Source organism: Sorex araneus, chromosome 8 (genome assembly GCF_027595985.1).
Source record: "Sorex araneus isolate mSorAra2 chromosome 8, mSorAra2.pri, whole genome shotgun sequence".
Taxonomy (NCBI): Eukaryota; Metazoa; Chordata; class Mammalia; order Eulipotyphla; family Soricidae; genus Sorex; species Sorex araneus.
In genome coordinates, this window is record NC_073309.1 from 29,235,661 (window position 1) to 29,378,761 (window position 143,101).

Sequence of the window (143,101 nt, forward strand, 5' to 3'; positions counted from 1 at the left end):
GCCGGCTTCCCAGCCATGGAGGAATCCTCCTGGCCCTCATCCTTACTACCCTGGGTGTTAGTCTCCCATTCTGTTACTTTGTCTATTCCACACGATGTGTGAACTTTAAGGGGTTTTCCTGTGAATTGCAGAGGTGGCTTTGTGCTGAGGGTGGCAGTCGGGGTCACCGTCGCCGTGATGCCCAGCACAGTGCTCGCTCTCATCAGCTGGGCCAACTCCTCCCCGCCCCCAAACTCAGCAGCCGAGCGCAGTAGCCCAGGGCTGCCCCCATCCCACGGAGATGGTGGTGGCCCCCGCCCGAATCCCCCCATCCAATCTCGCCGCTGCCCTCAGCCCATCAGCCAGGGGCGCCCTCGATTCTGATGATTCTGACATGGGAGGTGCCACCTCTACCCTCACAGACACTTCGAAGTCGTCCTGGGCCGAAAACCGTCTCCCTCCCTCTCGGGGCGTCTTGACTCCTGTGCTGCTCAGACGAGGCTGGGCCCCTGCTTCCACGCCAGCCCCGTGGGTGCTCTCCCATCCAAGTACTAACCAGGCTTCTCGGGTCAGAGGAGACTGGGCACGGCCATGGCTGACCGCGCCTTCTCCTCAAGGGACCAGGCCAGCTCCTCTGTGTCCCCACTCCTCTGGCTTTGCCCTAGCGGGATGTCCCCCCAGGCACCGTGAGGTCGGGGTGGTCTCCCTCAAGGCCTCTCTGCCTCCAGACTGCGGCTCCCAGGACCTGGCCCCATCCCAGCTAACAGCACCTGGAGATGCCCCGAGGGCACAGCCTGCCTTGTAGGTAGGCGCCCGTGGGCTTGGGTGATGACACTTTGGGTGGGCATCTGTTTTGTTTTTTTTTTTCGCTTTTTGGGTCACACCCAGTGACGCTCAGGGGTTACTCCTGGGCTCTGCACTCAGGAATTACTCCTGGCGGTGCTCGGGGGACCATATGGGATGCTGGGAGTTGAAACCAGGTGAGCCACGTGTAAGGCAAAAGCCCTACCCATCCGGCCCTTGGGTGGGCATCTTTCCTGTCCCCTCAAAGGGCAGCTGCACCATGCAGGGATGCTCTGGTCAGCGAGGGACCTTGTGCCCCTGCGAGTCAGGACATGAGCAGCCCCAGGAACAAGACGGAGGCAGCCACAGTGGCCTGGACGGATCAGCCCTTGAGCCACAGGTGGACACAGGGCTACGCAGACTGACCCGCAGTGCTGGCACGCCCAAGTCTGCCCAATGGGGCGGGGGTGGGGTGGGGTAAGCCACAAACAGGAGGAAGGAAGGAAGGAAGGAAGGAAGGAAGGAAGGAAGGAAGGAAGGAAGGAAGGAAGGAAGGAAGGAAGGAAGGAAGGAAGGAAGGGAGGGAGGGAGGGAGGGAGGGAGGGAGGAAGGAGGGAGGGAGGGAGGGAGGGAGGGAGGGAGGGAGGGAGAAGGAAGGAAGGAAGGAAGGAAGGGAGGGAGGGAGGGAGGGAGGGAGGGAGAAGGAAGGAAGGAGGAAGGGAGGGAAGGGAGGGAGGAGGGAGGGAGGAAGGGAGGGAGGAAGGGAGGAAGGAAAGGGAGGAAGGAAGGAAGGAAGGAAGGAAGGAAGGAAGGAAGGAAGGAAGGAAGGAAGGAAGGAAGGAAGGAAGGAAGGAAGGAAGGAGGGAATGAGGGAGGGAGGGAGGGAGGGAAGGAGAAGGAAGGAAGGAAGGAAGGAAGGAAGGAAGGAAGGAAGGAAGGAAGGAAGGAAGGAAGGAAGGAAGGAAGGAAGGAAGGGAAGGAGGGAAGGAGGGAAGGAAGGAAGGAAGGAAGGAAGGAAGGAAGGAAGGAAGGAAGGAAGGAAGGAAGGAAGGGAGGGAGGGAGGGAGGGAGGGAGGGAGGGAGGGAGGGAGGGAGGGAGGGAGGGAAGGAAGGAGGGAAGGGAGGGATGAAGGGAGGGAGGGAGGGAGGAAGGGAGAGGAAGGGAGGGAAAGAGGGAGGGAGGGAACGAGGGAGGGAGGGAGGGAGGGAGGGATTCGTGGTGAGGGGGTGCTGCACCCCGCCATGGTGTGCACCTCCAGCCCTGAGTCTGAAACGAGGAGATTCCGGGGCTCCCTGAGGGAACACAGAGCTGCCGTCTGGCGGGCAGGAGCCTGGTGCTGGGTCACCAGCAATGAAGACTGGGGGCTCCCTGCGGAGTCACACAGGTGCCCGCCACGCTCTGCTCCAGGAAGGGGCTGTGCGCCCGTGTTCAGTGGGGGGGGGGGGGGGCGTGGCCGAAAGCCCGGGCGATCAGTGCCCCGGAATGTGGCTTCAGCAAATGCCAGCTGCCAGGGGTAGCCAGAGGCCTCTGAGGGTCCTGACACGTCACAGCCCACGGGGTCAGGGGTGGCTGGGGCTGGCGAGTCGCAGGGAAGCTTCTTTCTGGAGGAGAAGTGACGTGGCCCGACCCGTTTCAGGCTCCCCACAACCCGACCCTCTTCCCCCAAGAAATCAAGGAAAAGGAACCATAAAAATTTCATTTTAATGATACAGAAATAGCATGTAGTTACATTTCTTTCCAGAGCAGCACTTCAGTCATCTCTAAAAAATTTAACAAAATTAAGGCTAAATCAGAGCAATCTGATAGTCAAGGGATGTTTATGTGGCGGTGGTAACTTTTAAAAGAAAGGCTTCATAGATATAGGATGTTCTTTAGGGGGCGAAAAAAAAAAAACTTGAGCAAGATAGCAGATGGGGGAAACTCAGTACGAACGCGCTCCTTGCACCCAGCAACCGTCAGAAAGATCCAAACGGGGCTTTTAAACAACCCACCTTAGGACAAACGACCGAGACGCGTGAAGCTCGGCACCCCAGTGCCCGGGCCACTCAAGGAAGTCGAGACAAAGGCTCCTCACAACCGCCAGAAAGCGTCAGAGCGAACACTGCAAGGCCACCTGCGGGCCAGTCCCCGGGGGAGCCGCCTGGTCCCGCCAAGGCTGCCAGGACACAGGCAGATTCCACGGTGGTCAGGGAAGAGGGTCGCGACCCAGCCCCTGTCCTCTGACCCCCCCCCCCGGGCTTAGTTCTCAGGGGAGCTTTTGACCCCCGCTGTCTGACTCCATAAGCCCCACCGTTGCCTTGGATTATTTTCCTTCCTCCCTTTCCCAATAAAACTGAGAACACAAACGCCTCCACCCCACGGTACCTCCCCGCAGGGGGCCCCGCTCTGCGAGACCCCCTGGCAGTGTCTCCCCGAGTCCGTGGAAGACCCACCTCTGGTCTGGACGGCCAGGGAACACTTTGCTAAGGGCTCCCTCTCCCCACCCCCCTCTGCTTTCACTGTACGAGGCTATCCTCTACCGCCCACCCTTGGGGTACACGCACCGTCCCCCTTAAGCGAGTCGTGGGTGAAGTCATCCAAAGGACAAGGACATTTTTGACTAGAGGGCCGAATTCCACCCCCCTCCCCGAGAATAATCACCTCCTTAGTCTAGGGCGCTCATTATACAGAAGTGGGTATGAAGAAACAATGCAACACTTTTTTTCCCTCTAACTTTCCAGGACAATTTTGCTTTTCTTTGATTCCCCAGAGCCTCAATTTCCCCAAAAATGATAAAATGGAAGGAAAACAGTCCCAATACACACATATCTCTCAAGACTTAACAGCTTCCAAAACATCTGGGAAACAGTGGGTTGCGGGAAACGTAAAAATGCCCTTCCTATGTCAATTCTCCTGTAAATGTTCCAACGGCCACAATCATGTCGAGAGATTCACACGGGACAGGAGGTGATCACACAAGCCGCATAAAGAGACAGATTTTGAGATCTGCTGGTTTGGGGGTCTGCAGATCTGTCCGGTCACCGGAGTCCCACAGTGGGGTTCACTATCTCCCCCCCACCCCCTTTCCCAGGGCCCACTCAGGAAACAAGCCGATTCTCCCTGGGACCCAGCAATTCGTACTGTTTCCCTATTGAATTCAATGTTCCGACGCCCTGGTTAGACAGAGAACACGAAGGCCCCCTCCCCAGGTCATGCCCACTAATGCTATGAGAAAGGGCTGAGGCCAGGTCTCTGTTGCTCCCCACCCCCCCCTCCTGCCCCACACCTGCCTCCTCGCCCCCATGTGACAAGCAGATGCTCTGTGGCTGGAGCAGGTGGCAAGCTAAGGGCAGGGTCCCCCTGTCTCCTGTCCTTCTCGCTCCATCCGAGGCCCTCAGAGTCCAATAATACTAGTTGGCCGGCCTCCAGCTGAAGCCTAACACTATCATTCCTGCCACGCCCGCCCACACTCATCCACACAGACCCGAAACGACCCCACTGCAACCACTGCAGGCCACCCGAGGAGAGGCCCAGAGCGGGGAGGGGGAGGCCCTGTTCCGGTCAGTCCACAGGAATCAGAGGGGCAAGACAAGCTCCACTCATTACTCTGTTTTCTCCTTGTCCCTGAACGGTATCAATTCTGCGAGAAATAAATGAATCCAAGGGATGGGAAGACGCCATTTGCCTATGAAATTTAGCAGATGTGCATTATAAGAATCTTACACGCTTCGGGGCTGGAGCAATAGCACAGCGGGTAGGGCGTTTGCCTTGCACTCGGCCAACCCGGGTTCGATTCCCAGCATCCCATAAGGTCCCCTGAGCACCGCCAGGAGTAATTCCTGAGTGCAGAGCCAGGAGGAACCCCAGTGCATCGCCGGGTGTGACCCAAAAAAGCAAAAAAAAAAAAAAAAAAAAGAATCTTACACGCTTCAGAGACCATTTGGGGGCAACTGTAACGACCATACGTCATTGGGATGTACGACTGCTTCTCTTGGTCTTCGAGGACATTCTTCTGATGCTGGAGTGCAAGTCTTTCATGGAGTGGAGAGTGGACACTGAACAAGTATATGATATGGTCACTACGCATGAATCTCTCTCTCTCATACTGTCATGGGGAGATGACTTGCTACATTGTCTATTTACAGCTTTATAGCTATGGCTCACGGACCACATTAGAAGATGATGCCACTAACCTGTCGATCTGGCTATCGGGGTGGCAGAAAAGGGTGAATAACTCAAACATTTAAAAAAGCCGGTAGGGAGGGGCTGGAGCAATAGCACAGCGGGTAGGGTGTTTGCCTTGCACGCGGCTGACCCGGGTTCGAATCCCAGCGTCCCATATGGTCCCCTGAGCATGGCCAGGGGTACAGGGGTAATTCCTGAGTGCAGAGCCAGGAGTAACCCCTGTGCATCGCCGGGTGTGACCCAAAAAGCAAAAAAAAAAAAAAGAAAAACAACCAGCTGGTAGGGAAACACTGAAAGAAAAATCTAAGGCTAAAACTTAAATAAATCAATAGGCCCCATGTCACCGTACCCGGCCTGCCGGTACCTACTGACAAGAGGGGACAAGGAGGCCTGCCTGGGCCCGGGGGCCACACAGGAACCGCGGCAGCCAGCGTGGGTCCCTCGAGAGAGCATTCGCCCAGGAAGGAGGGGAAGCGCCCCCTGAGGAAATTTGTCTCACCAGGAAAATCAGTGATAGAGGAGGAGGCGCCTCCACCCCTGAGGAGACGTGTGTCTGCGCCTCTGGACAAGCACTGCAGACTCCCAGCTGTGAGGCTGGGCAGCGCCACCCTGCCTCAACTCACAGCCTGTCTTCACTTCAACAGCAGAGGGCTGTCAAAAGCAGCCTGACCGAGTTAGACTCCTGACCGTTCCTCCAGATAACCGCCAAGAACCCTCCTGCTAAGCGCGCCCACCCATCCATTCAGCACACATTCCCTGAGTGGGGAGTGGACTCAGAGATGGTCAGAGCAAGAGATTCAGGCATGACGACGGAGCCGTGGTCCTCATTTCCCCAAAGAGGCGGCCAGCAGCCGGCCCTCTAGTTCAGGTTCCTCCCTGCTGCCCACTCAATGCACTATTTTTTGTTTTAACTTCAAAAGTGAAGAAATAGAAAAAAAAATCAAAAAATTCAAGACGCAAGAATATCTGTGCCTCACAAAGCTAATAAATACTGGCAGAATGGAATGATGACACTCCAGAGAAAATGTACCTTAAAAAACAGTCAAGAGTTGTGATGGTTCTCTCCAGCTTCACAGACAGAGGTTTGACAGGTCTTAGGATAACACTTCCATCTCTCTGTCTGGGTCAGCAGTCATTCCAGAAAGACGACAACGCCACAGGACAAACTTGGGGACCACACAGGACACGGCACTCAGCTAATCTACGAGGAAGTCTACGCTACAGCATCAGGGTTTGCTCTGGACACACACTGTGGTACCAGTTAAGAACACGCACGCTTGGTACTAATCTAAGCCAGAGGATGAAGCCGCTGCTAACATTTTCATGAAGGGTGGTTTGTAACCGTCACTATCTCCAGAGAAATTTAGTGGACTGAGCCAGGGCGCAGTGCTCGGGGGGTATCTAAAGTCCTAGCGGTTTAGGTGCTCAGAGGGCCGCTTCAGGGAAATAGGACCGAATGGTTCTACATGCCAGATTGATGTCATTTACGGATTATATAGTCGTGTAAGGAATATACTATGTCTACCACCCAAATCTCTTCTGAAATTTCTTGTGCCCTCTTCCAGAAAAGAGTTAAGAGACTCGAAAATCAAAAAGCTGAACAGTTACATGATGAGCTTCCACTGCTGAGAATTCTGCTCCCCCCAGGAAAACGACACTGAAATTGAACATTCTGTGACGAGAATCACTCGTTTGTCTCAAAACCGGAAGAAATGGAAAACAACACCATTGAAAGGATTTCAGTACCTCTCTGCCAGCTACTGCAGAAACACGGGGACTCGGCCGACATGCAGGAAATCAATTCTGTACAGGGAAGGGTTAACAAATCAAACTCTGTGTGACTTTAATAATTGGATTAAAAGTAGACTCTTCATAAAAACAAAATATTTCTTCCTCAAGGCAATTGTTATCTACAAAGGAAAAATGATTTCATATCCTTGGTCCATAAAGAAGACACATTTATTTACATTCTCAATGGACTAAAAGAGGTTTTTAAACTGTCACAATTAAAACTGTATGCTTCCAAAAATATCTTATGATCGATGCACTTAACTTAAAGCTTCGGGTATTAATAACTTCATTTAGACTTCTTAAAAAACCAACACAAAACGTACTTTCTAGAGTGCAAAATGCTTCTTATTAAATACTTCGGTAACACAAAAGCAATTTTGTATTTAAACACAGGAATCCTTTTTCCGCAGGATCGTCACCACAAAGACATCCATTGCCGGCAATGGACGTGGAACAGAACTGCCAGCTCGCGGGGACGGCCGCCGGAGACCCGCGCCTGCGCCAGGCGCTGCTGTGGCCGCTCCCGTCACTTGTACAGGCTCATGGTCGGGCTCTGGTACATGCACATGTACGCGTCACACAGGAGTCTCCGCGCACAGCCCTGGATCCTTCTGGAGTCCAAGGAATGCAGTTCCTCCAGGGACATCTTCAAGTACTCTCCAATTTCGGGGCAGGGCGTCACTTGGGGAATGTTGAAGCCGTTCTGACCGCCTGCGGAAGAGAGGCGCTCGCTTTAGCGCAAGCAAGTTCTCGACCTTTCGGCTGCCCCAAACAACTTCACGGGACTAAGTTGCCCCGTTAAAAACTATTTTTTTTTTTTTGTAAAATAAAAACTATGTTTACAAAAAAATAGTTTTTAAAGCTAATTTTCTGTCAATTTCCATTCTTGAACTCTGAAAAGATTCCTGGACCAACAATGAAACTGATGTGAAACACACACACACACACACACACACACACACACACACACACACATTCTCTCTCTCTCTCTCTCTCTCTCTCTCTCTCTCTCTCTCTCTAACACTTCCACAATTCTTCTGTCCCAGACACAAGCACATGTCCTCTTCCCTGTGGGAGTCCAACTCAGACCGAGGGACACTGAATCCTACTGTGTTCCCTCACATTATGAAACCCTATCGGGGGCCGGAGTGATAGCACAGCGGGTAGGGCGTTTGCCTTGCATGCGGCTGACCTGGGTTCAATCCCTGGTGTCCCATATGGTCTCCTGAGCACCGCCAGGAGTAATTCCTGAGTGCAGAGCCAGGAGTAACCCCTGAGCATTGCTGGGTGGGGCCCAAGAGGAAAAAAAGAAAAAAAGACCCTCTAGATGCCACAGCAGCAAGGCCTGAAAGGACACCTGGACAAATGGAGAGACAATAGTGCTGGTTCTCTCTGCATCTTCTCAGCAGCCGACTCCCGGCTGCTCCTGCACCAGACCATCCACACCAACATTAGCAGGGGCAGCTCTGGGGAGGGAGCTATGGCCTGTGCTTCCTTCCCCGAGTCTCCGAGACATGAGGCAGCCCTGGGAAGCGTGGCTGAGGCGACTGCAGAGGGGCCAGGGGGCTAGAGGGACCAACCAGATCCAAACTCGGCTTTCAAAGAGAAAGATGCGAAGGATTCCAAACACGCAAGGGTTTGGGAAGATAACGACTGCGCACACTTGCCAGAAAGCTTGGCACACGGGCACGAAAGGAAAAAAATCACAGTCGGAAAGCGCAAGAACTGAGAAGCAAAACCTCTGCTCTATCACCGGAAGAATCCTAGGGTCCGCTTCTTCAGGGAGGAGCCGCTGCCTGTGCAAACACCACAGGGCTCGGCCTGCAGTCTGGCGGCGGGCTTAGCTGATGCCGTCCAGAACGCCCTGCTGAGGTCCCTGAGGGACCCCTGACAGGCGTGGCTCACAGAGCACTTTCTTCCTCAGGAGAGCCTGTCCCCAGCGCTGGGAAGCCGCTCCCGACAGCCCAAAGCATCCCATGGAGAAAAAAGGTCTGAAAGTACCGTCCCGGTCGGCCATGCTGTCGAAGAAGAGCCAGGCCGAGTCGTCCTTCCCGTACTTCACAAACGCCACGTAGTGGCTCGTCTCTATGCAGAGGACGGCGAACAGCTCCATCTTCTGACAGGGGATGCAGCCGTGTCTCCAGTCCCAGTCGGGCAGGTCCTTGGGCAGCGACACGGGGTTATACTGGTGGTTCAGCCTCTTGGGATGCAGGTGGACCTGCGAGGAGACAGGAAGGGAACGTCCCCGGTGAGCCCGGCCCCTTGTGGCAAGGGGCTGCCCGGGCGGCAGAGGCACTTTCGTGAAGGGTTTACATTCCCCCCACCCCCATCCCGCCCCCAGCACTGAGGATGTCTCATCTTGATTTTCCTGAAATGGGAAAATGCTTCCCACCATGAACCACGGCCGGCCGTGAACCACAAGGACATCCATGAAGGGCAGCCGCACTTACCTGATTGTTGCAGGTCTTACAGAACTGCTTGATTTTCCCGGCCGAGATGTCGGGGTCATCGTAGCACTCGCGACACTCGTACATGGCGAGCCCGCCACACACCCGGCACTGCCTGGGGGCTGAGACGGGGAGCGGGGCTTAGGGGACTTCCAGAGACAAGGGTTTCCAAAGCAACGACCAGCTTGCAAAATGATGACAGCTGCCAGGAGTGTGCTCTGAGCACTGCTGGCTAGGGCCCCCCAACAACAAGAAGATGAAAGCTTACACACTCAGAGTAATCCCTCCGTGTGTGTGTGTGTGTGTGTGTGTGTGTGTGTGTGTTTACAGATGTATATATAATAAGCAAACAAGGCTCAACCTTTAACAACATGTTAGTGATCTTTTATAGAAGGGCTTAATGGCCCCTGGTGAAACTTTTCCTCGAAGGATACTTTTTTGTAGAATTTTCAGTGCTTTTTCATAACAAGCAATATAAAATATATTATTTCGGTTCTGCTTTGGGGCAGGGATTGGGGTTCAGCTGGGAACATCCAAAATCTGGCGGTGGGAAGGTGTCATGGTGGTGGGATTGGTGTAATGTGGGATTGAATAAATGCCCAGCTCTGAACTGACCGGCTTAGACTCCCCAGAACTTCCAGCGCTACGACTGACTTTAGAAAAACTGCCCACCATGAGGCTTTGTGCTCACAACCAGAGAGAATGACTAGACAAGGCTATTTCTGAAAATAAATACATCAATAAACCAGTATGTGGAAAATTATAACACTTACTGTCTTCAAGTAAATCCGTTATATTTAATTCCAGAGAAGGAAAAATTTTTTTGAAAAGTTTGAAGTCTTTTCCAAATCGAGGCATCTGAATGATCAGACACGATGGTGCCTAAGAGGACAAATAAAGAAATAAAACCACACAGAGTCCAAGTGCTGAATAAAAGGTTTTCCTGTGAAACTGAAATAGACACGGCTGTTTATCAGAATGCCTTCACCACCAAGCTGGGTCAGGAAAATAGGATCCTGGAATGTGAAGGTGAAGGCAGGCACCAAGCAGCCACCTGCACACACAGAGGCCAGCCAGTTCCACTAGCAAATATCGGACTACAGAGAGTGACATTCTGCTGAATCAATACTTCGGGAAACCTGGTTTTGCAAGTAAGTAAACTGCCATGAATTGAAGTTCACTCATTGTTCCCTACAATTCAACAAATGAGTAACTGTGACTGTCGAAGGTTTTCTAGAATATTCCTTCAGAAAAATGAATACTTAAAAAAAAAAAAAAGTAAGCCACAAACGTGTACTGTAACATCATGATACTCAGTAAAGAGTCAAAGAAAGGCAATTTTTATCACTTGTTCTAACCAGCCACTGTTAGTAAACTTATTTTGCCTCTTACTGGAGATTGAAAAGCAAACATCTTTTTAAAATACACATGCATAACATACTTAGTATATGTAATATATTTTAATATATGTTAGATTTTAAAATATATTAGAGGGGCTAGAGCGATAGTACAGCAGGTAGGATGTTTGCTTGCACACAGCTGACATGGGTTCTATCCCCGGCATCCCATATGGTCCCTCAAGCACCGCTGAGAGTAATTCCTGAGCACAGACCCAGGAGTAACCCCTGAGCATCGCTGGGTGTGACCCAAAAAGCAAAATAAAATAGAAATAAATAAAAATAAAATATATTAGAAAAACAAGTCTTTTTTGCTCTAACTTAAAGTTTTCAAATTATATATTGGCTTGATATCATTAGACCAAAAATCCAAAAGATTCCCATCCTTTAATTCTAAAGCATCTTCTTTAAGGACAAAGCTGCAACACGGAACTTTGAAAAAATATTTTGCTAACATTTTGTGTTTCTAACTGTTGACACTGGGTTAAAAGTAATAGCTTTTCAATACTGATACTGGCAAATGCCATGGACTTTCACATAAAAATACAGTAAGTAATTGCCACTAACCTCTGCAAATTTCAGGTTACTGTTGATAAACGACCATTCTAACAACTGCTGAATTGTAGGCACTCCAACCTTCTCATTTTTTTCCATAAATATTTGATAGAAGTAACAATCTTGCACTTTTTGACCCGCTGATCTAAAAAAATGCAGGGCAGAAGGCTTAGGATTCATGAAATGTTTAGATAAAAATGATCCAGTAGTATTTAAAACTAGGAAAATTGATGATAAACCTCTAGATAGGACAACAGTGGCGAAGACAATCATGCAACAGACAGATGCATAAGACCTTAAAAATGTTCTCATTTGGGGGCCAAGTGTTGGGATCGAATCCGGGTCAGCAGGTAGGGCATTTGCCTTGCATGTGGCCAACCCTAGTTCAAATTCCGACATCCCATATGGTTCCCCTGAGCATCACCCAGAGTAATTCCTGAGTATGGAGCCAGGAAAAAACCCTGAGCATTGCCAGGTGAGACCCAGAAAGCAAAAAAAAAAAAGTTTTCTTGTTTTATCTTTAATACTGAAGAACTTCTTTAGTGATCAGGAAAATGGCAGTGCAATAACGTGTAATTAAGAAGCACCTGTAAACAATACTAACCAGAAGTTGAAATCATATGGTTCAACTTTACTGCCCAGATCTAGAAATCTGTAAAAGGTGTTTAATGCTTGGAGCAAGCAGGATAAGATAGTCTCGTATGCCTGGTGGGGACAGACCCTGGAAGACTGTCTAGACCAGGATTTCTTCTCACTTCATTCTGCTCCTTCCTGCTCAAGAATGCTGTGCATCTTCAGTCTTTTAGTCTTTAAATTTGAGTCTGTCAAAAAAATCCCACAAAATCTTCAACTATTATCTCCCAAATGATGCTTCTTTGCCTCTCTTCCTCCCCACCTCTCTCTCCCCACCCCCACTCTCTCCCTTCCTACTAAAAATGACAACTAGAATTTACTGCACAGGTCTTTTATCTCCTATCTGCCAACTCTTTATCTCCCTGGGATGCACTGAGGCTATTTTCTTCAGATCTATCTTCCAAAAAAGAAAATCTCTCTTTAACAGTACATACTGAACCCTGGGGGTGGGGGGTACTTCCTTCCAGATATATATATACACACACACACATATATATATACATACATATGTATATATGTATGCATTTAAATTTGTTTCTAGAACTTTCATTTTTGTTTATCAAAATGCTTTAAATCAAATCAGTATTTGTCCTCCAAAGGAACCTGAGTTCTTTTGCTTCTTCAGTCATTTAAGAATATAGTCTCTCTTAGACTGTCTTACTATTTCAGACTGTAAAGGTTTGTCCTATTTATTGAATCTGCTGATTCTCATCCAGAAAAATAAGGCTTTGGAGGGCAGCAATTAAAAAAGACTAATTTAGCAATATCTCTGTATCTTGCCATAGTCTCCAAATCTGCGGCTCCACAGGAAGAGCCCTGGGCAGGAGGAGGAGCCTCAGGGAGAGACTCAGACACTGAGCTCTGTCCCTGAATGCGACCAGGCTCCCTCTCAAGAAGCACTACGCCTCCCCTGTATGAAAATCGTTCTATGATGGGACCGGAGAGGTAGTACAGTGGGTAGGGCGTTTGCCTTGTGCGTGGGTGACCCAGGTTTGATCCCTGGCATCCTATATGATATGGTCCCCCAAGCACCGCCAGGAGTAATTCCTGAGTGCAGAGCCAGGAGTAAGTCCTGCGCACTGCTGGGTGTCACTCAAAAACAAGCAAACAAAAAAAAAACAGAATCGTCCTATGATATTACTGGGAATGTAGGACATGTTTATTGTTATGTTATTACTGGCAATGCAGTCTGCAAGTGTTTGAGTGTTGGGGGGGGGAGAGAGAGAGAGAGAGAGAGAGAGAGAGAGAGAGAGAGAGAGAGAGAGAGAGAGAGAGAGAGAGAGAACTATTTTATTCACCTGGGATTCCAAGATGAGAAACAAAAGTCAATTTTTTTCACCCAAATGGCCGGCTAGATTTCCTACCTTGGGCACTTAACATAGCCGGCCTTCCTCCTTTGTATTTGAAGGGTTATGTCTAAGATAATGCAATATGACATAGAGTTATTTCTATTTCTGAGCTTCTATTCAATTCTATAGATCTGTATTTCTAATTTTAAACCAGTATCACACTGTTTTAATGCCTATTGCTTTGCCTTTATAGCTTATAATAGAACTCTTAAAAATAAAGGCTCTAGGGGTGGGGGGAGACGGGACTGGGAAGGGGGGGTGGGATGTTGGGTTTACTGGTGGTGGAGAATGGGCACTGGTGAAGGGATGGGTTATCAAACTTTGTAAGGGAGAAACATGAGCACAAAAATGTATAAATCTGTAACTGTACCCTCACGTTGACTCACTAATTAAAAATAAACTATAATAAAAAAAAAAATAAAAAAAAAATAAAAAAAAAAAAAAAAAAAAAAAAAAAATAAAGGCTCTAAAGTTTTCATTTTATCATGTAGAGAATTCCAGGATCACTCCACTGGATTTCTTCTCTCCCACCCTGTCAAGTGTCAAAAATGTTGCTTATGCACAAATTGCTTTATAAAAAAATTATTATCTTTATTTAAGATTCCCACATGGACACAATCTCTCTTATTAATCAAATCATCAGCTCTGTGGAAGTGTTTAAAATAAGTCAACAGATTAATTTCTTGATATTTTATACTTTCATGAAATACCAAATACTCCCCTCTTCGTATATGCTAGAAGAAATACAGAAAGGCCTTTGATCTATCCACGATTATTTTCTATATGGCCATATGAAAAATTCTCTTCAATTCAATAGTTAATTATTTCTAAATAACTCTCTATTATTTTCTTGGTATAACTCAGCAATGTGAAAAGACAATAAATATGTTAACATTTATTACTAACATGGTGGAGCATGCCTTATTTCATTAATTAGAACTTCCCAACTACAATTGTGGTACTCTCCATCCTTCCATCTTATCCGACAACTCAACCTTGGCCATCAAGTAACATCACATAAGACACAGAGACAAGTAAAAGTTCTTATTTGTCTGTGATTAACCTTAGAGAAGCAAATAAAATGTCAGCAAAATTCTCAGGAGGAAAACCCAAGCTAACATATAAAAGAGACCTGGTTACTTAGATTATGAACATCCCAACTTTCCAGATAGCTCATCCTTGGAAAAAATCTCCCGATTACTTCACCACATTTGATTCAGGGTCTTCATTCCAGAGAGGGGGCGGGGGAGAGCAAGTTACAAAGCCGGGAACAAGAGGACTCTGTCAACCACAGAAGTTCTTAGAGGGGGGGTGAGACAGAGTGTGTTTGATTAAATGAGAGTAAGGTCCTCTTAAACAATTCATTCATCTAAATTACAAAAGTATCTACACTGTCTTGCAAGACAAGATTAACTGAATACCTTAGGACAAAAAAAAATACAAAATGCATTTTTAAAATCATATGCAATATGTGGGCCGGGGAGATGGCCTGGAGGGTCAGAGCACACGAGTGGGAAGGAGCCCTGGGTTTGCTCCCAGACCCACTGAACTCACCATGGGGCCACTAGCCAGGTCTCGTCCTTAGCAATGCTGGGTCTGGCTCAAAAGCACAAACCAAATCTGACATAATTACATAAGGAGAATATTTGGGGGGGGGGGGTTGTATTTACTACTAGGGTTAAAATTAAAGACACATTCATACTGCATTTACTCTACAAGTATGACACTTTGTAAACAATGATTAAAATTGATTTGCATTGGAGAAACCTCACAGGTTCAAGACCCAGATGCAAATACAGTAGTAAATAATCACCAAGGAAATTGTTTCCATTGAATGGCAGTGAAATGAGAACTTCCTATTTTCTTCCCCAATGCTTTCTTAGTCATTTAAACATTTACCTTATTTTTAACAAAGGCTCTACCCTTAAAATATGATGAAACAGAATATTCAAGAACTCTTCAGGATCTAGGAGAAAAATAAAAACAAGTCAGTCACAGACAAATTTTCAAATCATTCTGGTTAGACCTCCCCACTGAGTTCAATGCCGTAAGCAACAGTCTATCCACTAAAACACAGTTCTCCAGGGATTCCCCAGCACCACCAGGAGTGATCTCTGCACACCACTGGGTATTGCCCCAAACCCTCCACCCCCTTGAGAAAAAAAGGGCAGTTCTTTAGTTTTCCTGTTAAAATGAAGAGAAGGGATACTGAAAGATATAGAAAAAATATGTTTTAATTTTGTTACACCTATTGCATTTGAAAAGGTATCGTATCTCACATGTGGTAAGTCATAGCCTCAAAACTGTTAAAATACGCTGCCTCCACATTCAAAGTCAGGGCTTGAAAACCTAAGTAAGCACCTCAGCTGCAAATAGATTAGAACACTGCCTCTGACCAGGAGTTCAAGGCTAGTCTACCATCTGTCACCTCTCTTTATAACAAGAAAAGCGAAGTGGAGGGAAAGTGGGTGGTGACTCCACACAACCCCTGACCACCATGACAAGAACGATTTCCAACATAAATCTGATGGGAAGGAAGAAACTTTGATTCGCTACTGGAATGTGTTCATAATCGACAATTTCACAAAGGGATTCATCACTCCACGTCATCACCCGCCCTCTTAGAAGAAAGCGTCTTACAAAAGGGGGAGGAAAGACATGGCACTTGGGGGAAAAAAAAAAAAAAACAACTCAACCTAGATTCAAATAAACCCTGCAAAACTACAAGGGGCACGTTTCGGCCAATGACTGCATGTGCTCGCAAATCATCTCCCGGTGGGGGAGGGGGACACGCCCAGCAGTGACAGAAGGCATCAGGGGCTCCCCTGGGGATTCTCAGCCAAGCAGGCCAGCCAGCCAATGTGAAGGCCTGTGTACTTGAGACCGCATGGGCCCTGCCATGTTGGGGGTCACCTGGGCCACCCCAGTGGTGCCGGGGGCCTCTGGGCCAGTCTGGACGATGCTCCAGAAACCACACACAGGGCCGGCAGTTGAGCCCAGGTCAGGCACTCTCAAGGCACGTGCTGAAAGCCCCAGCCCCTCAAACGATCCCGAACGCACAGACTATGAATTAAGAGAGTCACCTTTCTCTTCAGACGTAAACCCTGAGGCAGCCTCAACTTTTTCAAGAATTTTCCTCAGTTTCATGATCTTTGTGGCACACACGTATCCGTATCTGCGTTGGTAAAAACAAACAGTGGATTAATCCTAGTTAAGTGAACCCATTTCTATGGCGATATGTTTCTTACACAACCCCAGCATCGGGCTAACATCACAGGCTTCTCTTCACGTTTGTAAAATTAAACACTTAGAACGATCTCAGAACCTGCGATAACCTAACAACACAAAACAATACCTGCCGGAGATCTGCATGAGGAAAAATGTTTTTAAATGTGTGATGACCTGCTTTCAACAGTACCACTTATAAGCAATTACAGGAATGTCAGCATTTATTTTGCAGAACAGTATCTACAGTATTTGGGGAGCCAGAAGTACCTTTAACAAAGCTTAAAAGAAGGATAAGAAGTGAGCCTAATAACATCTGCAATCCAGAGCCTTTACTTGTAAAATCCGCAGTCCAGAGCCCGTAAAATCTGCAATCTCTGCCTACAGAACCACTGTCTGCCTACAGGACTCACCCAAGGGGTCATGACAGGCCCCCCAGAGAATTCTCCTTGCAAAAAGGGCTTTGGAGGAAGCCTGAGAAGCCAGGAGGAACCATGAGGGCATCAGAGGATGAGCTAACCCTAGGTCCACTTTTCATACTGCCCAGCCCTGAGCTCTGCACTGGACATCTGTGACTTCCACACTGATCTCGTCTGCCAGTCACTGGGAGCAGCAAAGTGAGGAATGTGGAAAGCCAGATTCTCTGTGTTCGAGAACCCTGCAGTGGAGAAAGCCCGCAGGCCACCACACAAAGGTGTGGCCAGCAAGGGCTCTTTACTGCAACAGGGCAGCCCACCTGGGTCTTCCTATGGAGAGGTGACCGCATCTGGCTGACCGGAGTTCTGACCTGGTTGGATAAGAGCATCCAAAGAACTTTGTTTACTAATGGGCTTACTGTGTTTGGAAGAAAAGAAGGGAGCATCAATATACCTAAGAAATTTGGATTTCATCTCTCCTGTCCTAATATCAGTTACACAAGGGGAAATCACTACATTTAAAAATATATGGTTTTTTAAAAAAAATAACTGATGTAGAGGCCAGAGAAATAGTGGGCAGGGCACTGTCCTTGCATGAGGTCAACTGGGATTCGATCCTTAGCACCCCATATGATCCCTGAGCACAGAGCCAGGAGTAGTTCCTGAGCACTACCAGATGTGGTTCCACTTCCCCCCACCCAAAATAAGATTAAATAAAATAGCACTATAGCACTGTTGCACTGTTCATTGATTTGCTCAAGCGGGCACCAGTAACGTCTCCATTGTGAGACTTATTGTTACTGTTTTTGGCATATCGAATACGCCACGGGTAGCTTGCCAGTCTCTGCCGTGAGGGCAGGATACTCTCGGTAGCTTCTGGGCTCTCCGAGAGGGACAGAGGAATCGAACCCAGGTCAGCTGCGTGCAAGGCAAATGCCCTACCCGCTGTGCTATCACTCCAGTCCTAAATAAAATAAACAAAAATAACTGATGTAAAACTCACGGCCCATTTTTTTTTACAAAAAGAAATAGTCTTTTTCATCATTAAGAACTTAAGGAAGGACCAGAGAGATAGTACAAAGAGTAAGGTACAGCTGACCCCGATTCAATCTTGGACAGCAAATATGGGGCCCCCTGAGTACTGTCAGGAGTAACTCTGGACACTCCTGGTAGTAGCTCAAACCAAAATCAAATAATCTGAGAAAAACAAAAGATTTAGTGGAGAACGTTATTTTCTCATTTTCCTTATGTTATATAGTAATTCTCCATGCTCATTCTATTGCAGTATTCTCCACTTTTCATCAACATCTTTTATAAAACTATTTCTGAATTTTAATTATTAAATAAGAATGATGTCACAAGATTTGAACTTTTCTTAGTCTGGACTTTATTTTTGTTTTGAGGGGGGCATTTCCCATGCAGTGCTCAGGGGGGTCGGAATGCATTCCTGATAATATTCAACCTGGCTGTGCAGGCTGAAGGGTTCTGCATTCAAGCCCAGGAAGAAGCAGTGCCCAGACTGGCAGTGCCAGGGGTCACCAGGGCTGTACCAGGTGGCACAGAGTACAGGGAGACAGAAGGTGTGTGGACAGACACGCGCATACTCCAGCCAAGCCTTTGAGGCACCTTCAAGCTCCGTAACAGTTTTGATTTTGTTTTGGAAAAACAGTTCCCACTAGTTTTGCCTTCGACAGTCCCAAATCGGTTTAGTTTTATGAGCTGTGCCCTTTACTCATTGTAGTTTCAATTTTATAATATTCATCATGCATCACTACCACCACTGAGTCAAAAGCCTGCAAAATGCCTCATCCACCGGGCTTTCATCATTAGAAACTTTACCTACAGTTAAAAATAGTTTTATAATTCTGAAATTAGAAAATAATCCAAAACATCACTTTTATAAAGGGAGTTGGAGGAAGATAAGATACATTCAAGGGAGATCAAAATATATTCCTTTTTAAAAATGTTCTAATTATCTCATGCTGCTAATAAAAAGTATTACTTAGGAGCTATCCTATAAGTAAAAAAAAAAAAAGTCCCTTGATCATTTTTATTTCTGAGAACTTAAGCTTAAGAAGTCAGACTATGGGGCTGGAGCTATAGCACAACAAGTAGGGCCAACCCAGGTTCGATTCCCAGCATCCCATATGGTCCCCCGAGCACCGCCAGGAGTAATTCCTGAGTGCATGAACCAGGAGTAACCCCTGTGCATTGCTGGGTGTGACCCAAAAAAAAAAAAAAAAAGATGTTAGACTACACCAATTGAACTAGTAAATAAGATTACAGCAAAGGGTGGTACTGAAACTATTTTAGGAAATATAAATTCTAAGAACTTCATACCCACTTGTCTAAACCTGCTGGAATTACTAAATTGTAGTACAGGCGAACAAAATAATTTGATCATTTAATGTAACTCGCTATACAGTGCTACACATTGACCAGATTCAAGAAATTAAATAATGGCAATAAAAGGACTCAAGGTTCAAATATATGTTCATTCTTAAATCACTTGGCTAGCTTGGCTAATCACTGGGCTGATCAACGATGCTACTTACATTCTCAAAGGATTAACAATTTCTGTCCTCAGTAACTCTTGAGTTTCACTGTAATATTCTACATCATTCTTTTCTTTGGGTCTAAGTAACACAGTGTCCAAAACAGAACTAAAAGCAAACAAGCTGCAAAACAAAAGGATATTGATTTATTTATTTTTTTCCACCATACGGTAGGCAAGCACATTAATTTTTTGAGAAACAGCTACTGAAGAGAATACGCAGCGAACAGTCCGTGTGGAGGGCAAATAAACACACAAAGCAATGTTCCACATGAACAAAGACACCCACGACCCCCCGTGAAACAGACCCACGGTTCAGTCCGGGCCTAGCGATCCCTCCGGTTTAAGGAAAATGCTAACATCAAGCAGGCAAAGATTGACAGTGCTGAAGGATAAAAATATGCCGACAGTCGATGAAGAAAAATGTGTGTGGCACAAGTGCAAAGCTTCTTCATGGATTTGAGTTAAACTACAAATAGAGAGCGGGGGAGGCGGCTCAGGAAACACCTCCCCCTGGCAAACACGTCCTCCCTGCAAAGAGCTCTCTGGGGATGCCACTGCCCTTCCCTCTGCGGAGATGGGGCTTTCTGTCCATGTCAAGGTCACTTGTGAGTGACCAATGCTCCTAACTGGCGGATATCGGAGATAAAGTTTGGCTAACAGGAACTTTGATCGGGAAATCTACAGGATACTGCTGTCGGGTCTGTAAGGCTTGGTTTTGCCACTCCCTATCTGTGAGGGTGGAAGTGTTCTTCTGTCCAATTTGTTCCCCCCACAAAAAATGGCACATTTCCCCTTCCCCCTACTCTAGCAGTCCAACTCCCTTGCGATCGGCATTAGTGGGTGGACAATCCAGCGCTTGGTGAATCCTGCTTCACAATGATAGGAAGAGCCGACATCGAAGGATCAAAAAGCGAGGTCGCTCTGAACACTCGGCCGCCACAAGCCAGTTATCCCCGTGGTAACTTTTCTGACCCCCTCCTGCTTAAAACCCCAAAGGTCAGAAGGCTCATGAGGCCCCGCTTTCACAGTCTGTATTCGTACTGAAAACCAAGATCAAGCGAGCTTTGGGCTAGATCGGTAGTATAGCGGGTAGGGTGTTTGCCTTGCACGCGGCCAACCCGGGTTTGATTCCCAGCATCCCATATGGTCCCCTGAGCACCACCAGGGGTAATTCCTGAGTGCAGAGCCAGGAGGAACCCCTGTGCATCGCTGGGTGTGACCCAGAAGCAAAAAAACAAAAACAAAAAAACCAAACAAACAAACAAAAAAGATCAAGCGAGCTTTTGCTTTTGCCCTTCTGCTCCACGGGATGCTTCTGCCCCCCTCCCCCCCCCCCGCATTACCGTTTGACACCGCTGTCCCCGGAGTGGGTTGTGCCCAACTACCATGTGGCTAGGTGGTTGGCGGGTTGTGCCCGATGGGCATGTGGCCGCCGGGCGCTTGGTGCCAGAAGCAAGAACCCCTAGGGACTAGCCTCCCCCCAATACCCCCCCAACGCCCCCCCCCACTAAAATCTCAGGGCTGGGAGGAATAGAGACATTACTGGTGCCCGCTCAAGTAAATCGATGAACAACGGGATGACAGTGACCATGACAAATTCCACTCATTTGTTCATTTTTGTAACACGGCTCTCTAACAGAGAGGGCCGGGTGCCCTCAGTGTACCTGGCTCTGTCTCAGAGGGTACCATTTCCTACTGGGTTCAGTTGTTCCCCTGTGGGATGACATCTTTGAGGGTAACCAACCTTCTACTGAAAAATCATCCCTTAATACCAAGCCAGCGCCTGGCTGACTGGAAGTCGTTACTTCAGGTGCTCAGATAATAGCACTGCCTCTGCTCCACCATCACAGACAGCCCAGAGAGCCTCGAGTGAGTTGGAAGACCGTGTCACCTCTCACTGCCTTTATTTCCAACAGCCATTTTCATGTAGTCACATGAATTTGTACTTACTGGCTTCCAAGCAGTGGGCTGTCCTGTCCTCTAGCACGGCCCCACCCCCGCATCTACTCAGTCAGCTGGAAGTTTCCTTCGCACATACACATGCCCCCGGCCCCATGGACAATCCCTTTAATTTTCAAACTTAGGCCCCATGGACAATCCCTTTAATTTTCAAACTTACCAGAATAAGGTCGAGTCTAAGTAACAAGAATTGTAATGACCCTGGATACCTTTCTTCTTTCCAATCATTATCTCTAAACCTTCTTTTTCCATTTTTGGTGGAGTATTTTCTTCTACTACTTCACTTAAGTAGCCTCCAAACGCTGAAAACATAAATGTGAAGGTGAAAATGATGGTTTTCAGTGATTATGTATGTATGCTTGTACATTTTTTTTCACTTTAAAATACACTTTTGTAATTTAATGCGTTTCTCAAAACTAAAAGATAGGTTTTGCTCACTCTCAGTCTTACTTCTGCAATTTAAAAACATTTTAGGCTATTCAGTAATGAGTATAAAGCCACCTACCAAGTAAAAAATATTTTGGTCCCCTTGAAGCCAAAGAGATGAAGCAGGCACTTGCCTTGCACACGGCTGAATTAGGTTCAATCCCCAGTCCCACACACAGGTACTTTACACTGCCAGGATCAACCCGAGCTAGGAGTAAGCAAGGCAGGTGTGCCCTGCCCCTGCCGGCCCCGAACCAATTACATTTTAAAATGCAATAAAATATTTTGGTCTACTAGCAGTTTACTATTTGTCTGAAGATTTTCCATTTTCACCTTGGAAAAGGAAACCAAAAACTCCCAAAGAACTGTTTCAACGGTGGTAAGCAATGTCTTGCCTGGTGATGGCGGTCCTGGTCCTACCCACGGAATACTCAAACATCTTTCTTTCCTCTAGGACCCCAAACCACAAAGGGGTGGCATCGGGAAACTGCCACCTGCCGCCACTGATGCAGGCAGCTGTCCTCCACCCAGCAATCCAGACCCACCCTTTGTGATTAGGCTGAGACGTGCCCACTGCTGAGCTAGTGCAGTCACTGAGATGCTGAACTTCTTAATCCACTTGGACAGGACAGAGAGGGAAGTCAGTGCCCAAAGGGCACATCTCAATTTCCACCTCGTGGCGTTGTTTAAAAACCAACGCCTGTCACCGACGGGAAGAGAAAAACAGACCCTGCCATTTTTTCACTTCTTAAATCTTAATCACTTCCCTGACCGGCATTTTATGGTGTTTTTTTTTTTTTAAGTGCTTCTGCGAACTGTAAGTTTCTTATTCACCAAATAGCAATCTTTATTAATTAAAAAAGCTTGACAGTGGATCTTGGCAAGAACCCGATTTAAACCTTGTCACTGACACCAACGGCAAAGTGGCACGAGGGGAGACCAGACATTCCAGATTGGCACATAAAGGCAAGGCGTGCGGGTACCTAAGGAGTTGCAGCGTTCGATCTGATTGGGGACTGGCTGAAGGGACGCAAACCTCGAGTCCGGCCGGCAGCTCTTCAGTTTAACGAACAGCGCCTTCTTCAGGGCACAGGTGAAGTAGCGAGTGCCCCGGAAGGTTCCATCCGTACAGCCGGCACACTCGTCTTCCTGGAAAGGAAATGCTGTCAGGGGCATTCTCGAGCCAGCTCACAGGGAGAGGACATACAGGCCTGAGGTTCCTAAGAAGCGCAGGGAGTTGACTCTTTCTCAGAATCTCCCCCCTTCCTGCCTGGAATTCCAAAAGGGGAAGAGTCTGTGCTTCCGCCCACAGGGAATGATTGAAAAAAATAATTTCCTAATTCAGCATGAAGGCCTCAGGATAGCTCCGTTAAGAAGATGTGAAACAACTTCCCTGGTTCACTGAATTTCCTACACTGTCTCCACAACCATTCAGACTGGGAGAACGATTTAACAACTGTCTTTCATTCCCCCACAAAGAGCATTTGATGTCACTGTCACTGTCATCCCGTTGCTCATCGATTTGCTTGAGCCGGCACCAGTAACGTCTCCATCGTGAGACTTCTTGTTACTGTTTTTGACATATCGAATATGCCACGGGTAGCTTGCCAGGCTCTGCCGTGTGGGCGAGATACTCTCGGTAGCTTGCCAGGCTCTCCGAGAAGGGCGGAGGAATCAAACCCAGGTCGGCTGCATGCAAGGCAAATACCCTACCGCGGTGCTATAGTTCCAGCCCCACTTGATGTTAAGTACACACACAAAAAAAAAAAATTTAAACAAAAATTTTTGAAAAACCGAATGTGTTCAAACTCTTGTCTCCCGATTACAAAATGCTAAATGATATATTCCCCTAATCTCCAAATGAGAAAAAAAGAAAAGAAAACCTTTCCTTCTTCCAAACATTTTAAAAGGCAATTACTCTTAAAGCCAATAATATAAATGCTGAAACAAACTAGGGCAGTGAAGCTGAGAAGGAAAAGAAAAGCTGCTAACAGATTTGTTTTCCTTGTTGTATTCTGTTCATTATAATGAGTCTAAACATATTAGCCTAAAAATCTATTTTCATTCCTTGAACACACACCAATTAACATTACAAACGCAAAATTCAGATGCTCAACGTGGTGCAAAAATTTTCTCCAGTGGTGGCTTTCGTGACAAATAGAACAATTCATCACCAAGCCTACCGAAGAGGGGGGGGCGGGCGGAATAAATCTTTCTGAAGCCCCAGAGAGGAGAGAATGGTAAATTTTAGGTCAAGTTAAATTACCAGTTCCAGTCCAGCGAGCACTTCAGTGAGTCCGGGCGGCTGGCCAATCCAGCGGATAACCCCGTAGAAGGGTGGGTTCTCTTTCACTTCGGCCAGGGAGCCCACCTCCAGCCCGTGCGAGTTGCCGGCCGAGAGGGCCAGGGGCGGGCTCTCCTGGACGGGGGCGTTGTTCAGCTCTCCCATCACCGACTGCACCGACAGCGAGAGCGGGCTGTGGCCAATACTCCCGTTGGCGTTGGGCATCTTGGTCAAGCTGAACGGCAAGGAGTGGAACCTGTTCTCACTGGATAACGAGTTCAAAGAGGGAGGCTGCGGAGGAGGCGAAGCATGTCCAAACTCGGGAGGCAACTCTGTAAGGGATTTTGCAGGATGTTCGGCAACTACGAAAAATGATTCTTCGTTAGAGGAACGTAGTCAAGGAGACTCAGGAGGCCTTCCATCTCTCCGCACCAACAAGCACTTCTAGCCCAGGGGCCCCCTTGACTGCTCCCGTGGGGGTCTTGCGAGCGTCACAAACTTGTTACCTCCAAAATAGAGGTTTTTTTTCACCTCCCTAGCCCCCAAATATTTTCTAGGTCACTAAATTGCTCAAACAAACAAAAAAAAATATGTGCCACTGATACTATTGTGTATTTTATATTCTTTGTCTAAAATAGAATTAAGTGAGAAAATGTTGCATAAAGATATCAAACACATTTAAGGAAGATGCTTTTGAATAATTCAAAAATCAAAGAAGAAATAATCATGTAAATTTTTAAATAACAAAAGAACAATTAAAGTATTATAATAATTTATAAATACTATAAAGTGTTATAAAGCAATACTTATAAAGGAAATATACATATGTATGCCTTATTTTAGAAAAAAAATTTACAAACTCAGCAAACAATTTGAGATGTCAGAACACAATAATCCCTGAAAAATGTAGAGCGAAAACAGTAAGAAATATGTATATATTAATTGAAGAGAAAACAACAAACAATAAAGACAAACAACGCTGAAATTATCCTTAAAAGCAACTAATGTTTTTGCAGATAGGCATTGCAAAGTGGGGAAAGAATGTCATTTGTTATAAACAGAGTTGAGGAATCGTTTATCTTTATTTTCTTCAAAAGTGAAAATGTACTTCTAAATATTTTCCTGGTGGCATAAAGATAGATGTAAATGGTAAAAGTATACATTTCTGTAAGTTTCATAACACTTAGAAATTGAGAAAGATTTAAGAATTAAAAAACTGTTTCTTAATATTTAGGGGGAAAGAAAAAACTTCTTACACATAAATATACAAACCATAGAGGAAAAGATTGACAAATATAACCAGATTAAAATTAAGGGCTACTTGGTCATTTGAGGCATCATCATCCAAATGAAAATGAATTACAAACAAAGAAAATATTTACAAAAACATACTGCTGGCAAAGGATTAGAATTTGTAAAGGGTCTATCAACTAATAAGAAAAATATCCTGACACCCCCCCCCCAAAAAAAAACCCTAGATAAACAATGGACTTGAAAATCTGACTCACACAATAAACTCAACTGACCAACAACTAATTAATTAAAGAAGATTCTTATTCTTGCTAGTAAAGAGTGTAAAAGAAAGGAATGGCAATCATAGCTAATATTTCAGAAGTTATATCTTTGACCATTATCTTAAGGATGAAAAACAAGTTATATGCTTAAAAACGCCAACCGCAGTATAAACTGGAATTATTACTTGGGGCAACAGTTTGGCATGACTTGGCAAAGAAAAGCAGTATATATTCTATGACCCCAACACTCCACTCTTGGTTATAGATCTCATACATGGGCAAGAATAATAAAAGCGGAGCTCAACAATAGTGGGAAAATAAAAAGGGTTCATTGATGGTTGAATGGATAAGCTCACGCTGGTATACTGATATATTTTACAACAAAAAAACAGAACGCTATATGGAGGTGGAACACATGTTTTGCATTCATGAGACCCCAAGTTTGATCCCTGGTACTTTATGGTCCTCTGAACACCGTGAGGAATGGCCCTGGTGCCCCTCCAAGCACCACCTGATGGCTCCACACGGCAGGGCCTAAGAAGCACTGGGCCAAATACCTCAAGAGTGGCCTCTGGGACTAGCGCACATCCAAAAGAACAAAAGCAACCGCTGTTGGAGAGGATGTGGTGAGAAAGGGACCCTTCTACACTGCTGGTGGGAATGCCGGCTAGTTCAGCCCTTCTGGAAAACAATATGGACGATTCTCAAAAAATTAGAAATTGAGCTCCCATTTGACCCAGCAATACCACTGCTGGGAATATACCCAAAGAGGCAAAAAAGTATAATCGAAATGGCATCTGCACATGTATGTTCATCGCAGCACTGTTTACAATAGCCAGAATCTGGAAAAAGCCCGAATGCCCTAGAACGGATGACTGGTTGAGGAAACTTTGGTACATCTATACAATGGAATACTATGCAGCTGTTAGAAAAAAGGAGGTCATAAATTTTTTATTTAAGTGGATCGGCATGAAAAGTGTCATGCTGAGTGAAATGAGTCAGAAAGAGAGAGACAGACATAGAAAGATTGCACTCATCTATGGTATATAGAATAACAGAGTGGGAGACTAACACCCAAGAATTGTAGAAACAAGTGCCAGGAGGTTGACTCCATGGCTTGGAGGCTGGCCTCACATTCTGGGGAAAGGGCAACTCAGAGAAGGGATCACCAACTATAATGTAGTCGAAGGCCATGCGGGGGAAGGGAGTTTCGGGCTGAATGAGGGCTAGAGACTGAGCACAGTGGCCACTCAACACCTTTATTGCAAACCACAACAGCTGATTGGAGGGAGAGAACAGAAGGGAGTGGCCTGCCACAGTGGCAGGGTGGGGTGGGGAGAGATGGGATTGGGGAGGATGGGAGGGATGCTGGGTTTACTGGTGGTGGAGTATGGGCACTGGTGAGGGGATGGGTTCCCGAACTTTGTATGAGGGAAACATAAGCACAAATGTGAATATCCGTAACTGTACCCTCATGGTGATTCATTAATTAAAAATAAATAAATTTATTATAAAAAAAAGAGTGGCCTCTGGGCTGCCAAGCACCGCCCACGACGCAACTGGTCTGACTCTCTGTATATACAACTCAAGAATATGCAGGATTGTGCGTTATTCAGATATAAAGCATAAGCAGATATAAGGAAACCAAGAGGATGACAAACACTGGAGGCAACGATAGCTCCGAGGAGAGAGCAAAGGGGGCCACACTAGGAAAAGGCTTTGAGGGGAATTCAAAGGTAACTGGCAGTATTCTTTTCCTTAAAGTAAATGGGACTACGTGGGTATTCACTGTGCTTTATATCTGGGGTTTTAAACATTATTTATCCATTTGGGATCTTTGGTAAGAGACTCAAGCTATGATTTGTTAAGTCATTCTTTTCTTTTCCAAACCCACAATTTTTAGTCAAATGGATAAAGCAAGTTCTGGTTTTTTTCCTCTCCAATATGTGTATGTTAAACATATCCATTTCTCTTAACCTCTACCATAATCCCCATCATTCAAGCATCTATCAGCTTTTACTCTGCAACCAGGCTCAGACCTGCTCTGTTATATCTCTCCAGTTTATACAACTTCTAGTGAGAGCCAGTTAAATAACCTCACATAGCCTTTTCTCATTCCCCTGTTTAAAACTGTTGACTGGGGAGTAGGGGGCAGGGGATGGGGGATAGAGAGGTTTCTCAATGAGCTGAGCACAACCCTTGTGTGTGGGAGGCCCAGGTCAATCCCCAGCATCTCATGGTTTCCCCACCATGGTCAGAAGTAACCCCTGAGCAGAGCCAGGAGCAGTCCCTGAACTTTACCAGGGGGAGGGGGACGGGGGGATGGGGGGAGGTGGGAGAAGGATGGGAGCAGGGAAAATAAACAAAACTGACAAAACTGTTCATTGACTCTCTGGAATTCTAAGCATAAATGCTAAATTTCTTATCAAGACCTCAAGGTAGGTCCTGGATAACCTACCTTCTATTTACCTAACCAAACTCATTTCATAGACTGTGCTCCCTTGGAGCTAATGTTACAACCATTCTCGCCAACTTCCTGTTCTTCAAACGCACTTTCCCAGCTCAGAGCACTCGTCCTTACTCCTTCTGCCTGGAATGCCCCACTGGAAAGATCCTGCTAAGGTCGGTTTCTTGTTTTTTGTTTTTTTTTTTTGGCAGATCCACTCAGATCAACCAGATCTTAATACACATGCCCTTTCTTCAAAGAACCTTTTCTAAACCACTCAATGGTGGCTGCCTAGCAGGCGTTGTCACTTTGTCTATTTCCTTCACTGTACCTGTCACACCTTGTCTGCCTAAACATTTCCTGTCTAGCAGAGCATCTACAATATAAGCCCACTGAGGACAGGAAATGTATTAATCTTTGTAAGGACTGAGCCCATGGCCCTTGGTATAGTTACTGACATAAGAAAATGTTCAACATTGGGGTTTAAGTGAATAAATGAATTAAATGTAGGCAAGTGCTTAAATGAAGTAGCATTAACTTCAGAAACAATTACACTTATTCTATTCACTAATTTTTTTTTCCTAATTTAAGAATGAAGGCCGACTCCACATAAATTTTACTTAAAATGTTCTGAAATTTAAGATCAAATTTCTTTCAGGAAATATTGATACAGCATTAGACCAAACTGAAACAGAATTCAGAAGCCTGCATTATTCTACAATATGCAACATAGAAAGTGCATTAGAGAATGATGCCTAGATTATGAAAAAGCGAGGATTGCACTAGCTTATTTTCCTTAGAAAGCACTCAGCACCCAGGAAAAGGACACGCAAAACCTGCCAATGAGAACAGAAGCACAATCCCCCCCCACCACCACCACCACCACACACGGTACCATCTGGAGGCCTGCTGTGGGGGGGACTCCTCCAAGGACTGATAAGCTATGCCAGACCCTTGGTGTTTCATCTCCACCCCCATCCCACACCCCCACCCAGAAAAAAAAAAAAAGCAGCCGGCATCTGCTACCACACGAGCCAAATCTTTTTTGACTTTTGTTTCGCTTGGGGGGGGCCACACCCCACAGTGCTCAGAGCTGATTCCTGGCTCTGCACTCCTGGCAGGGCTCGGGGGACCGTAGGGGGTGCCAGGGACTGAACCTGACCTGGCTTTGCCACGGGCAAGGTGTACTACCTCTCCGACCCGCCATGAGCCAAATCTTAAGGACAGCAGTGCGTAAGGAGACAGGCCTCCTGGAGAAGCTTCCTTTAGACACGCATCCAGCACTTTGGGGCCAGAGCCCTGACTGCCTCATCTCACAGGTCTCCTCCCCCCAGCCCCCACCACACTCCAGAACTGAGAGCACGAAGAAGACAAAGAGCTCACACAAGCCATTCACAAGTATTTATTCCCACTGTACCCAACAGTAGACTTTCACTGGGACAACTGTGGCTCTCTAACACACCTGAATCTATCTGAAAATTTAGTCATCAGGGAGTTCTACGGTACTCTTGAGCAATTTTTTTTCCCCACATAGGGGACACTCCCAGCAGTGCCAGGAATGCTTCTGACTGTTTTCAGTGATGTCTGGCCTAGAGTTTCAGGTCTGGACTGACACCTGGTCATGCCCAGTGGTACTTGGGAGGTCCTATGTGCCAGGGGATCCAACTGGGGGCCTCGCACATGCTCCCACTGTGCTATCTTCCCAGTCCCTGGAATTCTTTTCATTTATCTTATACACAATTAATAAATCTGCCATATACAAAGTCCGATGTTGGCACCAGAACTCACAGTGCTCCAAGCAAGAAAGCAATACCATGATGGTGTCACTCCACCTAAACTAGGAGAGAAGAGGAGAAGCTTCAAAGAAACTAAGGGCCAGGCTGAGACCGAACTCAGGGAGGAGCAATGAAAGAAGGATTTCCAGGCAGGTAAGAACATGTGCCAGTGACATGCTGGGTCAGTCCGGCAGGAGCAGGATTTGAAGGAAATGACAAGACAACGAAGAGGTGACATGATCACGTGTCCAATAAAAGTAAGGAGTCAGGATTTTTATCAACAAGGGCTAATAAGCATTACTAGATAGTAAGGAAAGGAGAGACTCACAGAAAAGTCACCCCAAGAGGGGCTGGAGAGACAGGACAGCAGGGAGGGTGCTTGTCTTACACGTGGTTGACCCAGGCTCAATCCCCAGCATCCCATATGGTCCCCCAAGCACGTCCAGCAGTGATTTCTGAGCACAGAACCAGTAGTAACCCCTGAGTAGTGCCAGGTATGGCCAAAACCAACCAAACAAACAAACAAACAAAGAAACAAGAACTTTCATTAAAAAAACCTTGTACTGGTCTAGAGCAATAGTACAGCGGGGAGGGCATTTGCCTTGCACATGCCCCACCCAGGATCCCCAGCATCCCATATGGTCCCCAAGCACCACCAGGAGTAATTCCTGGATGCAGAGCCAGGAGTAACCCTTGAGAATCACTGGGTGTAATCCCAAACACTAAAAAAAATTTTTTTAAATAAAAGTATTATTATAAAAATTTTTTTTAAATACCTTGCACCACGATAAGAAAGAGAGAAAGAAAAAGGAAGAGGGGCTGGAGCGAGAGCACAGTGGGTTGGGTGTTGGCCTTGCACGTGGTCGACATGGGTTCGATTCCCAGCATCCCATATGGTCCCCTGAGCACCTCCAGGGGTAATTCCTGAGTGCAGAGCCAGGAGTAACCCCTGTGTATCGCCAGGTGTGACCCAAAAAGCAAAAAAAAAAAGAGAGAGAGAGGAGAGAGAGAGAGAGAGAGAGAGAGAGAGAGAGAGAGAGAGAAAGGAAGAAAGAAAGGAAGAAAGAAAGAAAGAAAGAAAGAAAGAAAGAAAGAAAGAAAGAAAGAAAGAAAGAGAGAGGGAGGGAGGGAGGGAGGGAGAGAGGGAGGGAGAGAGAGAGAGAGAGAAAGAAAGAAAGAAAGAAAGAAAGAAAGAAAGAAAGAAAGAAAGAAAGAAAGAAAGAAAGAAAGAAAGAAAGAAAGATCATCCCAAGCATAATATGAAGAGGATAAATGTGAAGAGAGAGACATACAGGTCTTTTCAGAAAAGTCACCCCAAGAATACTGTGAGGGCAACTCATGGTGGACAAGAGCTTGTTCTCTGGTGTCAAACAGATCCAAGCTGGCAGAATGGCCCCACCATGACCAACTGTGTGGCCCAGGTGCTTTAGCACTGGAACAGAAGAAATATCGACCTTTCAAAGCTATATGAGGACCAAGTAAAATAACACATAGAAAATACATGTCAAGACCTAGTAACAAACAGTCAACAAATGTCAACTGCAGAGATGGTGGTGATAATGAAGAAGATGATTAGTCATTATTGTTCAAAACAAATGTAAGAGGAGCTAGACTAAGGCAGAAAAACCAGTTAGGGGGCCATCCATCCACCCAGGAGCAACCAAAGGGGCTGAACTATGGCAGCAACTGTAAGAGGGAAAAAGAGGAGCAAGAGTTGAATGAGAATGAGGAGGCAGAAATCAAGAGGTCTCAAATGGGGAGTGAGAAGAAATCCAGGATGAAGCCCACTCTTATGACTTATAGACAGGTGGACTCCATCTCCTTGCTCCACAAAAACAACAACAAACCCCCAAACTCACCTACTGGCAACTCCCCAGCTAAACCAATGGGTGTATGTGTGTGATCTCTATCTCCTCTGCCCTCTCAGCACTGTCAGCACTGCCGCTCTCCTCACCCCTCCTTCCCCGTCCTCCTACATCTCCCCCCCCCAGCCCTTCTTTGCCATATATCGTGTAGACGAGCCTATGAAACCCTGTGCTATCTCTCTGATCCCTCGGTTTCTTTTGAAACCTCATTCTCTTCTACCCCAGCCTTATTTTTTTCCACTCAGTTCCTGAAGGTTTAGTCTTAACCCACCTCTGTATCCCCACTCTCCCCCTAAACATTATTCTTCGCGGTATTTCGATCATCGCAGATAACCTACAAGTGTGTTTCCAGAGATCATACCTCTCTTCTAAGCTCCACACCTACCCCTCAGAAAGTTTCTAAGGCTTCACAAACACAGCATATTCAAAATTCAACCCTGCACCTCCCTCCGCAATTACTGCATCTGCTTCCCAGAGAGTCCAGAGCCCTCGGGCACAATCTTCCCCCTCAGCTCTCACTTCCCCTCCTCCTCTCTCCTTCTCTTTCCCTGTAAACCTAGTCCTCGTCATAATCAATGACTGAGTTCAATGGCACCCTTGCCTAGACACAGTCCCTACCTCAATCCATTGTCCTCTGTGTAGCCAGAATGATCTTTTCAAAAGAAATTTGGTCATGTCACCCTTGGCTGAAAACCCGTCAAGATGCTTCCAACTTCTTTGAGATAGGAGTGTGACGCTCATTAGAGAGGGACTTAAAGAAGGAAGGGGAGGCCAGATAATCAGCTCTATTCCGAGGGACAGAATGTGATTTGATTGGTCCTTGCCAACAAACCCTATTAACATAGGCAATCCAATTCGTCCTTTGCAACATATTCTATTAACATGGCAGGAAACCAACCTAGCAACAACATTAGTCCATCTCAACATACTTCATAGACGTAGGATACAACCAATGAGATAAGACTCGTCATCCTTTATTTACTAAGACTAAGCCAAGCAGATAGAAAAAATGCTAAAAGGTAGAGAAAAAAGAACCACATTTAAGCTAAGGTGACTGTGTATGGGTTTGCCAAGTTCACTAGCGAGCCTGCCCAAGTGAGATGCTTTGCTTCTGCCTGGATTATGAGTTCGAGAAGAAATAAAGAGCTATTACACTGAAGACAGTTGGTGATCTACGTGCCATTTTCATTCTCTGCAAGGACCTGAAGTTAGATCTGTTGTAACAGCGGCTCCATCCCGGCCCTGGTCACATTTCCATTCACATTGACAAAACTGTCATGCTTTTCCCTCTCAGTTCCATTATTCTGGGCTACTCTTTTCAGTCCTTGCTAAACAACCACAAGGCTCTACTTTTCCACGAGACTTGTACAGAACAATTCCTTCTGCCCAAGTGGTTCTTCTGCACCTTTCACTTTGGAAAAGAGCCTCTGGTTGTTCCAAGTTCACACATATCACTCATCCAGAAGGAACACTGCTGAGCTCCCTAAGAAAAATTATCCTTAATAATGTCTTATAGAACGGCACTCATCACGACTGCAATTCTACATCCGTGTTGGGACTATTTATAATTTCTACCTAAACAGAGTATCTAAACTTGATCATAAATTGAGAAAAGTCAGGAACCATGTGCATTGTTTTTCTCACCACTGTCTTCCCAGTGACTGGGAGGGTACCTGATTTCTATTAGACACCTAATCAATATGAAGTAAAAACTAAAAAAAAGAAAAGAGAAACCAGGAGAAAATGATGTCTCAGAAGCAAGGGAAGAGTTTTAAAGATGGAGTACTGTAGAGATCGAGAATGACCTGGACAGATTGAACTGATTCCATCCTAAGCAGATCAGCTATAGAAAGAAAACAAGCTGCTAATACATTTTCTAACTGTTTCATCTTTAGAACAGTGCAGTTCAAATTGTGTCTAAAAGTTTAGATTGATGATGACAACTATTTCCAAAAGCCATTTAAAAAGTTTCTTCCTTTTTTTTTATTTCAAAGGCACGTCTGCTAAGAGGATTGTTAGAAATAACATTAAAATTGCAGATTACCTTCATCAGTGTACCATGTATTTTTTGATTTGGGTTGTGGTTGTGAGTCAACAGAAGACCCATTTAAGGTATAAAATAATTCAGATCTGTTTCTATTTCCAGGGTCTGAGGTAGATCCTATGGAAAAAGAAAACTTCCTTTAAAAAAAAAGTATGATATGAAAGCTTTTAATAAGAGAAATTAATATGCATGCAGTGTTAACCACTAGTTATATAATGAACAGATGTATATAATAAAATCTATTACTGTCTTCAGTTTTTAAAAATTTGATGACCATTTGGTAGTGTCAAAAGTCAATATGACAAGAGTAATCTGAAAGAAAAAGCTGCTTTTAATAATAATAAACTTTTTAAAAATAATTCCACATTCTATAGCTTATAACTTTCATATGTCAAATTTTCCATTCTCCAGTATTATTTGACGAACCTGTCATTTCACAAATTTAATCTATTTAAATACGACTCCTTTCGGGAACCCTCATCCACTGCTGGTGGGAATGCCAACTGGTCCAGCCTTTTTGGAACAATATGGACATTTCTCAGAAGACTAGGAATTGATCTCCATTATGACCCAGCAATTCTGCTTCTTGGCATTTACCCCAGAGAATCAAAAACTATTCACAAAAGATACAAGCGTGTTATTGCAGCACTATTCACAATAGCCAAAATCTGGAAGTAACCCAAGTGTCCAAAACCAGATGCCTGGATAAAGAAACTGTGATTCATATACACAATGGAATACTACAGAGCTATAAGAAAAGATGAAATCATGCAATTTGCTCCTTTGTGGGTGGATCTGGAGAATATTACGCTAAGTCAGTAGGTGAGAGACACACATAAAATGATCTTCCTCATATGTGGTATATAAAGAAACATAGTAAGGGAACAATAAATTCCCTGCACAGCAAAAACTGAGAAGTCTTCAGTAGGAAGAATGTCACGGGAAGGGGGCTGAGGGGAACTGGCAGGGCAGGGGTGGGGGGGGTGGCTGGAGGGTGGTGTGGTGACACTCTGGAGGGTGCGATGATAGAATGTTTTACACATGAAACCCTACCATTATCAACATTTTTAAAGTGCCTAAAATACAATTTAAAAAAAAATAATAAAACAGTTCCTTTCAAAAGATGATAATATAAAAATGCTGAATTTAAGAAATATAAAAATCAAGTTTAAAAGATTTAAGGTTTAGGGGTCAGAGTGTTAGTACAGCCAGTAGGGTACTTGCTCTACACATGGCCAACCCGGGTTCAATCCCCAGCACCCCACAGGGTCCCCTGAGCCTGACCAAGAGTGATCCCTGAGCACCACAGGTGCAGCCCAAATAACCCTACAGCAACAACAAAAGATGTACAGTTTACACAGTATGAAATGATTAGTCAGCAAACGCCTTGCCTGATTCCTTCCTATTTTTGAAAGATGAAGGGGTTGGAGCGTTGTTTCTTTCCTTCTTTCTTTTTTGTTTTTGGGCCACATCCAGCTGTGTTCAGGGATTACTCCAAGCTCTGTGCTCACAGACCACTCCTGGTGGTGCCTGGGGAACCATATGCAGTGCCCGGACGGAACCCGGGTCAGCTGTATGCGAAGCAAGTATTTTACTCACAGTATATCTCTCTGGCCCTAGGAGTATAATTTTTTTTAATATATCAACTAAAGATGAGGGAGTTATCCTACTTATATCAGACACTCCGAAACATGATCTCTCCTCGGTACAAGAGGACATGCCATCGTGAAGGGAAACAGAGTCTCCAGAACTCACCAAAATATTTCTTTTCCATTTAAAACAGTTCAATATTTTATCCATATAAATAAAATCTGCCACAGCACAAGTAACATGTCTTCACACAGCCTTTAGATATTTACTGAACATAGCAAGTTCCATCCTATCTAGATCAGGAGGCTAATATTAAAAAAAAAAATACTATTACCTGTATATGTCCTATTGAGTTATCAGCCTTCCAAGATCAAATATCATATTCAATGGGCTGAGCCACACTCACCCCTGCTTGCAGGCTACTCCTGGCTCTGTGCTCAGGGACCATTCCTAGCGGTCCTTGGGGATTTACCGTACTAGGAATTGAACCAAGGTTGGGTTGTGGAAGGCAATAACCTTACCCTTTGCACTATCTCTCTGGCCCCACATATAAAATATAGGTTTGTTTTTTTTTTTTCATTTTGAATTTGGGGGCCATACCCAGCAGTGCTCAGGTCTTACACTCCTGGCAGTATGTTCAGGGATCACTCCTGGGCAGGGCGCATGGAGCCACAGACAGCTGCTGGGGCTTGAACCAGAACTGGCCACATACGAGGCAACCTGCTGTACCAACTCTCTTAGAGAACAATCTCCTTTTATATGAGCTGATGTTAGTTTTGTCCACTAGATTATGAAAAAGATACTCTTCTAGCCCATAAATATATTAACAAAAAATTCTTGGCTGTTTTATGAGCTGTTTAACTTTTATGACTTTTATAACTTCCATCCTATAAATCTATGAAATATGTTGACACTAAATGAAAAAACTAAAAGAAAAATAAATAACTACTACATACACAGGGAGCTTTTGGAGAGAGAAAAAACTTATAGAAAGAATAAAATGTTTTCTTGGGGGGGCTGGAATGACAGTACAGCAGGATATGGCACTTGCCTTGCACACAGCTGACCCAGTTTCGATCCTCAGCATCTTATCATATGCCTCTCATCCCTTAAGCCTCACCAGAAGTGATCCCTGAGCACAGAGCCAGGAGTAATCCCTGAGCACTGTTTGGTGTGGCCCCAAAACTAAAAAAAAAAGGTTTTTTTGGAAGTTTAGATCTTACTTCCAAAGTCGTGCTATACCTAATTAGCAAAATCTACCTAACCGGTCTCTCACATACTTCAATAATTTTATCATACAGAATATTAACTTCAGATAATTATTCTGCACAGTTGCAATTTTCTAAAATGTTAAGGAACTGGTTCCAAAAACAAGCTGATACGAAGCAGCAGGAGACCCAGCACTCCGGGAAAACTTTCATTAATCAGAAAAATAAAATTGGTGGGGGGGGGGGGTGAGAGGGAAAGAGTATGAAATGATTAGTCAGCAAACTGTGGCTGGAGAAATAGTACAGGGGCAAAGACACTTGCCTCCCATAGGGCTGACTCTGGATCAATCTTCAATACAGGGTATGGTCCCCTGAGCACAGAGTGAGGAGTAAACCCTGACCACTTCTGTGTGTCCCAAACTCCACCAACCAAGAAAAAAAAAAAAAAAAAGCTGGGCAGGGCAGGAAGCTCACTCAAGGACTAAGGTGCAGGACTCGCATGCAGTTCAATCCCTGGTACTATACATACACGTGCCCTGCATACCCAGGCCCTAGAACTGAACTGGGGCCTGGTTGACGAAGAATCACGGGGAGGGGCCACCTGGCTGCCTGAGCTCTGCTTCGGAGGCCCCCACCAAAAACAATGTCAGGAACTCATGGTTTCAACAACAGCACTTATAGAGCTTTTTTTTTTCTTTTTTCTTTTAAACTACTAAGAACCTATGCAAGGACGTCTACATGTGCACTGAAACATAACACCACCAAACTCTCAAATATTGTGGCAAAGCAGATGTCTCGACAATAACTACCGCAGCAGGGGTGGTGCGTGGGGGGGGGGGGCAGGGCTGGGAGAGTTGTAAAGGGGGGTGGGCATGTTGGTGGAGTGTGGTGCTGGGATCTTGTACACATGAAACCCTATCATGAACTGTGTCGTAACTCACAATGGCTAAGATACAAATGATTTTTACAAAAGAACTGCATGCCACTAATCCTTACCTGTAACCTTTGGTTTGCTATGGCTGGAAGAACCTTTGTCCCCAACACCTCTTGACATAAAGGCAAGCTTGGGAGGCCTCCTTTCCTGTGTCACATTATCTGAAACAGTAGACACAGTTTTTAAGTATAAAGACAAACTCTTATAGAGAAGGAACAATCACGCAAACAACGAGAACACCAACAAAACCCTCTAACAACAACAAATAAGTATTTCCATTGTAGTTCTACAAATTTGTAAAGGCCATCAAAGGAACTGAAAGGGATAATACCAAAAAGGAAGAAAAATCAATGCAGTACTTCAAAACATAATTTCTACAAGAAAATACACCCCAAATACAATTCAGCTAAATGCTTTAACTTCTTGAAAACATAATCCCTTTCAGTCAATTATATTTGATGTGTTAAAACAGTACAAAGACGACCGTACATAGTTTTTTGTAGGATTTCCTAAATCAATATTCCCAGGACAGCCCTTTGTATTATGAAATGTTCTACACTCAAAAACTTCTAGAAGATAGTGAGATAAACAAAGATAAATGGGATTTTTTAATGGCACAGCTCCAAAACTTTTAATATGCTAATGTGAACTGTGAAATTCTCAAGGAGGGACAGAGTAAACTCATCTGATAATTCTTGTGCCATTCAGCATTTCAGATAAAGTATCTTACAAAACAATGGTTTGGAAAAAGTCTGGCTAGAAATATGCATTAGATCTTAAAATCACACATGTTAAGAAAAACAACAACATGGATACAAACACATATTCACACAAATAGGTAAAAGAGAACTATATATAGGTTAATAATGCCAAAAGTCAGAGACAAATTTTAATAATTCTTAAAAAGAAAATATTCAGAAAAAACTTTACATAAGTATAACAAGTTTAGCAGGATTATTTTTCACACAAAGACCACTCTATACCTTAAAGACCTCCTGATTTTTGTAAGAGATTTACAAATACTGAGCAAGCAAATATAAATACTTAAGTTTTGAAAGCTTTTCCCCTTAAAGTTCAACACACATCCAGTCATTGACGTGACACTTAGGAGTCATACCTGATAAAGCTGTGATCAGCAAAAACGAATCACCCACATTGGATTTTTGAGAACAAAAAGAAAAAGATAGGAAAAGTTTTACATTTCAAACACAAGGGAAAGATTGCTTATTTAAAAAATAAAAGGAAATAATAGTGAATCAGTTATATACAAATGCTTCATAACTCTTACCATAACTAGAGAGGAAGGGAATTATATTAAATTCTACCTTAATTTTTCGATGATGGATGATACAGAATTTCAGTTCAAAAGTTACCATCTATCACTGCATACCTGCCACAGATTGTATGTCAGTTTCTAACCTTTTTTTTTGGGGGGGGGTTAAAAAGCAAAAAAAAATTACAAAGTGAGGTGTGACCATTTTGAGGGTCTTTTGGAAAAAAATAGTGTGAGTCTTACTTAACAAACAGGATGTAACGGTGATAATTTCCCAGTGAAATACAGTATACTTAATCTCCATGATTGTAATATGAAAGAATAGCTATTGTAAAAGAAGATGGTAAAAGAAGAACCACTTGCTTGATGTTACCATTCTGACATTTCCGAACAATACACTGAGAGCTACAGTGAGTATAAAACTTGTAGCCACTGGCAAAAGTTCCCAAATTATAGTACATAATAAATTGGTTAAAGCAACATAATTTCCATCGTTAGCTGCAATTAAGTACATGTAAATCCATTTTTAAAAGGTATTATAATGGATGTCGTGCTCTGTGCTTTGCATTCAGTTGCATTTCCAACAGAGGCTGTGTGTGGGGGGGCAGGGGGAAGGTGAAATGGACTGAGAGTGAGGCGTCCACTGGAGACCTCCAGAGCTCAGGGATACGGAGGCCCCTGGACTCAGAAGTATGCTCAGCTTCTGCAAAAGCCTTAGCCAGAGAAGGATCAACTACAATTTTTGGAGGAATAAATATGTCGATGGAACTCAACCTGCCGCATCTAATTTACCCTCCAACACAATTGCATACCACGCATTTCCTGCCTCTTTCTCAGACCTATGTTCATAATCCAAAATCAAAGTCTTTTACTTTAAGTGAAATTTTAAGATGTTACCATCTCAGGAAAGGCATGGGAAAGTAAACAGGGGAAAGAAATTCAGCAGTCAATTTTGTGAGATTAAAATAATCCTTAAGAGGATTAGTTTAAGGATAAAAGAGATACGAGATATTTTAAGGGATATCAGGGAATGTACACCAAATAACATGCATAAAAATGTACACATCAGCCTTATTCATGGAAAACTAAAAACTTGAAGCAGTTTATTCTGTAGAAAAAGGTATAAACAAATTGTAGACTTTTCATATATTAGACTATGACAAAGCAATAAGAAGAAAGAGGCTACTAACATACACAATTCAGATGTTATAGTGAGTAAAAGGTAACAGACCAAAAGTATCTATTTTTTTATATATATATATAATTGCATTCAAAGTCCTAAAACCAACATCTCATCCATTACTCACTAACTTCAACGGAAAAAGAAATATATCCTGGAGAATCTTGGGTAAGAAATGATAAAAATAAAATGAGCTGGAGCAATAGTGCAGCAGGTAAGGTGCTTGCCTTGCACGCAGCCAACCCAGGTTTGATCTCTGGCATCCAAATGGTACTGTTATTATTATTATATAAGTATTATAGATCACATATAATATATGTGTATATGTTGTATATTATTATATAAGTACTGTTATCATACAGTATTTATTATCCAAACACTGCCAGGAGTGAGTGATCCCTGACTTAGAACCAAGAGTAACCCCTGAGCACAGGTGGGTGTGGCCCCAAAACAAAAAAGAAATCATAATAATCACCATCACTGTTGTCCCGTTGTTCATCGATTTGCACCAGGAATGTCTTCATTGTGAGACTTGTTGTTACTATTTTTGGCATACTGAATACACCACGGGGAGCTTGCCAGGCTCTGCCGTGGGGGTGGGATACTCTCAGTAGCTTGCCAGGCTCTCCGAGAGGGGCGGAGGAATCGAACCCGGGTCGGCCGCGTGCAAGGCAAATGATCTACCTGCTGTGCTAGAGCTCCAGCCATAATAAATCATAACAATAAATGTTATAAAATGTTTATGAATATGAATGACAATTTAAATTGGGAAAAACTGCTTAACTGATGCAATGCATTCTCATGAAATCATGAGAACAAGAGAACATCATTCAGAAACAAATGAGAATTTATTATCCACAGTGAAATTTACTGAAAAAAAATACAATGACATTAAGGAGAATGAGGTATTAGAAAAGTCAATAACAGATATAATATACTTGGCAACTAACCAAAACCAGGGAAGACTGCTGATTTAGAAACAAACAAAACCCCTTTCCTTATGTCTTACACAATCTTCTTTGCAGATCACATCAGACTTGCACACTGAGATCTAGCACTTTAAAATAACCTGCTGGGCTCCCGGTGTCCCTGTCAGCAGGCCACATCAGGGATTCCAGACTGACAATCTCTATGGAACGTCATTTAGCATTTTCCATCGACAGTCAAATATGCCTTTGACCCACCGACTATATTTTAGCTTGCCAGGATAGCACAGCGGTGGGGCATTTGCTTTGCATGCAGCCGACCCGGGTTTGATTCCTCCGCCCCTCTCGGAGAGCCCGGCAAGCTACTGAGAGTATCTCGCCCCGCACAGCAGAGCCTGGCAAGCTACCCGAGGCATATTCAATATGCCAAAAACAGTAACAACAAGTCTCACAATAGAGACGTTACTGGTGCCCGCTCGAGCAAATCGATGAGCAACAGGATGAGAGTGACAGTGATGCAGGGATGGTATTGGATCTTGGGGTTGATTACATTTGCTTAATAAGTCATTTATTGATTCTGCAAGCCCATGTTCTCCTGTGAACACATATCTTGGTTGCTTTTCTCTATTTCTCTTTGCTTGCTTTTTCCACTCTGGAAAAGTCCAGGTTGTCTCTTAAACATTTACTTTCTCTACACTCATACCCTCACATCTTTCTAAGTTAGTTTCAATAAAAAACTACCATGCTTCACACACACACACACACTCACCACACACACACACACAAATTACATGATTCAGTCAAGAAATTGGACCTACTCCATGCAAGAAGGCCCTCTGGGAATATAATTTAGACTGTGACAGGCCTGTCCCCAAATCTTTCCTGCCCCAATACTAGAGGACATCAGCTCAGACTGTCCCATTCTAGAGGACAGCAGCGTCCATCTGGAGTGCGACACTGAGATGCCCAACAGACGCCCAGCAGGAAGGTTCCTCAGCCACGCAGGCCTCATTCAGAATGTCTGGAGACTGTACCATAGGAGACATGGCTGAAATGACTCAAACTGCTCGGACTCAGGAACAGAAGTTAGAGATGTCAAAGACATTCAACTAGGAATATCTGAGGATTGCTGTAAGGAGGAAGGGCTGGATTTGTCTTTCTTCATTCCCAGTTCAGAGCTAGAATTAATTTAAAAAGTTAAAAGACGGGGCTGGAGCAATACTGCAGCGGGTAGGGTGTTTGCCTTGCACGTGGCCGACCCAGGTTCGATTCCCAGCATCCCATATGGTCCCCTGAACACTGCCAGGGGTAATTCCTGAGTGCAGAGCCAGGAGTAACCCCTGTGCATCACTGGGTGTGACCCAAAAAGCAAAAAAAAAAAAAAAAAAAAAAAAAAAAAGTTAAAAGAAACGTTCAAGTGATTTTCATTGTTGTTATTATTTTGGTTTGGGAGCCATACCCAGTGATGATTGGGATAACCCCTGGCTGCACTCAGAAATTATTCCTGGCAACCATTCCTGGGAACCATATGGGGTACCAGGGATTGAACTCAGGTTGCCCACTTGCAAGGCAAGCTCCTTACCCACTGGAGGGTACATATTAAAGCCACAATAAAATACCTATGCTTAAACAAAGAGGATACATATTAAAGCCATAATAAAATAGCCCTACATACATCTCAGAGTGGCTGAAACAGTGACAACATCAAATCTGGGGAAAGAGACAGAAAAACTGTACCACTCACATATTGCTAGTGGTAATAGAGTATGGTGTGGCCATCCTCATGGTCTGGGTGCTGTTAAAACAAAAAAACTAAACAAATACCAGCAACTACAATCTTTGATGCTAAAGAAGACTAATGTATATGTGTGTGTATGTATACATATATATAGAAATATATCACTGTATCACTGTATCACTGTCATCCCATTGCTCATCAATTTGCTCGAGCAGGCACCAGTAACATCTCCATGTGAGACTTGTTGTTACTGTTTTTGGCATATCGAATATGCTATGGGTAGCTTGCCAGGCTCTGCCATGTGGGGGAGATACTCTTGGTAGCTGGGCTCTCCAAGAGGGACGGAGGAATTGAACCTGAATCGGCAGTGTGCAAGGCAAATGCCCTACCCACTGTGCTGTGCTATGACTTCATCCCATACACACACACACACACACACACACACACACACACACATCTATATATATTCCTGACTTCATGACACACAAATATTAATGAAGGCATTATTTTAGTAGCCCCGAACTGGAAACAAATCAGATGAATAAAGAGGTGGACATCTGTTTCTGGTACAGTCACAACACGGGGGAGCTACTTGGCAGTACAAAGCAAACCTACCATTGACGCACGACAGGAATGAACCTCCAGGAAATTACAAACAGAGGAGGGAAAAAAAGAGAGAAAAGCTAGGCCCAGAAAGGTAAATGGAAAGAGACTATTCCATTTACATAATATCTTGAAGTGGAAATACATCAGTGGTTCCCCAAGGTTGGGAGGGAGGGCAGGAGGGAAGGAATGTGGTGACAGAAGAGCAGCAAGAAGAATCCACATGGGATTGGGAATGTACTGGACCCTAACTGTCAATGCCAACAGACCGGCTGCCATGCTGAACTCTAGCTCTCTGAGAGGTAACTCCGGGGGGCATCTGCACAGGATCTCTCCGCAATGTTCTCCAGAGTTGCGTGCAAATCTATAATCATGATCACGATCACGATCACGAAATCCCGTGAATCGTCGATTTCTCGAGCGGGCTCAGTAACCTCTCCATTTGTCCTTTCCCTCGACTCGGCCTTTCCAACGATGTCGCACTGGAGGCTCTTTCAGGGTCAGGGGAATGAGATTCAGCTTGTTATTGGCTTTGGCATATGAATACACCACGGGAAGCTTGCAAGTCTGTCCCCTGTGGGCAGGAAACTCTCAGAAGCTTGCCAGTTTCTCCCAGAGGGAGAAGTAAGCTACAGGATATCGTGCGGCCGACATTATTATATTACTAATATAATAATCTCATATTTTCATATATATCTGCTAAAGATATGCATACTGATATATACACGTGTGTATATATATACATTATGTGTATATACATATATATATAAACACACACACACACATTCAGGGACTGAGGATACAGAACAAGGATTAGGGTGCATGTCTATTTGATCACCAGTATCACCTGCCCCGCACCCAGCACCTCCCAGAGATGGCGCCAGAGGCCCCTGAGCAATGCAAGAATGCTCTGGTGGTCCCTGAGCACTGTCGGGATGACACTGGTGGTCCCCTGGGCCCGAGGAGCACCACATCCCCCAGTCTGAGCCTTCAACCACTGGATGTGTTGGTCAAGAAATGCTGAAAATATCCTCAGACACCCGAAGCAGTGTTTGGAAGATTACTCTCAAACAAAACATTTAAACACATGCATAAGTCAAAAAATAATTACGTTTGGTGAAGTAAATCAGACATGAAAAAGTACATGCTGGGTAACTCCATCTGTGTAAAGATCAAGGAAAGTGAACACATGTACACCGACACGAAGCTGATGGTGGGGCTGCCCGGGAGGAGCGGGCAGGCAGTGGGAGGGGGTAAACAGCAGGCATTCCTGGGCTAAAGCCCACTCTCCGGGCTGTGGGGGTGGTTTCACGCATGCAGTGAGTGCCAGAATATAATAAACTAGGAGCCAAAGAGAGGCAAAGCGGGTCAGGCCTTGCACACAGCTGACTCAGTTTAACCATCAGTACCCCCCATATAGTCCCTGGACCCTCTCCACAAGGGACCCCTGAGTGCAGAGCCAGGAGTAAGCCCTGCGCACCACTAGGTGCAGACCAAAAACAAAAGAAAATAAGACAAAGAAAATTTCAACATAACAACGCACAGACTAGCTATAGTTCACTGCCTGTCCATTTCAGCTCATTTAAAACTTGTGCCGAGAAGTTTAAGTCGCAAAACTATGCAAACTGCAAAGCATAAACTTAAAAAAAAAAATCCAAGACACAAAAGGAAATTAGGCAGTCTGGAGGGCCAACCTAGGGAGAGAAAGCTCTCATTGTCTTAAAACTCTTTACAAATGTGCATGCCCTGGCTAGCTAAAAATAAAGAAATAAAATTAGCATTTTATGCCCAACCCCCATGACAGAATGGACGAGACACAGTAGAAATGTCTCGTGTAGGAGAGCCACCAAAGGTCAGATTTCCTCACATGGCCTGAAGAATCCGAATCCAGGAACTCGGTGAGGGCACCTCCGGGCAGACCAGAGGCCAGGAGTCTGATCCCCAGGACTGCCCCCAGGAGCATGTGGTCTGGTGTGCTTGGATGATACCTGACACCCCCACAATGAGAGTACGTGGTGTGCAGGGCACTGCAACCCAGAGTGTGACCCGGTTCAGGCCACAACCACAAAGAGAAGACGACAAAAAAGAAAACTGAACATAGTGTCAAAGTCAGTATGTCACAGTTTTCAAAAACTTGAAATGCGCTGGGGTAGGGAGGGGGTGGATTTTTTGTTTTGTTTTGTTTTGGGGGCCAACTTGGCAATGCTCAGGGCTCACTCCTGGCTCTGTGCTCAGGAATCACTCCTGGCAGTGCTCAGGGACCATCTGGACGCTGGGGATCAAACCTGGGCCAGTCGTTTGCCAGGCAAGCGCCCCCACCTGCTGTACTACTTAATCTCTGGCCCCTACATGGGGAGAATTTCAGATTGAAGACATGTACATCTTTGAGTCCAAGGCATTTTTCAGAAGCCCACTGTGGCAAGTTAAACAAATGACTGGGATCAATTCTCTCCCAATCTCACCAGCTCAGCAACTGCTTCGCAATTATTTCTGAAATGACAAAAATAATAACTTTGAACAAGTAAAGTCAAATGGGATTGGGGGAGGTGGCACAAAACCGAAGGATACAAGGAGAAAAAAATAAAATCTCATTATCTCTCTTTTTCTCTTAAGAGAAGGGTGTTAATGAGTAAATAATACATGCTGAAGAGCAACTCGAATATTCTAAATTAATTTTCACTTAGGCAACTTTACTTTTTAAAGTCTATTTGCAAGCTTAATTCTGTTGGCAAAGAAGTGTAATTTGATGTTATGTTATAAAACTGGTATCCTTAATTATCTTCTGTTCAGCACATACAGAAATCAAGCTTTAAAAGAAAAAAAGAAAAAAGGAAAATCAGCATTACTTTCCTCTCCCTCCTGCTCTGAGACCTGGTAATCAAGACAATGGCAGCCCCTGGTTCTAAGGTCCGAGGGAGCCTAACACGGGAGTCACAGAGCGCCTGGTAACTAACCTTAATACTTTAATCCTCTATTGACACGTTAAGATCAAGTTGTAAATGACTGAGAGGTTAACTACTACTAAAGAATTCATTGTCAGGTTCTATAGGATGCCATTACAAGAAAAATTAAAACAGCAGCATTTTCTTTTCTTTTTAGCACTACTGCAGAACCCAACCAAGATGATTTACATTGCAAAACCGAATTAAGACATGGACAAACAGAAAGAGATACAGCTCTAGAATTTGGCGGGCATTGAGTAGAAAGCATCTCAAATGTCTATTCCACAGCAAACAGAAAAATATAATTACACTAAGCCACTCCTTTCTTATTTATACTTAACTAATAATTTCCTGTGTCCCAACAAAAATTTTTTAATGGAAAAAAAATACCAAAAATTTAATTTTGAAAGACGAATTAAACTTATCCAGGTGAATTTGGAGAAGTTCAAATTAGTTCAGAATTGGTGACTTCATGTCAATACATAAATAATTTTTAAAATTTTGGGCTAAGCAACAAGTTAACATTATAAAATTAGCATAACTCATAGATTTTGCTGAGGACGGGAACTCTCAGTCTCAACAGGGGTCATCTGGGGCCAAATCACCCGAAAGAGCAAAGGGAGGGCCCTGGGCAGTGTAAGGCGTCCAGCAGCAGCTTCTGGAGCCACAAGGTGTGGCCAGTGCTCCCTCCACAGCGTGTCCATCAAAGGGGTGTCCAGACTGCCAAGGACCTGACAGGAGCCATCAACCCTGCTGAAAACTACTAGATCTGAAACAAAATTGTTCTCGTATAAAGTTTGATACTAATGCTTTTTTAAAAAAATCTTAAAAATTCAGTTCTTACATATTAAAGCCATAGTCTAACAGCATAAAAGAGTATCATATTTCAAATCATAATAAAGCCAGGAAAAATAAAATCTAGCAGAATACATCCCACCGACACAAAAAATAAATGCTCTCCATGTTATAAAATGACTACTTAAAAATAGAAAATTTGTGTTGAGGAAGCTTACAGCTGACCATTTCTCCTGGAATAATAAATGTAAACCTTGGCAAACCACAAAGAGCAGCTGACCCCGGCAGACAGAGAGCAGACCTTGCTGGCAGACTCTGGGGCGGAGACTCGAAATCTAGAAGAAGGGAATAATACGAGGCACAATCCAAAATTCATCTTCAACGGATTGTACTGTCATCCTGTTGCGCATTGATTTGTTCGACCGGGCACCAGTAACGTCTCTCATTGAGAGACTTATTGTTATTGTTTTTGGCATATCCAATACGCACGGGTAGCTTGTCAGGCTCTGCCGTGTGGGCACAATACTCTCGGTAGCTTGCCAGACTCTCTGAGACAAAAAATTAAAAATGTTTTTACCCTGACCCATCCCAAAAAGAAAAATAAAATCACAACTGGGGCCAGGCAGAGAGATTGACAGTCAGGCTTGGCATGCAGAGAGACCTGAGTAGGACCCCCAGACCCCAACCCCAAGGCAGCCTTAGGCTTCTCCAGGTCTGGCTGGGGTGGGGGGAGGGGGTCAGCATCAGGCCCACGTGGTATCACAGGGGGTTGGGAGGAGGGGACACTGAGTGGCCCCCACCACTGCTTGAGTGCACACCTGCCCAAACACACATACACAAAATATACAACACAGATAGAAATTCGTAAGTGATTCCGATATTGGATGGGATAGGCAGGAATTTTCTTTTGGATTTGGGGGCCACGCCAGTGGTGCTGGAGGCTGCTGTCGGCTCTATGCTTGGAGGTCACTCCTGGCAGTGCTGAGCTGACCGTGTGATACAGGAATCAAACCTGGGCCTCCTGCATACAAAGCATGTGCTCAGTCTGCAGCATTCTCTCTCCAGACAGATCAGGAAGAATTTTAGTTTGTTTGTTTTTGCTTCTTGGGTGACACCTAGCAATGTTCAGGGGTTACTCCTGGCTCAGCACTCAGGAATTACTCTTGGCAGTGCTCGGGGGACCATATGGGATGCTGTGAACCAAACCCTGGTTGGTCTACATCCAACACAAGGACCCTCTTTATTTACTATCGCTCCAGCCCCTAAAAAATGAAATTTTCTTTAAAACATTTTTTTAGATTTTTTTTTTTGCTTTTTGAGTCACACCCAGTGATGCTCAGGGGTTACTTCTGACTCTGTGCTCAGGAATTACTCCTGGCGGTGCTGTGGGGACCATACGGGATGCTGGGGATTGAACCCCGGTCGGCACATGTAAGGGAAATGCCCTACCCGCTATACTATCGCTCCGGCCCCCAAAAAAAGAATTTTTAAAGAGACTATTTAAGTTTGATTAATGATACTGGAGGAGAATATGCTTCCAGAGAAGATACCAATTCCTGACAAACTATTTTTATAAAAATAAAAACCCAGATGATTTCTTAAAAGTACTTTTGAGGGGTTGGGGCAATAGCACAGCAGATAGGGTGTTTGCCTTGCACACAGCTGACCCAGGTTCAATTCCCAGCGTCCCATATGGTCCCCCTGAGCACCGCCGGGAGTAATTACTCCAGAGTGCAGAGCCAGGAGTGACCCCTGAGCATCACCAGGTGTGACTGAAAAAGAAAAAAAAAAGTTCTTTTGAGGGCCAGAGAGATAAGATAGTACAAGGATTAAGGCATCTGCCGTGCATGCACTTAACCCAGGTTGGATCCCAAGTATTGCCAGGAGTAATCCCTGAGTACCAAGGGGTATGGTCCCAAAAGCAAATAAAAAAAATTTTTTTTTAAACTAAAAATTATACTATGTGGAAAAATAATTCATTCGATGAGCTAAATAACACACTGGGGGTAAAAAAAAAAATAAAACTGAAGATAGAGCAATAAAAGTTATCTAAGGAATAGAGATAAAAGTTTGAAAAACTGAGAGGCGCTCAAAGACCAAGGGCAGTATTAAGGCTCAGAAACACACTAACTGAACTCACAGAGAGAAAAAGAACAGAATTCTTTCCTTCACTGTTTGAAGAGATACTGTCTAGACTGTTTGAAAGAAATAAATACACAAATCCCAGAAGTTTACAACTCTAAGCATAAGAGATATGGAGAAACCCATGCTAGGGAGATGGTGGTTCAACTGTTGTAAACCAAATTTCATAAGAGAAATCTTTAAAGCCTCTACAGAAAAACAAACTACATTACATATAGACACAGAGATTCAAAAGATTCAAAAGATGATGGGCTTTTCCAACTATGTAAGTCATAAATTAGTAAGAAAAAAAACTAATAGAAAACAGAAATAAGAGAATAACATCAAATCAGAAGTCTCTCTCACCCCAAATATATTCTCTCTCACACCAAAGAGTCAATATATTCTTAAAGGGAAGAAAATTAAGAGAAAGTCACTTCTAGAAGTCCAGCAAACACAAGATCTTCACGATAAAGGAGAATGATAATAGAGCCTTTTTAATTCATCTTAGAAATATTCATCATATATATATGACCATTATAGCAACAACTACAACTTTTTCCTGTGGGTTTTTAATGCACAACAGACATAAAAGACAGAGAGGAAGAAGCTAAACACATGTTTTTTTAAAGGTTTACAAGGTTTCCTTCCTTCTTGTTTTGTTTGTTTGTTTGTTTGTTTGTTTAAGGGGGAACTACACCCCAGAACTCCAGGCCAACACTGGAAGGAACCCGAGTATCCACCAATGGAAAATGAAACAGGATGTGGGAAATCCACACAGTGGAATATTATTCAGGCCTGAGAAGTTGTGAACGCTGATGGTACAGGCTGCAAGATGGACAATCTTGACACAGTTTAAAAATAATCTGAACATGTTATGCAAAGTGAAAGCAAAATCACACATGAAGGACTATTTTTATGAGACAGATAATAGCAGGTACGGAGGCAGAAAGCGCATTAATGGTTGCTTAGGACACGGGAGAAGAGAAGAGTAAAGCAATGGCTGACCAGTCCAGGGCTTCTGTCCTCGCTCTGGGGTCGGGCACCGAGGCAGGAAGGTAGGCAGACGAGCACACGCTTCACCACCACCACCAAGTGACACCCCCTATTCCCCAGCATGTCTCGCAGGGGCGACGACGACGTTCCAGAATGAACTGTGGTCAATCACATACGTGGCCCTACGTGTCTGCAGACAGACTAAAATACACTGAATGGAAGCAGGGGTGGGCAAGGGCTTTGCCTTGTACTCACCCACCCTGGGTTGGGTCCCCAGCATATGGTGCCCTGAGCCCCATCAAGAGTGATACCTGAGCATGGCTAATAAATCCTTATGAACAAAATTAAACCTTCAGGACACACACGTAGAGGCCTGGGGATGGCTCCATGGAAACCAGTGTCACTGCAGTACCAGGATGCTTTGCAAGCATGAGGTCCTGAGTCCGATGCCCAGTGCCACCCGCAGGTGCCCAGCATGGCTCTGCTGCCTGGGACCCCTGGGACCCCAACAGAGGGGCACCCTGAGGGCACAGCCACAACTAAAGATGTGTGAACACTGTGGCCAGTCGTGGTCATGAGGCCCCAGTGAGCACGTGTGTGAGCACCCCAGCAAGTACTGCAGCCAGGATGTTGTGGGCGAGCATCACCAGCCAGTGTGAATCCCAGTGGGTGCAGACGCAAGCAACTAAAAGAGTGTGAGACTCCCAGCAGGCACCGTGGCCAAGTGTGTGCCACGCCCTGTCATCACAACCACAATGCAACAAAGGAAGGAGATTCACACAGCTTCACAGCCCACATCACCTAGTACTGTGTGTGCCTTTGCTCGCCTGGCTAAAAAAGCGACGTTCTCAGGGCTGGGGCGGTAGCACAGTGGGGAGGGCGCTTGCTACACATGCAGCCGACCCAGACTCAAGCCTCAGCACCACATAAAGTATCCGAGCCCCACCAGGAGTGATCCCTGAGCACAGAGTCAGGCATACACCCTGAGCACTGCTGGGTGTGGCCCAGAAACCAAAAATAGATAAAAAATAAAATACACTGAATGATGCGTTTATATAAGTGAATTAAATGTCCAGGGGCTATCAGATCTCAACACAGATACATTTTTAAGTCACATATTTCTATATCACAGAAATAATCAGAAAAGATATTACAACATACCAGAAAGTAGACAGTCAATGGGGGGGCTCCCTATTTTTAAAAGAAGAGAAAGAAAAGAAAACTTGAAATAATGTGGCGTTGGTCATGAGCAGACAGGTCAGAAAGTCCAGAAATATCCAGCTGCATGTCGGAACTTAACATAATGAAAGTGGCACGTCAAATGGAAAGGCGAAAGGGGGACAATTTTACTGTGATGCTTGGAAAATCTGGGTAATGAAATGACCGACAGGATGTGGGAACTAATCTGGATCTTCATTTCACATGATACACCCACAAAGTTAAAGTAAATCAAAGGTAAAATAGGATGTGATTCCACTTATACAAGGAATTGAGAACAGGCAAATTCACAAAGATAGAAGGTATACAATAAAAGACAACAGGGGTAAGTAAGAAAAGGGATGAATGATTTCTTAATAGGTCTAGAGAGTGTTGGGAAATTATAAAAAAATTAAACAGATATTATAAGTAGTGGTAAAGTAAAGAGTAAAAGACAGGCTGCTAAACTTTCAGGGTTAGGATGAATGGAGACATTACTGGGCCTGCTCGAGCAAATCGACGATCAACGGGATGATAGTGATAGTGATAGCGATAGGTAAAGTTTGCAAATATTTCTGAGCTAATCAATGTCATTGTATATTTTTAAATAGCAAGTATGACATTTATTTCACCACAATTTTAAGAACAACCAGATAGGCAAGCAAAAACTGAAATACAAGGATTGGGAGCAGTGTATTCCTATACCACATATCACAAAAGCACTTACTGGCCCTAACAGAAAAAAACGTTGGTGAGAAAAAGTACAAAAATCTGATTTAAAAAACAGAGATGAATAAGCTTTCACAGAAAGATAAACTTAAATTGCCCTTAGTCATATGAAAAGAGCAATAGCACAGTGGTAGGGCGTTCGCCTTGCACACGGCCAAACTGGGTTCGAATCCTCCGCCCCTCTTGGAGAGCGAGGCAAGCTACTAAGAGTATCTTGCCCACAAGGCAGAGCCTACAAGCTACCCGTGGTGTATTCAATATGCAAAAAACAGTAACAACAAGTCTAACAATGGAGATGTTACTGGTGCCCGCTTGAGCAAATCAATGAGCAATGGGAAGACAGTGACAGTGACATATAAAAAGAGGCTCAATTCCATTCACTGAAGAAATGCAGATTAAATTTATACTGAAACTTATTTTTCGCCTATTCCACTGGGAAAATTTTACAAGCAGATTCTTGTGGTACAGTTTTGGTGTTTTTTTTCAAGTCACACTCATATTTGGCCAGTAGGAATATCAATTGTTATATCCACCATTTAAAACAATTTAGGAATTTCTAGAAAAATAAACCTGCACCTTTTTACCAGACAACCCAAATCTTGGAATGTATCCTATAATTCAAGCCTGCAGGCCCCCAGGACCTACCAAGAGATCTCAAATGAAAATGACATAATTTGAAGTTCATGGCAAAAGACACTGGGGCAAACTGTTAGGATGGTTATGGAAGGAGTGCGGGCACAGGAAGGACACCAGGCTGGAAAGGGCCACCACTGGAAACAGGTAGAGAATACTGTCCAGCGGACACTAACTAACACAGGCAGACACCTGTGTCCCAGGTTGCTGAAGCCATACTGGCAAAATACCAGAAGCAATCCAATGTCCATCAAGAGGAATATGGTTAAAGAAATGACAAGACCAAACCAGGACAGACAAATATACACTGCAATAAAACAAGGATTTTTTCCATTTTCAATTCCAAAATGTCTCAAAATACATTGTGAAGAGAATAAAGCAAGGTAAGCTGAGTGTGAAGTGTAGGCTTTTCACGGAAAAGAGAAGGGAGAATGAAAATGCATACTTACAGTATACCAAGAAATATTAGATAGATATACCAGACACTAATGAAAAATAATGGGACCAGGAAAGAGAAGTAGCAATGGCACAACCGCAGAGTCTAGGAACGGAATCTGGAACAAAATATTTTACTGCAGTGGGTTGGTTTTAGTTTTTGTAATCAGGGTCTCATACACACCAGGTCTGTAATCTATCACTGAAATGCCTCCCTGTCCCTTTATTGGATATCTTTGCTTTTTTGATTTTCAATGTATTTCTTTCTTTAATATGTGTGTGTGTGTGTGTGTGTGTGTGTGTGTGTGCTTGTGTGCACGTGAGCATGGGCCTGGGCCATACATAGCTGTGTTCAAGACTTATTCCTGGCCCTGTGCTCAGGGATCATGTTTGGTGGTGCTCTGGGGACCTTATGGGGTTCTGGGGATCAAACCTCCAGGTCAACTGTATATGAGGCAAGCTCCTGACCCACTGTACTATCGAGTCTTAAGATGTATTGCTTACTAAAAAGCTCTTTTAGTAACTCAATCAGTACTATATTGAAGCATTTTGGTCAAAACTCAGATGATACAATGCGCATTTTATCTCACAAGGAATAAGGGAGTGTCGGAGGAAGTATACTGATGCTTATAACTTACTTTGACGTGTAAATGGATAAAATGAAAGCTAGCACAACCAGATATCAATTATAGAACTGAGGGGATTGGGTAGGGATAGTCAATATAGAATTCCTCCAACTTTTCAGTATGCTTGAAAACTTCCTATAAGAATATGAAAAATTATTTTTAATTTAAAACTTAAAAGAAATTTCAGGAATCAATAAGCAATTCAGGGGCTGGAGCGATAGTACAGTGGGTAGGGCATTTGCCTTGCATGCGGCCGACCCGGGTTCGATTCCCAGCATCCCATATGGTTCCCCTGAGCACCGCCAGGAGTAATTCCTGAGTGCAGAGCCAGGAGTAACCCCTGTGCATCGCTGGGTGTGACCCAAAAAGCAAAAATTAATAATTAATAAATAAATATAAATTCTTAAAAAAAAAAAGCAATTCAAAAGAAAATGGGCAAGTACATTGTGAGGGTGAAACTGATGCCATGACAAGCTGCAGGTAACACTGAGTCTCAACTAGGCCTCAAATTTATGTTTCCCCAAAGCAGGACTTGAATTTCTGGTGAACTCCCAGTTGAGTAATTTGCCTAGATAAGGAATTGAGTAGTTGGGTCTGGCCAGTCGTGAGGAGTCACTGTGCCCTCCTTAGAAACTGTTACTATTTTGGGGGCTGGAGCAATAGCACAGCGGGTAGGGCGTTTGCCTTGCATGCGGCCGACCCAGGTTCGATTCCCAGCATCCCATATGGTCCCCTGAGCACCACCAGGGGTGATTCCTGAGTGTAGAGCCAGGAGTAACCCCTGTGCATCGCCAGGTGTGACCCAAAAAGCAAAAAATAAAAAATAAAAAAAATTTAAAAAAAAAAGAAACTGTTACTGTTGTTTAACTGCTGGCTACTGTTGACTGCTGTAATAGTCAATGCTAAAAGTATACCAATATATAAATTGCTTCTTAACACTGAGCCCTACATAAACTGCCTGTTATTTGGAGTCGGGGTCCTTGGCAAGACTCCACTGTGTCGGATGAGACCTGGGCCCTTGCTCGAGCTACTAATAAAGCTCCTTTGCTTTTGCATTATCGTGTGTGGACTTGGTCTCCCCACAATTGAGGATCGGAAAATTGGGTACAACATAAACAAGGTGAATGGGCGAGGCAGGGAGAGCAGGATGGCGGGGCAGGCAGGGAAGTCTCTGGGGCTCAAGTATCTGGCTCGCATGCTCAAGATCCTGACTTCGGATCCTGGAGCATCCCCCTGAGCTGTGCTGTCTGGGGTCCTGGCACCACAGCTATGTGCAATCTGTGATGCACAGCAAGCAGCGGCAGACACCACAACTCAAGTCACAGAAGCACTTGGAAATGCAGGGGTATGGCACTGGAGCCTTAATGCATAGTGGGTAGGGTACTTGCCTTGCATGAAGCAGACCAGGTTTGCTCCCTGGCACCCCATATGGCCCCCTGAGCACTACCAGAAGTGGCCCCTGAGCACAGAGCCAGGAGTAGCCCCTGAACACCACCAGGTGTGGCCCCAAAGACAGAAAAATAATGCAACTACTAGCAAATACCACAACCAAGTATGCACACAGCACAGCCAAGTGTGACCCCGCACTCCACTCCCCTACCATCATCCCAGAACATGGGGGAGGGGAGGAGAGAGAAAGGCAGGGGAGATAGGAGAGTGGGGAGGGGAGGAGAGGCAGGCAGGCAGGCAGGCAGAAGGAAGAAGGAAGGAAGAGAGGGAGGGAAGGAGAGAGAACAAGAGAAAGGGAGGGGGAATTGTTTGATAAAAGATCCAAATATTTGCCAGAGAGATAGTACAGTGGGAAGTCGCTTGCCTTGCATGCAGCTGACCCCTGTTCGATACCCCTATCCCACATTTTTAAATTATAAAGCAGCATTAAAAGTAATAATAAAAGGATTCTGCTCTATAAAATCATAAACTGTGTTCAGGCTTGAAAGGGAAATTCAAATATCACTAGATAAACCATCGGGCACACATCTGCCTTGTCCTGAACGTATATCATCTGTCTCTGGAGGGAAGTAGAGACAGCTAGGAATCCAATATGCAAGAAATTTAAAAAAAAAAAAACTCAGTTTAAAGAATCAAGAAAAGCAAAGAGTGTGGGACTTTCATGAAACAAAACTGAAATAATGACTTGACTCCCACATCTCTAACTAAATTAAAGTACTCTTGTGGAAAGCTAAAGTAGAAAGCGTTTCCTCACTTGGCCAACTGAGCATTTGTTCCTTGACAGGCACACAGGGAAACAGGCAGGGCAGAGAGGACAGGCTCAAGGATGTCAGAGATTTCCTGCACCAGTGCTGCTGTTTTGACATCTAAAGCTGAGGGCCTGGAATGACCTCTGGGCAACTTAAAAAAAAAAAAGGGCTGGAGAGATAGCATAGCAGGTGGGGCGTTTGCCTTGCACACGGCCGACCCGGGTTCAAATCCCAGCATCCCATATGGTCCCCTGAGCACGGCCAGGGGTAATTCCTGAGTGCAGAGCCAGGAGTAACCCCTGTGCATCGCCAGGTGTGACCCAAAAAGCAAAAAAAAAAAAAAAAAAAAAAAAAAGGTGCTCTGCATCAAAAGCAGCAATGATTTGGGGAAACACTGGAAGAAAACAAAAGAACATTTTATTCCGTTCAGATTCTTGCTATAATAAAATTCTACTTTTATAGAATTAGATAGAAAACACATCTCCATGGAAACAACACTTCCCAGCAGATATGCCAGGCTGGCGAGTACGTTTTTCCATGTAGGTCTTCGCATCCCTGCAAAGATGGACAGGATTTGGGGGGGGAGGTGGTCCCAGAGCACAGCTCTGTGAGTGGACAGGCCAGGCCCTGAATTGTCTTCTCTCAGCTTACAAGATGCAAATCAATCTGAGCCTTATCCAAGCCCAGGTTTTTTTTTGTTTTGTTTTGTTTTGTTTTATCAACAAGATGGGAATAATCAAGCACTACTTTACAAGGTTTATCAAGAATGCAAAAAAAGTGCAAGTTTTCTACTTCAGGAATTCATACATTCCTGGGTTCAGAATTCAGGTGTTCAGATTTTTATTCATAATTGCATGGTGCTCATGGAGAATCACGACATCTAATCACATGGTTGGTTTGTGACTGGCAAACCATTAACATCAGTGACCAGTACATGGTGGGGGCTTCTACTGAGAGTGGGGGAAAGGTGGGGCTGCAGCAGTTTTACAGCAGGTAGAGCATTTGCCTTGCACACGGCAAACCCAGGGCAATCCCCAACATTCCAGATGGTCCCCCTAGCACCAGCAGGAGTGTCCCCTGAGCATCACTGGGTGTGGCCCCCAAGCCAAAAAACAAACAAACAAACAAACAAAAAGAGCAGGGGAGAGGCACTGGCAATGCTGCTATCAACAGACATTGGTCAATTACTTGCAGCAATCGTTAGATGTTACTTATAACATAAAAACTTACTTAAAAATTTCAAATGTAAAGTTTAGCCATTTGTTCCTAATTACAAAGGTCAGGAAGCCAAATTAATTACATCGTCTCAAAATGCTCCTCCAGCATATTACATTAGATGATATGAACCACTTCTGTCTACAGGCTTCTAGCTCATTAACCCAGAGTTGAGCTCAAAAAGTAACAACGTACTACATTTTGACACTTCTCAGTATCAAAAAGGGCTTTTTCCCACCTTCTAACAGTGAATTTTCCAAATGTGAATGACAATATAGATAGAGAAAAAAGCCAGAGTCTTGTTCTCATTTGGAGGTAAGAAAGGATATTCTATTGAATACCACTTCTGCAACATAAAAGTCAAGTTTCAACAAGCCATCTTGAATTTCTATTCACATGCTCAGAACAAAATGCATCTTAGACACTCTGCCTTATTAGTATGCAAGATACAAAGAAAACATACCTGGGAGGATATCGTTGATATGCAAAAGAATTGTACTTTCAACACTTGCAAAACTGCAAAGCTGGACGCCATCAAATCTTCCATCCCAGTTACCAATAGGATTATCCTAGAAATTAAGTAATACAGTAAGTGTTAAAACCCAATAAGATGTGAATATGGACATCTGTCACTGTCACTGCCATCCCGTTGTTCATCGATTTGTTCGGGCGGGCACCAGTAACGTCTCTCATTGAGAGACTTATTGTTACTGTTTTTGGCATATCCAATACGCACGGGGAGCTTGCCAGGCTCTACCTCGAGGGTTCCATACTCTCGGTAGCTTGCCAGGCTCTCCGAGAGGGGCAGAGGAATCGAACACAGGTCGGCCACGTGAAAGGCGAACGCCCAACCGCTGTGCTATCGCTCCAGCCCAAGGACATCTGTATTTTCTACAAAAGAATCCTCCAAAGCATTTTACGTAGGAAATTTCTACTATTTATCTTAAATGGGGGGGAAAGACCATGGTAGGAATAATTTCCCTTTTTTATTTATTCATTTGTGTTTACTCTGGGAGAGAAAAGAGATCCAGCAACAATCAAGTGACAGTAAACCCCTAGATGAGCAAGAAATTTAAAAGAAATTGTCAGTTTACAAGACAAGAAATAGGCATTCATATCCTAATGTCCATTTGCATAAGAGAATTTGTTAATAATACATTACTTCACCCAGAAACCTCTCCCTAATTAAGAGTCGTTTGCTCTACTCACTCTAACCATATATCCTGACCATTAAAACATTCCATTTGAACTCCTTTCTGTGCAGAGAACATATCCTTCCTACTCTTTGTCATTTTACAGGTACACAAAAATCCCATCAACATGGAGTTTTATATTTAATGGCTTCGTACTCCAATGTGGCACCAACTCGTACCAGTTCGTGGAGCCAATTTAAGCAATGGGCTTATTAACAACTACTCTGATTATTAGGACAGACAGCAGACTGATCATCACTGGAAATAGAAGAACATGAAGAATACTGCCTTTGTCAGAACTGTACTTTCAATAAATACATAGAATATTTCTTACACAAGCTAACTGAAGGCAGATACAAGAGGATAAGCAGACAAGAAAAGTTCTAGGCAGTAGCTCCAAGCAACAAGATGGTCCTAAAGTTGCCATCGAAAAAAGGGACAGCCAAATCCCTTTTTTTTGTGAAGTTTGAGGCCTCAGCCAATTCACCTGAAGCCAGGGTAAGCTCCACCTGAAGCTAGTGTACCTCTGCTTCCAACTTTCCCTCTCCACAGCCACAGCCTTCCCATGGTTTGTGGGTGGAGAAACAAAGAGTATAGGAGCGAAGGCACTTTGTCCTGAAACCCTCTGACCCTGGTTCAAATATCCAGGAACACATAAGGTCCCTTGAGCAACACCAGGGGTCACTCCTGAGCATAGAGCCAGAAATACAGAAATAGCCCCTGAGTGCAGCTGGGGGGGACTTCGGCTCTGCTGCGGGTACAACACTTGCCTTCATGTGTGAGATAGGAGAGGAGGGGGGACAGGAAGCGGGTGGGGGTGGTGGGGAGGAGAGAAAGGGGAGGAAGAGGAGAAAAGCTGAAAGATGTGGATTACTGCAAGCAAGCTATCCCAAGGGACCCAGACATTTCACTCTGGTCTAACTTTTAACTTGGTAACTGTAGTAAATTAAATGTGTGATTAGGCAACATATTTTTCTAACTAATAGACTGCCAGTAAAATTTCCAAGCTCAGTATTAAAAAAACATAATGTTAAACAACCAGACCCTATCAGCAAAATGGCATTCCCAAATGAAAAATAATCAGTCACATCATCGAGAGTGTGCAAGAGTCTATTACTAACATCTTCTGCTAACCCGTTCCAGTGTTCAAGAATTCGGCGTGAATTTCCTCTTTATGCCTAAAAAAAATTATTGCCCCAATTTTCAAGCCATGATAAAATGTTCTTAGCCTTTTCCTTCTCCTCTTACTCATTCAACTTGCCATGATAAAATATATGCACTATTAAAAAACAAGACTGTAGGGTGGCATTAAAAATAAGTGATACCAAAATATTTATGGTTCCACAAAGATAAGGTATCTAGAATAATCAAATGATTCACAGACATAAAGAGGATGTTGATGGCCAGTTGAATATAGCTGAGTGGGGTGCATTCGTGGGAGTTTGACAGGCACAGGGCTTCAGTGAGGAATGATGGAGTGATGCTTAGGCAAGGATGCCAACATTTAATACCACTGAACCATGAAATTTAAAATGATTAAAGTAATTAAATTTTACGTTCCTATATTTTACCACAATAAAAAAATATTTTGAGTAAGCTATATCCTAAGAAAATGATCTACCTTTTTGTCTTAAAAAAAAGGGGGGGGGGCTGGAGCGATAGCATAGCGGGTAGGGCGTTTGCCTTGCACGAGGCCAACCCGGGTTCAAATCCCAGCATCCCATATGGTCCCCTGAGCACAGCCAGGAGTAATTCCTGAGTACAGAGCCAGGAGTAACCCCGGTGCATCACTGGGTGTGACCCAAAAACCAAAAAAAAAAAAAAAAAGGAAAAAATGGTGATTATGGGGCCCAAGAGACTGTACAACTGACTGGTAAAGCACTGGCCTTGCACACGGCAGACCCAGGCTCAATCCCTGGCACCAATATGGCCACTTGAGCCCATCCAACATGTTCCCTGAGCACAGAGCCAGGAGCCAGGAGTAAGCCCTGAGCACCACCAGATACATGTCCCCAAAACCAAAAAAAAGAAAAAGATAATAAGTCATTTTTTAAAAAAATGATTATGGGTCACACCTCGGGTAAGGTGCTGGCCTTGCATGCAGCCAACCCAAGCTCAAATGCCCAGCATCATGGCTGGTCCCCTGGTCATAACCAGGGTCACACCTGAGCACAGAGCAAGGAACAGCTTTAGAGCACAGCAGCATAGAGCCTTTCTCCCACCCCAACCTCCTCACCAGAAACAAGTGATTATTTCTTTTTAAGTATTTTCCATAATAATTTTATACTATATTTATTAAAATCAGGTCAGCTATTTAAATTTTGCAAAACAGTAGAAACAGAGAAACACTGGAAGATGGGGCCACAGAGAGAGTATAGTGGATAAGGTATGAACTTGCCTTGAAACGGCTTCACCAGGTTCAATCCCTGGCACACGGGGTCCCCTTATCTTCACTATCAGTGACCCCGAAGCACAGAGCCAAGAGTAAGCCCTGAACACTGTCAGGTGTGCCCTCTCATCCCCCCCAAAAGGAGAGATGAAATACTAATGATCAAAACAATAAAAACTCTTTAAAAAATAAAAATAACCTATCATTAACTTTTGAACTTTTACTCTCTCTCGATCAATGATAATAAAGCAAAATTAAAGCAGTCTTCCTGTTTATTCGGGTTGAAAAGTACAAGTAATTCTATGTCTAGACTTCTGTCTCCTATCAGTGTTCTTTTACTAAAGATAAACCAGAACATGTTCTTTAAATTGCTCTGTGTTCGTTGACTCCAAACACTCAAAATGTATTTCGTTTTCTGCCTAAATTAAGCACGAAAGAGATAATGCTCAAAAGGTGAAACAATCCCAAAGCTTCTTACCATGTCCACACCAACAAAATATCCTAAGCTTTCCTTCCCTGGCAGAACATCACAGAATATGACTGTTCCCGATTCCACAGTTTCTCCGATCTTCAAAGAAACTCTTGAGTTTATCTCCAGGGGAGGGAGCTCAACGGGCACCGTGTCCACGGGGCCAGCGTAATCACTCTCCAGCCCATTGTCATCCTCTTCCAGAAGCTCCAGCTTGTCCAACGCAACAAAGACGCCACAATCTTCCTCACACTGAAAAAGCTGCTTCCCTTGATAGAGTCCGTCAGTGAAGCCTTGGCCACGACCATCTTCCTGGGTTCAAAAAGGAAGAAACAATGGAATGAAAGACAGTCACAGAAAGAGTCTGTTAAGAAACTGGATCCTCCTGCATGGAAAGCGGCGGGCTGGCGGCACCATGTGGCAGGCGCCATCTTCTGATTCCAGACCCACAGGTATTTGGATTTTACTTTGGGGGCTCCCAGGAACTCATGGGAAGGGGGCGTAACCGGCACGCCCTCGGCCCAGATAAACCCGGAGCTGCTGAGCGCGAATCGGACCCTCTGCGCCTAAAGACTTTGAACTCAGAGACTTCTTACAGCAATGCACTGGGACTGTGAGCTGGGCTATGTAATTTCTGGCAGAATTTTCCCTGGACTTTGTGCGGAAATCCAAAACCGCGCGGACGCAGAAGCGTCCGCGCGACTTAACATTTATAATTGTCAGCAATGTGAAAGGGTTCCATTTGAACAGGTCTGACTTGGGGGGGAAACTCCAAATAATAACAGTAAGTTTTTGATTGAAAATATTGAAGGTTTTTAATGTAGCAGCCACTTCTGGACTGTGAACTAAGCAAAAGCCCCACGCTGGCCGACGTGGCGTGGCGTACACCATACTATGAGGCGCAGGCAGGGGGATGAGGGGGAAAAAGAAAAATAAAAAAAAAGGAAAAAGAGAAAAAAAAAAAAGAGAGAGAGAGTTATGTCAACTATAGTGAGTTTTGTGTTGAATTATGGAATGTAATCAGGGTAAAGAGAAAATGAAGTGAAATTCATTAGTTATACAGTAGGGGGTAGGGGGTGGGGGCGGGGGGTATACTGGGGTTTCTGGTGGTGGAATATGGGCACTGGTGAAGGGATGGGTGTTTGAATATTGTATTACTGACATATAAACCTGAGAACTTTGTAACTTTCCACATGGTGATTTAATAAAAATATAAAAAAAAAAAAAAAAAAAAAAAAAAAAAAAGAAACTGGATCCTCCCAGGGGAGTGCAGGGCAATCAATGAATGCTGGGGGGGGGGGGGGTGGGGGTGGGGATGGCGGGAAATCCACCTGATAAATGTTAAGACCTGCAATTATTAGCCACTGCTGTTCAACTTGTGACATGAAAAAAATTAATAAATAAAGGAAAAGTTTATATTTGATGCTGAACTAAAACTACCTGGTAATTTCAGGTCATAATTACACTATGGGAAATCTAGATTGGATTCTATCCTGCAGTTTTAGCAATAATTTTGTTCTAACCAGAAAAATTTTACTTCAATAACAGTGACTGGGCTGGAGTGATAGCACAGAGGGTAGGGTGTTTGCCTTGCATGCAGCTGACCCGGGTTCAATTCCCAGCATCCCATATGGTCCCCTGAGCACCACCAGGAGTAATTCCTAAGTGCAAAGCCAGGAAGTAACCGCTGTGCATTGCCGGGTATGACCCAAAAATCGAGGAAAAAAAAACAGTGATAGCATCTCCATTTATTGAACACTTACTATGTGCCAGGTACTATGCTAAAATTTTTTTTTAATTTTAAATACTGCAAGCTAAATACTAGTATCACTAATTTTTAGACGAAAGAGCTGATATGGGAAGCTAAACAGCTTGGCTAAGTAACTGAATTTATAAGTTTATAAAAGGCAGAGTGAGAATTCAAATCTCCAATTTGTTTTTATCATCACTATTTCACAAATTAAATCAAGGAACAAAGCATGAAATCCTATTTGCAAGAATGTCAAAATGTGACATTTAAATTCTGGAAAGATATTGTAAAGTGCTCAATTCTATTTTTAGTAGAAATACATTCCAAGATGACTTTCATATATATTATCAGAGACAACTGTCAGCAAGTTTAAATCGCTGCAACTTATTTTTTAAAAATATGGAGCTAGGGCAGGAGAGACTGAGACTCTTCAGGGGACTGGGCACAGGTTCTGCACTCGGGAGTTGAGGTTCAAGCCCCAGGTGAGTTACCAAATACAGGCAGCACAGTCTCTGAACACTACAGGCCCCCAAACAGAGTAAGACAAAAATCCAGGGCCGGACGGATAACTCAGTGGACTGGATCAAATGTTTCACATGTGAGAGGCATGGTCTCAATCCCCAGCACTGGACGTCCCCCGAGCACAGCCAGCAGTGTTCCCCAAGCACTGAGCCAGGAACACCGCCATAGCAACCACCACGTAAGGCCCCCAACCTAAAAACTCTTATATCTAAATTAACAGCATGCAGTAAGAAAATTCAAGAACCAATCAATGATAAAGTCACAAGATCATTAGCAAGTTTTTTTTTAGATTATTCTATAATGGAGTTTCCCTTTAATGCAAGTATTAAAATTTCTAAGGTATTAGTTTAAAAAAAAAAAGAAAGAAGGGAAAAAACATTCTAAGATACACATGATCAATAGTTACATGATTTACTTGTATTTCCTACAACAGTAGGTAGTCGATAAAAAGTTTCAAGTTATCATCCTTGCATCATCTCAATGTATCACTGGAAAGTAAATCCTAAGGATTCTGGATATTAAAAAATACAGATTTGGGGGCGATTTTCTCTCTGTATATAAAGGAGAAAAACATGCGTACAAGTACAAGTACACATCTATTTCATGTCTACTTTCACATTCCCTCCACCTCTCTCTCTCTCTCTCTCTCTCTCTCACATACACACACACACACACACACACACACACACACACACACAGAGAGTCCCCAAAATGAGTTATTAGACTTACCAGTAATTCTACTCCAAAGAATATCCCCGACACTGTCCTCTCTGGTAACAGGGGTCCTCGGAAGCGCACGACACCGGGAAATTTCTCTTCCCCGGACCTCAGCTGTACTTTCACGGGGCTGCCCACATCTATTTGGAGACCTTTACTGAGTCTGTTCTTGTTTTTAAACAAGCTGAACCTCTCTTCACAATTGGTAATTGCCAAAAGCAACTCTGTGAATTTCTCGTTTATCTCAACAACATCTTTCTCATCCACAAAAAGAACTGCATGGGGCTGCTCGAGGATTTTGATTCCAATCTGATTTTTCTTGCCTTTTGCAGAAGGAATCCGAGAGTGTCCCAAGGAGCGATCCTGGACATACTGTCCGATGCTCCCTTTCGGGATTTTAAGGATCTTCGGGCTCTGTTTGTCTGCCACACTGCATTCTTGAAGAAGCATATAAAAAATCCGCTCCTCCCAGTAGGGTGAAGTAACTTTCTCTTGGCTCCATAAGCCTGAACTCATTGTGAGAGTAACTCTAAAATCTTAACTCAAAAGAAAAGGGAACTTCTAAGTATGGAGTAAAACTGCAAAAGTCAAACTCACTGGCAGTCCCAAAGCCCGTTTTTAGCAATTTGGTGTCCATGCTGTGAAAAGTCAGCAGATCCAAATGCCTGGAGGACAAGCAAAAGGAAACTTTATACTTCATTCTCTATCAGCTCACTTCTCATACAAGTTAGAGACCTTCTACAACACAGACAGACAAAAGCACTTTCCCAAATCTCAAAAAAGTTCAAACATTACTTGTATCTTCTGTAATTTTGCACATTTATTTAAGGAGCTCAAACTATAAAGTATCTTTAGACAATACAATGTTTCCAAGCACTGCAGTTTATAAAATTATAGTAACAAATATATACATGCTCAGATTTTTTTTTACTTTAAAAAGCAGCATTTTAATAGATCCTGATTAAATTCATAAGATACTGTATTTGCAAAACACACATGAACTTAAAAGGCTATTATTTCTATATATGGAACATAAGTTAAAGGTTGTTCTTCGTATTTATTATGTTGAATATCCTTAATAATAAAAATGCCATAAAACCACATTCTGAAGCTATGACCACAATTCATTTCTCTGCGTACCATATTTTGATCATGGAACATTCTATCTCTGGCTCAGCTTCATTTCCTTGATCTTGTACATTTTGTCCTGAGATAGGCAAATGCTGATCACATTATTAGAGCAATCATTTAACTTCTTCCAATCACAGATATCAGATATTAAAAATCTTATTACACCCAAAGTATCTTTGAAAATCTATTTTGTAGCCACCAAAACGTGGGATGATGGGGACCAGAGAGACAGTAGAGCAGGCAGAGCACTTGCCTCCCATGCGGCTGACCTGGATTTGATCCCCATATGGTCCCCCAAACCCACTAGCTGTGATCCCTGAGCTCAGGGCCAGAAGCAAGGCGCCAAGTACAGTCAGTTGTGGCCCAAACAGGCAAAAACAAAAAAAACTTGGGATGACAATAAAACAAAGATACTAATATAATTATATTATGGTATCAAATATAAAGTATTTTAATGTCATCTAATTTGATCTATGCAAGACAAGAGAGGAATATACAACAAGGTCCTATCTTTTCAATGTCCATTAAAGTTGACCAAAAATGAATTTAAATTTTCTAATATAAAAATGTTTGAACATTTTTTATAAGAATATTGATCTTTCACAATTAAAGTGGCCATCTAATCCTACTTTGATGATTAAAAACTGCCATTCATTACATTAAGGCTATAACTTTGATTTATAAAATAAAATCATTTTATTTTAATGATCTCTTATGTACCCTAGGTCACAAGAATATGGCTATTTGGTTTCTAAATACGGTACTGATCCTATCCTTCTTTGGACAGAGGTATCCATTTCCATTTGTCTGAGCGGGTTATAGGAGCTCGTACTATCGGATTTAACTGTTTTATCTGGGGGATGGAAAATACTCGACACTCAGTTTATACTAAGGTATAAACTTCAGTTCATAGTCCTAAAAATCAAGCAGCAAATTTTAATTTCAACAAGTTTAATTATTTACCTTAATGATTATATAATCTGGCAAATCTAATACTAAATAAAATAGCTACATTTCTTTTCTGATGCTTTGTTAGGCAATAAATGCTCTGCAATTGCAAAGTTTTCTAATAGCCTATCCTTCTAGAAGGCAGAACAGACATGTAGCTCCCCGAAGCAGGGTAAAGAGTTTGACATCCCTTAAGAATCAACACTAATGGAAAAATTTTGGTAGCATCTAGTTAATCTCTTACTGGGGCTGGAGCGATAGCACAGCAGGTAGGGCATTTGCCTTGCACTCGGCCCACCTTGGTTCGATACCTCCACCCCTCTCGGAGAGCCCGGCAAGCTACAGAGAGTATCTCGCCTACACAGCAGAGCCTGGCAAGCTTCCCGTGGTATATTCGATATGCCAAAACCTAGTAGCAACAAATCTCACAATGGAGATGTTACTGGTGCCCACGCAAGCAAATCGATGAGCAATGGGATGACAGTTGATAAAGTGATACAGTGAATCTCTCACTAGTGCGCGCTCTCTCTCTCTCCCCCTCTCGCTTGCTCTCAGCTCTCACTCTCCTCTTTCTCTCTCATGCTCTCTTGCTCTCCCCCTCCCTTTTGCTTTTCCCTACCCCATCATCATAATCTGTTTGTCTTAATTCCACCTGAGGGCACTCTGTCACTGTCACTGTCATTGTCATTGTCATCCTGTTGTTCATCAATTTGCTCGAACGGGCACCAGTAATGTCTCCATTGTGAGACTTGTTGTTACTGTTTTTCGCATATTGAACATGCCATGGGTAGCTTGCCAGGCATTGCTGTGCGACCAGGATACTCTCAGTAGCTTGCCGGGCTCTCCAAGAGGGGTGCAGGAATAGAACCCGGGTCAGCCACATGCAAGGCAAACGCCCTGCCCACTGTGCTATCACTCCGGCCCAGGGCACTCGCTACTTAAGCAAATTTATATTTGCTTCTTCTCTAAGTCATCTGTAGAAACCCCAATATTGGCACCAATCTTGGCACCAATCCAAGCAAAAACCCCTAAAGCGTTATCCAAACCACTATGCAAACCCTGAATCAGGCTTCGGTCCTTCAGAACAAGCTGTGTCCTTTTCCACTCGTGACCCCTTTCTGCCCAAGAAATTTTCACTCAACCCAGGTTTAGAGGGATATAAAGTTAGGTCTATCAAGCTAACATTGACTGGTAATAAATCACAAATTTATTTTAAAATAACCCCCAAGTCAGTTACATGACCCCATTTGGAGTCACAGCCCACAAGTTAAGCAACTCAGCTTGACTGATTTTTGTTCTCGTTTTTGTGGCCCACTGGACAGTGCTCTTGGAGACCACTAATAGGCCAGGCCAATGCATCAAACACAGGCCTCACACATGCAGGGGAAACGTTCTCCCATTAAGGGATCTCCCCGGCCAAAAGCTGAGCTTTAAAGCACTGGAATGAAATGTTGATTATTTCTAACAAAAATTCTTTCTAAATGTCAACTTTTCCAACAGTAAATGGCCTTATTTTTTTCTCAACTCTTGCATCATTCATACAATTCATGCCATATACATGACCTGTGACAAGCAACAGTGTCTGTTGCTTTGTTTAAAGGCTTTACAATGTGCTTTCCGGGCTTTCGAGTCCCCTGTCTGCTTTCTACACTAAATTTACCCTTGCCATTGGCCCTGTTCTGTGGCTTCCCACAGTATGTATTAAGTGAGCCCCTTCTCTGGCCTTGTTGATTTCCGATTTACAGCTTCTCATAAGTACTGAGATGTCAGGATGACATGTGCATACTTAAAACAAATCAACAAAACAATAACCCAAAAAGAGGAACACAAACATTTCTGAATAGGTTTTATAGTACTAAGGTTGTGGTGCTTAAACAGTATTTTTATCGTGAAGGTTAAGATGGTCAAAAAGCAACTTTTAGGCCAGTGAACTGGCTCAACAGGCTAGAGGGGTCTGTTGCACATGCATGGGGCCCAGGCTGAATCCCCAGCACCACATGGTTCCCAAACACCACGAAGAGTTACCCTCGAGCACTGAGATGGAGTAGCCTCTGAACACTGCCAGGTACAGCCCCCAAACGAAACAAAATCAACTTCCTAATATATCAGTTTAGGGACAAGAGCAATAGTTCGGTGAGTAGGGCATTTGCTTGCACACAGCCAAAGGGGATATAATCCTCAGCATCCTATATGGGCCTCTGAGTACCACCAGGAATAATTTCTGAGTGTAGAGCCTCTAAGCTTGGCCCCCAAATCAGTAAATACACACATACACACACACACACACACACACACACACACACACACACACACACACACACAGAACAAGCTTATTTTAAGGTATTTAAATACTTTCCAGAAAATGAAGTTGTTTTTTTTCCTCTTTGGGTCACACCCAGTGATGCACAGGGGTTACTCCTGGCTTTGCACTCAGGAATTACTCCTGGCAATGCTCAGGGGACCATATAGGATGCTGGGAATCGAACCCGGGTCGGCCACATGCAAGGCAAACGCCCTATCCGCTGTGCTATCACTCCAGCCCTCGAACTTTTTTAAAATATGGAAATTCTACCATGAAAATGACTTCAAGAGAATTTCTAAAACCTTCCCGCATATATTAAAATTAAAAACTGCCTTGACTCTTAATTATTATATGGCAATAATTCTACTCATTCTCTAGTTTAATAACTAATGTGACAACTTGAAAGAAAACTCTGAGTGCTAATAAAATATTGCCAAGATAAAACTAAAATTATGGGATGCATTAGGATGCTATATTTTTAATGATTCTCATTACAAAATTGGTTTTGGTAAATCATTCAAGACAGTCCACAGTAAAATTTAACAGAATTACTTTGGCTTATAAAAAGGTTGCAGCCACTCAACAGCAGTTACCAAGAACCATATTTTTAAAGTGAACTATACCAAGAGCAGTAACTTTCCTCTGCTTCTATTAACACAGTAAAAATAAGCTTACTAAAATTGACCACATTTGACAGCCTGAACAGTCAAAGCAAAAGTTACAACATATTTAAAAGCATTATCAAAAAAAAAAGATTTGATCTTTCATCTTTTAGTTAGACTGTGCTAAGAAAGAATCGGTTTGGAATGATATATGAAAAATCCTATTTGCAACTAAATTGCTTAATGATCATTTTCTTTTGTTTCATTTTTGTTTGTTTGGAGGCCACTCCTGGTAGTGTTCAAGGCTTACTCCTGGCTCTGCGCTCAGGGATCTCTCCTAGAAGGGACTGGGACCATAGGTGGTGCTAGGATCAAACTTGGGTTGGCTGTGTGCAAGGCCTTACCCACTATACTATCTCTCCAGCCCAAGATGGCCATTGTTATGCTTACTAATATCTCAATATGCAGAAATGTTACTAAAAGGGACTTTCCTCCCACACACCGAGTTCCTCATCAGTCAAAAAAAAAATTAGCACAGGTTAAATACTGAGGGAAAAAAAAAAACAACTCAAAGATTTAAGAAAGGGCAGAAGGCCTCAATTCTCTTACTACCTTGCAGGTCTCTGTTTAAAAACTGCCTGTAATAGTATACTCTGAGTATATGATTCATCTAAATACCATTGTACTGATTTTGGGCTGACAAATTGTATGATTACAAGTATCCTGATAATTACTATAAGCAGTGAATGAATACTGCCAAAGAGATGATATATGATGATATGTTTGACTCTAAACATATATTGAAAAGGTTTTTCCATTGACCACATTCAACATGAGGAAACAAACTGGACTCACAAAAAATTGAAAATACAACTGGTAACCTGAGCTTAAATCTGAGTAAACAATAATTTGACTATATTTAAATCATTAAACCAAGATAAAGGTTGGAAGGCACCATATTTATCAATTTCCTATTAGTGCCATAGAAAGATGATCATGAAATATATCTTATAGCATATTAAAGGTTAGAATTTGGAGCCAGAGAGAGACAGTACAGCAAGCAAGGGTGCTTGCCTTGTACTTGGTTTACCTAGTTTCAATCCCAACCCACATATAGTCCACCAAGTTCTGCAGGAGTAATCCCTGAACACAGAGCCAGGATTAAGCCCTGAACACCACTTGGTGTGGTCCAAAACCTTCAACAATAATAGAGGTTATAATTACTGCATTAGAAATATAACAATAAATAAACAGCATTTAGCTACATCAAATTGGCAATGGTTAATTTCCAGAAGATATGTCATTTTGGGTCTCAAGTTATATGTTGGTTTTCAAATTGTATCACTGAATAAACAATCTTAACTATATTCACTAAATTCACAAAGAACACATTACCTCTCCTGAGATGACTTATTCAAAAAAACCATAGGATGCTAGAGGAATAAAAGTTACCATGCTGAAATGCTGCACCTGTATGAATGTCAAATATGTCAGTCTCTGTGAATAGCAAAGAAAGAAGACATGTGGGATGCCCCCCCCAAAAAAAAAACTCTAAAAGTTAGATTACCATTTTAAGAACAATATCCCCCACCAACAGAACAAGCTGCTGTATCCCTAAATAATATTAGACTGGCTAAGAGAAAGAGATTCCATGATCAGTAAAAGCAGTTTAATTTAATTAATTCGAGATTGATTTATAACCAGTTACACAAATATCCAGCCCATGAAACAGGTGAGACATGAAAGAACAGACATATTCTGGCTCCCACATTTGCATCAACGTCAAAAAAATACTAAAGGTACACTATGACACGGTCTAGACCCAGGCCTTCATCTTTCTAATTCTAATGCCTGAACTGTGAAGAAATGAATGAGTGACAGGTACTAACAGTGGAAGCCCAAATCACATTTCTTTATCCTAATTGCTGAAATGATGAAAAACGTTTTCCTCATTCAAAGAAAAAGACCAGACTCCAGAATTAGGAATATTTAATCATTCTAATTAAATTAAATCACTACACTAATTCTACAGCTCTCTCGAAAGCTATACTATACACAAGGTTGATTTGCACATCACTTCTTATTACAAGCAGAAGAAACAAACAAAGACGGTTTCGCAATCATGAAAACTTGTTTTGAGGTTCATATGACTATGACTGATGCCTGTAAATGTACAGCCGTGGTGAGAGACGATCTCAACAAATTTAAGGTCTAATCACCCGAGGGAAGAACAGGACAATAACTCCTTTCTTCTTGCGTCAAAGACATCCCTAAATCCAACCAAGTCACAGTTTAGACCAGGCAGAACCACAAAAAAAAAAGAAAGAAAAAGAAAAAAATCACTGCTGCTGAAAGCTTGCTGCTTTATATAACAAGTGTTCCTTATCAGCTCTTCAAAAAAGTTGCCATTCAAAGACAGGCTTTTTTTTTTTTTACCCCCCTTTGCAAGCATACTTAAAAATTGCAGCAGAACATTAGAGAATGTTCTGGGTGTTGTCAACATTCACAGTACATGAACTTCCACAAGAATCATTTTCTCCTACTACTGTTCTTAGTTCAATCCACCCACTACCCTGTGTGAACAGGCAGGCTAAATTCTAAGGGCCACTCGGTGGGTGGGGGGGCGGGGGGGGCGGGGTGCGAGCAGTGCAGGGAGGGGGGTGTGCAGAAAACCGACACTCCCTCCAGGCTCGCGTTTCTCTCCCGATGCCAAGACCACGAAAGGACCAGCAGTTACGAAGATGCTCAGATGCTCCGGGCTTGGGAGTTCAGAGGGGAGGGAGCAGAGTGGATGGGCGCTGGGCGACCCCCGGCTCGGTGGCTGGAAGATGACAGACAACCCTCCACCCAGCAGAAAGATGCAGACTGCGACGACGGAAACCACCGGGCAGCTGACCCAGCTCACACTGCCTTCCTTCAAGACTTCGAGATTTCCCCCACCCTTCCCCTCGGACCGATCTTTAAGCACAAAAATTTTTTTAAAAAAAAATTTTTTTTTTTTAATTAAAAGCCGATGAAGAAAAATCAAAACAAAACAAAACCAAAAAATACCTAGTTTCCACCGCGCGCACCTTCTAGCTAAAGAACTCCGGGTTGTTTTTGCAAAACCATGCTCACCCGCGAAAGGGGGAAACTGAAAGAAAAAGCAGAACACGCCATGAGCAAGGCCAGAGAACCCCAAGTGCTCTTCCTGGAGCCTGAGACACCTCCAAAAAAAAAAAAAAAAACAAACACGAGCGCTCTCAGCCACCGCATCCAAGTCCTAGAGCTAGCTGCCCGGAGTTCACGGTGACAAGCGGGACCCCCCAGCGAGCCGGCCGGCGGTCCGTGCCTCAGTTTCCCCATCTGCAAAGACAGGGGCAGGGGTGTGGGGGGGAGGAGGGAGGAGGAGATGTTCTTCGTGCATTGCACGCACCCCAAGTCCTCGCTTCCTCCGAGGTCCCGCCGGCGGCCACCCCCTCCCACCCTCGATCTCCAGCTCAGGCAGGCCCAGGGGGTGCTGTGGGAGCCCGGGGAGCCGTACTGACGTCAGCGGACTCAGTCTCCCGCCGGCCCGGCGAGCTCCGAGCCGGGGCACCTAACGGGTCAGCCGGCGCCCAGGGCCCGGCGACCGCCCGCCCGGGCGCCAGGGGCCCAGAGGCCGGGCAGGGGCGCCGGGGGGGGGACCGGCCGCCCGCCGCTCGCCAGCCCGGCCGCCCGGCCGCCGCACACTCACCTCGGGCGGCCGTGCACACCCTCTCCCCGGCGTCTCCAGCTCGCGTCCGGGGTCCGCCCCGGCGCCCCACACCACCGCCCTAGTATTTACCTCCGACGCGCGAGCCCCAGCGCAGCCGAACCTGCTACCTGGGCCCGCCCCCACCTGCCCCGCCTCCGGACCGCCCCGGGTGGCGGGCGGGGGGAGCGGGAGCGGGGGTGGAGGGGGCAGCAGCCTGGTGAGCCAATGGCAGCTCGAGGTGCGCAGCCTGGGCGCGCTCTGATTGGTCCTCCCCGTGACAGACCTTCCTCCAATGGCTGACAGCCCGGAGCGGCCTGAAGGGACTTTCCGCTCTGTCAAGCTCGGTCGAGCCAAAGGGAAAGCGAGAGGGGAGGGACGGAGGTGCGGGGGTGGGGGCGGGGACTTATGGATGATTGGCTGAATGGTTGCGGGTGCCGCGTCCCCATTGGCTGACACCGGAGGCGGGGCGGCACTCCCTACAGCGCCCCGTTCCTTCTCCCATGCCGGGTCTTGGCTCTTGGTTTAGCTGTCAAAACTCCTGCAGACTGAGAGCTCGTGGGTAGGGTGGAGAGCAGTTCACAAGGGAGCTGGGAACTGGATGACAAGAGTTCATGAAAGCGCACAACTTTAGAATTAAACCTAAGTTCGGATTCTTTGCGCTATGAGTAACCCTTCGTGGCACGGACACTTACATCCTCGCTGAGACTCAATTTACTTCTCTGGAAAATGAAGATAATCCTATCACCGGCCTTAAAGAACGTTGTGAAATAGCAGGTGTAGAGTTTCTGACAGCAGGAGCACGGTCAGTGTTAGATCTCTTCATCTCCTTCGGATGGGTCTGAACCCTCGCCTGGTTTTGAGCTGCTCTTGTCAGCTATCTCTGTTTGGAAGATCAGTCTACCAGAGGTGGCAAAGAAGGGATTTCCGCTCACAGACTCACTCAGCATTGCACCCCTGGCCACCAGCCAGGACTTAGGCTGTAGTTAAGGATCTTTCAATTAGAAGGGAGGCTTCTGATTCCCAAAAGTGCTCAAAATATTTAAGGACGTGCTTTTTATACTCGGTCCCAGAGCTTTGCAGCATGCCTTGCTGTACTGGTTGCTCTTGTTAATTAATTCCTTCTCCTTTGACATTTTAAGTACCAATTATAGGAGGTGATTAATAGAAAGAAAGGAAGAGGTGTGTATGAGTGTGTGTGTGTGTGTGTGTGTGTGTTTAATCACTAGAGTTTCCCTCATGCAAAGCAGCATATTTCTGAAGATCTGGAGGATTTAAACCAATAAGAAATCATATGCACGATTACTAATGGCACTAATGAACAGGTCACCTGTCTTCTGTGCCATAAATAACCAGAATAAGACGAACATCCTTTGAAAATCTAAGATTCAACCCACTCTTGTTCCTCCGTAGTCCTCTGGTTCCTTTTCCAGGCTTCAAAAACAAACCACAGTAGGGAATAAATTGATCTGATTTGCAATGTGGCCTTAATCAACAACATTCCTCCTAGATCTAGACTCTTCAACAGAGTTGGAAGGACTCAGAAAACAGTTTGACTGTTTGGCAGAAAATGTCACCCAGAAGATTGTTTTTCTCTCAATCCATGCATTGAGAAGGAGCAGGGAGAAAAGAAAGTGGAGTTGGAGAGAAAGGTTTTGAATCCTTTTAGATAGGTACTGTTCCTTTATCTAGTTTGCCAGATTCCTTGCCCTTCCCTATTTTAGTTTGTTTTCTCAATTATGTTGTCTACTGGCTAGGAAGAAGGCATTTCAGTTAGCCACTCCTGAACCAGAGTATCTTATGTCCTTTCTTATGATGGCATTTGGTACTGCCTACCCCTCTTCTTTGGCAGGGCTCTCATTCTCACTAGCTGTGACCCCTTGTTAAGTCCTTCTGACATCCTCAGAGTCAGACAGTGGGATCTGGCTGTCCCCCAAAATGTCTCCCGATGTCACAGCTGATAAATGGGTTTTATCTCCACTAGCATCTCCTACCCATTGGTCATCCATCACTGCCCAAAACTCAGTCTTCAAAATCATACTGAAGCTGTATTTAGACTCCCAAAGAAAAGGAATTTCTGCCAGGGGATAACATGAGGGAGGGAAATCATGTCATGGCTCTATTATTTGCAGTTTTTGATATGTCCATCTCTAATTTTTATTATGGGTGCTGATAACCTCTGTCTATCCATCACACCTGTCCCCCTCAGTCTCACTCTGACTTTATGCATCCAATCCTGAGTTTCTGACAAGATTCCAGGAAACCTGACAGATTAAAGCAGAGATATCACCTTTGCCCTCAGACAAGGAAGGCAGACGGTAAATGACTGTCATGTGATGTTTCAATTCTAAGCATAGAGGCAGTCTCTGCAGTCTAAAGGCTTGGATGCCACCCAGACAAAGGGAACAGGAATGTGTATGTCCTAAAGGAATTGGAACATTCCTTCATTCAGCTTCTGGTTTGAGCCATTTCCCACCAACCAATGATTAAGCCCAGCAGGAAGAGCTCTAATCTCCAGGACCACCTAGAGTGGACATGGCCACATGCATGCATGCTGTGCAGCCCCTATCCAGCATATTTCCACTAACTGATGGTTCGAGATCTCTAAACAAGGGGAAACCCCATGCTCAACTGAAAATTCTCTCTGGGGGCTTTGATTCTGAAAGAGGAAGTGAAAGAGGCAGGGCACAGAATATGTGGTTATAGAAGGTGGCCAAGGAGTGTCTTTGTTGGGCTCAGGTGATGATCTTTATCCTAGGAGCCATTGGAGGTCTTTGAAGGACTGTAAGCAGAGCAGTTAACTGATTCCAGACCATCCCACAGCCCCCCTTTCTTGCATATGATAGGAATATGTAGGCCCCTTATGTAAAGTGGGGAAGGAGAGGTGGCAGCCTCGAAAGGGGAGTCTGCCTTCCTTCTTCCCACCTGGGTCACCAGGGATGTGCCTGAGAGGGTGAGCGTGGCACAATCCCCTTGGAGCACCTGCTTGGTCTAGAGCTCGTGCCTCACCAGCTCCCACAGCAGTCATCAGATGGTACCTGAATTCCACTTGATCTTCACAGCAGGGAAATTAGTCCCTCCCACACAATTTCTGGGAGGACCATGGAACTCAGGTATAGGGAGCCATTTTACAAAGCTTGGCTCTTATCTTCTGATTAAACAGAGGCTTACTTAAATTCCTGTAGCAAGGTTGCCACTCCTGATCTTACTGATCTTATCCTATCACCATTTGTTTATCACTAGCTAACGCCCATGTCACACCCTGCATTTCTATTGGGGGTCTCCGGCATGCATACCATACCACCTCCTCCCAGCAGAGAGGTATAAATACTGTAACTGCCATAGAATAAACGCTCTTTCTCTCTCCTCCTCCTTCTGGCTCTGCATCTGTTCATTCGGCTGCGTCCCCTTCTCAGTCCCACGAAGGGTCCTCCCTGCTGGACAGGACGGGACCACCACACTCAGGCAGGAACCAGAACAAGAAAAATCAATCCTGGCCTCTGTCCATCACCTTCCTCTGGAGAAAAGAATTTCAGGAAGGGGATGGAGAGGGAAGTCATGTATGTTTATTTGGGAAATATGGGAGGAAAGAGGTCTTCGTGCTCGAGAGAGTGTGGCTGCTCCTGAGGAGAGAGCCAAGTAGAGCTACTGGGGAATCCCCAAGATGGAGGATACCTCAGAGAGTGGAGAGATCACCCATCTCATGCAGAGATGCAGATAACCCTAGGAATGGAGAAGTATGCATCTTTCTCCCCCAAAAGTTGCTAGAGTGTTGTCAAAGGGAAAAGCTTAGAACTGTTGGATAGTCTTTGGATGTTCTTAGCATGGGCAGGATCAGCCATTATTCCAGCTTTGGAGCCTGGTTTGGGGTGGGGGGGGGGGGAATGCAGAAGATGATGTCGGCCTGGAACTATGCATAGAAAAGGTTCTTGGGGATGCTCAGATTGCTCTTATACTTCAAAGGTCTTTATGTCTTTGGGTTGGTTTGGGTTCCAGCGGTGCCTTTCCCCGTGCCACTACGGGGGCTCCTCTATCTCTATATTGGCAACCATCCCAACAAGAGCCACTGAAATGAGCAAGATTTGGTCACGTGGCAGCCATGTAGGAGTCCATGACTTTAAGCCACATCAGGGCTCATCCAAACCGTAGGAGCATTTGTCATGGCTATTGATCAGACCCTGCTTCTTACTTCCTAAATGGTTTCCAGATTCCACCTCCTACTTCCAACCTCCCCAAGTGCACTGTTCATTTTACATCCTCTTCCCTACTCAGCACCCCCCTACGCCCCACCCCCCCGCACAGCCAAAGTGAACCCCTTATATTCACACACTCGACACAGTCATTCCGTCTTCCTCATCTCAGCAAATGGCAGCTTCCAGGCGTTCCTTCATTCAGCCTCTGGTGGTTTGAGCCATTTCCAAACTAACCAGTGACTAAGCCCAGCAGAAGGGGCTCTAAACTCAGGGAGGGGTCATGGCCATAGGCAAGTACACTGTGCAGCCCTAATCCACCATAGCTAGTGCATTTCCACAAACTGATGACTTGATATGGCTCAAGATGTCTAAACAAGAGAAAAACCCACAAGCAATTGAACATTCTATTTGGAAGCTTTGATTCTAGTCACCTAAAAACATTTTGGATACATTGAAAGGGATTACTTTAATCATCTTAAAACTAATCCAGCTAAATAATAAATCCAGGCTCTCCTGTTGGTATTATTTGCTGTTATCTGGGTGATTTGAAAAACCCACATAGAGAAAGGGATTCAATGCTTTTCATTTAGGTCCTTTGAGTGAGGCCAGAAATCCCATCTGGAGCGTTTAGACATTAAGAATAACGTCATGTCCTGGGAAACCTTCCTCCCTTAAAAGATTTAACTAACGGTGTCAGGATGTCCAGGGGAAAAGTGATTTGTTCATCTAATCTATCCCAATTTCTACTTTCTGTCCTTTGAGTGTCAGTGTTTCCACCACCACTTGACTCAGCACCTACTCTGCATCGAGCACCATACTGACAAGAGTGTTCCCCTAAGAGGAAATAGATAAGAAGTCTGGAAGCAGCTGGGGGTGTGGCTCAATGATAATGTGAATGTCTTACATGCAGGAGAAGTGGGTTCCATCCCTGGGAGAGAGAGAGAGAGAGAGAGAGAGACAGAGAGACAGAGAGAGAGAGAGAGAGAGAGAGAGAGAGAGAGAGAGAGAGAGAGAGAGAGAGAGAGAGAGAGAGAGAAGAGCAAGAACAGAACCTGGGGCCAAAGCAATAGTACAGCAGAGAGGGCATTTGCCTTGCACGCGGCTGACCTGGGTTTGATCTCTGGCATCCCGCATGGTCCCCCCACCCCCCAGGCACCGCCAGGAGTGATTCCTGTGTGCAGAGCCAGGAGTAACCCCTGAGCATTGCTGGGTGTGACTCAAAAAGCCAAACAAACAAACAAAAAGAGCAAGAACCTGGGGCTGGAGCAATAGCACAGCGGGTAGGGCATTTGCCTTGCACTCGGCCGACCCGGGTTCGATTCCCAGCATCCCATATGGTCCCCTGAGCAACGCCAGGGGTGATTCCTGAGTGCAGAGCCAGGAGTGACCCCTGTGCATCGCCGGGTGTGACCCAAAAAGAAAAAAAAAAAAGAGCAAGAACCTGTGAGTCTAGAGAGTCTAAGTGCAGAGAAAGGGGACATTGTGTGGCAAATCTCAAGAAAAAAAAAAAGGGCTGATCCAGGCCAGCTGGAGGTCTTGACTTTCACCTTGCACCTGAAGGAAGTCCTGGGGCGTTTAGACCAAAGCAATGGCGGATCTGACTTGTAAGATGGGCTCACACCAAGGATCAAGGGCAGAACTAGGGAGACTTTCAGGAGACCGATGCAGAAATCAGGCAAGGGCGGGCCCTGAAGGGTCTCAGAGTTGGAAGAGAGAAGGTGGAGAGGAGGGGACCATGGACTTGAAATGTCGAGGCAGGAGTCGACCCAGGACGAACAGAGATACAGTGCTCCTAAAAGGAAGAATTTTCTGGCTGTCGGTGGTGCTTGGGGAGCTAGGATGTGTGGATGATTCTGGAGGTGATGATAAATTGGGATTAAATTTAGAGCAAAAAGGGGGAATCCAAAGATCTTGCCAGTCAGCACAGCTGTAGTTTCTCCCTACGTAATTCTCTGGGAGAAACTCCACAGGCTTCCAGCTGGGTTCCTGCCCTTGGGGCTCACCTTAACTCCACTCTCGGCGGCCAAGACTCTGAGACTCCCATGGTCTCTCAGGCCAGGGCCATGCCTGGGGCATGTTTCATTCACCCTGCGGGCTGCACCCATCTTTCCTGGGGAAGGAGGCGTGAAGATGTGTTGGTGCAATAACGCACCAATGTTCTAGTCTCAACTCAGCCAGCTTGGAATGTGATTCCACCTCCCACATTTCTGTGGGGTGGATTCATTTCAGCATCTTGTTTTGGCACTCTGGGGGGAAAAACCTTAAATTGATATATATTTTTTTTTCTTTCCAAACTGACTAGAGCTCAAGTATGTGGCTCTCTGAAAAATGTTCTGCTCTATATTCCTTTTTTTTTTTTTTTGTATACAAAAGAATGAGGTACAACCCGGGGAGATAGTACAGGAGGGAAGACACTTGCCTGGCATGCAGCTGACCCTTGTTCAATCTCTGACCCCACAAATTGTTCCCCAGTGCCATGCAGGAGTCACTCCTGAGCACAGAGTTGGGAGTAGCCCCTGAGTACCATAGAGTGTGACCTGACCCCTCCCTCCCCCCTGCCAGAAGGAAAAAATAAAATGAACAATGAGGTATTCTTAGTCACAAATCTGGAATGTGTCTGCCCTTGGATAAGGGCTCTTCCTTTCACAAAGCCTCTTTAAGAGCGAACTTGAAGGGGCCAGAGAAATGGTACAGAGGGTAGGGCACTTGCCTGGCACGTGTTCAATCCCTGGCACTTCATATGGTTCCATGAGCAGCATCAGAAGTAATTTCTGAGCACAGAGCCAGGAGTAAGCCCTGAGCACCACCATTTATTTGGCCCCAAAACAAATAAACATTTTCAAACTCAGAATTAATAAATGTCAGTTTTATTTTTTTCTAATTTAACATAAGTTTTTTTATTTTAAGTCCTCTCGAGTCTCAATCGTCCCTCTAGTTTCAGATCTATTTACCTTTATTTCCGTGAAGAAATTTTATTTATGAGCCACACCCATGCTGCCCAGTTTTGCAGATTCACAACTAATCTTAGAAGAGGTGCAAGCCAAGCTGCAAAAATTCTCAGGTCCATGGTCCGTGCCTACAAACTCTGGGGCCATTCTCCGGAGCGGGCAGGCCGAGTCCCCTCCCTGCCAAAGTCCCAGCAGCTGCACCGCACCCCACCGATGCCACCAAGCCCATAGCCCACTTCCACTGCCTCACAACTAATCTCTGCAGAGATGCCAAACCAATGAATGCAGAACTTTTGATAATTCCACATCCTAGCACATTGAATGCGCTACAGATTAACTTGCCAAACCAAACCCGTTGGTTTTCTGGCTGAAACTCTGAGGTATTTACCCCCATATGTCCAGAAACCTCAGCAGCCACACCTGCATCCCAGAGTTTCCATGTAGACTCATCAGCCCAGTTCTACAGACCTTGGTGTGGAACGCATGCCTGCATACATGACTATACAACACCTCCCAGTTCCACAGAACTGACACCCAGGAGGAGCACAGCAAATGAGATGGGAAAGTAAGATAGAAGCCAATGAAGGCCAACAAACAAAAACAGTGACACAGGAGACTCCCCTAGCAACAAACTAAGCCCTCAGGTAAGGATGTAATGACCCTCTGGTGAGATAAAACAATGGTCACAAATTTTATCTTAGTAAAATAATTTTTGATAATTCCATTAGCCATTTAGTTGTAACAGGCAACATAAAATAAATTATTGTGTGTCTGCTCAGGGGACAGGTTTGGGGGTAGGTAGGAAACTGGGGACAGTGGTGGAGGGAAGGTCACACTGGTGGCGGGAATTGGTTATTGGAACATTGAGTGTCTATAACAACTTCGTAAGTGATGGTGTTTAAATAAAGTAAAGTCAATTTTAAAAAAGAAAGACATTTTACTTAAAGGGAGAGAAAAGAAAACTGCTCAAGAGAATCCAGGTTTTTCCAGCGAGGGAATAGAGCACAACGAAGCAAAGGAAAGTGGTAAGTGGGTGAAGTGGCCCCCCAAAAAGAAGTAGATCTCCTGGGTGCTTATGAATTATGGTGTCGGTCCCATGACTTCTGGCTACCTCGCCAAATATTGCAGGTGATTTAGGTAAAGTGGGGAGAGAGGGAAGCAGCCGCCACAAAAGAGTGTTCCCATGTCCTTGCTGGATGTACCTTGGGTCACCAGGGAAATCCCCGGGAGGGTTGGGACCAGTGAAATCTTCCACGAGCATCTATGCGGCATGGACACTAATATCCTAGCAGCTCCACTGGGCACCCTGAGGCCATACCTAAAGTCCACTCGATGTACACAGTGAGGAAACGGATCTCCAGTTCTCAAATTCACCCGTAGACTCAGGTTGGAGAGAGGAATTACTCTTTGCAGGAAAACAAAAGGCAACCCTGAGGTCCAAACAGGTTTTCCAGCGTCATCTTCTCTCACAAAACTGATTTCAGAAGGAGACAAATAAGGGGGTGAAGATTGCTTCATGTAGTGGGGAGAGACTGAGAGTCCCCTGTTCAAGAGAGAGCATGGGCTTCTCCAGAGAGGGGGAGAGCTGAGAGCACTCAGCTAGAGTACACATCTCAGGTAGAAAGGAGAACAAATCTCCAAGTCAGAGAATGTTCTCCATAACCTCTATGTATTTTCATCCTCTCTCTTTTTTTTTTAATGGGTCCCATGTCTCACAATGAGAGGCGTTACTGGTGCCCGCTCAAACAAATCAATGAGCAAAGAGGTGACAGTGACACAGGCAATTTAAAAAAATTGTTAGTGAATCACCTTGGGGTACAGTTACAGATTTACAAACTTCCGTGCTTGTGTTTCAGTCATACAATGATCCCTCTACCAGTGCCCATTTTCCACCACCAATGATCCCAGTATCCCTCCCACCACCCTCATTTTACTCTTTTTTAAGCTTTCTTATGGTGGTGCCAGGGATTGAACTCAGGGCCTGGTACTAGGCATGAGTTTCAGGGCTTCAGCTATCTCCCAGCCCACGCTCTTTTTGTGATGATGCCATCCAGGCCCCTGTACCCCGTTTCTTTCATGCTGAGGACACCCTTGTGGACAAGGATGAGCTCCCACCAACTCCAGATCCCACTATAACTTTATGGCCCTAATTGGCTTTTCATTTAGCCCCTGGAGGGTGCAAACTGGAAGTTCTCTCCACATCCAAACATGTTTCACCCAAACACCGTCTTCCCCAGTGCTCATTATACAAGTCACAGATATTGGAGTCATCCAACCTTGATTCTCCCCCTTTCCTTATCCCTCTCATTCAATCCGCAAGGAATCCCTTGAGAATCTAACGTTGACTCCGGATTTCATCCTTCATCTCCACCTCCAAGGCACCACCTTCGATCCCCTGCCCACTCCCTCTTTCACTCACTCCCACCTATGCATTCTAGTTCTTTCTCCGTCCAGGAGCAAATGTGATCTACCATACTGCAGCTATGTCCTGGCTCCCCTCCTTAGAATTCTCTGGTAGCTCTCCATTGTCCTAAAACCAAGCCCCACATATTAATCACGACTAATGGATTCTTCCTGATTGACCCTACCTCCGTATCTCCACAAACCCATACCATAACTCTCTTCCCTTCACTCACCTCAAACACACTACATCCATTTCCTATGGGTGCTATAACAAAATACTACCAAGTCAGTGACTTAGAGTGACAAATTAATTCTCTAACAGTGCCAGAGACCAAAAGGCTAAAATAGGCTAGAGTCAAGATGGCAGCAGAGGGCTGGAGCAATAGCACAGCGGGTAGGGCATTTGCCTTGCACGCAGCTGACCCGGGTTCGATTCTCAGCATCCCATATGGACCCCCAAACACCGCCAGGAGTAATTCCTGAATGCAGAGCCAGGAGCAACCCCTGTGCATTGCCAGGTGTGACCCAAAAAGCCAAAAAAAAAAAAATTGCAGCAGAGCTAGACATCCTTCAGAGATTCTAGAAAACAATCTGGTCTTGCCTTTTCCAACTTCAGAGCTGCATCCCTTGGACCATCGGCCCCTTGCCCCAGCTTCAAAGCCAGTGGCAGAAGCCACTGATTGAACGGCCGCATTGCCTAGCTCTGGGTCAAATCCGCCTTTGCTTCTCTCTTATGGCATCTGTGACTGTCACTCAGGGTCTCCGATCCTTTAGCATAATCTCCTCCACTTCGAGATCCTCCTTCACACCTTTCAAGGTCCTCCTGCCGAATCACGCAGCATTCACAGTTTCACAGGACCAGGAGCTGCCTGGGTTCGCCGCGCCTTCCCCCCCCCCCCCCCCCATCAGAGCCCGTGTTCTTCCTTGAGGCGGGGGCTCTGCAGAGCTTGCTGCTTCGGCCCAGATGGTTCCCCCTTTCCTCTCACTCTCCGCTAGTCCCATTCATTCTTGGGGTCGCCCTTACCTGTTACCTCACAGAACGTGTCCCTGACCAACTCCCAACCTACAGGTCTCCCTCTGTCTTGATGCATTATCAACTCTCTTGCACAGCAAGGGGTTACATTTCATATTATTTTTGAGTGTACTTGATTTTGGCCTGCCTCGCTCTCTCCCCTCACCAGGGTCCCGCGAGAACAGGACCCTTGTCTGCTTTGTTCCTCCACCTAGTGCCCTGATGGATCGGAGTGAGTTTAAGGGGGATGAGGGCACCGTGGGAGAGAGAGAGAGAGCTCTGCAGCGGGGTGGCTGTGTTAACTCCTCAGACAAGCAGGCCCATCTCCATCTTCCTCCTACCTCTCTGCATGGGGAACAACAGTCTGGTCAGAGTTCATCAGCAACCGAGAGATGCCACAGACGTGCTCACACACAGGCCTGAGGAGATGCCACCGCACTTAGTAAACCGAGGAGCACACAAAACCTTTCACCTGAGCCCCAGCACGTTGGATGCAGCTACGGATGAACTACTTCACAAGGCCTGCCCAGGGACTTGTTCTCCCAGGCTCCTGGCTGCACCTCCATCCATCCCGGTCTTCTCCAGTGAAAGCCTCCTGGACTCACTCACCAAGAGAGAACTGGAGCAGGGTTCAAGGTGCAGCCCTTTGCAGGGGCCCTCCAGGCTGCTACACAGGTTCTACATCCCACAAGGGGTTACTGGGGGGACTTTTGTCTGTTTGTTTTGGGGACACTGCTGGCAATGCTCGGGGGTTATTCCTGGCAGTGCTCAGTGGACCAAATGGGATGCTGGGGATCAAAACCAGGTGCACCATGTATGTGCAAGGCAAACGCCCTACCCACTGGACTACAGCTTCCGATGGGGGTGGGGTGGGGGTGGGGGGAAGGTGGAAGCAACTGCTCTAAGCCAAAGGCACCAGTGTTTTGATTGCAAGGTTATGTCTGAGAATTGCTTTTGCCTTAAGCAATACACTATCTGATGGAAAACATCGTTTTTATCCTTCAAGCAGCAAACTGTACTTTAATATTTGACAACTTTCAAGAACATTTTTCAATGTTTGGTCACACCGTAGATCACTTTGGTGACTCAATCGTTCTCTCCTCTGTGAGAATTTAGAACATAAAAATCCCTGGTCACGTTTTTCCCTTAAAAAAATAAAAACTTGGGAGAATAAAACAAAGTGGCTTACAAAAATATTTACCAATTTTCACAAACAATATTCCAAGTACATGTGTGCGGCATCTGACAGCTTGCACAAGCTACAACCAGCATCATTTAGAAAAATGGAGGAAAAATATGGGCTTCGCAGGGAAAGGCATTTGATGCTGTCCCTGCAAACCTCTCGGGTCCATAACTTTACAACCTATCGCCTTCTGGACTGTGCAATGTGTCTGAGGAACACGTTTGGGAAGACCCTGACCTCATGGAGTCCATCCAAAATTCCAGGTCAACAAAATTTTTTAAATAATAATAATTAAAACTTTAAAAAAATAAATAATATCCCAACCCAGCTGCAGGTTTTTTTGTTTTTTTTTTTTAAAGCTGCATTTGGATGGTCAGTAGTTCCCGAAGGGTTAACTGGAGCAGATTTGACTTCACTGCAAAGGGACCTCCTGAGAGAATATCTGCTGTAGTGTGGTCCTGGTTTTGCTTGCAAATGAGGGATGGGTTCGGGAACCATGTCCGTGATCCCCCACTGTCTTTAGTACCAGAAAGAAGAACAGGTGGGGTGCCTCCCCCCCACCTCCTGGGGTGGGAGGCCAGAAAGGAGGCTTCAGCGCTGAGAAGGGAGCAGCCTTCTCAATCCTCAGCCTCCACGGAGGCAGGGCCAGCGCGGTTGCCCGGGCTGCAGGGGAAGCAGATGGAGGAACAGCATGGCTGGGGGCCGTGGGCTGAGGCGTGGCTGCAGGCAGCTCTCCGTGCGTGCGAGGAGCTGGGGGAGCACGCGTGGTCTCTGCAGCACCAGCCCCGGCCGGCCGGCCGCCCGCCCTGTCCCATCCGCTGGCGGCCTCTCTCTGGATGAGCCTCGGAGCACACTGGACGGCAGGACCGGGCGTGGGCCATGAGGGGGACTAGTGCCCCTTATGCTGCCAGGGGCAAGCTGGATTGAGGGTGCCCCCTGGTCAGCGCGGAGGCCCTGCCCATGCTGCCACTCCGCTCTGCCACGGGCAGTCCAGCCTCTGGGCTCCTGCTTGCTTCACGGCTCTCGTGAGCGGCCGGTCCGGAGTGGTCAAAGCAAGAGCCTGGTGTCCTGGCGGCTGAGCCTCTCCAGCTCCTCCGGGGAGAAAGCGTTGCCTCGGAGCCTGCGGAGACAGCAGAGAGGTGTGAGCGGGCGGGACGCAGGGCAGACGCTTCCTAAACCTGACCCAGGGGGCCGCGGCGGGCGCCCCCGCGACAGAGCTCTGCGCTGCTGGACCCACTGCGCCGGGTGGAACCGAGCCAGGGGGACTGCAGGGAGAGTCCACACTGTCCCCCGCCCCACCCCGCCCACTGCCCCGACTCCCTGGGGCTGGCGATTCTTTTTAAGGCAACAGCAGGATGGGTCAAGAATGTGATGAGCACATCCTGCCGGCTCCCCAGTTTGGACAACAGGGCCGCAGATAACATCAGAAGCCTTAAAATACCAACTGGAGCTGGCCCGCTTGCCCCCTCATAGCTCTGCGAACACACACACACACATACACATACACACACACACACACACACACACACACACACACACACACACACACACACACAGAATGTGCTGTCTTTGAGGATGCCGGCGGTTTTCAAAGCCAAACGCACACTCTCTGCTGGGCCTGTGGACCTCCAGGCTCCAGGGAGGACCCACACTCCATCACCAGGCAGTGCTCAGAATCTTGATTCTCAGCTGTATCCGAAACCTGCAAATGCTACTGACTGGACAATTTTTTTTGGGGGGGTGGGGAGGGGGCACATGCAGTAGGGCTCAGGCCTCAACCCTGGCTCTGCACTCAGGGGTCACCCCTGGCAGAGGTCAAAGGACCATGCAGGGTGCCCAGGAGCCTGCCTTGCCCCCTGTACTATGGCCTGGGCAGACTTTTGTTGGTGCTGGCTGTTTTTGTGATGCCGGGAATCAAACCCTCACATATACAAAAGTGAGCCCACTGCTGAGCCTCCCAGCCGGCCCTGGGGGGCTTTTTTTGATGACTGGATAAATCCGCATGTCAAAAGTGGGTTCAGAAGTTTGCAGAGCAGAGGCAGGCTGACACAAAGCAGGCCAGGGGCCTTCCTCGGCTTCCCTAACCTGCTGTCCTTTTCCATGGAAGGGCAGAACAGACAGGGCTTTGGATCTACACCACAAGTCCAGATTTTTTTTTTTTCCAGAGGTTTCTCTTAAGTTTTTCAGCTCACTTTCTTGCCCAGTGCCTGGACCTGTATGGTGACATTCACTTATCTAGCATGTTAGACCCAGGCAAACCTTTCGGGGATGATCTGAGCCATAAATATGCCTGGCAGGAGAAAGGGTACCGCTCTGAGTGGCGACTTAGTGCATTTCCAAATATGGGCAGGAACATGGCTTCGAATTCTATCATCTTGGCTACGTCATGTGATAGACTCTACCCCGAGGAACTTGAATCCAGAAGGGCAGAGGGGCAGATCCTGCAGGCTGGGCTTGTAAAGGCAGAAACTCAGCTCTCTTCTTCTCGAATCCTTGTCTCAACCTCCCCACCCCGCCCCCCGCCCCCATGCCCACCTCTGCTCCAGCACCTGCAGTAAGAACTCATGGTGGGGGGCAAAGAGATGGCTCAGTGGGCACAGGCCTTGGATTTGGGAGATTCCAGGCTGATGCCCAGCGCCCCCGTGTCCCCAGGAGCACAGAGCTGGATATAGCTCTGAGCACCCCTCTCCCCCTCCTCACCCACCCCCTGCAACAGAGGAGGCTTGCTGGGAGCCTACCAGACTTCCTGGAGGGTGGCGTTCTCTTCAAGCGCCTGCAGGAGGGCTGTGGCCCCAAGGTGGGTGACTCCGTTGTTGGACAGCCTGGAGAGACAGAGGAAGAGGAAGCACAGCTGCAGAAAAGCTCAGCTCTGGGGATGGGACCCGGGGAACGAGGCACCCCCCCCCCCCAGTGGCGGGTCTCTGGAGGGATCCCGGATGCTCCTGCACAGATGCCTATGTCTAGGGTGGCAGAGGAGCCCCCTGCTGCCACCTGCCAGGCTCCTCTGCCGAGCCTATCACCCGCTCCCTGCGGACGGACGGCGCTATCACACAGAGGTGTCAGCACCAGGGGTCCTGGGTTCCGTTTGCTCGTCCGACTGCCAGAGATTTGGCCCTGATGGCCACTACCAGTCACACGGGCCTAAAAGAGGCCCCACCTCATGGAAGGAGCCTCAAAACAGCTACTCCAATGTATGTGGCCCTGACTCCACTGATAGAAAACAATCAATGAAGAGCAAAGAGCAGTTTTGATCTGAGCCTTGTGGGTGCCAGAACACGGATGGAAGAAGCAGGGGGGAGGTGGCCAGGGGTGAGGGGCCCCGAGAAAGAGCCAGGCCCTCTGAAGGGGCACTTCTGCTCACTGCTTTACCCTCTAGAGCGAAGGGTCCCAAACTTAGTTGGCCAACCGGCATCTTGGCCAAACAAAAGGGGGGGCCACTCAGCAGCCCCCTGGAAAGCTACCTTCAAGGGATCAAACGGCCCCTCCCATAGTCATACCAGCGGGTCATTCCCCCCAACCCATGATTTCAGGATGTGGGGGGCAGCATAGGCACTGGTGGAAACTGCTTTAGATAATTCTTTTTTTTTTTTTTTTTTGCTCTTTTGGGTCACACTTGGCAATGCACAGGGGTTACTCCTGGCTCTGCACTCAGGAATCACCCCTGGAAGTGCTCAGGGACCATATGGGATGCTGGGAATCGAACCCGGGTCATTCGCGTGCAAGGCAAATGCACTACCTGCTATGCTATCACTGCAGCCCCAACTTTAGATAATTCTCACTGTCTTCCCTCCTCACCCAGCCTGCACTTCTCGAATGTGACCATCAGGAAATGCTAATGGGGGTTGGGGGGGGGGCTGGGCTGCTCCGAGATCCCCACATCCAGCGGGTTCCCACATCCTCAGAGCACCTGGTGGGAGGAGGAGCCCATGACAGCTCCCCACCCCACCCCCCCCACACACAAGGGGTCGGGGAGCAACTGGGGCTCTCCTCCTTGAGAGGATCTGGTGTTGGGGGCCGGTCTCAGCAGGCTGCGGGCTCCAGACCCCTCTCCAACCAACGGCTGGCGGTGAAGATGCCCAGAAAAAGAGGCCTGGGCTGCTTCCTGCTCGTGAGAAAGCCTCGCTTCTGAAAGGGAAGTGGCCGGAGATGCGGACACAGAATGAGACAGACTCTGCAACAATGTGGCAGGGGGCAGGCCCCGTCTGTGAGTGTGTCTGTGGCAATACATCAGGCACAAGGGCCTGGTCTGCGGCACCCCCGGGGGGGGGGGTCCCGGGACCTGTATCCTAGGCGTGTTGTCCCAGATCTGACTAATCCCGCCTCCTGGCTGTTTCACCCAAGTGACACATGCAAGTGTTTCCCCAAACATATGGTAACGCCTGAGCCCCCACCCCCACCCCCAAGCAACGCAAACAAGGACTGCCGGAGTGGATGGCGGGCTGGCAGCAGTGGGGATGGCGGGCTGCCCTCTCCTGGAACACAGCTGCCTCCTGTCTGCGAAAGCCAGGGGGCACTTCTCGGGTCCTGCTTGCCAGGGCAGCTGCCACCCTCCTCGGAGCAAGGCGGAGGGGGGGTTGTAGGATGGTGCCCTGCAGTCCCTCTGAATGGCACTTTTGGCATCAGGTGGGGACTGTGCCAGTTCGGGCAGCACATACCCAGCCCGTGACAGGCACCAGCTGGGCCCTCCACGAGGGACAGTATCCACCACCAGTAGCCCACCCACCTGGCCCTCTACCCCCTCCCCCATGCCTCCACTCCTCACCAAGTTTCCCACTGCCCCCTCTCCGATGCCAGCCTCCTCCACCGCCCGCCTGGGCAGCCCCGGGGTCCTCGTGGCTCTCTCCCGCCTCCGTCTCCCCACTCCCATCTGCGCAGAGCAGCCAGACGATCCTTACTGCCCCGGTGCGGGACTCCCACAGCGACTCGTGCCCAAGGAGAAAACCCACATCTCCCCCCCGGTGCAGAGTCCTCGGAGCCATGCACCCTCCGCCGCAAGCCCACCTCGCGGCTCTCCTCCCGGTCTCCAGGGCCCCCCAACTGGGCCTCTCCCGGGCCTCTGCCGCCATCCCGTCCACCCACCTGGCATGCACTTCTCCAGGGACCCAGCCCCAGGGAACCTCTGGCTACTCCATCAATATCAGCTTCTCGTGGGGGCCCTGCCAAAGGCCACCCCAGCCACTGTCCTGCCCAGCACCCCTGCCCCACGACTTTCCCTCTGAATTCTCCTCAGCTCCCTCACTGCCCCCCGTACACGACCTCACGAGTCTGTTCACCTGCTCGTTCTCTCCCCATGAGAACTTAAGAATAATGTGAGCCAGGCCCCATACGACCATACGACGCTCTCCCCCCTCTCCCTTGGGTGCTCCCAAGAGCTCCTACACAGGGTGGGCGTTGTCAGGAGCCCCTGTTGCTTCTATGCACACATGGGGGAAGGGGATGAAGACAAGGACAAATGACGTGAGCAGACACCTGGCTGCAGAGTGCAGGGAACCTCCAGAGATGCACGGGGCGGGGCAGGGGGGGCTCTGGCCAGTGGCAGGAGGACTTCCTGTGAGCCCACCCATCCTATCGAAGATGCTGTCTGGGACCCCCATAGTCTGCCAGCTCTCACCCTAACACAGAGAGATGCTCACTTGGATGGCCTCGCCTCCACCTGTGAGTCTATTTACCTGCTCCCGGTGCCACGCAGTTCATGCACAGGGCAAGCCAGGAGTAACACCCTGTGAACACAAGTCAACATGCAGGCACGGCCAGCTGGGGGCTAACCCCCACACACCCACACACATGGCCTCTGTCCTGTGTTGGGGACAAGCTTCTGGATCCCCAACAGTCCTGAACCCCCCCAGCAGGCTAAGCAACTTGACAAGACCCCGTCTGGGGGTGCCTGGCCTGTCCCAGCTGGCCTCATTCCTCTCCGAGCCCGGTGGGCCGGTCCCTCGGAAGTGAACAGCAGCCGTTTCCGTGTCTACATTGAGGAGAACCAGAGGGTCCCCCCGGCTTTCTAGCTGGAGCTTGGGAAATCCCCTCTGGAGACGGGTCAGTACCGCCCCGGGCAGGCTCCTCGGAGGGCTTACTTCAGGATTTTCAGACTGGAGTTTCTCTTCATCCCTTCAGCGAGAGAACATACGCCTTCGTCCTCGAGCTGGTTCTCCTCCAGGCTGGCAAGAAGGAGAAAGAGAAGCTAGTTGGCATGGCAACCCTGAGAGCGGAAGTGACGGCACTAAAGCTTAGCCCACATGCCCCCCGCCGGGAGAAGCCACTCTGCCGGCCCAGGTGTGATCAGAAAGGGCAGGAGGTAAGGGTTCTCGCTGCAGGGGCACCTGGGAGAGGGACTGTACCCCCAACACCTCCACCAAGCTCCCGCCTGTCCCCGGGACCCCGGAGCTATTGGCCTCTGGCCCCACTCAGGGACGCCACTTCCTGCGGGGCAGCCCAGTGCTTGCTGAGAACATGACGTGTCCCAGCTGTGTCCAGTGGCTAGTGACCTCCAGCTGGCCAGGGAATAGGAGAAACTGGCAGATGGGGTAGGACGACCAGCTCTCCCGACAGAGAGCTGCTGTGGGTCCCTCCTGCACCTTCACGGGGACTCCTAGCACATGAAAGAGAGCACAGGATGGAACCACATGCAGTGAGGCAGGACATAGTGCAAGCAGGCCGCTGCCCCCCACCCCCACACCAGCCCTCTGCCACCAACCCCACACCACCCCCCAAGAGAAGAGACCTGGTACATGGGCGCCTGATCAGTGTTGAGACAGACCCACTGAGGCTATGACACAGGGAACCTGCCCAACAGCCAAGGCCCGTCCTCCACTCAATTTATTTCTGGGACCCTGTTCATAGGCTTCCGAGGCTCTCTGTTTATTAGAATATATATGTTGTTATTGTCGAACTCTAGGAATAATTTGGAACTGCCCAAAATGTTTTGCTTTGGGGCCACACCCAACGATGCCCAGGGCTTAGTCCTGGCTCTGTGCTCAGGGATCATTCCTAGTTAAAGGTGATGCAGGCAGATAGACAGGGACAGACCCTCGTCAATGAAACTTAGGTCAACAAAACTTCCGGAGGAAAATTCTAAGACTGATCCACCCTGTGGATATGGAAAACAGAGACCTGATAAGACCTTCAGCAGTGGACCCTGAGGAGGTTGGACCCCTCCCCATGAAGTTCCTCAAATCCTCGGCCTCTACCAGGAAGATTCCAGAACTTCCGGATCAAGACAACCCAAGAAGAGCCTAGAAGAGCCACCTGGAACAAAGGAAGGGCGTGCATATGCTGCCCGAGCCCATGTGGTGCCCGAGGACATGTGTCGCCTGCATCTCCCCTCTGGAGATGTGACTTTCATGCTTTCCTGTCTAATGCTGGCATGTGTGAGGGGCTCTCGCCACCCTCAGAGAAGCCCGCGTTCTCTCTTGAGCACGTTACTCTCTCTCTTTCTCTTGCTCTCTCTCTCATTCTCTCCCCCTCTACACTTTCAAAAACCCTCCAAATAAACTCTGTCTTGCTTCACTGCTTGTCTACTCCTAAAATTCTCTTCTGCGAGTGAGACAAGAACCCAGTAACTCTAGGTCCTGGGTGGCAGAGGCAGATTGGGAGAAAGGGATCGTCTTTCTCCTCCCGACTCACATGAGCCACCTGTGGGGACCCACCCACATCAGAGGGACCCTAGGGGGTGCTGGGGATCAAATCCAGGGCAGCAATGTGCAAGGCAAGCACCCTACTCACTGAACTATTGCTCTGGACCCAAAACTTTCCAAAATGTGTCATAAAAAATACTAATTCAGGGGCCGGAGCGATAGCACAGCGGGTAGGGCGGTTGCCTTGCGCGCGGCCGACCTGGGTTCGATCCCCGGCATCCCATATGGTCTCCTCCCCAGCACCGCCAGGAGTAGTTCCTGAGTGCATGAGCCAGGAGTAACCCCTGTGCATCGTTGGGTGTGACCCAAAAAGCTAAAAAAAAAAATACTAATTCAGGGGTCAGAGCAATATTCGTGCAGGAGGTAGGGGGCTTGCTTTGCACATGATTGGCCCAGGTTTAATTCCTGGTACCCTATGTGGTTCTCACAGCCTTCCAGGAGTGATCCCTGAGCACAGAACCATGAGTAAACCCTGAGCAACAGCAGGTGTGGCCCCCAAGGCAAAAAAAAGCCTAATCCAAGGGCAAGGAGAGAACTTGGAGGGGCTGGAATATGTGCCGTATAGGCAGAGACCCCAAGTTTGATCCCCAGCATTGTGTGGCCCCCCGAGCACCACCAGGTGTGGTGGGTTTGGATGCTGGACCCACTGGGGTGCTGGGCCCTGGCAGTCTCGAATCACCAGGCCTGAGCCCCAAATTTTCATGCCCCTACCACTGGGCCAAATAGAGCCCCAGAGGGGCCCGAGTGATAGCACAGCAGGGAGGGTTAGGGTGTTTGTCTTGTATACTGCTGGTGGAAGCCCCAGGGCCTCCTGCAACCTAGAGAGTTCCTGCTCCCCTCCCCCTCCTGCAAAATAAACACACACACCCTCCTCCCGAAAAAAGGGAGAAGACTACACCAGTGATAGCTGAAGGACAGAGAAGTTGGAAGGGATTTCAAGTGCATAGTGTAGGTATGACTCAGAGTTCAGCTTTAAGCTTCCCCCAAACTCCACCCCACCTGCCACAGTGCTACTGACTCTGGCCTCACACCCCCAGAAGTCACGAAGCGTCAGGAGTCACTGGAGCGGCAGCAGAGCGAGGAATATTCGTCTCGAGGGGCTGGAGCGCCACCCACCCCTGACGTTACATTCTCACAGTGTTTCTGGCGAGAAGCCGAACTGGCCTCGCTTTGCAGGTCGGAGCACCGAGATTCTTGTTACTGAACACGTGTGCACTCACGGCCGACCTGGACACCCAGCCTGGAGATGCCGGGGGTCTAAGTTCTTTTTCTTTTTCTGCTTCTCTTCCTTCTGTGGACGCTGTCACCTCACTGACCTACAGTCCTACAAGGGATTGGGTGACTTGAAATTGTCAAAGGCATCACCCTTTTTTTCGGAGGAGGTAGGGGGGTTTGGGTCACTCCTGTGAATGCTAGAGGTGGTTATTCCTAGCTCTGCACTCAGGAATTACTCCTGGCGGTAATCAGGAAGCCATAGGGGATGCCGGGGATTGAACCTGGGTTGGCTGCGTGCAAGGCAAAGACCCTACCTGCTCTGCTATCGCTCCAGCTCGCTTTGGCATCACCCTTTTTACGTAACGAGTTTGATGGTTTGGGATCCGTACCTGGCAGTGCTCCTGGTGCTACTCTAGGTTTGGGATTCCTCAACCCCCGTGATGCTTGGGGGACCCTCTGATGCCAGGACTGGCCCTGGGTCTCCGCTATGCAAAGCCGGCTCTCCAGCCCCTCCCACTATCTCCCCGCCCCAGGGCCATGGTGCCTTCCTGCTTCTTCTGTCTTTGAGGTGCGGTGGCCAAACTGTACTAAGGCATCTCGGCAGCCTTGTGTACCAGATGCCGTCCTAGCATGTGCACGGCCCGCGCGACCGAGGGTACATGGACACTGAGCTCTGACTGGGCGTGGGCACTGCTCTGGGCTTGGGGCTGTGGCCCCCAAATAGTCAAAGGCCTAGAAACAGGCCCTAAGAACCAACGTGGGACCCGCAGGTATGCTTACACATACCTAGCTGGAGATTACTCTCCACAGAGCGTCCGGGGGGCAAACAACAGAGTTACTAGGACCACTTGGGGTGCAGGTTGACCCCAGTGATGGAACTCGTGGCCCCCTGCCAGCAAGGCAAGAGCTTCACTCACTGAGCTCCACACCACCATGATACCCCCCACCACAGACTAGGCCCCCAGAGTCTGTTCTTTGTTTTGTTTTTTTTTTAATTGAGTCACTGTGAGAAACAGTTACAAAGCTTTCAGGTTTGAGTGTCCGTCATACAATGATCAAACACCCCATCCCACCACCAGTGCACATTCTCCACAACCAATGTCCCCACCACCTCCCCAGCCCTCCCCCTGCCTCTATGGCAGACAATCTCCCCCATACCCTCTCTCTCTGCGTTGGGGCGCTATGGCTTGCAATATAGATACTGAAAGGCCATCACGTTTGGTCCTTTATCTACTTTCGGAGTCTGTGTTCTTAGTCTCGGGCCACACTGACGCAGTGAGCACCCCACAAACCAACCACGATAAATCAACCAAAAGCAGAAGCACCTCCCTGGCAGAGTCTTCGAGCTCCATGACGTGCAGGACAGAGAGAGAAGCACAGAAGCAGCCCATCAGCCTGGCTCCCTTGGTCACCCCAGCCCAGGGGTGAGGCCAGGAAAGACAAGACACTCACCAGAGTTCTTCCAGGGACATGGTCTGCTCCAACATCAGTGCTAAGGCCCGCGCGCCCACACGGCCAATGTTGTTCCCCACCAGGCTGCATGGGGCGGGGGGAAGGGGGGGCAGGGAGTGAGAGCATGTCAGTGCCGGAAGGGGGAGACCGTCAAGGTAAGTCAATAGGGGAAGACCCTGGGCGTCACTGTCCTCGCCTGCTACACGTCAGACCCTACCCACAATGCCGTGTCACCAGAACCCAGGCAGCCCCGGGCTCCCTCCCCAAACGTCACTGAGGGCCACTGCGAAGGGGCTGCCCAGGTCCGTGGGACAGCACGCATCTGACCCAGCCCCAGCCTCCAGCCTGAGCAGAGCCAAGACCTTGAGCGGAGCCGAGACCCTGAGCGGAAAAGGGACATTGCCAAGTCACCCAGGGGGACTCAAGTGTGCTCCCTCCACTGCCAACAGACTGCCTAACGTCAGGGGTCTCACGTGAGGGTCGGGAGCAAAGGAGATGCAGAGCCCTTCCACCCCAGGCTAAGGGCTGGAGTGATAGGACAGTGGGGAGGGCGCTTGCCTCTCGTGCGGCTGACCTGGGTTCAAGCCCCAGTATCCCACGTGGTCCACTGAGAACCACCAGGAGTTAACTCCTGAGCAGAGAGGGCCAGGAGGAAGTACTGAGCACGGTGGGGTGTAGTCAAAACACAAAACACAAAAAACCCGCCCAAGCTCCTCCTTTGTGCCAACCGCAGGAAAGACCCTGGGGCTTACCTGAGCCACTTCAGGTTCTCGTGTTTACCTAAGGCTTCAGCCAAGGCCTGCGCCCCGTGGTCGCCCACCTTGTTCCCCCAGAACCTGAAAAGATCAATAAAATCCGTGTCAGTGAGTTCCTCTGTGTCGGTGGGAGCTTCCGGTGTGGTCACAGAGCCTCTTGTGTGCCCCTTCTCTATGCCCCACTCAGACCCCAGCCCTGAAAGGTCTCCCGGGGGCACGTGAGCTGGGCAGTCCTGCTTCTTCTGTCTTTGAGGTGCGGTGGCCAAACTGTACTAAGGCATCTCGGCAGCCTTGTGAGATGCCGTCCTAGCATGTGCACGGCCCGCGTGCCCGAGGGTACATGGACACTGAGCTCTGACTGGGCGTGGGCACTGCTCTGGGCGTGGGGCTGTGGCCCCTGAATAGTCAAAGGCCTAGAAACAGGCCCTGAGAACCAACGTGGGACCCGCAGATGACGGGGCCCCGCTAGGTGAACGCCAGGCGCTCTTCTTCCAAGGACGGGTAATAGCAGAGACCCACACCTGTCTCACCCTGGGCTTGGGGCCCCTGCCCGCCCGCCTGCCTGCCTGTGAAATGGGCTGGAAAGCCACGCCCTCTGTCTCTCCTGCCCACCGCCTTGGGCTCTGGGACTCGGGTTTTGTCAACTGGTTTCCACAAGGCAGGGCAGGACTGCAGGGGGTGGCAGAGGTGCGCCCTAGGAGCAGGCAAGCAAAGGAAACCCCCTCTGTGAGCGGGGCTCCCCTGGAGGTCTGCGGGCTGCCCTCCAAACCTCTTCTGACTTGGTGGTGGTTATTATTGTTTTAGGGTCACATCCGGTGATGTGTGCAGGGGTTACTCCTGGTACGGTGCTCGTGGGACCATATACGGGTGGGGAGTCTCGGGGGCTCCTGATGGCCAAACACACGCTCTGCCCTCTGGGCCATCTTCCGCCTTCTCCAAATCTCTCTCCTCTCCCCTGCCAGGCCAACCGCAAGCAGAAGCTCAGAAGGGCCCGGAGAGGCCCCCTCCCCTGCTGCCTCCACTCTTCCTCCTTCTTCACTTCCTTCCCTCTCCCAGGTTCCCACCCCCAGAGCAGCCCTGGCAAAGGGGTGCCTTAGAGGCTCCCACTGTGTGGGCAAAGGCACAAATGAAGCACAGCTCTCAGAAAGGGCCTGCGGGCTTCCTGCCACTCCCGGGGGGCACTGCCCTCCCCCTCCCCGGCCCTGAGCCCCAACCTCCTCGTCGGGCACCTCCTCTCCTGCCTTGCTTCCCCTCTACAGCCTGGGCTGCCCCCAGGGTCTGAAGTTTCCAGGAGAAGAAGGTTCCTCGACCCCTATATCTCCCGCTACCCCTCGGCCCCCATCCACCTACCCCAGGAACTGCAGGGAGGTGTTGCCTCGGAGGCCCTCGGCCAGCACCTGGGCGCCCGCGGCAGTGAAGTGGTTATTGCCCAGCCTGGAAGGGAAGACAAGAGCGGGGGAAGCCAGGGGAAGGGCGCCTGAGCCTCAGGCTGCAGACACAGACAGGGCCTGCTGCTGGCATTCCGTCACCCACAGCTCCCAGACTGCGCTCTGCCAGCTAAAGGGGCAGGGGTGGTGGCGGGGCTGCCTGCACCCAGTGGCCAGGTGTGGCCAGAGTCCCAGCTGGAGGGGGTCTCCTAGAGGGAGGGTGACTCCCAGTCACACCTGGTCCTCCTGGCCTTGACATCCGTGGTGCCTGAGCCAGGAGCGAACCCACCCGCCGTCTCTGGGCTGCCCTTGGCTGCAGGTGTCGTGAGCCTGGTCCCCAGAGCTGGGCTGGGCAGTTGGGAGAGAGGGGGTCCTGGGAGCCTTCACGCAGGCACTGCAGGGGGGTTTCAGCCAAGCCCAGGCACTGCTGAGAGCTCGGAACCTCTCACTCACAACTTCCCGTTTCCTAGAAACAGTTCACTTTCACTTTCCAAAGCTCCTTTGGCCTCCCTCTGCTCAGGCTCACAGCACTCCCCCGGGGAACAGCGACTCGTCCCTCCTGAGAAGGGGCCTCTCAGCCCTCAGACCAAAGGCCTGGTGCTGCACGGGGTGGGCGCGAGCCCCCGAGGAGGCCCAGTCCCACAGGCTGTTCCCAGAGCACTGGGCACTGGAGTCAGGGCTGGGGGCTTCCCAGATCTCTGTGCTGCTGAGAAGTGCACAAAGACACCTCCCCCCCCCCGCCCCCCACTCTCTCCCTTTTCTCAGCGGCCACCCAGCTTCCCCTAGGGTGCAGCCCCCTCCTCTCAAACAGTTCCCCCCGTAAGTACACTGAGCCCCTCCTGGAGACCAGTTCAGCACGGGATAAAGCCCCTGTGGTTCCCTAGGCTCTAGAAAGCTCTCTCGCCAAAGAGCGGGGGCTCCATCCCCATGACTACTGATGAGGTCACTGGAATGATGATGTCCCCATTTTACAGAAGAAGCCTGGAGGCTGGGCCTGGGGCTCCCTGGTGGAATGCTGCCTTTGCTGGGTGAGGCCCTGGGTTCAAGTCTCAGGCACATAAAATAACAGTAGAGGAAATAGCCATAGATACTCTGAGGTCACCGGAGGTCACACAGCAAATGTGGCTTCAAACCCAGGGATCCTGGATCCAAACCTCAGCAGGGCTGACCCCAGAACCCCCTGCTCCGAACAACAGTGCTCCATTGGCTCAAAGCCCAGCAGCTACCCCACAGCCTTCCCCTTGGGGATGGAACAAGCCAAGCTGTGGCCACAGCTGCCCACAGGGTCTGTGGAGCAGGTACATGATAGATACGGAGTCGAGTGACACCACGGGGCTCTGACACTCGGCCACACACAGACAGCGAAGGCCCCTGCTGGCCGGTGGGGCGGCGGCCACTCTTTGATTATCTCCTTTGCCTGCCCTGTCAATCAGGAGGAAATAACACCCCACAGGAGACTGAAGCCAGGCCCACCAGGGGCCAATCAAATGAGGCTGAGTGGGAGAGAGGTGTCCGCTGGGGACAGCCCTCTAATTACAGGATCCGTGGGACCGGCCAGGCAGCAGAGGAACCTGTTAGGGCTGGACGCGGGGGACATCTGGGAGATGCACCCCCACCCCCCGACCCCAACTCTGGTGCCCCTCAGAGACCCTACGACAGGGAGCCCTCCGAAGAACTGCCCCCACCATGGCTGGGAGGGGACCTTGCTGGGAAAAGTCTGATCAGAATCACTGCCGGGCTCAGAGTCCACTTCCAGGAAGCCAGTCCGGGCCCCAGAGCAGCCCAGGCTGACTCACAGGCCGAGAGGCAGGGGGGAGGGGAGACCGAGGCCTGGGAAAGTCCCAGACTCACCTTAAGGACAGAAAGTTCCGCTTGCAAGCAAGGAGCCGTGCCAGCGCGCGGGCAGAGCCGTCCGTCAGCCTGTTGTTGAAAAGACTGGAAGGTGCCCAGAGAGGGGACATGGGGGGGTGGGGAACAGAGGACAGTGACCACCCCACCTCTCTCAGGGGATTCCACTCCCGCAGGACAGGAGGAGGCCCCCGCCCCACCCAGGCCCTCCAGTGGGGTAGATACCCCCCCAGGACAGCCCTGCACCTCGGGGTGCTGGCTGGGCCCGGGACCAGCAGAGGCCAGGCCCGTGCCCTCGTCCCCCCAGCCCCACGTACGCTAACTTCTGCAGAGGCTCGCAGCGAAGGGCATGCTCCACCAGCAGGCAGATGCCTCGGTCTGAGATGTTGTTGTTTCGCAGGCTGAAAGAGACGGGGACAGAGTAAGCACCAAGCCGGCCAGAGCGGGGAAAGGGAGCCCGGCCCCCCAACAGACAGACTCATCTCCAACATGAAGTGCCACAAGGACCGAGCGCCCTGAGAAAAGCGGGTACCCCCTTTGGCCACCCCTGGCCAGGGTGCTGACATCACTCACTACAGGTGGTATGTGTGCATGCGGGGGGGAGGGGGGGCGGGACAACCCAGGAGATGGGGCCCAGAGCCCCCCACTGGGTCCCTGGCCGCAAGGTTAAGGCTGGCCCTGGCACTGGCACCTTGAGAAGCCACTTACTGGCTATTTGCTGTCCCTCATCCAGAGAAGGGAATGGGGGGGGGGTGAGAGAGAATGAGAGAGAGAGAGCACAAGAAAGAAAAAGAGTGTGCACCAAGGAGAGAGAGCGTGCATAGGAGAGAGAAAGGGAGAGAGAGATGGGGGGAGAGAGAGAGGGACAGAGAGGGAGAGAGAGGGAGAGAGAGGAAGGAGAGAGAGAGCACAAGAGAAAGCAAGAGGGAGAGGGAGAGAGAGAACACGTATAAGAGAGAGAGGGAGAAAGAGAATGTACAAGAGAGAGAGGGAGAGAGAGAACGTGTACAAGAGAGGGAGGGAGGGAGCTCATGCACAAGAGAGAGAGGGAGAGAGAGTGTGTAGGAGAGAAAGGGAGAAAGAGCATGCACAAGAGAGAGAAGGAGAAAGAGCATGTACAAGAGAGAGGAGAGAGAGCATGTATGAGAGAGAGAAGAAGAGAGAGCGCATTATAAGAGAGAGGGAGAGAGAGCATGTACAAGAGAGAGGGAGAGAGAGAGTGTGTGTACAAGAGAGAGAGGGAGAGAGAGTGTGTGTACAAGAGAGAGAGGGAGAGAGAGTGTGTACAAGAGACAGAGATGGGGGAGAGAGAGGAGTATGAAGAGAGAGTGAGGGGGGAGAGAGAGGGAGAGTGAGAGAGGAGGAGAGAGGGGGAGAGAGAGAGGGAGAGAGAAAGGGAGGGAGAGAGAGGGACAGGGAGAGAGAGAGCAAGAGCAGAGAGCGCGTGTCAGAGTCCCAGTGAGCTGCCGGCTGGCCTTCACGGGAAAAGGTGCCTGTAACCATGATCCCGTCCTGGCCTGAACCCTGGCCCAGTGGCCCTGCCCGAGCCCTTCACTGCTTAGCTCTCGCTTGGGCAGCGGGCAGAGAGAAGGCGGAGAGCAGGAAACTTGGGCGCGCACGAGGAAAGTGGCGACTGGAACTGCAGAGTGTTGGCCGGAGGTGGGTCCCTCCAGTCGGCTCCAGTGCCCAGGGTGTGGCCCTGCCTGAGGTCTGGCTCCAGCCCCTGCTCAGCCACTTCTCCCTCCTGCCCTTCCCTGGAACCTGGATGGTGAACTGCAGTCTGTGGTTGGTGACCAGGTTTCCGTCACCTTTTAAAAATAGGGGCTAAGCCAAGTCGAGCGTGGGGGGCGGCAGCAGGCCACTCCCGGTCCAGTCAGTGCTCAGAGCCCAGAGCTGTTGTGTTGCTGTGTGGCTGGGTGCAGGGGCGGGGGATGCGGTGGGTGGTGGGAGGAGCACATGGTGCTGGGCTGGACCTCCGCCTAGCCCGTCAGGGGCGTGTGTTCTACCACTGAGCTCTCCCCAGCCCCCAGAGGAGCATTTCCAAACCAAGGCAGGGGTGGAGAAGGCCCTGAGTTCAATGTCCACTTTGGGAAAATAAAGGAACGAACAAAATGGGGGGGGGGGGACAGAGGGGTACTTCAGAAGCAATGCAGGAAAGTGATTGGGTGAAGCGTCTGTTTCCATTTGACCTTTGAGTCTGCCCACCCCCCCACCCCCGCCTGTTTCTGACTGTGGGTCACGGTCGGGGACTTTGGACCAAGAGTGAGAGGCAGGGGCTCCAGGAGCCTCTCGGGGGCTCGGGGAGCTGAGGGTCCGGTTGGTTGGTATGAAAAAACATGCCAGGGGGCAGTGAGGTGGCATGCCACTGTGAGGGAGTAGCCTCTGCCCCATCCCTTCTGGCCCTGCCTCTCTGTCTGCCTGTCTGTGTGTCTGTCTGTCTTCACACTCACACACACACACACACACACACACACACACACACACACACACACACACACACACACACACACACACACACACACCCTTCCTGCAGTGCTGCCAGTGTGAGCCTGTGCACAGGCCAGAGCAGCAGAGCTTGCTCAGACACTTTCAAAGCTGACGGAGGCCCAGCGGCTCCCGTGCCAGCTCCGTGCGCTTGCACCAGAGCCCTGAGGGATGCCTGTCAAACAGACTCTGGGGCCAGAGATGTGGCTCTCTTGGGGGCAAGAGCCCAGGCTTGGCACTCGGAGCCCCGGGTACAATCCCCAAAGGCATATGGTTCCCCAAACACCGCCAGGAGCGACCCCTGGGCACTGATCTGAGAATGGGCTCTCCCCAGTACCCACAAGCATGCCTCCCCTCCCCCCAAATAAGCAGATTCCTGCCTCTGCCCCAAGATGCACAGAACAGGAAGGGCTAGGGATGGGCCCAGGTTTTCCAAAAGGTCTTTTGCTCTGGGCCCAAAACCAGAACATTCATTCCCCCACCCTCTGAAAACAGAGGTGACTGGAGACAGGGGGCCCCTTCACTCAGGGAAGGGTGGCCTGTGAGAATGATCCAGGCCAGGAATTCCTGAACTCTTGGGGCTCAGGCACCCCGCTTAGCATAGGAGGAGAGCGACGGGTCCAAAATCTAGAAAAATGCATGCTTGTATTTCTCACAGGAAAATAACTGCTGCAGAAAGATCTGGAACATTCATGAGCTGGTGGCCAGACTGATAGTACAGCAGGTAGGGCACTTGCCTTGCACTCAGCTGGCCCAGGTTCAATCCCCACCATCCTATATGGTCCCCTGAGCACTCCAGGAATGCAGAAGCAGGAGTAACCCCTGAGCATCACCAGGCGTGGCCCCCAAACCATAAATAAACAGCAAAGACACTTTAAAAAAGAAAAAAAGAAAAGTCATGCACAAAGTCATTTCCACTCTGCCTTCCTGGAGCAAGAGAGTGCCTGCCAGCCAGACCCACTGTCCCCGTCTTTGGGCACACTCAGAGACCTGGGGGCCACCTCAGTAGGCAAACTTCCCCTGTCCACGTGGCCGGAGTCTCCCCCAGACCCTGCCCTTCTGGTTGCTGCGGTCTCAGTTTACACAGAGAGTTCTTTCCGCTCTTCTCAGCTAAGAAATACGCCCTTCAGGCCCAAGGAGAGAACAGTCGTACCCCCCAGCTCACTGTCACTGGCCCCAGGACCCTCCGCCAAATCTTTCTCCTCTTCCTAGTGCCTGCCCAGTACCCAGTAGTGTGCCATCTCTCCCGAGAAACCCGGTTCCCGACTGTCTGTAGCTTTCCGATACAGTCACATGTGAAATGCCTGTAACATGGACAGACGAAGCGTTGTGGGCATGTTTCTTGTTTGGTTTGGTTTGGGGTCACACCCAGCAGCGCTCAGGGAATACTCCCAACTCGGTGCTTAAGGGTGACTCCTGGCAGTGCTCAGAGGTCCATGCAGTGCTGGGAATCAAACTCAGGTCTGCCGTGTGCAGAGCACATGCCCAGTCCACTGAGACCCCTCCCCAGCCCGTGCACCATCTCGTCATCACATGAAAGCGGAAAACCCGGAACCACAGTCCCCCCACAGAGGGTCCGTGCCTGGCAGCTCCTCACACAGGCAGCTGCTGCTCTGGCCCGAGGGGGCCCTCATCCTAACGTCTTCACAGAGAGCCTGATCCCTTGCAGGGTCCCAGACAGGTTCAAACCCAGGGTGCAATTTCAACATGTGCCAGGACTTCTGACACGTACAGGGCAGGGATCCCCTCCTTTCAAAGAAGCCGGGGAGGAAGGGACAGTGCGGCAGCCTGCCGGGAGCTGACTGCCCCATCCCAGCCGGCCCCTCTGCCCTGGCCTGAGCCAGGACTCCAGGTGGGGAGCGGCCCGGGGTGGGGTGGGCTGCTGGGGCCCAGACTTTCCCAAAGGGAAACTCATGCCTTCAGATGGGGCCACGTGTAGTGCCTAAGGAGTGAAGGAGTGAAAGGCCGGCCGGACCCTGCAGCCAAGTGCTCGTGCTCGTTCTCTCTGTCTGTCTGTCTGTCTGTCTGTCTGTCTGTCTGTCTGTCTCTCTCTCTCTCTCTCTCTCTCTCTCTCTCTCTCTCTCTCTCGCACCTTCAAATTCCTGTTGTGTTGGGATTCTAAAGCTTGGGGCGGGATTTTAGAGTTCTGGGCCAGGCCTCTGACTCTTCAACACAGTCTTTGCACGTGACTCCAAGGTTTCTGGGGCCTCTGAAGCCTGTTTGCCGACTGACCAGCCGCATGTGGGGAGAGGGAACTTGTAACCAGAAAGATGTAACTTCCTGTGCAACACCCCAGACAAGTCCCCACACGTCTCTGGGCCCCAGATTGAGACTCGTGGAGATGCATATGATCGTGGAGATTTTTAAAAAGACCATTTGGGGCCCAGAGAGATAGTACAGCGGATATAGGGTGTTTTTGCCTTGCACACGGACAACCTGGGTTCGAACCCCAGCATCCTGTAGGGTTCCCCCAAGCACCGCCAGGAGTAATTCCTGAGTGCAGAGCCAGGAGGAACCCCTGAACACCGCTGGATATGGCCAAAAAAAGCAAAATTTAAAAAATAAATAAATAAAATTTAAAAAAGACCAGTCTGGGTTTATGCTCTGCATTCAGCACGCCCGGGTTCACTCCCCAGACCCACATCTTCTGAGCACCACTGGGAGCACGCCCGAGGACCAGGGCTCAGAGCAGCACCCCCTTCACCCAGCACCGCCAGAGGTGGCTCCAGAAATGAATCCCGGGGTCATCCGGGAAGTGAGGAGCAGAGCAACCAACATGGGACATTCCTAAGGGATGATGTTGTCTTTGATTTGATGCGCTCAAATTCAAGGCACGCGCCGACCAAGGAACAGAGCAAGGCAGGGACGGACCCCTGACTCCCGGGACCCCAGTCCCACACTCCAGCCTCTGTGCCCCGCTGGCACCGCCCCCAGTCCCGCTGGCGCCGCCCACAGTAGCGCTGGCACCGCCCCCAAGCCCGCTGGCCCCGCCCCCTCCCCGGGCCCCGCCCCCGCCGCCAGCAGCACTCACTAAAGCGCCTTGCAGACTCCGAGACAAGGCAGCAGCTGCTCCACGCCGATGTCGCCCACCGAGTTGTGGTCCAGCTGCAAGGCCACGGGCTGCCGGAGGTGCCGCAGCACGAAGGCCAGGGCCGCGCACTCGGCGGGGCCCATGCCGCAGAAGGTCAGCTTGAGGTGCCCGACGTCCAGCCCCCGCACGGCCTCCCGCGCCAGCCGCTCCTCCTGCATCTCATGCAGGCTCCGGATGAGCCAGACGAAGTTGGGCATGGCGTGCATGCTCTTGGCCTCCCCGGGCACCGCCGCGGGGATGCCGCGGAAGTGCCGGTGGAGGCTGCGGGCCAGACAGCGGCGGGCGCAGGCCTGGCGCTGCAGCAGCGCCTTCCCCGAGACCCGGCCCTCGGCGGCGGCCAGCAGGTCCCGGTGCTCCCGAGACAGCAGCCCGGCCAGGAAGGCGGCCGTCATCTGCAGGTTGTGAGTCTCCGCCTCCTGCAACAGAGCTGCCACGCTGCCCTCTCTGGTCCCCGAGCCCGGCACGCACAGCGCGGGCAGCAGCCGGCCCCGGAGCCAGCCCCCGGGCCTGCCACATCTGAAGAGGTGCCTGAGCGAAGACGGTGGCACGTCCGCGCCGAGCACGAGGTAGAAGGCGGCAAAAAAGCACTGGAAGGTGATGTGCAGAAATTCCAGGGACGCCCCGCCGCTGGGCCCCGCCCTTTGGGCATGCACCAGGAAGCCCAGAGTCATGTCCGCCGCCTCCACGCTGGCCTCCCGAAGCTGCTTGTCGGTGAACACGTAGCAGCAGGTGCCCAGGCCCCAGAGGGCCAGGCGGCCAAGGTGCAGGAGGGTGGGGAGCCAGTCTCGCAGCGGGCAGGGTGCCGGGCGGGGGGCGGCTGTGGCCACGGGGGAGGCGTGGAGCAGGAAATGCTGCAAGATCAGCAGGTACATATCCGTGGTGGTCTTCAGGGCGCCCCCGCCTTGTAGCAACAGCTCCTGGTGGCATTTGGACACCATCCACGAGAAGACGGGGAGGTGGCACAAGCCGTGAAGGGTCGGGGTGGCTTGGAGAAGGCCGATGAGGCGGTCGGCCACGCCGGGCTCGTGGTGACGCTTCCTCAGATACAGGGCGATGGCCTCCTCCGAGAAGCCCTTCAGGTTGAGCTCCGCCCGCACGTACTTCCGGAGCAAGGCCGACACTGCGTCTGGGCGGCTGGTCAGCACCTTGCGGGCGTTCTTCAGGAGGTTGCCCTGCAGGAGGTTGAAGAGCAGGTTCTGGACAGACGTGGGGTCGGTTGGAGAGCAGTGTCGCTCGCAGTCCGAGAACCGGAATCGGAACTCATCAAAGCCGTCGAAGGTGAGGAGGAGGCGGTCGGGATGGTCCAGGAGAAACTGGAAGACGTCCGGCCGGCCCACGTCGGGCCAGCAACAGTGCTCGAAGAGCAGCGTCTGCACGGACAGCGGCTTGGCCACGCGCTGCAGCTGCCGGCAGCTGAACGGGAAGACGAAGAGGAACTCCTGGAAATCGCGGCCCGCGGCCCACAGCAGGAGCAGCTGCTGCAGGAGCGTGCTCTTGCCGCTGCCCGCCTCGCCCACCACCAGCACGGTGTCCGCGTCCGGGTTGAGGTGGCCACGGGCACTGAACAGGTCCTCCAGGCCCAGGAGGGACGGACTGCCCTGCCGGGGTCCAGCCTGGCCTGGCTCCGTGCGGATCTCCAGAGCGTTCTCTGTGTACACTTCCTCCAGGCAGAGGTTCTCTGTCCCGTCGTAGGTGCTCAGGAAGCGGGACTGGGCGGAGATGGTGGTCCTGAGTTTGGACATGTACTTCTTACACGCAGCGTCTGGAAGGCAGGAAAGGCAGGTGAGGCGGCACTGCAGGGGGCAGACGGTGGGCTGCGGGCAGGACGTGGGCTCACAGAGGGGAGACAGAGGCAGCAGGCAGCAGGCCTGCCTCTGGCACGCAAGAGGAACAAAGATTTTTGAGAGGGGAGCACAGCCCGTGGTGCTCAGGGCTCACTCCTGGCTCTGTGCTCAGGGGTCCCTCCTTGGGGGCCTCGGGAGACCATATGAGATGCTGGGGACCAAACCTGGGTCTGCCGTGTACAAGGCAAGCACCCAACGCTGTACTATCGCTCAGGCCCCCTAAGTCATGAATCTTGAAGCCTGTCAGGTGACCTTCCCGAGGCTCAGTTTCTTCCCCCTAACTTCGGACATTTGTACACCAGTGAATCAAAGTCCCCCAGGTCAAGTCCTGCACAGGGGACTGGGCAGGAGGGATTAAACTAAAGGCATGAGAATCGAGATTACCCTAGTTAGCTGCGTGGGCCTGGGGCCACGTGGCTCCAGGTCTAACATTGAGGGGAGATTCCAGTCAAGCTCCACTTTCCCAGGCTCTTCTCTCGATTGCAATGTGTCCACTGGGCTGCAGCTTGTTCCTTGCCACCCCAACACCAATGTAAAGAAACTGCTGCTGGGGCCAGAGTGATAAGATAGGACAGAGGGTAGGGTGCTTGCCTTGCACTCGGCCTGCCCGGGTTCAATCCCCAGCACCAGCACCCACATGGTCCTGAGAGCTATGTGAGGAGGGATGTGTGAGCACAGAGCCAGGAGCAAACCCTGAGCAGCGCCAGGTGTGGTTAAAAAAAAAAAATCCCTTAAAAACCCACAGAGCTCCTGCTTCCTGATTTCCCTTTTCAGGAAAACAGGATGTGGTCTCGTCTCCCCAGCCCCAAGACACTTCAGAGGGGACTTCAGCCTTTTGCAGCCCCGTGGACCCCAACCGAATGCATCCTACTTGTTCTCAACCCAAAGGCTCGTACACAATGTTAACACAGTAATTCTTAATACTCCGAAGCTGGGGCTACTGTAGCACCAAGGAGGTGCCTCATTTGTATCTCTTCTGCTGTCCCCAGAGCGATTATCGCTTTTAATGGTCTCTGGAACTTTGTGGCCTAGACTCTGGACTCAACGGGACCCGGGAGCAGAGATCCTCTGCCTGCTTCCCCCAGTCTCTGGCGACCCAGGGGTCACACCTCTTGCCTGGCACCAGATAATCTCCTCATCAGCCACCGTCCAGAACTCACGGCTGCTTCTCCTGGAAGGGAGCATAAAATGAGGCCCCCATAACCATACCACCGGACTCCGCGCCAGGCTGTTTTCACTCGGGGCACCCCAGAGAGGGGCAGGTGAGAGCCCTCCCCACCCCAAGGGACCCAGCCCTGGCAGCTGATCTCTACAACCCAACCACCGCCACACTCCAGGACGCTTTCCATACGCTCGGACCAAGCCTCACATATGAGTGAACATATTCCTGGACCGTGTGGCCGCTTTTGCGGCTGTGTGACACATCATAAGATACTCTCTGCTCATTTTCCATAATTACCACACCATATTTGATGGGGTTCAGGCAAATACTAGAAGGAAATACATATATACATATATATATACATATATATACATATATATACATACATATATATATATATATGCCAGTAAAGGTGATTGGAGGCTGCTCCAAAACCTCCATCTCTTCAGAGAGCTCGGCAAGCTACCAAGAGTATCCCACCCGCACAGCAGAGCCTGGCAAGCTACCCGTGGCATACTCGATATGCCAAAAACAGTAACAATGACGGTCCTCATTCCCCTGATCCTGAAAGAGCCCTCAATATTGGGTGACACTAGCATGTGAAAGGGACAAATGGAGATGTTACTGGTGCCCACTCGAGCAAATCGATGAACAACGGGATGACAGTGACACAGTGAATGGTCTCTGGATATACCAGGGCACTGAACAGACACCACAAAATGCTCGCTCTAGTACTCTGACTTCTATGGGGCTTTCCAGTCTCATATCACCTCCACAATGATACAAATTATCCAGAAAAAACAAAGTATCGATTGGGGCTGAAGTGGTAGTACAGTGGGCAGGGTGCTTGCCTTGCACACAGCCAACACTCTGTGTGCAAGGCTCGATTCCCCAGCACTCTTATGGTCCTCCAAGCAGCACCAGGGATCATCCTCCAAGAATGATCCCTGAACCCAGAGGCAGGAATAAGCCCTGAGCACCGCAAACAAACAACAACAAAACAACCAAAAATACGTGTTGATCATTTTAAAAGCAGACACAGTGATTATGTCACCTTTACAATTGGCGTCCTGGTGATTTTTCCCAGGTTGTGGTATTCAAATGTGTAGTTACCAGTTATGCCTAATGACATCAACATCCAGAAGCCCTGTTCTCTGTATGGGGCACCCCCTACGGTGCCCTAATTTCTGTGTTGTGTGCTCAGGTGAGATGGAGCACAATCAGGTGACATAATGCCCATGCAAGAGAGATTGTGCACATCTGGGAGAGATAGTGGGTATCTGGGTGAGATGGTGAATACCTGGCAGAGATGGTGCATGCCTGAGAGAGATGGTGGGTACCTGGGAAAGATGGTGAATGCCTGGGGGATATGATGGGTACTGGGGAGAGATGGTACATACCAGTACCCACTAGCTTACTTAGGCATGCACCATCTCTCATAGGTGTATACCATCTCTTCTAGGTACACACCATCTTTCCCAGGTGTGCACCATCTCTCCCAGGCATGCAATATCTTGCCCAGGTGTGCACCACCTCTCCCAGGTATCCATCTTACCTAGATGTGCAACATATCTTCCAGGCATGCACCATCTTATCCAGGTACCCACCATCTCACCCAGGCATATACCATATCTCCCAGGTACCCACTAGCTTACTTAGGCATGCATCGTCTCTGTCAGGCATGTACCATCTCTCCCAGGAATGCACTTTCTCTTCCAGGTGCACACCATCTCCTCTAGGTATCCACTGTCAGTGTAAAGAAAGTATCTTTTCTAAAGAAAGTACTGGGCAGGAAGCCTGGCATAGTCACACAGGATTATTCTAGCCTTCCTTGTCAGGTGAGAGATGGTGTGAAATGACAGACACACACATTAGCTAGTTCAACTTGGGTCTCAGATCTCTGAGAGGAAACAGCTAAATCACAGAAATCAAGAGATACAGCCCCATCTCAGAAAATGTATTCTTATTTTTGGGGGCTATGGCTAATGAAACTGATAAAACAAACAACAACAACAAAACCCTGTGGTATGTTCCTCAATCTGAGTTCGCTCCAGTTGTCTGTCCTTCAGTGCAGGAAACAGTAAAACTAAGAGTCAGCTTTACACACATTCAGCTCTTAAATCCTCCCAATAGACTAATGACACCTTGGTGCTATTATGCTCTGAACCATTAGTCTACACGGCCTTCCTTTCCCTTTCTGGTAAAATGAGAACATATACATGCATTCATACATACCTTCAAAAGACAGAGAGGACAGAACTGGCAACTCCTGAATACGGTGTAAAAGAAAGGTGGCCAGTCCATTCGACTTTACTGTGGCGAGGTCAAGGAGCCTTCTTGCCTATGGGGAAATAAACAGTCATGACTTCACTAGAGCTCGCGGAAGAGAGCGATGCAGAATCTCACACGGCAGAGCCTGGCAAGCTACCCGTGGTGTATGCGATATGCCAAAAACAGTAGCAATAATGGGCCTCATTCCCCTGACCCTGAACAAATGAGACATTACTGGTGCCCACTTATGCAAATCGATGAGCAACAGATGACAGTGATACAGTGATACAGTGATACAGTGATACAGTGATACAATGATACTTCTTTAGAAAGACTGGTGGGGTTCTGTGGGTAGGTTTCTACTTATTGCCACAATTTCTTTCCTTTCTTTTTTGGCTTCTTGGATCACACTTGGTGATGGCTCAGGAGTCACCCCTGGCTCTGCACTTGGGGATTACTCCTGGTGGTGCTTGGAGGACCATATGAGATGCAGGGTCAAACCCTGGCCGGCCGCATGCAAGGCAAATGCCCCACCCACAGTACTATAGCTCTGGCCCCATATTGCCACAATTTCATATGCATCTCGATTCCAGCAGACAAAAGACCAGGAAAGCAAACAAACAAAAGGATGAGTTTAATGAAATCAATATAATGTTAGGTATTTGAGAACACACACACACACACACACACACACACACACACACACACACATTTCCAAACTGGCTCCCTCTCAAAATCCACTAAAAAGGTGAACTGCAAAAAAACTTAAGCCCATAAGCCTATAAAAAAAAAAAAAAACAGGAAAAAATGTGGATAAGGTGCTTGCCTTGCATGCGGCCAACCTGGGGTTCAATCCCTGGCCCTCATAGGACCCCCCCAAGCACTGACAGGAGTGATTACTGAACACAGAGCCAGGGTTAACCTCTGGTCACCACCAGGTGTGGCACAAAAAACAAACAAACAAATAAATAGCATTTTTTAAAGATAGAGAAGCAATTCTAGAAACTGGAAATCATGTAGCTGGAAAGAAGGCTATTCCATCCAAGTTCTGTGACTTGAAATATGCACTCTGCCCATGACTCCCAGACTTCTGCCTCCAATCTGGACTGTTCCTGGGAGCCATGGACATGCCTCTCCAACCACCTACCGTCAATTCTACTTAAGAGATGGCAAATAGATGAGAAGTAGAAATAGATTGAGGTATCAGTCCAATTATGCAGAAAAAGGCAATTAATAATTAATAGTAATTTAATAGGGGGAGAGAGAAAGAGAGAGAGATAGAGAGAGAGAGAGAGAGAGGAGTAAGGGAATAAGGTGCTTGCCTCATGTGCCAACCCATTCAACCCCCAGCACTGCATATGCTCCCCTGAGCCAGGTGTGTCCCCAAAACCAAATATAAGATAGCAGTTTCATAAAGAAAAAATAGCTAAAATAAAAATAAATAATTGAATAAATCAGCCTAGGACTAAAAGATGTGAATTTCCAGATTCCAAGTACCTTCTGGGTGCTCCACACAGCAGAAGAACACTCACGCATACACATATGAAATTTGTTCAGGACCAAAAGAAAATTTACCAGCACCACCTGAAAGTGTTATAAAAGCTTGGAAATTCATCTCAGCGAAAACACAACTGAACTGGCTGGGGGTATATAGCTCAGCAGCAGAGCACTTGCCTTGTATGGGTGAGGCCAGTGTTCAATCCTTAGCACCATAATGACACAGGAAGGAAAAAGAAGAGGGAAAAAAATGTTCTCTCAAAATCCTAAAGGGAAATATTGACCAACTTAAAAAAATTTTTTTTATACCTGGCCAGACTATCATTCCAACATGAACAGACTTTTAGACTGGTAAGAGACAATCAATCCCCGGTACTCATTCTAAAGGACTGATTGGAGGTGGTAATTTTCCCAAGTGAAGTAAACCATAAAAAAGGGAAGATACAGTCTTCAAGATCTAGAAGAGCACTGAGAGGAAGACTCAGGCTGACAGGGAGAGGGTCACCATCTGAGGCCAGAAGGATAGTATAGCAGGTAGAGCATTTGCCTTGCACGTAGCCCATGTAGTTTTGATCCCTGGCACCCCATAGGGTTCCCCATACCCCACCAGGAATGATCCCTGAGCACAGAGCCAGGCATAAGCCATGAGCACTGTCAGTGCCTCTCCAAATAAAATAAAATAAAATAAGAGGGCCACCAATTCAGAAAAAGAGGAAGCCCAAGACTCAGGCGTGATAGGGATGTTATCTCCAAGATGTCCGGGCATGCCTGACCCTAAGCTTTATCTAATAAGGCTTATCTTCACCACAGCTTATATCATTCTTCCTCTCCACCCCTGCTGCCGGGGTCAGCTACGGCTCATTCAACTCAACCGCACAGTATCTAGTTTTGTTTTGCTCTGTTCCCGGGACCTGGCTCTGGAAAGCTAACAAAGCAGTCCCTTCTTCTGACCAACTCTTTTCTGACCAGACATCCAGGTCCTGGTTAACATCTGCCTAACAGACCTCCAGTCAGTGTTGCATTTCCAGAAATCACTCATGACTGTGGCCCCTGACTCCCCAAACAAGGGAAATACAAACCAAGTCCCCAAGACCCTGTTGAGATTCTGGCTTCCCTACCCTGGGGCCTTCCCCTAAGAAGGAAAAGACAGACAGAGAGAGAGAGAGAGAGAGAGAGAGAGAGAGAGAGAGAGAGAGAGAGAGAGAGAGAGAGAGAAGCCACCGTGCTAAACCTGCTAAGACTGGTCTCCAGGCCCATGTTACTGGAACCTTCTTGGGATGGGGTAGGCCAAGTTCTTGCTCTGCTGGAGGGTCCAGCATCCCACCCACCCACATCTGCTTCCATTCACATTTAAACAGCCCAGTCCCCGCAGCCCAACTCAGAGAGAAGCCCCAGCTGCTCTGAGATGCCCTGGTGCCCAATCAACCTCCTGATTTAGCTGCGGGAGCCCAGGGCCACATACACAGCCACATGACAGCTCCAAAGTTGACACAGACATTTAGGAACACAGAAATTTAGATGGGAAAGTTGTGTAGAAGACCACGTAGTTCAGTGAGCAAACACCACTGCACAGAAGGCTCAGAAAATCCTCAGACAATGACTTTAGCAGCCCCATTATGAGCTATGTTGTAATAAGCAATATAAAATAAATTATTTTGTGCCTGCTAAGGAGGGGGCGGAGTGACTGGGGTAACTTGGGACATTGGTGGAGGGAAAGAAGGTCACACTGGTGGTGGGATCGGTGTTGGAATGCTTAATACATGAAATGACTGTAGTATGAACAACTTTGTAAATTCTAGTGTTTAAATAAAGTTTCAAATGAGGACAGGGGAATGGAGGGGGAAGAAAGCATTCAGAGATAGCTTCTGGACACAAGGAAGCTCATGCTGCTACTCAGTCTTTCAAAGCAAAGCAACACAGTATTTATGGATAAGATGCTAAAACTGAAAAGAAATGCAAAGAAACAATCAGTACAAAAGTCAGTTTCAGTTCCCACCAGCTGCTGCAATTGAGAAAGAGAGTAGAAACAATCTATTTCTTCATCTGGGAGGTAAGCACAATGAGCACATGTTTATGCTACAGTATGTGAAATTTTTATTATTATTATCATTATTATTACTGTCATTGTTCTCGGTAGCTTGCCAGGTTCTCTGAGAGAATCTGGGTTAGCCATGTAAAAGGCAAACACCCTACCCACTGTACTATTGCTCCAGCCCCTAAAGTTTAAAAGGCATCTCTATTAAATTATTTCCTTGAGGTTCCCATGAATTAGATTCTAAGTTCCATAGCTTTTAATTTGTGGTTTTCCAGATCATAAATAATTTGTCATTACAGTCATTTCTGAGACCGCTCGAGAAAATCGATGATTAACGGGATGATAGTGATAGTGATGATGATGATGATGATGATGATGATGATGATGATGATGATGATGATGATTACTGCTATGGGCATCTCCCAAGTTTAATATTGCGAAGGAGTCAAGAACTGTGACTCAGAACTCTGGCCCTATCCATTTTAGCAGTTTCACGAGCCAGACAGACAGGTGGTGCCCGAGCTGGGGCTCCAGTCTCAGCTTTGTTAACGGCTATTACGGTCAACGAAGCGAGTTTACCTAATGAAGCCCTGACATTTCATGGCTTAGCTGAGGAGCCTGAGCTTCCGTGACAAACAGGCCCTCATTCAAATTCTAACTGGGCCACCTCCCAGAGGTGTGCCTACGCGCCTACGCGGGTGTCTTCTCAGGAAGCATGTCGTTGCCCAATAACCTTGGGAGGCAGTAGAGTGGGTCAGATGAGATGATATGCAAAAAGAGAGAGACACAGAACCGAACACCCCACAGGCACTTGGTAAATGGCAGCAATCAGTAGATTAGAGATTTCAAACTCACAGTTCATTTTATTTTATAGCATCTTTCAGCCTCCCAACTTGCAATTTATGACAACATCTCTTAGTAGGAAATTATAACGTCAGTCTATGAGTGCATACAAAATAATCCTAGACTGCAGAGATACGTTGTTGCTGGGGAGAGGAGCATGCAGTGCCAGGAATCAAACTCGAGGCGTCATGCACACAAGGCATGAGCTGCAGCCCTTTGACCATCTCTCCAACCCCCATGGTATGTGTTTTATTTCACTAATTGGAAGGTACCACACCATGTCACTTTGCAGACACTCAACTATCTTGAACCAGTTTATTCCATATGTCACGACTGAAGCTTAGGTGGCCATCAATTATTATTTTTCAAATAGAAAAGAAATAAAAGTTAGTTTCCCATTCTAACCCATTCCAACACTGCAGTGCAATTCCAATTCATTCATTCACTAAGTCATATACTTCACAGAAAGTATTTATTTAGTCCCTGTTATTTGCAAGGAACTCTTGAGCAGAATAAACTTGAAGACAGAGTACCACGAAGTAGTAGGTAGCTAAATAAATTCTGGCTGAGTATGCTGATGAACACACGAATGATAAATAAATTAACTGCAGCATTAGGCTTCTTATTCTCAACTATGAGCTCAAAGTACTTTCTGGGCCTCAATTTCTCAATCTGTAAAATGGGATTCCTGCTACTAGCTGTATCACAGGAAGCCTGAACATAACTTGGGAGATAAATAAAACAAAGAGTTTCAAAACTACCCAAAGTTTTCTGTCTTTATGATCTCTGTCAAATCATTGCTTTTTTTTTTTAGGGACATTTATATCCCAAATCCAAATGGCTATGATTTAATGCTATGTCACCAAAAATCCTACATGGGTATTTAAATAAAATTAGCACCTAGTGTGCTGGATTATTATAAAGTACAAACCTAATATAATCATTAGTTTTTATTGAGATTTTTTGGAGTTAGCAATAGGCTGGAGCAATAGTACAGCAAGTAGGGTCTTTGCCTTGCATGCGGTCGACCTGGGTTCGATCCCTGGCATCCCATATGATTCTTCCGAGCACCACTAGAAGTAATTCCTGAGTGCAGAGCCAGAAGTAATTGCTGAGCATCACTGGGTGTGACCCCAAAATACAAAAAAAAAAAGTAAAAAGTCAGCAGTAGGGGCCCTGAGGATGTGTCTCAGTACTACCTGCCTGTGTACTGCCTTGAGGATGTGTCTTAGTACTACTTGCCTGTGTACTGCCTTGCATGGCATGTGTGAGATCATGAGTTGATCCCCAGCATCCCCCCATATCACTGAGTGTGATCCCCAGCATCAGAAGTGTGAAAACTGCAACCAAGTGCGCAGCCTTCACAAGCATCACAACCACATGTGCGGCCTGTAGACTTCAAAACAACAAGAAAGGGAAAGGTTTGGTGGGGCGGGGGGGCGAACAGCCACAACCAGACAGTAATCAAAAGGGCATAAGGGGCCAGAGAGCTAGTACAGCAGGGAGGGCACCTGCCTTAGAACTGCCAACCCCGGGCCACTCTCGAGCACCTCTGGTCCCCCAAGTTCTGCCAGGAGTAAGCCCTGGGCACTATAGAATGTGGCCCCCAAACAAACCAACAAAAGTACCCGAGCACAGGTATCTTTGATTTCAGACCTGATGGAATTACTTTATCCTGGACACTGCTGCCTGGTGGAAATCAGTGCCCTGGGTTTGCCAAAGGACCCCGCTGATGCCTTATGAACAAGGAAACGGTGCAGACAAGCCTCAGGCTGAAGCGTTTCCACGGAGAGGCTGACTTCGGTGAGCTTGAAGGCAGCGTCAGAATCCAAAGCCCTACCGCCCCCTGACTGCATGCACGCAGCCCCTTCCTCTCCCCAGGAGTTGGACTCCAAAGCTCCAGAGCACCTGTCACCTGCCAGGCTCCCTTGCTAAGGGGAGCACCCCAGCCCGGGTCTCCCCGCAGACACCTGCTTTTTCCGAGAGGCACGGGAGGTGAGGTGAGGACATTCCCTCTGCCTGTGGGTCCCGGAGCCCTGAAGTCCACGGAAGCGCCTTACCCGCTGGGCCGAGGTGAAGATGGGCAGCCTGATCCCGTCACACTCATACTGGCTGACAAAGCCTCGCTCCTGCGCCTGGGTCAGCACGCCCTCCACGTGGCTGTAGAGTCTCCTGATGACCGCGGGCCGGTGGCTCTGCAGGTCATGGGGCGTGTGGGGGTTCCAGCCGGCCGGTAGCTCGGGGGCCTGGTCCTGGGCCTGGGCCTCGCGCAGTGCCTCGATGAGTCGCTCACAGCCCCACGCCCCTTTCTTCCCGACTGTGTCCAGGAGGCGCCTGGCCAAGTGGGAGAGGGGCTGGCCCAGGAGGCTCAGGCCCTCGTAGTCCTCCCAAGAGAGGACGTCCCACGCCAGCAGCCAGTCCAGGACGCTCTCGAAGCCCTCCAAGGAGCCCGAGATCAGCTGCCCCACCAGCTGGCCCCTCTGCGCCTGGAAAGCCTGCTGCGTGCACATGTCACCACCTGGGGGAGGGAAATGGGGGAGTTCAGCATGACACAGCTGCGGTCCAAGCCCCCCCCCCACCCGCCCCCCATGGCACAGACACTCCAACGGAGGCGCAAAGGCGGCAAGGAACCGCCTCAAGTCCCCACAGAGTTGGAAGCAGCCAGGAATTCAATCACGCTCCCCGGCGCCCACATCCTTGCTTCATCCCTGACTTAATCCACTTTAAAAGGCTTCAACCAATATTAAAAGCAATGTCTCCTAAGGGATGCAGAATTAATTCTCTTTCCAGCCATGTGAAAGGGCTCTTCCGGGCTGGCTGGACTCGGGCCACCGCGGCGTGCGTCAGTCATGGTTCATCTCGGCTTAGTGTTTGTTAAGCTCACGACACGACAGGCCAGGTGCCGTTGTGAGTGAGTGCTTTCTCGCGTGAGTCCAGTCAACTCTCACAGCCACTCGAAAGCAGGTGCAATGCTCAGCCCTGGCTACGGATGGGAAAAGGAAGGCACAGAGAGGATAGTGCCCTCTGCAAGGATGCACAGCTAGATGAGGTACAGCTTCCAGGACAAATGCAGGCCTTCAGCTCCTTTCCAGCGGGTGCCCCGAGCCTGGGTCTGTGTAACTGACCCACCAACTTCCCCAAGGGACAGCCCCAGAACAGAGCTATAAAGACGCTGTCTCCCAGCAGAGATGAAGCAAGAATCGTGGTGCAAACCAAGTCGTCCCAGAGCTAAGGAAGCCTTCCTCCCACCACTGCCCTCTTCCCACGTGCCCCGCCCTCACCTCACCCCAAACCTCGGATGCCCTGACATTACTGGCTGTGGTCTGTGTCCATGGCGTGCTCGAGGCTCAGTGCTCAGGCTCCGTCCTGGGGGTTCCGAGGAAAGCGCGTGCCGGAAGCTTGCACCCTAGGAGGGCTGCCTGGTAGCAGAGAAAGCCTCTCGGCGAGGTCTTTCCTGTCCTGCGATGGTCACAATGGTCACCACAGTCACGGGGCCTGGAGACGGAGGCTGGGGGAGGGCCCAGGGAAAGTGAAAGTGAAAGTGAATGGGTGCGGGCCTGGAGATAGGAGAGGAACGCCTTTTCCTAACGCAGGGCCACTCCGAAACCTTCAAAGGGACGCTCAAAGGCAGATACACAGGGGTAGGAGACCCCTTTGTGTGTGTGTGTGTGTGTGTGTGTGTGTGTGTGTGTGTGTGTGTGCGCGCATGCCCACATGCATGTGTGTGCATGTGTGTGCATGTGCATGTGTGTGTGCACGCCCACATGCATGCACGTGTGTATGTGTGTGTGTGTGTGTGTGTGTGTGTGTGTGTGAGTGTGTCTTCCTTCCCAACCCAAGCAGAATGTCATTTATCCTGACATTTCTGAGTTTGGCACCACAGGGCAAGGTCTTGGGAGGAGGAAGGACAGAGGGGGATTGTTCATGAATAAAAATCCTCTGAGGGAAGGGAGGAGACTAGAACCTTCTCTAGCTATTGTTCCCCAAGCCAGCCAGGATGCTGCGGGCACCTGGGCTGGAGGTCATGTCCTGGGCAGGATGGGGAAAGTGAGGCAGCAAAGGGGCCTGCATGTCTGCTGCCCCAGTGCAGAGGCTTCTGGAAACCAGGGCCGATGCAAAGCAGGGGGAGGAGAGCAGGGAGGGGCAGAGAGAGCTCTGGATGCCCTGGAGCGGTTCACATCTGTGTAGCCACCAGCCCTCGCCCCTCACCCCTCACCCCTCCTCAGGTCTTGGGGCAGACCCTCACTTTCCCCTGCCTCTGGACCCAGAGATGCGGGTGACTCACCCTCTGCCCCGACGTGGGGTGTGCCAGGAACGAGAGGGCAGCACGCCCCGCTCACCCAGAGCGTTGCCCCCTCTCTCCTGCCCAAGGCCAGCAGGCCAGAGCAGGAAGGCAAAGGCCAGGTGACTGACTCAGGATGGGCAGGTCCACATGTGCCCAGAACCCACCTCCCGGGGAAACCCCAAACAGATGGGCCGGAAGCCAGAGTGAGCCACTGTCATTCTCAGCAGTTTCGGCAGCTGACCCTGGGCAGCCACCGTGACCCTGGCAGAGTGGCCCCCTGGGACAGGCATGCTCACTTGGCGAGGGGGGACAGAATGGGGGGACACAAAGCAGAGAGTGCGCAGGGCAAGGCCCCTCCCAAAAGTCATGGCACAGGCCACCCCGGTGCCACCAAGGCTCCTTGGGACCTGGAGAGGCAGGCACCAGGTCCAGCACTCGCGTCGGGAAAGTCCCATCTCTGCCCTGGCCTCTTCCAGAAACCTCAGGGCAGGGAGAATCCCTAAGGACCAGGGTGACGGCCCCTGTCCTTTCTCAATGGAAGCACCCACTGCTTGTTCTCACGAAGCGGCTCAGGACTTTGCTCAGGGAACCCTGAGTTGGCTCCATCTGCTTCTGCTTCTGCTTCTGCTGGGAGTGAGACCAAGCGTGCTCTCACTTCCGGACCCGTGCTGAGGGAACCACAGGCCAGCAGTGTTTCTCTCGGACGGGTGTACACATGCCTGTTGCGACCTGCCTCGTTTTTGGCTTCAAGAGTCTGGTATTGCTGGAGGTATTCCGAGATAGAGCAAAGTCGTGGGAACAGTCCTCAAAGATAGACCAAGAACACTCACGAGTTTGGTTCATGTTGCATTTGGGTGGGGAGGAAGGTGGGACCACCCTGGGCTGTGCTCAGGGCTTACTCCTGGCAGTGCTTGGGGGGCCATTGGGGTACCAGGGAGAGAACCTGGGCTGGCCACATGTAAAGCAAGTGCTTTCTTCGCTGCTGCACCATCTCTAGTTACCTCGAGCGGGGTTTTGGTTGCTTCGCCATGCTCTCTGCCTTTGCTAAGGACAGTGACTAAGTCATTCTGCAACTCTCAGAAAGGGGATGGGTTGGGCCATTCGCTGCTCCATGCAGTGTTTAAACCCACCCATGCCAGTGAGGTCACCCTTTCCTTGCTTTACTCTGAGCAAGTGTGAAGGGGAGAGTTTTGTAAGTGCATCTGTGGGGATGGGCTCCACTCAGCAAGCCAGATGCAAAGGCTACTGGGTTAGCGAGTGCTTTAAGGGCATTTGAGACAAGGGCTTGGTTCTTTTTTCAGGCTTGTTTGCTTTTTGCTTCTGTCTGTCTGTCTTCCCGTTGCTCATCGATTTGCTCGAGTGGGCACCAGTAGCGTCTCCATTGTGAAACTGGTTGTTACTGTTTTTGGTATATCGAATATACCATGGGTAGCTTGCCAGGCTCTGCTGTGGGCGGGATACTCTCGGTAGCTTGCCGGGCTCTCCGAGAGGGGCGGAGGAATCGAACCCAGGTCGGCTACATGCAAGGCAAACACCCTACCACCTGCGCTATTGCTTTAAAAAAAAAAAGATTCCAACCACAAATAAGGCTTTAAATAATTTGGGGGTTGGGAGAGGAACAAGTAAATGGGAAAGCAAGAAAAAGACAGAGGTTCTTTCACTACTGGTTTCAGTAAAACTGCCCCTAGCATGCTACCTTCTGCCCCTGTGGCACCTGCAGTTGACTGAGGCAGTCTAGAGTCAGTCTATGGTCACTGCTTCAGAGACTGCATCTCTGCGGTTGGGTGGGAAGGCGAGGCCATGTGAAGAGAGGGGGGACCACCGGGGGGTAAAGGGAAAGGACAACCCACGAGGGCCCTAGCTCTAGCTCACGTGAGGACACTGTCTTCCATCCTGAGACCAGGAGCAGCCAGATATCACTGGGCCCTGGGCCAGCTGATTGGCCTGAGCTGAAGCCTTGGCCCCACCCCCCTGAAGACAGGTGTGGAGGGGCCGGGGGAGCCCCAGGGATGCTCCCCGGGTCTATGGGTCTATGAGTTCATCCTCTGTTCTTGCCCACTCCCAGCTTTTCTGCTCCCCCGTGGAATTTCTCCGTCCTCGAATAAGGGCCTCTCTTGCCTGCTTGGGCCCAACTGTTTTCCTGGGTCCTTCACAGCAGGATTCCTGGTCTGTGGGCTGGACGGCTGTCCCCTGTGTTCCCCAAGCAGCCCCGCCCCCACATTGCTTAGGGCCTTCACATTGCCCCTCACCCTGCTCTCAACCATGGGCCTCTTGTCAATCAACCCTCCCTCCTCTGCAAAGCACAGGGGAAACCGAGGCTCAGAGAGAGGAGGGGTCTCGTGGAGTCCCTAAGCCTGGCCTCCCCTCTCCGGTCTCAGGCATCCTACACTGCAGGATCTCTCTCCATTGACGCCCCCCCCCCCCCCAATAACTCCCAAATCATTGTCTCATCGGACTCAAAGGCTGCTGGACCCTGGACGCGCTGCCCCACGGACGCTTCTGATCCTTCGGACCCAAACCCCGCCAGCAGGCTCCCTAACCGCTAACGACCCCCTTTGCTTCTGCCTCCCCTTTAGACGCTAAACTCTCGGAGGAGAGAAACCTAGGCAGCCGTCTCGGGAGAGCTCTGAAGACAGGGGTGCCCAGCCCCGGGATGAAAGGGAACCCTCGGTGCCCACCGGCTCTCCATCACTCCCCGCGTTGGGCCCAGGGACACTCACCACGGTGGGGTCAGCACCCGGATTCCGCGGGATCATTCAAGACTTCTGGCTCTTCCGTCCGGCCTCGCCTGGGCTCTGGCTCCAGGGACCCCGCCTCCGCCGCGGAGGCTGACTTCGAGCCTCGCCACGCCCATTCCCCCACCCCCGACACGCCCAGTCTCCGCGCTCGCCACGCCCATCCCGAGCCGGCGGCCCCGCCCCTCCGGTACAGCGCAGACTGCCGCAGCGCCAAGAGCGCATCTGAGCCTGGTGGCTAGGGCAGAGGCCACTCAGGGCTGATCCGCTCTCGTCCGGTGTGACCTGGGCCAAATGTGCCCCCTCAGTCTGTTGAGGCTGAAACGAAGACTGAGACTGGGCAGGGGAGATGACATGTACCCTGCCTGGTTGGGCAGGTACTGGGTGTGGCCCTGAAGTCCCCATGGACCCCGTGGGTGGCAGGGAGCTAGAGCCCGAGCCTTGAAACGCTGTCCCAAGCCAAGTAGGCAAGTATGCCACAAAGCGCCCCTGCCAACAATTAAAAAAAAAAAAACGACTAAATCTACTTAAGGGCAACTGTTCTGAAAGAAGTATAGCCTCCTGATCTACCTGTGGATAAAGGATGCTTCCTATGTGCCCAGCAGTAGGTGATTACCTGAAACGTTCAGCCAACGGACCTGGGAAATATTGAACCATCTCCTCTTGTCTCAGGCCTCACATCCAATCTGAACGCTAATTTTCCAACTACCTTCAAAATATATCCAGAGGAGACTGAGAGATACTACAGAGCATAGGACACTTGTCTTGCATGCAGTCAGGTCGGGTTTGGTCCTTGGCATCCCATATGGTGCCCTGGGCATCCATAGGAGTGATCCCTGATTGCAAAACTAGAAGAAAATCCTGACACCACTGGGTGTGTCCAAAAACAAACCAAAAAAAAAAAAAAAACCCAAATGTATCCAAAATTCAACTCCTTCTAGCCTGACCCCTATCACCAGGGCCAAGTCCCCATCATTCTTCCCACAACTATGAAAAAAGCACTAGTCCTTCTCCATGATTCCAAATCTTACTTCAATAGAGCAGCCATGGTGTCTCCCTTAGAAAGGTTAAGTGAGGGGCCGGAGCGATAGCACAGCGGGTAGGGCGTTTGCCTTGCACGCAGCCGACCCAGGTTCGATCCCCGGCATCCCATATGGTCCCCCAAGCACTGCCAGGAGTGCAGAGCCAGGAGTAACCCCTGAGCATCGCTGGGTGTGACCCAAAAAGCAAAAAAAAAAAAAAAAAGAAAGGTTAAGTGAGGGATGACAGAGATAGTACCTGAGTATAGTAAGGCATTTGCCTTGCCGCAGCCAACCCCGGTTCAATCCCTGATATTGCATATGGTTCCCAAGCATCACCAGGAGTGATCCCTGATCAGAGAACCAGGAGTAAGCCCTGAACTCATACTGGTGCGGCCCCTATAACCGCCACCTCCCCAAAAAATGGTCAATGACTTTACTCTAATGAAGCTTCCCTCCCTGGTCTCTCCCATCTCAGAGAGAAAGCCTTGAAGGACCTCATAATTGATATTGCATCTGGCGCTCTAACCCTCCCTACTCACTCAGCTTCTGCTACCCAGGTCTTTTGGCACATGCCAGACCTGCCGCTGCCCCGACCCTTGCATTTGCTCTTCCTCTGGAAATCACCATGACTCCCTCCGCAGCATTCCAGACTGTGCCTAAAATGTGGCTTCCTCTGTGAGGCCTCCCTTACCACCCCGATAGCACAACACTCTGCTCCTCAGCCGTTTCCCTGCTTTATTTTGCAATTTTTCTCCGTTAAACTTGTCATCACCCAACATGCTCCATATTTACTTTCTGTCTTTGATGTCAGGCTCTTGCCCCAAATGATACAGTTCTGAGGAAACAGGCACTTTTCTGTCCTGTTCCCTGCCTCATCCCAGGGCCTAGAATAGGACCTGGCATATAAGCAGTGATAGCATATTGAATGTACCAAAAGGAATTCTAGCTTCTGGATTTTTTTTTTTTTACTATATTTAAACACCTGGGCTGGAGCGATAGCACAGCAGTAGGGCATTTGCCTTGCATGTGGCCGACCCGAGTTCGATTCCTCCGCCCCTCTCGGAGAGCCTGGCAAGCTACTGAGAGTATCTTGCCCTCACGGCAGAGCCTGGCAAGCTACCCGTGGTGTATTCAATATGCCAAAAACAGTAACAACAAGTCTCACAATGGAGATGTTACTGGTGCTCGCTCAAGCAAATCGATGAGCAACAGGATGACAGTGACAGTGACAGTGATATTTAAACACCATGGTTTACAAAGTTGTTCATAATACAGTTGTTACAGGCATTTCCAACAATTCTACCACTAGTGTGACCTTCTCTCCACAATTGTCCCCAGTTCCCACCCCCCACCCATCCACCCAAGACTGTCCCCTTAGCAGGCACAAAATAATTTATTTTAAACTGCTTGTTACAACAAAATGGGTAATGGAGTCATAAAAATAATACTTCAGTAACCCTAAAGACTCTACAAATAAGCTCCCAGAAACAATTGATTTGTATAGTAAAGTAGCAGGCCACAAAATTTTCCTACATGCAAATAATGAAATAGAAAAGATAAATTTAAAAAAAACAGTCCCTTTTATGGAGAGAGAGAGAGAGAGAGAGAGAGAGAGAGAGAGAGAGAGAGAGAGAGAGAGAGAGATCAAAATGGAATGCCCTGCCACAGGGTGGGAGGGGGAGGGGGATGGGAATGGGAGGTGGGAGGGATACAGGGTTCACTGGTGGTAGAGAATGGACACTGGTAGAGGGAGGGGTGCCCAAACATTGTTTGTTTTTTCTGGGGGGTTTTGGGTCACACCTGGCGATGCACAGGGGTTACTCCTGGCTCTTTTTTTTTTTTTTTTTTTTTTTTTTGCTTTTTGGGTCACACCCAGCGATGCTCAGGGGTTACTCCTGGCTCTGCACTCAGGAATTACTCCTGGCGGTGCTTGGGGGACCATATGGGATGCCGGGGATCGAACCCGGGTCGGCCGCGTGCAAGGCAAACGCCCTACCCGCTGTGCTATCGCTCCGGCCCCCTACTCCTGGCTCTTGACTCAGGAATTACCCCTGGCGGTGCTCAGGGGACCATATGGGATGCTGGGATTAGAACCCGGGTCGGCCGCGTGCAAGGCAAACGCCCTACCCGCTGTGCTATCGCTCCAGCCCCAGCCCAAACATTGTATGAGGGAAACACAAGTATGAAAATGTGTAAATCTGTTACTGTACCCTCATGGTGATTCACTAATAAAATAAATAAATAAATAAATAAAAACTTGTAACTAAAAAAAAAAACAGTCCCTTTTGTGATTGTGTCTTAGAAATCAAATAGCTAGAATTTGGTTTAACTAAAGAGAGAAAACTACAAAGCACTACTTCAAGAAATAAGAGGACACAAATAAATGGAAACACATCCTCTGCTCATGGATTAGGAGGATAAATGTTGTCAAAATGGCAGTACTGGGCTGGAGCAATAGCACAGTGAGTAGGGCATTTGTCTTGCACACGACCGACCTGGGTTCGATTCCCAGCATCCCATATGGTCCCCCAAGCACTGCCAGGAGTAATTCCTGAGTGCATAACCCAGGAGTAACCCCTGTACAATGCTGGGTGTGACCCGAAAAGCAAAAAAAAAAAAAAAAAAAAAAGGAAGTACTTCCCAAAGCATTATACAGATTCAGTGCAGTCCTTATAAGAACACCCATGACATTTTTCAAAGAAATGCGTTTTTTAAATCCCCAGAAATTTATATGGAATACTCCGACCCAAAATAACTAAAGCAGTCCTCAGGAAAATGATGGGAGGTATCACTTACCCTAACTTCAAACTGCAGTATAAAATGGTAATAATTAAAATAGCATGGGATTGGGATAAGGACCTACCTTCAGGTCAATGGTATAGACTAGAAAACCCAGAGATAGGCCCTGAGGTATATGGTCAGGTAATCTTTGATAAGGGAGCAAAAAATATGAAATGAACCAAGGAAAGTCTCTTCAACAAATGGTGTTGGTAAAAATGATTGGCCATAAGCAAAAAAACAAACCCAGGCCTCTTTCTAATGCCATTCACAAAAGTCAAATCAAAATGATTAAAGGCCTAGACATCAGACCTGAATCCATAAGGTATATAGAGGAAAATATAGGCAGAACTCTCCATGATATTGAAGCTAGATGCATCTTTAAAGATGAAATCCCACTGGCCAAGCAAGTAGAAGCATAGATTAACAAATGGGACTAAATTAAATTAAGAAGTCTCAGAGGAAATGATGACCAGAATGCAAAGACAGCCCACAAACTGGGAGAAATTATTTGCCCACTACTCATCCGACAAGGGCTTGGAACGATAGCACAGCGGGTAGGGCGTTTGCCTTGCATGCGGTTGACCCGGGTTCGATTCCTCTGCTCCTCTCAGAGAGCCCGGCAAGCTACCAAGAGTATCCCGCCCGCACAGCAGAGCCTGGCAAGCTACCCGTGGTGTATTTGATATGCCAAAAACAGTAACAAGTATCACAATGGAGACGTAACTGGTGCCCACTTGAGCAAATCGATGAACAATGGGACGACAGTGCTGCAGTGCTGCTATTTATCCAACAAAGGGTTAGTATCCAAGATAGATAAAGCATATAAGAAAAATTATCCAACCCTATCAAAAAATGGGGAAAAAAAAGATGAACAGAAGCTCTTCTTTTTTGTTTGTTTGTTTGTTTACTGAGGAACAGGCTCAAGTCTGAAGACTGATGTGCGGCCAAGATTATCGGTGCTGCTATGAAGCCGAGCCATTCCTACAAGGTTACGGTTATGGAATGAAGGGACGGCAGCTTTCTAAAAACCATGATGATGAATGAGCTTTTGCTGCTCCCAGGAGGAATGAAGCAGATGCCAGAGCACTAGACTGTCTGGCATCCTGATGTACGATAGAGATGCGGGCCAGACGGAGTGGTGACAGGAGGCAGGTGAGAAGCCATCATCAGGGAGGTGAGGGGTCACTATCTGTCCTCCAAGAGGGACAAAGGCGCCTGGGGTGCTAGTAATAACCTTCTGTGGTGGGTGCTGGGGGGAGCCACACCTAGCAGCAGAGTATTCAGAACACTCCTGGCGGTGCTCGGGGACTGAACCTGGGACCCCTCGTGCAAAGCACGTGCTACCAGCCTTGAACCGTCTCTCTGGCCCCAACGTTCCGTTTCTTTGTTTGTGAGTGGCGGTTCTATGGGTGTGAATACCTTGTGAATATTGATCAAGCTAAGGAATTAAGGGGCTTTGCATTTTCCCTTATGTTCATTTCATTTTATTTATTTATTTATTTTGGTTTGGGGCCACCCCTCAGGGCTTACCCCTGGCTCTGCACGCAGGAACCATTCCTGGCAGTGATCAGGGGAAGTGCTGGGGCCAGAACTCACATTGGCCAAGCGCCAAGCAAGCACCTTACCCACTGTGCTATCTATCCAGCCTTTTATGTTCGTTAGGTTTCACATAGAATTTAAGTTTTGTATTAGTAGTGGGGGGGGCCACACCTTGCAGTGAAGTTGGGGGTGGCGTGGTTGCAGGACCAAACCCAGCATTTCTTGATGGCCCCCAGGGCCACTCCTGTGATAGGAGTGGCCTCACACATGCAAGGAATGTACTCTACCACTTGAGCCATGTACTCTAGCGCCTACATTTATTTTTTTGAAAGATGAGGTAAGCTTTTTAGCTTAGAGAAAAGGTTACTGTGCTTTTCATCAAAGGTTTCAAGAATACTTGAAAGTTGTGGCTTATTTTTCAATAAATGGAGCTAGGAAGTTGGATAGGCATATGCCAAGAATAACTATGATTATTTTTGTATTATATATTTATTATTTAATATTCTGAATATATAATTAATTATAATTATAATATTCTGAATATATAATGATATAGAATTTTATTCATTTAAATCTATAATAACCAAGTGGAAATTTATAAGAATAAATTTATCCATTTTTATGAATCACTGACTCTTTCCATATAGAAAAACGAACTCAAAATAGATCAAAGTCCTTCACATAAAAGCTAAAACATAAAACTCAGAGAAGTAACTATAGGTGAGAATCCTCGTGGCTTTGGATGAGGAAATGAAATGGTTTCTCAGATCTGGTGTCTAAAGAACATGCAACTAAAGACAAATAAATTGGACTTTATCCAAAATACAAACGTTTGTGCTTCAAAGGATACTATCAAGACAGTGAAAAGACAACCAGGAAGAGGGAGAGGATAATTACAAATCAGACTCACAAAGGACTCGGAAACGCAACAATAAAAAGACTAATGTAATTTTTTTTTTTAAGTAAGCTAAGGATCTGAGTCGACATTACTCCGAGGAAGACATACAAATAGCTACAAACACATGAAAAGATGCTCAACATCGTTAGTCATCAGGGAAATGCAAATCAGAGCCTCAGTGAGACAGATTTCACACCCGCCCACTCTGGCAAACAATGACAAGTGCTGACAGGCACGTGGGGAAGTTGGAGCGCTCAGGCACGCCGTGAGATTGGAAAGTGTCGGAACCCACTTAGGTCCAAGCAGCTCCGTTCCCGAGAGAATGGAGTGAACACTCCAAAACTTGTATGCAAATATTCACAGCTGAGGAGCTCAGGAGAGAGAGGCCCCCTATGAGAACCACCCAAAGGCCCAAGAGCTGGGGAAGTGGCTACGGAAATCACGGGGAATCCATCCAGTTGTTGTGGATTCTTCCGCCACTAAAAGGAATGCATCCCTGAAACACGCTACAGCCTGGGAAACATGTGAAAGAAGCCAGGTGCACATGTCACATCCCAGACGAGCCTGAGTGTAGTGAAGAGGCCCAGCACTGCCGCTTCCCCAACAGCAACAGGTGATCACCCCCACCTCAGGCCTGGACACTTCCACAACCCAGCCCAAATGAATGAACACATGAATGGCCACCCCTGCCCCACACCCCCAGAGGCACCAGCATCCTTAGAGCACTAGGTCTTCCCAGCGGGGGACAAGCAGACAAAACAGCAGAGTGATTTTGACTCAAGCAATCAGAATTCAGATTAGCTGTTGGTCCCATTATTGGGCCAGTTAGTAACTTTGGTCTCAGTTAATAGTTCAGTGGTGCTGACAAGCCATTTAATCTTACCATGGGGAACACGTACCAAGTTCTGGGCACCTAGTGAGTACTGCACATGCCCCAACGTGGCTGCTCCCACTCACTGTTTACTAGCTCCAAGGCATTGTACTCCTTTTTTTTTAATTACTATTATTTTTTAATTTTATTTTTATTATTTTGTGCTTTTCAGGTCACACCCAATGATGCTCAGGGGTTACTCCTGGCTCTGCACTCAGCAATCACCCCCGGCAGTGCTGGGGGACCATATGGGATGCCGGGGATTGAACCCGGGTCGGCCACGTGCAAGGCAAACTCCCTACCCGCTGTGCTATTGCTCCGGCCCCTTCTTTCTCTTTTAGGCTTTTGGGCTGTCCCCAGCAATGTTCAGGGATTATTCCTGGCTCTGTGCTCAGGAATTACTCCTGGAGAGCTCAGGGGAATATGTGGGGTGCCAGGGCTAGAACGCAGGCCAGCTGCATGCAAGGAGAAGGCCCTCCCCTCTGTCCTAGCTCTTTGCCCCTAGTGCTCTAGTCTCATTCTCGCTATGACCCTCCTGACATCTTCGGGGGATCTTGGACCCTCTCCCAATAGAAAGAGCCTGAAGTTCCCAGAGGTAAATAATTTCCCCATGGTGACCCAGAATGGTGGCACTGGGACTCATTTCCAGTGCTCCTCTTGTGGGGAGCTGCCTTCCTCCAACAGCCATCTCCCACAGGAAGCTTCGCAGCCCCCCACCGCCCCCAGGGGCACCCTGTTCCGAAGTTGCTGAGACCCCACCTGGACTCTTGTCTGTTTGCAGCCCTGGTGTCCTGCTTCAGCTCACAGTCCGTCCTGCTTCTCCCTCAGCCTGCGAGTCCCTGATTTGGGTGTTTGGGGGCCACACTGGTTTGCCTGGGACGCTGTGTGATGCCAGGCGTGCACACCGGCCCTCCTTTCCGTCCCCCTCACCGAGGCTCCACACTTGCTGAGTGACTTACTAAAGGAGGCATGGCACCAAGGTGAGGTCACATGGGAACAGAGGGTTTCCCCAGGGCAGCCTCACACAGTTGGGTGGGGATGAAGGTCAACGGGCCCCAGACCCTCGGTCTCAGGGCAGCCCCTGGCCTCCGCACCGAAAGACCAGGCCCAGTATTTTCTGTTTTTTCCACCACCCCTCTTCAAACACACCCCACCCCTACCTCAACTCCAAGCTTATCCATGATCAAGGTCAGATGCCTTCAAATATAATCCAGCTCCCTCCCTCAGACCCTGGGCTGCATCTCTCTCTTCTTCCTTCCCCTGACGTTTCTAGAATCGCCTTCGTTTTCTCAAACTTCCGTCATTCTAGTGAATTCCACCTCCGCCAAGGTTCCTCGAGTTGGACTCGCAGCGGGTCGCAGTTGCCCCCAGTCCGTCTCCTCTCCGTATCAGTGAAGGCACAGCCTCGCTGTGCAGAGGCTCAGAAAGGCAGACGGAGAGTGGTTTTCAAACCCACCCCGCCTTCTAGCAGCTACCAACCTTAAACCCATCTCTGAAGGCCCTAAACTCCAGCCCAGACGACTCACCAAACCACTCACCAGGGGCTCCATAGGCTGAAGCATCTGTGTGAGGCCTGGGGTGGATCCCTGGCACCGTATGGTTCCCCCAGGACTTCAGGAAGTAATCCCCCCCCCCCCAGCAACCCCGCCAAGCACCATCCCGGGAGAAGACTCCAGGACCAAGGGTATGTCCCCCCAACAAGACACAAACAAAAATATTCCCACCCAAATGAGCCCCTCTCCCAGGCTGTGAGAGTTCTGCAGATACATTAGATCTAGCCATGAATCTTTGGGCAGACCAGGACTGACCGGCTTGAGGCCCACGGAGACCCAGGGGGAGCAGAGGAAGCCCCCCACACACAAACACACACTGTCCTGTGGTGTGGATTCAAGGCCCATATTCTGGAACACTGCCCTGCCACCCCACCGTGTCCTGACGCAACAACCAAAGCATCCCGTCACCCCAGCATCCTCTACCTGTGACCTGATTTTTAAATCCTAATTTTTTTTTTAATTCTAAAGTATTAAGAAACTTTGAGGGGCTGGAGCGATAGCACAGCAGGTAGAGCATTTGCCTTGCACGCGGCCGACCCAGGTTCGATTCCCAGCATCCCATATGGTCCCCTGAGCACCACCAGGAGTGATTCCTGAGTGCAGAGCCAGGAGTAACCCCCTGAGCATCTGTGGGTGTGACCTGAAAAGCAAAAAAAAAAAAAAAAAAGAAGAGGAAGAAAGAAAATGAAGAAAGAAAAGAAAAAAGAAACTTTGAAGGTTTTTTTTAGGGACTAAAAAGATGGCCCAGCAGGTAGACCACTTGCCTTGCATACAGCTATCCTGGGTTCAGTACCTATAACCCCATCTGGGCCCCTGAGCCTACCAGGAGTGACCCTGGAGCACAAAACCAGAAGAAAGCCCTGAGCACCACCAAGTATGTCCCCACCCCTACAAAAAAAAAAAAAAGAAGAAGGAAGAAAGAAAAGAAATGTTGAGGTTTTTGAAAGACTTAGGTGTACACACCCAACTACAGAAAAAAGCAAGACTGACATTAGCGGAATTTCTTCATCACCTGTAACACTCACCAAGATGAGGGCGGGTTTGGGGTTTGTTTTTTGTCCAGATCTGTGGAGGCCCAGCAGAGATTGATCACTTCTTGTGGAGTGTAACACAGGAAGTGTGTGCGGGTTGGAAACCCCAGTCCGTTGGGCTCCTGGGCTGGTGCTAGGATTTCAGTCTTCAGTTACTTGCCTCGTATGGAACGTTCTGGTGCACAGAGGAGCCTGCGCTTCATGTTGCAATTAGGGAAACTGAAGTTCAGAGCAGGGTGGTGCCTGCTCCCGTCACAGAATGAGTCAGGCCTGGGCTGGAGCCGCAGCCCCCACCCGCTTCTCCACCATCACCCACCCACTCATTCATGCACTCAAGGACCAAGGGGCCACGGGGTAGCAGGGCGGGCGGTGGGGGCTGACGGCTGACAGAAAGTCCCCTCTGTAGGTGGTGGTGCCTGAGGCCAGCGAATCAACCGCCCAGATGAGAAGCTACATCAGCAGAGACGAGAGCAGTGCACGAAAGGGAGAATGTCAAGCTGCCTGGATACCCCAGAGTCTGGCGGGGTGCGGGGGGGACGGGGAGCAGGGCTGCCCGCTGGAGTCGTCACGGGGCCGGAAGCTGCGGTGTCTGAGGAACAGAAAGCAGCTGACGGCCCTTGCGGTAAGCTTCCCTGGGAATGGAGCAATGGGAGGTCAGAAAGGCGGCAAGCAGGCGTCAGGGGCCTGACGCAAGCTAAGCTGTGAGCGGGGAAGCCACGGAAAAGCTGAGGAGGAGATGAGCTCAAGGATCCACCCGGACTCTGGGACAAGTCAGCCTTTCCTGTGACCTGAAAGGGGCCCCTCACAGACACCCGCTCCTGTGTGCCCCCCCCCACCCCGTACCCGACAGGCCTCGCCTGCCCTCCACCACGCAGAGCTGGGCCGTGAGAAAGCCCACCCCACCCAGCCCCAAGTAGCTCCTCGTCCCTCTTGGTGGAGCCCCACCCTTCCTGCGCAGGACAGCAGCTCCCCGCCTCTGCCCTACTGCCCAGCCCCATGTTGGGGGGGTTTCCAAAGGTCAGCTTCCAGAAAAGGAACTAGGAGCTTCAACATACCCCACCCCAGGGGTGCGGGGTAAGAGGTTCCTAGGGCTACAGTGAAGAGAGCTGGGGGGGCTGGAGAGTGGGTTAGCTGTTTGCCTTGCATGCAGCCAACCCAGGTCTACTCTCCGGCATCCCATATGGCATCCCATATGGTCCCAGAGTTTTTCCAGGAGTGATCCCTGAGCACAAATCTAGGAGTAAATCCTAAGCACTGCCAGTTGTGCACCCCCTACCCCACCCCCCCGCCAAAAAAAAAAAAAGAGCTGAGTCCGCCCTGGCCTCAGGAAATTCCCAGGTCCAGGCAGAGAAGCGGAGGAAAGGGGAAGTGCAGGTTTTGCAGGGGGCATTCCGGCTTCTCTGCAGCCAGCCGACATCCATGCCACCCTGCCCTGCGTGGGCAGTGCCAGGGCAGAGGAGCAAGACAGAGCCCCTGCACACCTGGACTGACACGCCTGTGGGTAAGAAGTGGGAACCCCTCCAACTGCAGCTCAACAGGCCGGAAGCCACTTCCATTCTCTTTTCCAAACTACGTGGCTCCTGTGAGTGGCCACGCAGGCGAGTGGGAACAAACAGAGGCCGCCTGGGGCCAGAGCGAGAGCAGGTAGCGTGCCAGCCGTGCACACAGCCTACTCTGGTTCCATCCCTGGCACCCCATATACGGTCGCCCGAGCCCCACCGGGAGTAATTCCTGAGTGGAGAGTCAGGAGTGTGGCCCCAAACACACACACACACACACACACACACACATACACACACTGCAGAGTTCTCCAGTCTCACCTCCATACTCCACACAAAACCTGTCTCTCTCAGTGCACAGTGTGGTGGCTCCCACTCGGGAAAGGCCAGCTCGGACAGCCTTCAGGAGGTGGGCGGCCAGGACGGGTCTCGCTGCTCACATGGCAGAGCCCACCAGCAGCCCCATGACGGCCTCGGACGTGGCTGCAGAAGCAACAGTGAAGAGCCCTAACCGGGCTGTGCCTGGTCCTGAGACAGGAGACCAGCGGTTAGAGAGACGCTGTGGAGGAGTCCACAACTTCCACGCATCCCAGCGTCCTCGTTAAGAAGCTGCAAAGGCCAACCTCGGGGTGCGGAGGAATACTGAGAGGCACCTGTGTCCAACGAGACCCTCAAGAACACCCGCAGACCACTAGGAAAACAACCCGGCTGAGAAGCAAGCAACGAGCTTGAGCAGACTCGTCACCACAGTGGGTGTGAGCAGAGCCGCTGGGCCGTCACGGGCTAGGGTGGGAGTTGGAATTCAGCCGCACGGAGCCACTGCACACCTGGACAGGCTACACCGAACAAATGCGGCCAGATCCCATGCAGGGTGAGGCGCACTGCAAGCGGGAATGCGGGTGCAGGCCTCTCTGGATATGCACTTGGCATAATCCAGTAGACTTGGAGCCATTGTTGGTCTAAGAACCCCACGTCACAAGCACCTCAGATAAGTGACTACATCTGGGCCAGCAGGTGGGTTGATCCCTGCCGTACTGATTCGGATGGCCCAAGCCAAAAACCACCCCGATGTGCACCAGCAGACCAAACAAAAGCATGCTCATGGTGGATTCGACAACTATGGCAACGCAAGCATTAAACATCTGTAAAACGTCCAGCTACATGGGGGCCCAAGACATAGGACAGCAAGTAAGGTACTTGCCTTATCCACGGCCAACCCCATTTTGGTCCCTGGCACCTCATCTGCTCCCCTCAGCACCACTGAGAGTGATCCCTGAGCACAGGGCCAGGAGTAAGCCCTGGGCACACAGCTGCGTGCAGCCCCCCAAGCAAAAAACGAGACTCCAGCTCCACACTCAAGATGAATTTTGTAACTGCAGAAGGCAAGAAGAAATCCTGTAGACCCATGGGATCAAACTCAGGGCCTTGTGCCTGCAGAGTAGGTGTTTTACCAACCGAGCTATCGTGGTGCTGTTCAATTTGGATAAAATTCAAAACTGAGTAGAAGGATTCTTGTCCGGAGGCATCGATTCCCAGGCATGGAGTCTGCAGGAAGCAGGGCCAGATCCTCCTCATCACAGTTTGAGTGAAGACTAGCTCTAGCAGAGCTGGGGAGACGCGGGCTGGCCCCGAGGGGAGAGAGGTTTTGTGTTTGGTAGTTTGGTTTTGTGTTTGGTAGAGAGGTTTTGTGGCCCAGCCTGTGTCCCCAAAGCACACGGGTTCATGACCGGAGGTTCCCTTCCCACGAGTGCTTGCACAGAGGACGGACGATGTCTCACCCCTCCCGGCAGACCCCAACTCTGTGCTCCAAGCCTCAGTTTCCCCCTCTGTTCTGGAGGCCTGGCAGCTGCCCTCACACCAGACCCTTTGTGTGAGATTCCTTAATCTTCGTGTGAACAGTAAGAAATGTCGGGAGCGAAACGTTGGGAGCTACTGTCCAGATGCGGATACTATCCGGAGCTCTGGGGGCGAGGTGTCCCCCGCCTGCCCCCAGGCCGCCTTCCTCTGTCAGGGCAGCCAGGCTGGGTGTCAGTGGGGCTCCCAGGGCCGCCCCTGGGCGGGGCACCCTCCAGCAGGCCTCACAGCTTACTTCCTGTTTTCAAACAGGAACCTTTAGTGGAGCAGCCGCCACTCAACTGCTGGCAGGCAGCTACGCCGGGCACGGAGAGCGAGCGGGAGAGGGACATGTAACACTTCCTGGGACCCCGGACACGCCGGCCAGAGGCCTCAGGTCAGTGTCAGACCCCAAGTTCAGTTGGTCAGTGCAGCTGGCAGGGGCTCCTTCCCCATGACCCATCACTCCCTCAGTACCTGCTGGGGACGGGACAGGACAGGCGGGGTGCGGGTGGGGTTGAAGACACTGGGGCTTAGGGGTGTCTCCTTAGCAGACCAGGCACTAGCTCCCCACCCCTCGCCGCCTCTCTCCCTTGGGAAGGGCCAGGGGTTTCCACCCTCCTTCTTAGGGAGTCAGTTACCAAAGGCGGGTGCCGGGGGAACCCCCGGGGGGAGGGGGCGAGAGGGGGGATGGCTAGGTTGGCCTCGCTGATGCTGGGAACCAGAATATGTTCTACAGGACGAGTTCCGAGTATCAGGAGACTCTGAGCCTTGGCACGGGGGAGCCTCTCCACCCCCACGGATGCCCCCTACAGCCTCTCTGAGAAAACCTGGGGCCCTGCGGGTGCCCCTGTGAGCACGTCAGGGGACATGGCAGGGAGGTGAGGGGTGATGAGTGCGCACAGGAAGCACTGGACCAGGGTGGGGGGGGTGGGGGGCAGGGGTTTAGGAAGTTACTCTGTCCCCCAGGACCCCCCTGTGCACACACTTGCAGAATTCTGTTGCAAACCTAGACTCCTGGCTGCAGCAACGGGGAGGAAGCACCCCCAGAGGCAGCGGGACCCTCCCCAGGGACAGGGTTGCACTCCCCCACTTCACAGTGAGGAAACTGGGGCCCGGGGAGGAAGGAGAAGCCTCCCAGTGCTCCAGAGGCTGCCCTTCTCCCTCCTCGCCCCTTAGCGAGGGGCTCCAGGCCAAGCCCCTGAAGGCACAGAGGATGGGAGGGGTGTTGCAGGAGTCCTCAGTCCCGTACACACTCATCTCTCCTCTCGTATCTGGGGTGTCTGGCTGGCGCCCTCCATCCTAGGGGCTTGGCCCCGTTCACACCCAGCTCTCCCCTTCTATCTGGGGTGTCTGGCTGGCGCCCTCCATCCTAGGGGCTCTTGGGCTCTTGAGGCAGAGATTTCCCCCAGCCTCTGACCTGGCACCAGCTGCCTAGCAGAGCTGGAGACCCGGGTGGAGGTCAGTGCCCCTTGCCAGCCCCCAGTCCACCTATGGAGACACGGTCGTGCCTCCAGCCTCTGGGCCACACACTCGCTCACCTGTGGGTCCCTCCTGGACCACAGAGAGCCCAGCCCTGGGCACCTACACCTCTGCCATCAGCAGGACAGATGGGAAGCTGAGGCCAGGGATAGACGGGACGGACTCTAGGCTGGCCGGGATGAAGGCTGAGTCCTTCAGGGGAACGAGACCGAGAGGACAGTGGGCCTGGCAGCCAGCTCACGTGTGTGTGTGTGGCCCCTCGGCCAGCCATACCCTGGTTCTGGGCTCGTTTCTCACCAGATAAGGTGACACTGGGTGGAGGAGAGGGTCCCTGTGGACCCCCGGAGATGCCCAGGGGAGGACTCTAACTTCCTGTGCCTGTTGATCCGGGTCCAGGAGCCCAGAGCTCAGAGTGGGCTGGGCTCTGGCATAGCCAGCGACTGAGCCTGGGCTGGGGGCACAGCAGCAAAGGGTGGGTTTCGGCTCCCGGCCGGGGTCCAGGTGCAGCTCAGCGCTGAGCCCACCCGCTCCTCCGGCAGCTCCTGCTCAGGCGGCCAGTCACCTCTCCGACAGCCTTAGAAGTTCTGTGTGTCGGCAGTTAACTGGATATGTCCAGATGCTACCAGATCCATCCTGGTGCTACTCGATCCACCCAGGCTCAGGGGTGTTTTATTGTTCTCTTGTTTGTTTGGGGGACACACCTGGCATTACTCAGGATTCACTCCTGGCTCTGCACTCAGGGATCCTTCTCAGTGGGACTCGAGGGACCAGGGGGATGGAACCCCAGTCAGCCCCGTGCAAGCGAAGTGCCCTACTCACTGAGCTATCTCTCCAGCCCCCAGGATCAGGTTTTAATCCGCCCAAACATGCTCTTTTCTAATTGGTCACGGACTTTTAAAGGTTCTGTTTCAACAACTTACTCTAAAGCCAATTATTTCTGCAACATTACTCAAAGGCCCCATTACGGGCCGGATGCCAACCACAGATGGGTACCGAGTGCTGACCCTGAGCCTGGCATAATCCCGCACAGCCTCCTGGGGTGGGCTCTAGTACGCCCATTTGTTTGTCTGTTTCCGAGCCATACCCGGCAGTGCTCAGGGGCTATATTCCTGGCTCTGTGCCCACAAGTGACTGAACCCTGGTGTGCCCAGGGGATCATACGCAACGTGGGAGATTCTAACTGGGGTTGCAGTGGCCCAGCCAGTGTCTCTCCGCCTGCACTCTCCAGCCCCAGGGGACGGGGACATGTAGAAGTTGTGTGACCTGCCAGGCGCTAAGTCATCTCTTTATCTTCTCTGGACCACAGACAGTGCAGAGACTAGTGCCGGCCTCCCCCTGGGCCCTGGCCATGCTGGGCCCTCCCGCCACCCCCCAGCTCTTGCTGCAGGTGACTCTAACTTCCAGTCAGATGCAGGGGGGAGCAGGCTACTGAGCATAGAGTGCACAGCCTGGCGGTGTCTTGGTGCAGCTCAGAGCATACCTTGAACTAAACTCAGTTTTCTCACCTATTCTGTGGGTTATCACTGCTGTGGTGGCTATGAAGCAGCTGGTATGCATATGGCAGGTACCTGTCATCAGAACAGCTGGCCCTCAGGAGGCGGGCAGCTGTGCACACTGAGATCTCACAGGTGATGGAAGACTGGGACATTCTCAGAACAAGCCAGCTCCTTTTTTTTTTTTTTAATTGAATCACCATGAGATGCAGTTACAAAACTTTCATGTTTGAGTTTCAGTCGTACAATGATTGAACACCCACCCCTCCACCAGCGCATATTTTTCCACCACTCCAGAATACCTCCCCTTTCCAACCTTCCCCCTGCCTCCATGGCAGAAAATTTTCACCATTCTCTCTCTCTACTTTTGGGCATTATGGTTTGCATTATAGATACTGAGAGGCTATCATGTTTGGTCCTTTATCTACTTTCAGCACACATCTCCCATCCCAAATGATTCCTCCTTCCGTCATTGACTTAGTGATCCCTTCTCTATTCCATCTGTCTTTCCCTCCCGCTCATGAGACCGGCTTCCAACTGTGGAGCAGTATACCTGGCCCTTGTGTCTACTGACCTTGGATGTCAGTCTCATATTATGTTATTTTATATTCCACAAATGAGTAGAGTCCTTCTATGTCTGTCCCTCTCTTTCTGACTCATTTCACTTAGCATGATACTCTCCATGATTATCCACTTATAAGCAAATTTCATGACTTCATCTTTCCTAACAGCCTCATAGTATTCCATTGTGCAGATGTACCAAAGTTTCTTTAACCAGTCGTCTGTTCTCAAGCACTCAAGTTGTTTCCAGATTCTGGCTATTGTGAAGTGATGTAATGAACATACAGGTGCAGATGTCATTTCTACTGTGCCTTTTTGCACCCTCGAGATATACTCCCAATCCCATAAATGGTATTGCAGAGTCGTATGGAAGCTCACTTTCTAGTTTTTGAAGGACTGTCCATATTGTTTTCCCAAAAGGGCCAGCTCCTTTCGCCAAATTAACAACTAAGGGGCCAGAGCAATAAGAGGGTCGGACACTTGCCAACCCAGGTTCAACCCCCCACACCTCATACCGTCCCACAAGTCCTCCAGGAGTGATCCCTGAGGCCAGAGCCAGGAGTAAACCCGTGGCCCCAAACTCTCCCTGCTCTTCCCAGAATAAGGAATAGCTAAAGCCATTACATTTGCTTCAAGGGACCTTGCTCCAAATTCAGCAGAGCTGAATAAAAATGAGAACTAACTGGCACCAGGAGAGAAAGATGTGCTGAGTCTTGGGGGGACCAGTCCAGCAAAGGGGCAGACTGGGGCGCAGCTGCTCTCAGCTGGGCATTCAGTAACGAGGCAATAGAGACCTCCGCAGTGGGAACTGTGACACAAATCCCAGGCATCCGGACCCGCCGGGCACCCCAAACTGATAGGGCAATCGCTGTTTTCTCTCGTCCCCTTGCAGCCTTCAAGGATGGCAAGTTACGAACACCCCGGAAGCCCTGAATGGAGGGGACCCCAGGCCCAGCGCACAGCAGGCACCAGGCAGGAAATCTCAGCCGCTGGATCAGACGATGACCTTCCAGGGCCTGAGGACTCAGGTGGGCTGGGCGCCGAGGGGTGGACAGCAGGGAGAAGTCTGAAGACGTCTGATATACAGTATGGGATGTTCCACGGCCGCAGCAGTGGGGCTGGGGCTCTCTTAACTCAGACGATGCCCAGTGGACACCCAAAGCAAGGTTTTGGTGTCAGTCATAGATCTGGGCGATAATCCAGAGGCAAAGGAAAGTAGGGGATGGGAAATCAAGGAAAGGAGGGGCAGGAAGCCCTTCCAGGAAATCTGGGGCATGGACGGGCAGATGACTGAGCAGACGATGGGGGTCAGCCTCTGCAGAGACTTTTGGGGGGCTGTAAGGACCATCTCTCAGGGTGCTTCTCCCATCCGTGAGGCAGGAGGCCTGGCTGTGGTCCACCTGTCCCTTGCCTCAGTGGTTGATGAACTGCTATGGCTGGAAAGAAATCTCTAGGTAAAGGAAAGGTACTTCTGGGAGGGAGTCAGTGGGTTCTTCTGGAACAGTGGGGGCCCGGCCCTTCACCACAGCCATTGCCTGGAGCAGGTCTCAGCTCTATTCCTTGTGTAATGGCTCATGATCCTTCCATCTCTCCTGGCCCTGCGGGGAGAGACCCAGGAGGAAGCAAACAATGAAACAGGGCCTCAAGCGTGGGTGGGAAATGGACCTTTGAGAAATATAGGGGATGTGACAAGAGTTACAGGGACAAAGTGGGCAGCTCTCACTCCAACAGCAAGGGGACAATTAAGGTGATGTGTGGGCAGAAGGACTCACTGGGAAAGGGCTCCTGGGGCCCAGGGCTCACGAAACACTGAGATCTGAGGAGGGATAAAAAAGAGGCCAGCATTTAGGGCAGAAGATAAAGCCTGTGCAAAAAATAAGCATGGAGGGGCTGGGGAGAAAGCCGGCCTGGGACTGATCCCCAGCACCGTGTGTCCCCTGAGTACCACCACAAAACAACCCCTAAATATATAATTAAGGGGAGCCCCTGAGCCATGCCAGGTGAGTCCCCCAATTAAAGCAGGGGTGGGCAAGATAGCACAGGGGTAAGGTGTTTTTTTTTTTCTTTTTGGGTCACACCCAGCATTGCACAGGGGTTACTCCTGGCTCTGCACTCAGGAATCACTCCTGGCGGTGCTCAGGGGACCATATGGGATGCTGGGAATTGAACGCGGGTCGGCCATGTGCAAGGCAAACGCCCTACCCGCTGTGCTATCGCTCCAGCCCCTACAGGGGTAAGGTGCATGCCTGATATGTGACTCACCCCAGTTTGCTCCCCAGCACCCCCTATGGTTCCCCAAGGACCATCAGGAGTAATCCCTGAGCCAGGAGGGAGCCTCGAGCACGGCTGGGGAAAGAAGGGAGAGAAAGGAAAAAGTAGAGAACAGGGAAATGAGACAAGCAAGTTTGGAGGGGCCGCCAGACTCAGCCTAGGAGCTGGTACCGTCCTGGTGCCTTAGTCCAGGCATGGATGGATGGAGACCCTGGGAGGGTGCCTGGGACCCCCCTTGCCCCCCCCCCCCCCCGACACACACACACATCACAGCTGCAGGGAACTAGAGACAAGCACGTATTTCCGGGAGTATGCCAGGGCCAACTCTGCAGGCTGGGAGTGACCTGTCTCCGGGCCCCACCAAGACCAGGGGCAGGCCACGGGCTGTGCCAGGCTGTGGTGGTGTGATTCAGCCAGGCTGGGCCAGGCCGGATTTGGATGCTCCATCCCAGGTAGACCCAGCCCCGAGCCCTGGTCTGAAGGTAGACCCAGGTAGACCCAGCCCGCAGAGCGAGCCCTGGTCTGAAGGTGCTGTCCTTGCAGGCGCCCCCGGCAGCCCCAGCTCCCACTCCAGTATGACCACTCGGGAGCTGCAGGAATACTGGCAGAGGGAGAAGGGCAGCCACAGGCACGTCAAGCTGCTCTTCGAGATCGCTTCAGCCCGCATCGAGGAGAGGAAAGTCTCCAAGTTTGTGGTAAGTCGATGCAGTCTCTCCTGGCCACTCCTAGGGAGCCCCACTGACCAGTGTCCCTCCCGCTAACTCGGGCTAGCCAGCTGCGCCTCTCACCATTTCCGCCCAATCTGCTTCTGGGATATTTTATTTTATTCTATTTTATTTTCCTTTTGGTCACACCTGGCAATGCACAGGGGTCACTCCTGGCTCTGCACTAAGGAATTACTCCTGGCGGTGCTCAGGGACCATATGGGATGCTGGGAATCGAACCCGGGTCGGCTGCGTGCAAGGCAAACACCCTACCTGCTGTGCTATTGCTCCAGCCCCAGTTTTTTTTTTTGCTTTTTGGGTCACACCTGGCAATGCACAGGGGTTACTCCTGGCTCTGCACTCAGGAATCACCCCTGGCGGTGCTCAGGGGACCATATGGGATGCTGGGAATCGAACCCGGGTCAGCTGCGTGCAAGGCAAATGCCCTACCTGCTGTGCTATTGCTCCAGCCCCTGGGATATTTTATCTTTATGTTATTCTCTACCCAGTTCCTTTTTTTCCTTCAATGGCGTTTATGTTTTATTGATTGATTTTGGTTTGGGGTAAACCCTACCTGCTCAGGGTTTACTCATGACTCTGCTCAGGGACCACGCCTGACGAGGCTCATTGGACCGGAGGGAGAGCAGGGCTGGCTGCAGCAAGGCAGGCAAGCATCCTACCCTCTAGTACTATCTCTCCAGTCCCCGAATCACTTTTAAAACAACACTAGAAACATTTGGGGTCAGGCATTTGACTCCGTTGTAGAGCCCATGCCACAAATGCATAAGGCTCTGGGTTCAACTCCCAGCATCACTGTCTCACTGTCTCACTGTCATCCCATTGCTCGTCGATTTTCTTGAGTGGGCACCAGTAACGTTTCCATTGTGAGACTTGTCAACTCCCAGCATTAAAAAAAAAAAAGCAAGAACACATCCCAACACTGAATCCATACATTGCTTTGAAAGGAAAACACCTTAAATGGAAAGCCAGCATGAGCTGACATAGATCAGAGCAAAGACAAGGCTCTGAATCCTGTAACTAAATTCTAGCTGGCTGCATGTGCCGGGAGCCCAGGCCTCTGTTACAAGGGACTCAGAACCTTTCTCCTGAGGGGAGGAGCCCTGCGAAGCAGCTGTCCATAAAACAGCACTGGGCTCCTCGCACCCCTGCTACTGGCCTGGAATCCTAGTGACCGCTGGGCCGCTTGCTGTGTGTTAGGTGAGGGTTCGGGGCTGGGCATTCTCACTATCCTCAAGAGAAAACTGCAGCTCAGAGAGGTCAGAAGCCCACACAGCATGGGCCAGAGCAATAGTTCAGAGGGTAAAAAGACTGACCAGGTTTTCATCCCCAGAGCAACTCTAGGAGTCAACCCCGAGCACAGAGCCAGGAGCAGTAAGCCCTGAGCACCGCTGCATGTGGCTCGAAAACCACAACAGAAAATAAGACCACGCAGCTACACGGGGGCGGGGTGGAAATGATACCCAGGCCATGTGTGTCTTTAACCTGGAGTCTCTTGAAAGAGAACTGGAAAGGAATCCTTGGCTTGCTTCACAGCCTTGCTGCCAGGATGCCCCTAAAAACACACTTGGGAAAAAAACAGTAGTCTATATTGAGCTTCCTACTTGGGGGCCCAGGGGTGGGCTTTCAGGACGGGAGGCCAAGGAGGACCGAAGGGTCTATCTGGCACACCCATGCCCTTTCTCCTAGACACCCTCAATGGCAATGCTCCTTCTCTCAGGCCGTGCTCCTTACTCTCAGACTCTGCTCCTAACTCTCAGACCTTGCTCCTTACTCTCAGACCGTGCTCCTTACTCTCAGACCGTGCTCCTTACTCTCAGACCGTGCTCCTTACTCTCAGACTGTGCTTCTTACTCTCAGACCGTGCTCCTTACTCTCAGGCCGTGCTCCTTACTCTCACACTCTGCTCCTTACTCTCAGGCCATGCTCCTTACTCTCAGACTCTGCTCCTTACTCTCAGACCGTGCTCCTTACTCTCAGACTCTGCTCCTTAATCTCAGACCGTGCTCCTTACTCTCAGACTCTGCTCCTTACTCTCAGACTCTGCTCCTTACTCTCAGACTCTGCTCCTTACTCTCAGACCGTGCTCCTTACTCTCAGGCCGTGCTCCTTATTCCCAGCCTGTGCTCCTTATTCCCAGCCTGTGCTCCTTATTCCCAGCCTGTGTTCCTTATTCCCAGGTCGTGCTCCTTATTCCTAGACCGTGCTCCTTACTCTCAGGCTGTGCTCTGAATTCTCTTATTGGCACATTCTGCCTTCACAGCTCAGCAGTGACCAAAGGCAATTTAAAGCAGAATTTCAGAAAGGCAGAATCTATTTTCAGGGAATGGTTTGGATTACGGTCATTATTTTCAACAGCTGGGCTCCCTGTGTCCGATAAAGTCCTGTGTTGAGGTGTCACTCAAGTCTCTCTCTGTGTCTCTCTGTCTCTGTCTCCCTCTCTCTGTGTCTGTTTCCCTCTGTCTCTGTCTCTGTCTCTCTCTCTGTCCTTCCCCCTCTTCCTCCCCCTTCCATCCCCCTCTGCTGTGCAGATGTACCAGATCG

At 48.8% G+C, this 143,101-nt stretch overlaps 3 protein-coding genes across 5 annotated transcripts in view; 1 reads left to right on the forward strand and 2 right to left on the reverse strand.

The window, feature by feature from the left end:
* Positions 1-2,444: 2,444 nt before the first annotated feature.
* CYLD (CYLD lysine 63 deubiquitinase) lies at positions 2,445-72,864 on the reverse strand. Of its 3 annotated transcripts, none has more exons than XM_055145232.1 (17): positions 72,778-72,864; positions 64,002-64,654; positions 61,010-61,312; positions 57,413-57,518; positions 37,405-37,503; positions 33,611-33,727; positions 23,949-24,328; positions 22,666-22,831; positions 21,417-21,558; positions 19,296-19,418; positions 16,183-16,274; positions 14,999-15,065; positions 11,130-11,262; positions 9,939-10,047; positions 9,169-9,287; positions 8,720-8,936; positions 2,445-7,429 (listed from the first exon to the last, which is right to left on the reverse strand). In XM_055145232.1, exons 2-17 carry the CDS (start codon positions 64,503-64,505, stop codon positions 7,245-7,247), a joined length of 2,862 nt encoding a protein of 953 aa, XP_055001207.1. In that variant the 5' UTR covers positions 64,506-64,654; positions 72,778-72,864; the 3' UTR covers positions 2,445-7,244. The 3 variants fall into 3 exon arrangements, with proteins under 3 accessions (XP_055001207.1, XP_004600728.1, XP_055001208.1); XM_004600671.2 differs by having other exon boundaries at positions 72,688-72,845; XM_055145233.1 differs by lacking the exon at positions 33,611-33,727 and having other exon boundaries at positions 72,688-72,845.
* Positions 72,865-84,421: 11,557 nt separating this feature from the next.
* NOD2 (nucleotide binding oligomerization domain containing 2) lies at positions 84,422-116,497 on the reverse strand. Its single transcript, XM_004600673.3, has 11 exons — positions 116,042-116,497; positions 109,571-109,676; positions 104,270-106,091; positions 99,072-99,155; positions 98,758-98,841; positions 96,830-96,913; positions 95,477-95,560; positions 94,725-94,808; positions 90,498-90,581; positions 87,162-87,245; positions 84,422-85,543 (listed from the first exon to the last, which is right to left on the reverse strand). Exons 1-11 carry the CDS (start codon positions 116,489-116,491, stop codon positions 85,471-85,473), a joined length of 3,039 nt encoding a protein of 1,012 aa, XP_004600730.2. The 5' UTR covers positions 116,492-116,497; the 3' UTR covers positions 84,422-85,470.
* Positions 116,498-134,331: 17,834 nt separating this feature from the next.
* SNX20 (sorting nexin 20) overlaps positions 134,332-143,101 on the forward strand; it is a 9,446-nt gene continuing 676 nt past the window's right edge. Inside the window, exons 1-4 of the mRNA XM_055146340.1 lie at positions 134,332-134,425; positions 138,457-138,592; positions 140,379-140,530; positions 143,089-143,101. The exon at positions 143,089-143,101 is cut by the window's right edge and continues 676 nt beyond it. Of these exons, the coding sequence (XP_055002315.1) occupies positions 138,466-138,592; positions 140,379-140,530; positions 143,089-143,101 (292 nt within the window). The 5' untranslated portion in view covers positions 134,332-134,425; positions 138,457-138,465. The remainder of the gene's footprint in view (positions 134,426-138,456; positions 138,593-140,378; positions 140,531-143,088) is intronic.

What these genes read in the sequence shown, in the direction of transcription:
- CYLD (XM_055145232.1), bottom strand. Translation starts at nt 64,505, where the DNA reads ATGAGTTCAGGCTTATGGAGCCAAGAGAAAGTTACTTCACCCTACTGG. An exon ending in TATCAACGATATCCTCCCAG is followed by an intron (nt 37,504 to 57,412) that starts GTATGTTTTCTT and finishes CTACTGTTTCAG; the next exon opens with ATAATGTGACACAGGAAAGG. An exon ending in CAGCATGGCCGACCGGGACG is followed by an intron (nt 7,430 to 8,719) that starts GTACTTTCAGAC and finishes TCTCTTCCGCAG; the next exon opens with GCGGTCAGAACGGCTTCAAC.
- NOD2 (XM_004600673.3), bottom strand. Translation starts at nt 116,491, where the DNA reads ATGTGCACGCAGCAGGCTTTCCAGGCGCAGAGGGGCCAGCTGGTGGGG. An exon ending in CGGAACTTTCTGTCCTTAAG is followed by an intron (nt 96,914 to 98,757) that starts GTGAGTCTGGGA and finishes CTTCCCTTCCAG; the next exon opens with GCTGGGCAATAACCACTTCA. An exon ending in TCCAGTCTGAAAATCCTGAA is followed by an intron (nt 87,246 to 90,497) that starts GTAAGCCCTCCG and finishes CTGTCTCTCCAG; the next exon opens with GCTGTCCAACAACGGAGTCA.